The 144179-nt window shown below is 29.1% G+C and overlaps 11 protein-coding genes and 1 pseudogene across 18 annotated transcripts; 6 read left to right on the top strand and 6 right to left on the bottom strand.

Moving 5' to 3' along the window:
• Positions 1-46692: 46692 nt before the first annotated feature.
• On the bottom strand, positions 46693-48516 carry LOC132943744 (transmembrane emp24 domain-containing protein 3). The gene is made up of 3 exons (XM_061012828.1): positions 48169-48516; positions 47856-48101; positions 46693-47778 (listed from the first exon to the last, which is right to left on the bottom strand). The coding sequence occupies exons 1-3, from the start codon at positions 48328-48330 to the stop codon at positions 47536-47538; spliced, it is 651 nt and encodes a 216-aa protein (XP_060868811.1). The 5' UTR covers positions 48331-48516; the 3' UTR covers positions 46693-47535.
• Positions 48517-50583: 2067 nt separating this feature from the next.
• On the top strand, positions 50584-58940 carry LOC132942709 (AP-1 complex subunit beta-1). 4 transcript variants are annotated; one of them, XM_061011329.1, is made up of 15 exons: positions 50584-50766; positions 50985-51027; positions 51155-51280; positions 52266-52436; positions 52500-52745; positions 52805-52998; positions 53499-53673; positions 53757-53944; positions 54007-54711; positions 54800-55132; positions 55203-55289; positions 56950-57079; positions 57147-57318; positions 57537-57691; positions 58523-58940. In XM_061011329.1, exons 3-15 carry the CDS (start codon positions 51173-51175, stop codon positions 58595-58597), a joined length of 2739 nt encoding a protein of 912 aa, XP_060867312.1. In that variant the 5' UTR covers positions 50584-50766; positions 50985-51027; positions 51155-51172; the 3' UTR covers positions 58598-58940. The 4 variants fall into 4 exon arrangements, with proteins under 4 accessions (XP_060867312.1, XP_060867313.1, XP_060867311.1 ...); XM_061011330.1 differs by having other exon boundaries at positions 50584-50816; XM_061011328.1 differs by having other exon boundaries at positions 50584-50896.
• A 39-nt stretch (positions 58941-58979) lies between these two features.
• Positions 58980-60208, bottom strand: LOC132942715 (coiled-coil-helix-coiled-coil-helix domain-containing protein 7). Its single transcript, XM_061011336.1, has 3 exons — positions 59814-60208; positions 59432-59530; positions 58980-59194 (listed from the first exon to the last, which is right to left on the bottom strand). The coding sequence occupies exons 1-3, from the start codon at positions 59853-59855 to the stop codon at positions 59093-59095; spliced, it is 243 nt and encodes an 80-aa protein (XP_060867319.1). The 5' UTR covers positions 59856-60208; the 3' UTR covers positions 58980-59092.
• Positions 60209-60221: 13 nt separating this feature from the next.
• LOC132942710 (gastrula zinc finger protein xFG20-1-like) lies at positions 60222-76239 on the top strand. Its single transcript, XM_061011332.1, has 10 exons — positions 60222-60912; positions 61710-61812; positions 61890-62000; positions 68813-68948; positions 70997-71209; positions 72266-72377; positions 73829-74201; positions 75007-75152; positions 75267-75391; positions 75452-76239. Exons 1-9 carry the CDS (start codon positions 60415-60417, stop codon positions 75387-75389), a joined length of 1815 nt encoding a protein of 604 aa, XP_060867315.1. The 5' UTR covers positions 60222-60414; the 3' UTR covers positions 75390-75391; positions 75452-76239.
• LOC132942711 (sulfide:quinone oxidoreductase, mitochondrial) lies at positions 60955-64577 on the bottom strand. Its single transcript, XM_061011333.1, has one exon. The coding sequence runs from the start codon at positions 63678-63680 to the stop codon at positions 62415-62417; it is 1266 nt and encodes a 421-aa protein (XP_060867316.1). The 5' UTR covers positions 63681-64577; the 3' UTR covers positions 60955-62414.
• Positions 76240-77716: 1477 nt separating the features above from the next.
• LOC132942707 (ankyrin repeat and IBR domain-containing protein 1-like) lies at positions 77717-94137 on the bottom strand. Its single transcript, XM_061011326.1, has 22 exons — positions 93764-94137; positions 89700-89870; positions 89517-89635; positions 89242-89449; positions 88994-89176; positions 88684-88861; positions 88433-88611; positions 87085-87318; positions 86869-87014; positions 86552-86771; positions 86124-86258; positions 81063-81222; positions 80860-80996; positions 80472-80708; positions 80282-80416; positions 80055-80211; positions 79402-79510; positions 79283-79323; positions 79022-79211; positions 78765-78941; positions 78496-78700; positions 77717-78436 (listed from the first exon to the last, which is right to left on the bottom strand). The coding sequence occupies exons 2-22, from the start codon at positions 89763-89765 to the stop codon at positions 77777-77779; spliced, it is 3876 nt and encodes a 1291-aa protein (XP_060867309.1). The 5' UTR covers positions 89766-89870; positions 93764-94137; the 3' UTR covers positions 77717-77776.
• Positions 81899-83076, top strand: LOC132942712 (uncharacterized). Its single transcript, XM_061011334.1, has 3 exons — positions 81899-82013; positions 82074-82201; positions 82537-83076. The coding sequence occupies exons 2-3, from the start codon at positions 82178-82180 to the stop codon at positions 83074-83076; spliced, it is 564 nt and encodes a 187-aa protein (XP_060867317.1). The 5' UTR covers positions 81899-82013; positions 82074-82177.
• Positions 94138-94451: 314 nt separating the features above from the next.
• On the top strand, positions 94452-97553 carry LOC132942713 (trafficking protein particle complex subunit 2-like protein). Its single transcript, XM_061011335.1, has 5 exons — positions 94452-94847; positions 95112-95275; positions 96562-96649; positions 96758-96837; positions 97388-97553. Exons 1-5 carry the CDS (start codon positions 94815-94817, stop codon positions 97431-97433), a joined length of 411 nt encoding a protein of 136 aa, XP_060867318.1. The 5' UTR covers positions 94452-94814; the 3' UTR covers positions 97434-97553.
• Positions 97554-99134: 1581 nt separating this feature from the next.
• Positions 99135-102519, top strand: LOC132942498 (XK-related protein 6). Its single transcript, XM_061010934.1, has 6 exons — positions 99135-99245; positions 99368-99714; positions 99777-99878; positions 100115-100329; positions 101726-101881; positions 102068-102519. The coding sequence occupies exons 2-6, from the start codon at positions 99422-99424 to the stop codon at positions 102511-102513; spliced, it is 1212 nt and encodes a 403-aa protein (XP_060866917.1). The 5' UTR covers positions 99135-99245; positions 99368-99421; the 3' UTR covers positions 102514-102519.
• Positions 102520-102645: 126 nt separating this feature from the next.
• On the bottom strand, positions 102646-105658 carry LOC132942500 (dynein light chain roadblock-type 2-like). Its single transcript, XM_061010940.1, has 4 exons — positions 105348-105658; positions 105071-105275; positions 104825-104992; positions 102646-102778 (listed from the first exon to the last, which is right to left on the bottom strand). The coding sequence occupies exons 2-4, from the start codon at positions 105150-105152 to the stop codon at positions 102720-102722; spliced, it is 309 nt and encodes a 102-aa protein (XP_060866923.1). The 5' UTR covers positions 105153-105275; positions 105348-105658; the 3' UTR covers positions 102646-102719.
• Positions 105659-106091: 433 nt separating this feature from the next.
• Positions 106092-140358, top strand: LOC132942499 (uncharacterized). 5 transcript variants are annotated; one of them, XM_061010937.1, is made up of 11 exons: positions 108029-109563; positions 111982-112109; positions 124428-124578; positions 129215-129435; positions 129573-129659; positions 129772-129843; positions 129911-130048; positions 132816-132941; positions 139088-139350; positions 139451-139607; positions 139962-140358. In XM_061010937.1, the coding sequence occupies exons 5-11, from the start codon at positions 129593-129595 to the stop codon at positions 140105-140107; spliced, it is 969 nt and encodes a 322-aa protein (XP_060866920.1). In that variant the 5' UTR covers positions 108029-109563; positions 111982-112109; positions 124428-124578; positions 129215-129435; positions 129573-129592; the 3' UTR covers positions 140108-140358. The 5 variants fall into 5 exon arrangements, with proteins under 5 accessions (XP_060866918.1, XP_060866920.1, XP_060866921.1 ...); XM_061010938.1 differs by lacking the exon at positions 124428-124578; XM_061010939.1 differs by lacking the exons at positions 108029-109563; positions 111982-112109 and adding an exon at positions 123272-124355.
• On the bottom strand, positions 124455-124574 carry LOC132944033 (5S ribosomal RNA; annotated as a pseudogene).
• Positions 140359-144179: the final 3821 nt, after the last annotated feature.

The raw sequence follows: 144179 nt of genomic DNA, 5'->3' as shown, positions 1-144179 counted from the left end.
GTAGACAGCTTGGACAATTTTAAAGGCTATACTATATAAGATACACAAGACGACAAGAACTATAATATAAGCTATTTACACTCTGTGCAGAGCTGCATAAATATAAATTGATAAAATCGATTTTCAACTTTATTTTTTTGTCCTTGATTATCAAAATCTCAAACATATTGCAATTGATTTATATAGACTCTCCCGAGTAGGACTCCTGCAGACCTATGCGATAACATTGTAATATAACACTTGCTGTAAAGCAGTGGCGTGTTTAAACTCTGGGAATTGGAATTGTTTAAGTCTGTTTATGCGTTTAACCGAATTCGTGTACCTACTTAATAATATAATCAGTAATCAGGAACGTTTTTCGAAGAACGTTCGTCAATTGCGCACATGTTCACGACGTTGTTGTAGCGTACAAGACTCGAAAACAATCGTAAAAAAAAAGAGCTGAAGGGCGGCCGGATTACATAATGTATATATACGGAGGCGGTGAGCCGCGCCGGTGCCTATAACCGTTTTCTGGTATTTTTTTTTCCTTCCCCCAATGTGTTTCGTCGTCGAATTTACGGCGGGAGTGTACACCGCGCAATGTTATGAGTTTTTATGTCGATGCCATTAAAACGTGAACGACTTCTGACTCCTGTCGCTTTGGGGTGCATCGTTAATAAGTGTCGTATATTATAACATACGCGTAATGCGCATAATATATACAGCCCGGTCGGAATAATAATTGTTGTGTTACGAAAACTGTGCAGCGATAGGGTCTTTACGACGTACGGTAATATCCCCACGTTCTTGTAACACGAATTTCCGATCACTCGGTATGTATATTACATACCTGGGTACTTATATTGAACGTATATAAAGCCCGTAAAGGTACTGGTGGTACTGGCGGCGTGGCTTGCGTGCGTGTTGCAACCGGGCGAAAAACGCGTCAGATAATAATAATAATAATATTGTTATTATCGTTAAACCGTTGCTACCGGAAAAAAACAGTTTTATTGTTTGTTTGTTTGTTTTTTTAACAACATCCTCTACGGTCACAGAGAGGCTACAGGTGTTTTTTAGTTTGTTTTTTAGATATAAAAACGAATTTAGTACATTAATATTATAATTAAAATTGATATATAATATATGTATATATTTTGGGTATCGTACTATCGTAAGTCGTAACTGCACTGAGACCATGTAGTCGTACTAGCGTGATGCAACCGGACAATATCTTGCAACGACGATAATATTATGTAACACAATACCATATATTATATTTTGGGTTTATTATTTATTGTTATACACTTATACTTAAGTATTGACTATAAAGTGTCAAACACAGGATTTATTTCAGGATGGTTGTGAACTGCCTACCCATTAACCAACGAATTATTCAAATGCTTTATTCAATTATTAATTTATATTAAATACTATAGACTTTAGTTTAATGTATTTATTAATTATTTATGTACCTATGTACCTTGGCAGGGGAGGGGGGACATTACAATCTATACGTATTACTTATTAGTTATTACTTATTAGATTATACTATTATAGTATTACGGTCGTCGGTCACTCGTAAATCGTAATCCCCATTATATAGACTATAGAGTATAGACATAAGACACACAATAATATTATGATTTTTATATAATGCATTGTACGTTATAATTAGTTACCTATTAATCTTATGTCAAATAGACCTAATCCTCTTTTTAAAAATCTTGCTTCGTTTATATAATGTTTTATTTGAATTGTTATTAAATGCTATCATTGAAAAGAAAATGTAAACGAGCTTTATCTAGTTTATAAAACGTTGATTTTGAAATGAAATGGGAATTTTTAAACATATCAAAATGAAGTGGTTATATATTAGTTAATATAATTTCCGATAAGAACAATTATTTAACTTTTATTTTGTTAGGTTACAGGTTGTTGTTACATTTTTAAAAATGGATAAAGGTAAATAGTAATCATTAGTAGGTAAATATGAAATGTCTAACAAACAAATAGGTATAGGTATAGTAAAAAGTGCACACTTATTTCTTACTCTTATTAGTTATTAATTATTATGAACTATTTACACATTTAAAACAATACTTAGCTAAACTAATTAATTAATTAAACACAAATTAAATCTTCTACTTTACAGGTGGCTGATTAGATCGATTATTTATAATTACTATATAAACTATAAGTACATTGTACATCGTGAAAATGTTTTTTTCTAATAATGAAAAGGAGCGATAGCAAACAACTATGGTACCTATATCTTATATTCTTATCTAAATTTAAACACAATTAAACAAGGGCTGTGAATTGGTTTAAAAACAATTCACAATAATTGTGCTTTGTTTAAGATACAATACAAATATATATTTTGTCCACAATATGTGCATTCTTAAATTAAGGCACATTTTCTCCGATTAAATATTATGTTATTAATTATTATGATACAATCACAGAGATAATACCTAGTAAAATATTTTAGTCGTTGAAAACACATTTCTATAACGTGCAGATTTTTACCATCGCAAATAAATATTATTAATATATATTATTCACAGTTATAATAAATGCATATTTTTTTTTCATAAAATAATAAATTAACACAAAAACTGCTACCATAAAAATGATGATGCTGAAGACAAATATTAAAACGAGTTAAAAATATCATATAGGACGCTTGGAATTAATAGTTAATTTATTATACAAATGTTTTTTTATGTACTATAATTATTATTTTATGTTTGAAAAAATAATAAAACACGATTATGTAGAATTTATGGTGCTATTATGTTACTTATATTACATAATTGTAAGTAGTAATACTTGGTATTATTCTAATTTCTCGTATTTTACGAATACTGAAATAACAATATTTATTTTTCAAAATAAATAAATAATAATTGTTTGCATAATTCGATTGTAAATACGTATGCAACCGAACATGTGTGATGCTCGATTGCTTGAACACTAAAGAAATACTTTTTATATACACAGAGGTCAAACTGCAGTGATCAACAAACACGACGCATACGAAATCAACTCCCTGGGAGGTATATATCATATAATATAATATATGGAAGTTGTTGATGCGGCTGTTTTATCAGTTTTTTTTTTAACATGACACCAAATTAAATAATACTATTAATTATCATTACCTATGTACTTTTCTTACATATTATTTCATTGTCTTGAAGCACCGTACAGAACATCAATAATTACGTTAGGAAGTATAATTATAATATCAAATCATATACAAATAATAAATAAAGATTAACATAATATATAATATTATAGGTAGGTACAGTCAGGTTAGGTTACTAAGATATAGGTAGTCAAGAAGACATATTTATTATGGGCGATAGCATTCATTTTGTATTTTCAATTTCTTTAAATTTAAGATTTAGAATATTTTATCAATGTCGGTATTCAAATTTTATATTTTTATTAATACTCGTTATCGATTTTATGTAGGTATCTCGTATAATCGTGGTTTGCAATGCAAAGTCTTCAATTATTGCGTTAAATCTTGTTAAACAGGTCGTCGTGAAAATAATATATACCTTTATTATTATTTGTTAATAGGAATTACTTAAATTTGTTTAAGTAAATTTATATTATATTGACCCACTAATCACTGTATTATAAATTTAATTTAGATGTTTTTAGATTTCCGTTTATTTGTTTTTGTATAAAACCCATACAGTTATAATAATATAATTATTAAATTTGAATTCTTGTTTTAATATCGAATTATACATTTATAGTTTATACTCATATTTGGAAAATAGCACTTCTATGCTATATATAGGTAATATACTAATATAGTAATATACACTAAATAATTTAAGTTTTCCTCAATTCTCGACAACAAATAAACGAATAAAACAACGAATTAACCGTACACAAAACTACTTATGCCGCCGGTCTAATAATATATATATATATATAAAAAACCTATAAATAGTAATTGAGGTAGATACACTAATGTCGGTAGTCGAAATGTATTATTTATTTTATGTTAGAATACAAAAATGTAAGTATATATAATATAAAAAGTCTTCTAAGTTCTTATAATACATAACTTCAAACACACCGACGACCCACTGGAATATTGTGGCTTACCCTGTTATTTAGACATTATTATTTTCAGACTACATTATATAGGTAAGGTATACATTATATGATCCACCATATTATATTGTGCCCGGTGGCTGGTAACCTCCGGGTAATTTCGAAACGAAAATAAAAAATGGTCAATAACCGAACAGATCTTATATATAAATACACATAACGTAACATAATATAGTAATGATAATAATCAGGTTATCTGGCGTCAAGTCTACATCTGTACAATGCATACGCACCGGTGGAAAGGTCGAGTAAAAATATTGTATAATATAAAGGAACAAAAAAAAATTGGATACACATTCACAAATCACAATACCCTATGTCGTCGTCGTCGCCATGTACGTTTAGGGGAACAGAATAGATATCATTATTATTGGCGGTTATAAACAAAGCGGACCGACCGAAAAATATCAATGTACCTCATCCTCATGTACGCCTACGATATATTTTGTCGGTCTTTCCGTTATAGCTATGTTATAGTGGTATTGAATAAATCGGAAAACGTACGGTTAAACGCCGTCCGAAGGATAGTAAATAAAAATATTATATCATAAATACAAGAATCAAAAAAAAAAATAGCTATTCGAGTTTTCACTGAAGGGCACCGCCAACGATGTCGTAAAATTGTTTACCTATAGATAAAAATTATAATAATAGAAAAATAAAACTAAACGAAAATCCAGTATTAATATATACGATCTAATAAATCTATAGTCGGACGCGTGTCCCTCGACAACCTCGCTCCCCTCGACGCGAACGATATCTAGACGGCGGCGGCGATGATGGAAATAAGCAATAAATTTCATGACAATCGGGTGCCATTGATGTATAACGACGATGACGGCAGCGCCGGCGTGTGGTGTGCGTGTGCGCGCGTCCGTTTTGTCATGGTTGACGCCACCATGTAGCATTGAGACGAAAACAATGGTGCCGGCGGCGCTTAAAAAGGCGGCAGGCAGCTGGCGTGCGGGAGTGCTGACGGGCGGGTGTGCGGACGGACGGTGCGGGTGTGCACCGTCGCGTTGTAGGTTTTCCGTCTGCCCGTCGCCCGTCTGTGCACACATGCACATACACACACACAAATATAATAATAATAGTATATAAAATTATATTATATTATGTACCATGTAGTATACGTATACGTATCGTATTTGTGTCCGAGAGAACGGCGCAAACGGCCGCCGCCGCCCGTCTGTTTACGAAGACTGCGGACTGCAACTGCGACTGCGACTACGACTACGACAGGGTCGCCCCCGGTGGATAATTACCTCCGCCACCGACGCCGTTTCACCTGCTCACGTGGCGCCACAATCATACGAAGCACCTTTTGTTTTTACGCACAGTGTAAATGTGTGTATAATAATATAATATATTATATATACGGCGTGTGCGTGCGTAATCAAAAATATAATTTACGATGTGTACGTGCGGTACACTATTTCGTAGTCTTCGCAATGATGATCATCGTCGTGTAATTATTGTTATCATCATCGTATCATTATATTATTATCATCATCGTATCGTTATTACTATCGTCATCATCATCATAGTCGTATCATTGTCGCGGAGACACCGGCGCGACGTGTGCGCGTGCATGTGTGACGGAGACCGGCGCCGGGCGGCGGCGCTACCGCGACGAAACACGGACGCCGAAATTTCACCGTCTGCCCTACAAAACGCTCGTCGAGCAGGAGGAAACCCGACCGGACGGTGCGTGGCGGTGGCGGAGACGTGCGATATACGTCTACCTGGCGGGGACACCGAGGTCCTCGGGCGTATAGAGCGGGAGAGAGGTGTACGCGCACGAAGGCAATGACCTTTTGCGGGTGTAGGTACGGGAATTCGGCGCGCGACGTCGACGCTGATCGAAAATCGCCGGCTGAACGAACAAACGGACTCGAATGCTTAAAACAGTTTATTCCCTTTTCGGTTTTGCAATGTCGCACGACAATAATATAATAATAATATCATAATATAATCCCGGCGGATAACCGTTCGTGGCAGAACTCGACGAAGTTAGCGGGTATCCCTTTCCGCGCGAACCCCACCGCCGGGGCCGCATGTGTTATAGATACCTACCATTTTAAAACCCGTTGAAAAGACACGGAAAAATGGTTCACAATAAAATTAACTTTAGGATAGTATATAATATACAAACATTGAAAATCGAAGAACGCGAATCCCCTACGGCCAACGACTCAACGCGTGTCGTCTGGGCTCTACAGCCAAAAAAAAAATGCTGTTTACAAATTTTCCCAGCAAAGATATTTCACTCGCAAACTGTGTTAATAAAACGTATCTAATAGCCAGTAATAGGCGGCTAACAGTAATTATTATATAACATCTCACGTGCTTCGCCGTATATACGGAAAATAACAAATTTAGTTCATTATTCGGAATTAAATGAATACTTTTCGACGATAATGATTGTACTTTGTAATAATAAGATACGAATGCGTACCTAAATGACTAAATCCTATATATATATTATATATATATTGTATGTTATGATGAAGGCTGAGGACTTCTAGTTTTTCATATTTGTCTAGAAAAATCGAAGAACGATGTGAGTGATCTATAAACATATTTCATAACACAAGGAGGTTATATTTACAATTTAACTTTGCATATTTTTGGATATATTAGACAAAATAAGATCATAATATTATATAGGTACAAATTTGAAACATGTTGATATTAAATATAATAATATAAAAATATTATCTTCCGAATGTCTACAGTCAACCTATATTATATAATATTAATATTTTTTTTCTTTTATTGATCTTTAGCATCGGAATCTATGGACATTAACACTTTGTAGGGGGGTCACGTTAGTGATTGAGGCCAACCACCGAGTCCACCAGGTCCCAATGTTAATATTATCTGTTAGGTAATTCACTATCTGGGCGATAACATTGCGACACGTGTAGTATTTTAGGAAGTAAATACTTCAGTTGTCTGTCATGATTGATCGTATACTGTTGGTTGATTATCGTGCAATCAGTTTTTCAAGTTTTTATCAATTAATTAAAATTATATTTTTATATTTTTTTTCACTTCAATATTATAATTTAAGTTCCATAATTCATATAATATTAAATTTTTTAGAGCATATTTTAGGTGCACAATATGTGCATACATATTTTGAGGTTTTTTAGTAGGTACTATAGAGGCCCTCAGCCTTAATTATGATGTATAATAATAATTAATATTATTTAACCGTCGCGCGTCGAACAGCAACTACAGTAATAGTATACACGTATATTTTATTCGATATATTATACAACAATTTTTAATTTATATCAATTATTATTCAGTTGTCTAGTTTCGCGATGCTAAACCTGGCCTTGAAGGATTTGACCCAAAACTTTTATTTATGTATATAGGTAATATAAATAGTCAATCAAATACTAATTATATTATAACAATAATAATTAATCAAGACCGACAACATTTTTAAAGCGTTCATTTTTTTTTCAATCATATTATTCGTAGGTACAATGTCCCTCGTTGTGGCTGTGATTATAAGGTCAAATCTGAACAAATTATATTTACAAACGCGTTTAAATTGGACTTGGTCGTTGGCGTATCATAAATCCTCCAGGTAAAATATTTTATTGGTCGTTCGTGCATAGCTTTCGTAACAATTTAACAGTAGTAAGTAGTGACTATTAGTTTTAGTAAGGTGACATACTGACATGAACGCGTATGATACACCAATAGGCAATAACTATGTTATAACATAATACAAGTATATCTCAGGTTTAAAATTATTTATATTTTAAACAATGTAAAATTTTAAATGAATTTTTTGCGAATGACCAATAATTGGCAATTGACGAATCTAGTCAATCTGTAATAATTAGATAATTACATAATAAAGTTTCAATATTTTTGTACATAATTACTTCTAATTTTGTTGTGAATGTAAATAATGAACAATTAATGAATCCAATCAAGCTTAGATATTCACTTTTAATTTTAATTTATTTAATATTTTATAATAGTTTTGCGAAAACGTCTTAAGCCCGTTTTGATGTTATAACAATTCTGCAGTTATTGTATAATTTTTAATTACACATAATCGCTATATAAGAAAACGTGTAATTAGTAATTACATTTATACTCTCGTTACGTAACATGTTTCTGTACGTTTGGAGGTATGAAACATTTATTATAGGCACTACGTATACTTCACATTTTCACATTTTAAACCAGATAAAATAACTCCATGATTTTATATCAACAATTTAATTAAAATCATAGATTTGTACATTTCTAAAAAGCATATCAAAGTAAAAATAACTTTTAACACTTCACTATTTTATGGAAATTTGAGAAACTATTTCGTATCTGCATTCAAGTGAATTTTATTAAAATATTAAACTAAATATTGCCAAGACAACAAAAATAGAAATAATGTTAATAAAAAAACAGCTTTAAACGCTTTTAATGTTAATAAAGCATTTGTTAATACTACCAGTAGGTACCCACGTAATAAAATAGCTAAGTTGTCCTATCATCAAAAAAAATATATTTTTTTTATATTTTATAATACCACTACTTTTGCCTATCGAGGAATACGCCATACAATACACTGTATTGTAACATTGAAGCAAAGGTCAATAAAAGGGTCATTGGGAATGAGGATATTAAATGGAACCATCTAAGTGTTATTTTAATGGTCTTCAAAACATTTCGATGGGATGGATAGTTTCATTGTTGTATTATTATGTTTTAAACGAATACGACAATAATCTGGTGTCTAAATATTCGCCATCAAACGTGTTGAATGAGATCAACACAAACCGCAATAAGGGTTCACATAAATATTAAAATTATTTTACAACTTAAATATTTTATTGTCTGGATATTCGGAACAGATCTCGCTGTTGGCCATTTGGTAAACTGTATAATAAAATGTGTATAAATGAAAAATCAGAACGCCTTTTCTACGTACAATGTTGTTTACTGAATATATTATGCAAAATAAATGCGACGCAAGAAAAATATTGGCATTGGTTTAACGCGTATAACGTTAAAAACACAAGTACCAAGTATAATGGGGTTTTGAGATTATACGACACACGTTATTGTTATACTGGATTAAATGCCGATATTTTTAGAGATGTTTGTTTTTCATTACAGTCTGCAAAATAGACTTTATTGTCACATTAATCCGTGTTTTTTTATGGTTTACAATTTGTTTTAACGATATAATTATCCAAATAGTCCATCCATGTCGGTATTCCTAATAAAATTACAATATAATATAATGCAGTATATGAGTGTACTCGAGAACTATATAATTACGTATAACACGAATAATCAAAATTATAGCAATAAGTAATAACAATATTACACATTTATTGTTGTTCAAAAAGGTCTTATGGAATTTGGATCTAATGATAAAAAACTATTATTGTTTTTGACAATTAATATTTATTACTGAAAATAATTTACACTTACAAATTATTGTACAGTTGAAACATTTATACAGTTATACCTAGGTGTTTCTTTTAAAAGTAGTTCATAATAATTTTTGATCATTATTTAATTGAATTGCTTTCAAAATAAACCAAACACATTTAAATAGTAAATGTTTATTGATAAAAAAATGTATTTAATCTTATCTTAATAAATCACACGATTACGTTTTATTTTGAATAAATTATTCATGTAATTGATATTAATTAATTTACATATCGAGTAAATTACAAGAAAAAAACTATTACAGGTACTATAGCTGTGTGTTATCGCAGTTTAATGAATATTATGTATGGTTGAATTACGGGTTTGACACACCTCAAGATAGATTAATGAATAATGAAGATAGCTGCTAATGATTTAGATACCTTTTATTTAAGTGACCTTTCATTATCGGTCACCTAGACTCCCTAGACATGCATTTAGACACAGAAATAATGGCTTTTGTCGACCAGAAAAAGATATCAATAATTTTGTTTTTATTATTTAAATAATATAAGGAATGGATACAGATATACAGTGACTAAATGTTCGACACACCTCTGGCTTCGTTAACCGTAAGTATTAGTATTGTTTTATAATGTTAAAAGCAATCGTAAATTTGCAATAATAAATCATTGCATTTGGAACTAGATTTACCATGAGTTTATAATGTATTAATGTAGTATATTATTATAGTGTTTATAATACATTTTTTAGTATTTATATTATCATAATTCATAAAACTATAATAACAAATTATGACTACATATTTATGGTTAACGATTCTCGAACATTCGTACTGTATATTATACTACTATAGTATATACTGTATACAATACTGTATACTAATAATGAAACTATTATTTAGTATCAATTACTATAATTACGTCTAGATTTTAAATAGTTAAATTGTGTGCTTCAGGTAATAGGTAGTTAATATCCATTTTTTTTTGTTTTGAACAAATTTTGATAGAAAAATACCATTTCCCCGTACAGCCGTACAGGAACCAATACCTAAATTAAAACCTCGACATCAGTATACTACATTAATGAGAGTTTCTAGTTAAACCAATTCTGTGTAATCAGTAATCACAATATCAGCCCTCCCTACCCAAAGAAAAAGGCCACTGAGCAGTTTTATACTTTTTACTAAACTTAGTTTAATTTTTTACTATCTGCGACATTTGTATAGCCTATACTAAATTATGCATTTTAAATATATCTAACTAGAAACTAAAACTAGCAGAACTAATTTATCTGGATGTTTATGGAAATATTATGAGAAATATTTATGAGAAATCCGAAATATTGTTTAATTTTGGTATTACACTAAGAACTATATTGGAAATTATAATATTTTATTAGTCGCTTTGTCGAAGCAGTAACAATGTCTGAAGATAAATATTAAATACATGACTTAGAAAAAAACTAGAATAAATCATACCTTATATCATCAAAACAATCTTAATTAACATCATAAACACAATGCTGGACAATCCTATTATAAATATTAAATAGGTATAATATTATAATATTACAAATTTCGGTTTATCTATGCATATAATCTGTTGAATTCTATTCGTTATTTACATTCGCTGTTGATTTTTTTAACTTGTGCTTTAATGTCTTTAATAAAATCTTTATAAATAATAATAAAAAACAAATTTTCACTCTTAATCTATGAACGCCACACAATTCTTCAGTTATAATAATAATGATGTTATGTACCTATTGGCAAAATACAATAGTTATTGAAGTCCACAAAAACAATTATAGTGTCTCTCAATGTGTATATTTTATGAAGATGATCATCATCATTATGCTACTTATATAATATTATAATATAGTATACCTATATAGGTAATTTATTAATCACTTATATTATAATACAGACGAACAATGTGCATCGCCGCTGCAGTGAGTACTATAATATTATTATCATGGCGGTTTGTGTCGTTATTCGAGGAGGTCATGGAGGAGGGGGGAACTGTACTAAACGCGCGAAACGTGTGCTGAATTGGGCACCGCTCGCCGCTGGGAAAATGGGCAAAACCGTCGTCTGTGTTGAATAATGAAACGCGCGCGACGCATAATATACTCTAACGACATTATTATACCATCGTCGGTCGGCGTCGGTGGCGGCGGCGTCAGTGGCGACAGCGGATTGTAAGTTGGGGATTAATTCCGCACACGGCCGGACCGAGACCCGCGTTTACAATATTAATTTAATAATAATAATAATATTATAAACACCGCCGCGACGGTTTTACGTCGTTTTCTCTCCGTCCGCCGCCCCGGTGTGACGTGCGCATATTTATTTATATTTGTATTATTATTTTTTTTTTTTTGCCGTCGTTCGTATTTATACACCCATAATATTATACGCACACGTTATTACCATTTTTCCGTATCGTTGAACTTTGTTTTCATACGTGCAGGCCACGTGAAAATAAAAAAAAAAAATGAAATGCATTACACGCCTGTGCGCGTTGGCGCCGCGTTTACGGACGATTAACATTTTTGTTTATCGCACGGCAATAAAATAAAACGCCCGTTCGCCGCGCCAACAGGTAGCGGTGATATATTTTATGCGGCGGCGGCGCGCGACTTTTATACGCTGTTCTGGTCGTACGATAGTATAATAATATACAATCACCCACGCGCCGTAATAATAGTAGAATGCAACAAACTGCAGCTGCAGGAGTCGAACTCGTAATTGTTTATTTACATTTTATACGCGCGTTGTATACTTCAATACTTGTAATTTGTATCATATAATTATTATACAATATTGTACGCATAATGTGTTAACCTACAGTATTATTTTTAATAACGGAAGAAATTCGTGTAGCGAAAAATATTCGCGTTCGATATGAGTGGGTCTGCTGAAGTAAAAACGAATAAACTCGTAGGAAGTAAATAATATCGGTACTTGACATTATACTTTTGTAAAAAATTATATTTTAGATCGAAAATTATACCGTTTATAATGACACAAATATTATAATATTAAATATATTTATTTAAGGTAAAAATATAAGAATGCGTAGGTAAATCGTTTTACATTAATGAACTGTAATAATGTAATATAATATAGGTAAATAGTATTTTACCTCTAGAAAATTTTTGCACGTTACACGAAAATATTATTTTACAAGAGTTGTTTAATATTTCAGGATATATACATTTTATTAAAGAAAATACTACGTTGCATTTCATAAGAATTACATGATTTGAAATGTCCCACATTGTTGATTAACTATACTTACTTAAGTACTCAATATAAATTCTTATATTTAAAATTTTTTTTCTATGAACATGTTATATTACTTTTAATTAGTTATTGCTGCCTTGCTGGTCAGTGGTCTTATTGGTCTACGGACAATGATGCAATTATACTTAAATCGTTTTTTAAAACTTAAAAAGAATGCAGAACAATATTTTAAAATTTTATTAGAGATATGCACGTAAAATTTATTGTACAATGGACATACAAACATTTTAGAAAAAAAGTAATTAACATTGTAAAAGATACCTAATAATATACATAAATTAATTTTTTCTAAAACAATTATATACCTTAATCGAAATTTATAAAACTCATTTAATGTATACCTACCAATAAAGCTAGACTAAGTATACAAATAAAAACGAAGTTTAGATCAAAAGTATACCAACACTTTTATATATAATAAAAACCCTTCACTTTTAAAGTACCTACAACAAAATAATAGGATTTCGTAGGTGTTCAATTAAAAATTAAAAATTATTTTTTTTTTAGTTTATAGCATTAACCAAAAATCTAAATATTATTAGCTATTTAGAACGGCATATTAATAATGACTGTAATATTATTTTAATGAATAATCTGTAAAGTTATATCCAAAAACCAGCTATATACAGGAAGTTAAATTTTGAAATGTAATGTGTCCTTAAATAAAATACCCAATATTTTTTTCTTTTTTTGGTGATAGACGATTTTAGAAAATTTAATACCTTTTTACTATCATACATAATATATTATAGTTCTATAATCTATTAAACTTGAAGTTTTCGATTAGTGGCTGGCGGATAGCAAATACATAATTAAATACATTTTATTTTTCAAAATATATATTATATCGTTGAACACAGTGTGTAAGATGTTCATTTACCTGAAACGAAAGACGAACGGCATTCGTACGACGTGTAAGAAATCTCGGAAAATTGCGGTGCCGGTGTCGGACTATACGTATCGGCTCCAATGTAGTAGGTATTATAAAATTGAAATAATGTACACCTTACAGTGCCCCTTCGTGGTGGACGGATCGGCAGCATCAAGCACACTGTCGGTCGACCACGCGTGAATCCTCCCCGTTTTTGGAATGCGACGAAACGCGCGGACGCGGGTTGGCACCGCCCACTGCGCGCGGACGGCGGAAAGCTCGGGGCGCCCCATCCCGGTCCCGTATACGTCGTCACCACATGGCGTTTATCAAATCGCGCGGCTTCCACAGTCTTCTATATATTAATATTGTATTATATTTAAACACAAGACACGCAGACGAATATAAAGTGATTATTTCAGCGACGGATAACGTTCATTGTTTTGAAGTGTATCAATTTTTTTTTTTTTTTTTGAAATATTTTTTAAGTTTGCGAAATTTTAAGACACGTATTATCATGACGTTAGCTAATATTCTATAATTTTATATTGACTTCTGCCTTTAACAAGAGTTTTTTGATATTATACAGTGCCTACGCCCATCTATAGGTATTACCCATAACTTTATTGACTAGGTATGTATACCAGATACCATCTACTATAGGCATATTATATAAAAGTTATCAACAATTTTGACTTGTTTTTCTAACGAAGCTTGGTTTTTATTTCGTAATTTGGAGCATCTCGATACTTCCTAAAATTACCAACAATTTTAAATACTGAATATTAAACGAATGGTTTTTTTTTTAATTAGTAAATGTTTCTACAATCTATAATCTACTTCAAATTTAAATCAGCGAAGTATATAGTTCACTACAAATTTTCGAGTATAATTCCTAAAAAGTAAAATATAATAAAATATAGTCACACCTGATATCATGTTGTTTAAAATGTGATTGATTATATAAATAAAACAAAAAAATATTGCTTTAATATTTATTTATTTAAACGCTGACATTTTCGTTAAAATATGCAGGATTATATTGAACTTTGGTATTTAAGGTTGCCATTTAAAAATCAAAGGTTGATTAAAGAGGTTTTGCCAACAAACATACACAGGAGGAAATACCGCAGTTAAATTAATAAAAATTGAGGTTAAATCAACAAAATAATGATTGACATAGGTCCAACAGGGAGTTTGTTATTATGAAAATTAATATTTTGTTGATTTAACAACATTTTTCCCTGTTAATTCAATGTTTAATTCAACAAATTATTTTGTTGTTTTGAAATAATACACCATTAGAATTATTGTGCTTACTAATGAATTGATTTTTTAAATTAATCAATTATTTTGTTAAAAAAAATTAATTTTTATTAAATCAATAAGATATTTTTTTATTAAATCATCAATTATTTAACCATTGATTTGAAAATTGTGGTTTGTTAATTTTAAAATCATACCTTCGTTTAGTGGCGTATTTAGGATTTTTTTTAGGAGGAAGATTCATCAATATATATATCACTATATATAAATTAAAATATAGATGGATATTTGAAGACATTAATATTATACATGTATCAAATATATATATATTACACTTTCTAGGGGTTTATATCCCCTGAACACCCCTTATTACTTTACTACTATCATAATTAGTATCATATAGGTAATGTAACAGAAGGTAGGTATTATAGTAATGAAAAAATAAGATATTTTTAAGACTAAAATAATTTTATTTTAAAAATCAAACAATTTAACAAAATTTAATTTCATTAACAATTTGATTAACCAAAGGACAAGGTTTGTCATATTTGTTAACAATGTTATAGAATAATTTTTGAACAAATAGCCATACATTTATAGATTCAATTGGATATTCTATGTTGAAGACATGGAAAATTTTGAAACAAATGTCTAGTGCTTTAATAGGGGAAAAAACTTTGTATTTGATACTATCAAAAAAAACCAATACTTCCAGTGGTTCCCTAATTGTTCCTATAATTATAATACATGGTTGTATGGTATCGCCAACATTATATTTTCGCTTGATCATTTCTTCAACCTCTACTGCAGTTGGCGCTATCATCATAAAACTGTTCTGCGAATCTTGGATTGAATATTTTACTATGGTTTTTTTCCCTTGTGTGTCGGTGGATGACTTTTTGTTTGTTGGTATTAAAATTGCATGTAGGAGATACAATATTATTATAAGTATTCCTTACATCAACAGTAACCTCTTCTGGTTTGTTTTGCAATTGCTTGAGATTTTTCTTAAATTTTATTTTCACCCCCATTGGATACTTTGATAAAAGCTGCTCAACTTCGATAGTACTTATAGATTGTAACGCCTCAACATCAATACATTCAGCTAAATCAAAAATATGGTTCTATTAAAATAAATAATAATCAATATTTATAAACAATAATATAAATTACTGTGTACAATTATAAAAATAAAAATCCTGAGCCAAAATATTATAAAAATGTAAATGGTAACTATACATGTTTCAGCCTGTAGACCATTGTAGGGTTATATAAAATATTTAAAATATAAATATAAAAATCAAACTCAAATATTATAAAATATAAAGAACAATAAGTAATATATTTATTATTTACCATTTAAATTATTACAACTTATAATAATCTGGCTTTTGTGAATTTTTATTTTTATAATTTGCAATTTGTTACACAGTAATTAATATTATTAATTATACAAGTCTTAAACAATACTTTAATTTTAAATATTTATAGCTATGAAAATTAATCGAAAATTAAATTTATAATACTAACCTAAGCAAGTTTCATACAAATATTCCATGTTCCAACCTAACAACATATCTTTTAAAATATTTTGATCCTCAAAACTTAAATGATAAGGCTTAGGTGAAGTATCATGACTTGGCGGTGATAGTTGAGAAAAATTATCTATAATATTCGGACATTCTACTAATCTTTCATCATTGGAAATTGAAGAGCAGGAGGGTAGCTGAAGCTCTGTATAAATTCTTTCATCCTCAAGGTTTTCTCTGAATAGATTTAAGTAATCTTCTTTTTGGTGTTGCATTTTACTTGATCCATAAAATACATTTAGAAATACAAAATATAATTGCACACAAATATATACATATTACATAAATTAAATTATTTTGTTAATATAATATTATGTAATACAATATAATACTTACCGTTGGATTTGTTCACGATTGAAACTAAATGTTGATTACAAAAAACAACGCACAGTTCTCACACGATATAAGTAAAAATAAAAACTATACTGTATACAATTGTTGAACAAAGTACGATAATGTCGAAGTCAGGAAGTCTGGTGCATGCGCTCGGAAAAAAAATATTATTAATTTAATGAAGCTTTTGTTGAATTAATAAATTGATTGTTAACATTTGAAAAAAATGGGATTTCCAGTAATTTATATCTATTTTTAAATTGGTAATAATTCAAATATAGATGTGGTTACTTTAAATTAACAATATAATTTGTTAATTTAATAAATTCGTTTATTTGGTTTAAAAAAAATAAATATTAAATCAAACATATGATTGTTAAAATAATAAATTGTATTTAATTATATGCTCAGAACATTAACAAAAGGTTTTTTGTTAATTCGATAAGGCGTGATTAATTTAATAAAAGCTTAGTTGTTAATTTAATAAAAATATAAATAATTCAATAAAAATTCTGTTTTAACAACAAATATATAATAAACTTAACAAACTTATGTTGGTTAACACTTAACAAAAGTATTCTGTTAATTTCACCTTAGTTTTTTCTTTCTGTGTAATAATTAAACATGCTCTGTCAATTATTATTTTCATATATTTGTCAAAATATTTGCAACATTTTAATATAGTCATAATAATATCTAAGTCTTTCAAATTTCTTGTGACAAAAATGGTGTAGATTACGTAGATTCTTAAGCAATCCTCACCAATTTTATCACACAACATTTGAAAGACCCAAATGATTTTCCTAATAAAGTAGACCTCGATTATAAAAGCATATATATTTTGTATAATAACGCAATATGCATGGGGAGCGGTCAAGTCTCATCAAAAAGACCTCAACGCCCTCTCAAAAAATCATGTCAAATATAGATACAAGAATTATTTTTAATCGAAAAGTTGAATATTTTGAATTGAATACATCCCCATCATTACAGTGACGAAAGGTACTCTATGACGAGGTACACTCGACACATATAATTAGCTATACCATACAGCAGAGCTACTTTCTTGGTTTGGTTTTTATTCAATTATTCAATTATATTGTGTGCCCATCTATTGTATCGTATATTCGTATGATAATCATAATATAACTATATAACATAATTTTTACACGAATCTATTATAGGTGTGTATACTTAAAGTGTTTTAATTTTTTTTTTATGAATCTGCATTGCAAAATGTAGTGTCTATGCACAATATAGGTATATGTAATGAGTAAATTATTTACTTAAAGAATTTAGGTCAAATGACAACCTGTATGACGGTTACTAATTTACTATACCTATCTATAGACATTATGTTGTGCTTCGATCAATACTGTTCAGGAGCACTAAAAAAAAAAAAAAATGAAAATGAATCCATATTTTAAGATCTTTATATAGGTACAATATATTATAATGGTTTAAAAAGGTAAAATGATAAAGCTCTTAAATTAATAACTAACTAACGTTTTACGCTGACCAATAATTTAAAAAAAAACAAATTAAATTTTCAATATAAAAATTTAAACGTCTTAAATATTTTTGCATTTGGCTAATTCATAATATTTTTTCATAATCTCATTATTGAGATTGTGAAGTGTCTACAAAGAGAGATTCATTGGAAAGCTTAAACTGTACAAATTTAAGACTATTTAGCACAACCTCAAGTTTTTGCACTGTATATGCCCAAATAAGTCTTATAGCAATGATTTATATTGAATGGTTTTTGTGTAGATTCTAGATAGAAAGTTTCGAGTTCTGACGTAAAAGTGGGGCGAAGTAAATGTAATCGACTGCAGTTTGATGTTTTTATTATTCATTTAACGGAACAGACTTAAAATTACGATTTAATATAAAATAAAATAAGGTTCATAGATTAAATTAGAATATTATAAGAGAAAATAAATAAAATGTATTTAAGTAAATACAATAATTAAAAACCGTGGAAGTAGCACTGCAGTATATAGTAATATTATTAGTGTCGAGTATTCCACAATCCACACTATTGAGTAGGTCACTGTAATGAATGTGTTAAATTTTAATTCAATGATAAATCATTGTGTACGATGAAAAACGAAACGATTCTGAGCAGAGACGGTTTGAACTTATACATTGTATTTCTATGTTACGGGATATTCGTCAGGGATCGCGGAGGTTAATATTATATTGCTGTGTCATCATATTATTATATCGGTAAATGTAGGTGTACCTAAGTGTGTTTATTGTGTGTTGAATCTTGAATGTATGTACAATTCCATTGAAACACTTTACCGAGTTCATCATTTAAGTGTAACTATCTACTGCTGTAGTAATTAACGTAATTTACGAATTTGTGTTGTGTGTGTGTGGGTGTGTGGGTGTATTAGTTACGGCGGTAGGGGTGGTCGATAAAGGTATCTACCATTAATGTTACATTAATTCATAAATAACAACACACATTTAAACGTAAAATAATAAAGTTGACAAATATTTCGAAGTATACTCTATCTGATATGCGTCATAAACATACCTAATTAACTAAAACGTATTTGAGAAAGTCTGTACTATATGGTTTAAGGGAGTAAAATTACAGCTCCTACAATTCTATATTTCATTTCTATACTTACTAATTACTATAACTGCTATGCATTTGCGGTGGCTATAAATTTAAAAAAATATCAAATGGGATGGAAAAACAAAATAAACCCAAGTTAATTGTCAACTTTTAATGAAATTGAAAACGATATTTTGATAGCCGTCATTATGCAAAGTAATAGGTAGGTATAGTGTAGGTACCTATATTAAAACTAAAAACTATAGACATTTACACTTTACCGCAATTATAACAAATTATGTACTCGAATTATAATAGGCATATTGTACGTCATGTTAAAATTCATGTTTTAATTATAAAAAAAAAAAAATGTTTATTTGGTACATTTACACGAAGCACATTGTTGTGTAATTATATAGTGAATATTAAACTTGTATAGAAAATATATAATATCTAGTAATACATTACAATTTACAGGTAATAAATTAAACCGATTCGTCGCGCGCGCGCCTTTAAAGACTATACGAAACGGTCGTGAAATGCACCATCACGTGCCCCGTGGTCATTTTCCCACTATGATTATATTATTATTTATAATTTTTAATCAATGCATGGATTACAAATTACAATCAATACATGTACCTGCTGTATAGAAACTCGATAATCCGCAGACCCCAGTAACCACGCGTGGTGGTATATTAATTTTTAATATTATTAACTATACCTAGGTACAGCTAACTTGTCCTAATTTCCGAACCCAGTTAACATCATAATATAAAAAAAAATATTTTCTACATATACCTTTTTTTACATGTAAAAAAAGGAACACGATTGCGCTCCAAATAGATGTTGTCCTTTTACTAATTTTCCTTCCCAATTTTATAGAATTATAGGACTGATAATGAAAAAATTAAATTATGTTGGCTTGGTTAAAAATTGTTTCTTATTTAGACATCAGCACGCACAATATATACGCTATTCAAAATTATTAATAAACGACATAAAAACTACAAATTACATATTTTTTAATAATAATATTTGTTCAAATAATGTCTAAATATTTATTATTGAATATAATATATAATATTATAATAGGTATCATTTATTACAAAAATATAAGACTGATGTTTAGAAAAAAAACAATTTTTTTAATGTGATTTTGTCATGAAGGGAAGCAAACAAACATTTCTCCAGCAGTCCAGCCACTGAGGTTTCGTAAATTCGCGCTTAAACAACCTGTAATCTATATCGCTCCAAAAGTATATTTTATCTCATTATTATCTGTGTTATCTATATTACTTGAAAGTACTCGATGTAGGATGACAGTGTCACGTATAAGTTTCCACACCACCTTATTTGCTTGTTAAACGACATAATTTCACATGAACCATGTTCAATGTTGTTTAAAGCATTAGGTATTACACGTGGCGCGTTTTTTTTATTGTGGTGTCCCCCGTAGGCCTAATCCACATTGTAAGCTAGAAAAGGCGAATGCCGGTAAATAAAATATTAATAAATATAATATTAATTACAATAATATTGTAATTTACATATAGATTGGTATAGGGAGAACCGCATTTCTCGTGTATAACATAGGTAATATTTGTTTTATGCATCAATAAAACTTATTTTAATATAAATAAATAAATATGGAATTAATAGGTTTTCATTTAAAAATTTTTCGCAGCACGGCATTCGCACATTTTCGGCTTACTAGCGTTGAATTTTAGTGCTGAAACACACTAAACTCTGGAAAGGCGAGCTAGGCTGCTGGCGCTGAGGGATTTGTATTTGCAGTCATATAGTATTATAAGTCCAAAAGGAGTAAAAATGGGTTAAAATATTTCGGGTACCTATACAGGTTTCGTATTATAGAAACCGGGTAAAGAACGTTGTGGGTTTCGGGTTTCGTAATAAAAACCGGGTAAAAAAGGTCGTGGGTTTCGTGTTTTGACTTCAAAACCGGGTACATATTGTTCGCGGGTTTCACGTCCGAAATCGGGTACAATTTTCGTCGAGTTATGGGTATAAGGGAGAAATTCTTCGCGAGCTATGGGTTTTGCGTTAAAAACTGGGTAAAATTGTTTGGGGGTTTCGCGTCCGAAGCCGGGTACAATATTGTTCTGTGGGTAACGGGTATAAGAGCTGGTCAATATTTTGGCGGGTTATGGGTTTTGCGTGTCCACCCACTACATCTGTGATAGGTACAATTCAAAATAATCACTAATTAAATATAAATTAATGTATTGTATATATTTAATAAAAACATTTTTATACAGTTATATATATCTTCTTATGTATATATAATAATATAATTCTTGAATGTATTCTGTTATTAATCGTGAATGACTTACCTGCAGGGTAGCCTGGGGCCTGGGAGTATGTTTACAGCGTCTACTAGTTTCAAGCTATTCTATTTCTAGTTAAAATTAGCCATGGTTATAAAATACTCAACTGAATAAAAATAATTGTAATGGCATTATTTATTTGGATATAATTGAAAGAGGAGAGGTGGACCACGTCGACCTGAGGTCTGAAATAGCAGTAATTTAAATAAATACAATTTACTGACCGAAAAATCATGTTAAAATAGTTGTAACAATTTTGTTTTCTTAACATGGGACTGTTTCACTTATATTAAAATATAATACATAAATACACATTTTAAATTATTGTTAATAGAAACAATCTGATATACAGTGTCAAGGGTAGAGGTCTAGGAATTCTTTACAATTTGTGCTCTCCTAAAAATATTGTTATAGTTGCGCCTATGACCCCAACTACTTCGAAGTTCAAGTTAACGAAGTCTGACAGTATTTTTAAATACCTAGTTGGAAAAATGTTAAAAGGACAACACTATTATATTATGTATATCATATGGAGCGCAATCGTGTTGCGTTTTTTGCAGGTAAAAAGGTAAAACGGGCACGATCGTGCTGATTTTTAGAACGCAATCACGTTGCGTTTTTTCATTTTTGCATGTAAAAAGATAAGACGGGCGCAGTCGCGTCCAAACAGCTACAACAGAGTGTCGAAGACCGGACCGTAATCAACTAGTGCGGAACGATTCAGACGTCATGTGCAGCGGCAGTGTCGTTCTCGACGGCCGCTCTGCTTGAAACGATCTCAACCACTCGTAACGGCCGCCGACTGTAGACCCGTGGACGGATTGTCGCGTCTTTTCCGCATCACCATCCCGACACCGGGTTTAGGGTACGGCCGTGTGCTGGCGAACGCGCACGCCGTTGGACGAATCACACGAACGGTTCATCGTCCTGAATGTCGACATCGACTCATCGACATGCCTCGATTGACCACGAAACACTAGGAAGCCGACGCCCGACATTTCGGTCGTGACCGTCACGGCACGGACTGTGTTTTTCGAACACAAACTAGAAACCGTTCCAACCCGCGAAAGTGACGGTCAACCGGCCGCCACCATCGCTGTCGTCAATATACATGTCGTCGATCAGCTGCAGCCCGTCCACGACTTGAATGATTCGCGTTTAGCCCCACGCGGTACCTTGCAGAGACCGGTCACGCGTCAGACGTATCCCGTCCCAATCAACGTCCATCGATACCCGGGATACTCGTCGTTCGTCGAGACGACCGCAGACGATCGATGGACGTTCTTCGCGCTCATGATGGACGTCCGTTCCGCGAACTCCACGATCCTGCAAGTGACGCCGTATTTGGAGAACCGTTACACTAAGTCAGCGGGACGTCGTTGTTGACGCGCAATGGTGGCGCCGGTGTTGAAGGTAACTTCCTGCGGTTCAATTTTGATGCGCTCATATTGACCTATCCCGACTGTTCTTGGTGTTATTTATTACTCATAAGTCATGTAGTGGTTTTAATAGTACTATTACTATACGACTATACGTATACTTAAGTATAGTATTACTATATAAGTATGTATTTGCACGGTTGGTCTCAAAACTCTACCGTTATCCGTTGGTTCGTAAAATCCGTTATCCTAAATCGCGCGTGTCCCCAACCCTACCCCACCATTAAATACTTGGAATTTCAAAATTTTCTTTAAGCAAATATTTAGCATATAATTATCATGTATTTGCACGGGGGTATACATTTCCTAGGTTATTCGTACTCCCATCAATGTATCATTTTCCTAGGGTATTTATACCCTCCACGATGTATAATTTGTGGGCGAAGAGTATAAATATCCTAGGAAAATCATTCACTCGGGTGTACATAATTATACATGCTAAATATTGGTCAGGAAAAAATTAGTCAGGTACAAGTTTCCACACACACAATCCGTTGGCCCCTGGGTTTTCAGCACCACAACATGTATTTGCGGTGTAAATTATTAAACAATATAAATTTGCTCAAATGCGGACGCACCTTTAGGTGTCAGGGTGGGGCTGGAGTACGTGTGAAAGAAGAATGAATTTTACGAACCAACGGATAAAAAATAAGGGAATTATTTTTTTTTAAAGTTATTAGGTATATTTTTGTTGTAAATTATTGTATTAACCATCTGTATACTGTACCTTTTATATAAATAATGTACCAGTGAAGTGTTACAGTTATAACTTATAACCTTTTTAAGAGAACTAATCTTATTTTTAAAAATATAATAATAAAAGTAACCTACTTACATTTTTAAACGTGTATAGATTACGTCTTGTTAACGATATTTTATTTTATGATTTCTGATATGCTGATAAAATGTTTGGTTTTTGTTGGGTATACCCATTAAATATTGAAGTGTTTGTCGAAATTCGGCAATTTACCATAGTATGAGTGAATGAGCGAACTATAAAACCGTAATGATGTTATTTTAAACAATTTGTATGCTATATATAGCTTACACCACTTACCAGTTACCACTATAGATACCACACATGTACTAATGTGCTGGCATATGTATTTTGAAACTAAACAGTAAACATTTGTAAACTATATATTCATGGATTCTTAGATCTATAATATTAGGTATTATAGCGTTCATAAATGTATATAACTTACCTAATATAATATATATATATATAATATGTATATCATAAATCAATAATCATAGTATAATATATAGCCATATAGGTTAGTACTAATTAAAGCATTCATTAAGTAGAGATGAGGTTGAGAAGATGTGAACGATATACCTATCAAATATAAAGTAGAAATATTTTTGTATTTCCAATATTATACTCATTTTAGGTAAGCAATACATGTATGGAATTTTCATTCGCGACTTAGTTGTTAAAAACACGAACGTTAGTATATGATAGTAAATATAGGTACCCATTACCTATATATCACAGACTATAGTATTGTTGAGTTACTGCAAATTAGAAGAATATAGTCCTATAGGAGAGAGACAGAAAATATTTCAGAAACATCACCAGAGGGTACAGTATTATATATAAGTACCAAAAATCTTCCTTATATTGAAAGTCCCCTCACAATTATTGAACATTTTTCAAAGGCCCACTTCTTATTTTGTAAAGAAAAACTATAGCCCCCCCCCCCCCCCCTAAAATTCAATTAAATCTCCGCCTGTGAGTTCTATAACATTGAAATATATCCACACGTTGTTAGGTTATCCACATATATATCCACATATATATATACACATATATCCACTACAGTTAGATCAATAAAATCACTCATTAATTTATAATAAAAAAAAATATTACAGGCCATTGGATGGGTTTTTAACTGTGGGGGAGGGTACTGTAGGTTTGGTTAACACGTGTGTTTAATTTTTGGCAGAATTTCAACTTGGGCACCCGTAGGTTTCTGCCATGCCCGGTTGGGGGGTGGCGGCCTCTCACTCTAGACAGTTGCCTGCCCAGAGAGAGGATGAGCCGCCCATGATCGAGATTTAAACCGACGCCGTAGTCCGCTCGGCCACTCCGTTCCCCTACAATATTTTTAATGTGCATTAACGTGAAATATTAATAATTAGAGCTGTTAGAGGATATTTAATAAAAATGGTCCCAAGGTACAACACTTTCCCTATTGATATCTCATTTATAACTAGATACTATTACGACCAAAAATTGTTATTCTCATAAAATCTGCAAAATACGCATGCCTAGAACAAGACCATATATTATATAGTATAGATATGGGGTGTGTATCTATAATATAATGGCATCTATACGCTTGCCGGTCTATTTTCGACCATTGTTATTCTCTAGCTATACTGCCTATACTAACATTTGAACAACCAGGATAACGTTTCAACCTATTCTTATGTATATAGTCAATAGCCAATTTCATTCAACAAACAGTGATTTCCCCCCTTATTTTCAGATTGGTATAATATTTCATTCATTTTTATGTTTTTATTATTGGACGATTTTATAGATTTACTATTTTTGTTTGATATAGATATTTATTTCAGTTCAAAAGTGATTCCTAAAATGTCAAACATTCAAACCATTCAATATAATAAATGTAAACAAAAAAATATAGTGTTTACCTCAATTGATTTTTCATTATTTGAAATTTGAGTACACAAAAAAAAGTCGATTTATTGTAAATTTTATTGTTTGTGTATTGTGTATGAAGATCGCACCTAATAAAAATAAATTATTGACAATAATATTGATTCGCTCTATTTTAGTTTATACATGCAAAGAGGCCTTATACATACTGCAAAGGTGTAATACATATAACATATAGGTACATTCTTGTAATAAAACTATTTTAAAGCAATACAATATACTTGTATGATAAATAGTAATGAATAATGATGAATTAATTAATTAATAAGTTGTAAATTAATTGAAAATGGGCAATAGCGATATTTAAAATTTAAATTTCATATAATTGTTTTGATTGGTAACGAATCATTGACACTAAAATACATACAGTATTAATACACTGACAGTCTATATAACTGTTGGTATATACCTACCTAGTGGTCCTACTGTTAAATATCTTATTTATAAAATTAAATTATGTATATAATGTTTATTTAGGCCGGCTATATGTAGAAAACCTCGCGGAGTGTGGATAAAGATGTTTGTGCCGTATCTGGTTAACATTTATTGTCGGCATTATGATGGTTGAAATTGTAATAATATATGTTTCAAGTTCTGACAATATAAATTGAACGCTACAGAAATTCGTGAGTATAAAATATAAACATATAATATTATGAAGTATAATAAATGTAAATTATACTTAACGATGGATCATTTGCATACAGAACTATGTGGGTAAAATATATTTCAAATTTCAAAGTAACCAACGACATAAAAAATGTGTATTAGGATTAGGGTGCTTATTATTAATTTATTGATATTTATGAATTTCTGATACAACTGAGTTAATTTATAGATATATACTATTACGTATTATATTAAACTGTGCCATTATATATTGCAGACCTAATACTGTACCATTTAAAATTATATGATTTATTAATTATCTTGATATAACAATTATATATTATGATATCTTGTAGGTTATAGGTTAGGTTAAGTAATAATAATGATAAAATTTATATAAAATATATCTAATCGTATATAGGTATATATTATAAAGATGAATAACTCGAACAATTTTCTATAGAATATTTATTTCTATATGCAGGAGAGAATACGAGATTTATAAACAGTAATTACTTCGCACGAAATAGTTAAACAATATTATATGTATCCCTGAAACGTCGAATCGTTATAGAAACCATACAGACACAATACTTAGTACTTACTACCCATATATATATATATGTACACAGTAACAGTAACATTCGTCAACCGCTATGGTATCATAGGCGGAAATCCATTAAAATGTCTGGGAGGCTAATATTATTAACATCAATATGAGCGAGAGGGGGCTTCGATCCTACAAAACTATAAAAGGAGGGGGCTTGATGGACTTTGGGAGGGGGCTAAGCTCCTTCAAGCCCCCCCCCCACGATTTCCACCAATGCATGGTATATAGAGTATTAGGGTAGCTCATAGATGTAAGTACTCGTGAGTGGGTAACAATTTTTAGTAAAACACTAAAATCAATGGTAAAATCCACACGTCATAAATACAAAGCGATATCCCTATACTACATATTATACTGTACATAATCGTCACTTTGGTCGTGTTGTAGGTATTTAGGTACCTTAGCATTAAAATCTGTGATTAGGTTTGGGAATCCACGTAAGACCTAATGGTAAAATAAATTCACTTGATGTTATTCATACATATCTTATATTTGTTCACAGCTTACAACTTATTGGGTATAGTGTTGTATACCTATATTTTGTTTTAATAATCGGCATAACATAATATTAGATCTTCAGCGGTATTATTATTGTAGTCGACAATAGTAAGTTTTGGCAGAGGTGAAATAATTAGCGGGACGAAGACAATATAATAAATAGCGCCTATTGTCACGATCATCAGCACGAAAAATAAATGACATATAACGCTTGACGCCAAAATGTCGTATTTATATTGACTTAATCGTTATAACATGTTTTAAATTTACCTATTAACGAATACTATATAGTACTATATGTTACGGTAAAAGTACGAATACCGGTTAAATCAAAGATTTACTTGTAAATCCTAGGTTTCGCCGATTAAATTCGGTAAAACCAAGGATACACAAAATAGTTTGGCCAACCCCTGAATAATTTTTGTAGTTTGGACATTTACAAACGATACATCTTAGGTTAAACAACCAGTGTTGGTGAAAGTTCAAAATTGTTTACCAATTATTGTGTGATATTTTTCATCTTGCTTTATAGGTACCTTAATAATTACTATACAACGTATATATTAACATAAAAATAATAATTATTATTATTTAAGTATAATTTATATTTATATTATATTTTGTGACAACAAATTTATATTATTATAATTTATAAACTATTAAATATTACTGCAAACATCGAAAGTACCTATTGTATACAGAAAGTGAAATTGTATTGCGATCCACAATTGTGTAATAAAAAAAGTACATACTTTACTATATTTTTGCAATAAAACGTTAAAATATGCAAACAGTCCGTGGTTCCAAAACATTTTAAGGAAGACACTGAAATGTTTTAAAAAATTAATAGGTATAATATATCTACTCTTGTTTGTATTAATGAATTTAAAGGATGTATGCGCGTGGGTCGTTGTTTGTAATCAATGGTTGAACAATGTGGTACATCTTATATACCTATATACAGTATACAATATATTTGGGATATGTTTAAGCAGGATACAGTACCTACTTCTGGATACTCACCGATGTCGGAAAGGAGTTGATGGGTGGGTGGGTGGGTATACTGATCGATCATTAATACTCGAGTATTGGACATTCACTTGCTTTTGTGGACAATTTTTGAGTTTACCTCGTTACTGCACATCACTATACTCATAATACAAACAGGACGCGAAACCATAATGGAAATTTAATTCATGATTTATTCGACGATTGCGCAATTAATACTTCGATTACCTACGTGAATACAGTGACGTACCTATACTAATCATCACTTATTTGTGTCCTGTATCGTATATTAATACGTAGTAGGTAAATACTATATGCAATATTAGGTATACAGTATACACGATATACTCGTACTTATTAGTTATTTTTAAAGGGATAGTAATATTGCTAATATAGTATAAGTATAATGTTTATTAATTTAATTAATTTATCTATTTATTATTCACGAAGAAAACTCCTTTCACAAATTATAATTAACAGCATTATACTGATTACATTACGTAAATGTTGTTAAAATGTTCCATAATATGTATTTTAAACTATTGAATAATATTAGGATATTAGTACCAAGGTCCAGGGTTAGTATCCTATATGGTAGCCGTGATAACTAAATGAAAATGTACTCATTCTTAAAAATTCCGAAACTATATAATTACAGTCGACAACATTTTATTGGATACTCTATCGACAATCCTAGTACAAATAGCGAATAGGTAAATATCCTAATTAATTAATTTGTGTTAGACTTGCCACCTGTCACCTATACAACAACGGCTCTTTGCCTGTATACATAATAATTATATATTATAATATATATATTTTTAATGTGAATTATAAATTATTAAATATTAATTCTGAATAAATACATTTGATTATTTGAAGCCCATCATAACCTATTCCCTACTCTATTATATAATATGCATATATAGTTGCGGAACGTGTGATATTTTTATTTTTTACGTAACTCGAGAACTTTACTCTTACTTAGTTTTTTCTTTATTATTAATCATTATGTTTGAAACTGTCGTCGAATTGATTTTGGATTTTTTGTCGCTGACACGTGGTGGAGTTGAACGGTGAAGCTTCACGAGCCATGATAAATGTAAATTTAGTCTCAGGTCATTTAGTTCACCGGCGACACCATGCCTAGCCGACTAAGACGTTATTGTTATAAATGTTATAATAGTGTATATAATACGCGAATAACAGTCACTCCTCCAAACGAGCGCGTTTGGCGCCTTAACCTATTCGACGAATATACATATTATATTATATATTATATGCTGGCATGCTGCAGGTGGTGAATTTCTAGAAATATTCAAAATATTGGTGCACGACTCACAACCCTGTACCATGTGACATACGCACGATCAACTAGCTTGGTTATGTTATGCGTCTTTATTAATTATATTTGTTGAAAAAAAACTAATTCTTTTTAAAATCATAAAAAAATACCTACGTTCGATATGAGTGCATAATATACACTATAGTACAATGGCTTTATGCCGCCGACTGATTTCGTGTTATTTTTTATCATCGTCGCATCTCCGTGGCTGTTACTACGAGTCCGGGTGTACATAAAATTACACTATTTCCAAACCACCCATTGTTTTCCGTACGCGCACACACACGAATACCTATACAACACAACCTATATAGTTACAGCGTTCATATTATATAAATATTAAACGGGACGTTTAATAATTTATTCGAGAAATTCCGTAAATAAGTTGTCTTCATTATGCCGCGAAGGTCAAGTATCAAGTAATCGGGTCGTATAATATAATAATATTATATAAATATTGATATATCATAATAATATATAATCATAAGACAAGAGAAACGTCGTTATCGTGGGCCGCGGCCACGGCGGCGGTGCAATCACGCTGGCATATACGTTGCAGTAGCAGCTGTATATTATACGGTCACTCAGGTATAACAAACGAACGTGGTCCTGTGGTTTTAAATTACAAAGTTCAATGTCAGCATCACTTATACGAACACATCTATGGAATGTAAATTGAACACCTATTACGCCTATATTTTGACACCTATAGTCTTATACAACGTATAGAATGTGAGATGTCATTTTTCTAAATAGATACTATTTTAAGCAGTGACGTCGTACCAACGGAGGGGGAATAACCCCTCCACCAAAATTCAGGAATAAGTACACCACTGATTTAAGTGAAAATGTTATGAACAAAACAAAAGCCGAGGAAATGTAATCGAGCGTGGTTTCGATTTGAATCCTGCAGCCGACCATTTTTTAGATAATATGAGGCTCTGCTCTGAAACATTTTTCCTGCAACGCAATGATGATTTATGATTGCTTTCAAAGTTTCAACAATACAAAGACACCAAACGGCTATACTGCTCTAGTTTTATTTATAATAAATTATTATTTATTACAACACGCAATTTTAATATGTATATGAGATGTGTCTTAAATATTGTATAAACCACGTGCATCTTCTAAAAATATATTCCGAGTTTCCGACAGTACGTACGAATAAATTCGAAAATTTGGTTGTCACATAATTACACAAACTTTAACAAACCTGTGTACATAATAAATAATAATACGCCATAATGTAGGTTAGGTTACCTACCAGCAGACTGTAGTTGTCTGTATGCAAGACTCATCCTGCGCATATGTAGCGGTTTTTCGACATAAAACAAAATTTTTTCAAACAAAGTATTTGTTAAATTTAGCGTTATAAATCTAGTTTAGCGCACACGTGCATTTTGGTTTTTTTCGGAAACCTATGTATTACAACCAGTTAAGAACGATTGTGTAAAAATTAATTGCCGGAAATCATTAATTTGTATTATATAGCCTTACAAAGTATAGGTATTTTCGGTCTTTTATAGGTACACTTACAACGCTTATATAGTTTACCGCGGCTGCGCTTATAACGAATTTTTTTTGAAACCTAGGTAAATCAACGTTACAAAAACTATGGTGTAAAAATAATTTTGACACCCACCCATGGAGGTTTTACATAACAATAGTCTAGGAATGTTTTCGATTTTTAATTGTCCGAGCGAGCGCAGTTATGAACATACCAAAAATTTCAATTAGCTTTAATTTTAAAATAAGTCTGACCGCCAAATTCAGACTTCCCCATGCTTAATTACATTGGGTACGTTGAAATAAAAAACCGGTTGTTCAGAAAAAAAAGAAAAGTTCCAACGCGTGGTAAAATATTGCGTTGTATACGAAATACAAATACGTAAATACGTTAAAAGCCGAAAATCGTGTACTTTGTAAGGCTAGGTATAAATTAAAAACTAATGATTTCCAGCGATTAATTTTTGCAACATCATTCATAACTCGTTGTAATACATAGTTTTCCGAAAAAAAAATTTTTAATTCACATGGATGCTAAACTAGATTTGTTCCCAATAAATTATTATAATTATACTATAAGTTCATATACATATATTATGTTTGTAAAGCGCCCGTGGGGAGGGGGTTGAACTCCCCACACCCCTTTAGCACGCCCATGATAGGTACATACTATTACCATGTAAATATAAGATATAAATGATGATATAAATGACAAGGATAAAGTGGAGTTTTGCTGTAACTCTACCCTCAATAGCAGGTGTGAGGGCACGAATTTGAATGATATTATTGTTGTTGCAGTTAAAAATAATAAACAAATGTCACACACTCACGGAGTCCTATAGATAGCTCGCTATAAGGGTAAGGATATTAAAATCAGATATTGGTGGTATTGCGGTATTGTTAGAACCGGTATCGGGAATATAAAAAAAAACCTACAATATAATATATACACTATAGTACTATAACGGTGTACGGTATTAATTTCGGTATTGAACGGTACCTACGTCAGTATTTCAGTATTACGGTTTACCGTTCAAGTGGTATTTGAGCAATGACCGGAATATTTGCGGGTTGACCGGTATACTGACATATAGGACGGTAGACGGTATAAACCGAAATACCTGTCAACCCTATAGTTGACGGTACAGAAATCGGACAGGTACCGGTATAGCTATTCTCTCAACAAATACGTGACACCGTGAGATGCAGAAGTATAATACACCCCCATGCACCGGATGATCTTCCTGCCTAGGACGTGACCGCTGGTTAGGCATGGCATGGCGTTCGGTGCGTTATGTGCGTATCCACCACACAACCCAATGCACCATGCACGTCACATCAGTGCGATGTATACAACGGGGTTTCGGCGTGGAAATCATAATCGCCGGTGGCGTCCATATTACGTAATCGAGCAGTGAGTGCGGGGGATGACGATGGCGTTTATATGTCTATAATATATTATAAATTATAACATAAGACGTGTATTTATAATATCATGTATATCACAGCTGCACCAGAATAATCCAATCGAAGTGGCGTCAACCGATTTCTGCAACAGAGCCCTCCTGCGTCCCCTCTCGGGCATATCCACTCTTCCTTCGACCCGTTTTTTCTTTTTCTCCCCCGTCGGACGTCGCGCGACTTGTCGTCGTCGTCGCAGTGGCAGTAGCAATAGTAGTCTGCTGCGACCGGCGTCCATCCCACTACCCCCTTCATCACCTCCCCCCATACCCCATACCCCTAACCCGCCGGAGTGGTTCGCCCTATCGCGTAATAATAAACGCACACAGACGCGATCGCGTCGTCGTCGTGCAGTGTATATATAATATATACTAATACACCACCGCCACCACCACTGCACGTATATATTATGTATATAATATGTACTGCAGGGGGATGTGGCGGCTGTGGCGTTGTTGTTGTTGTTGTTGCTGCTGCTGCTGCCATGTGCGGCAGACTTAAAAGATGTCGGACGCCAAGGCAAAAGGCTCCACACCCACACACAAGCGCGCCGGCACACGCGTGTACACAGCGTATACACGCGCCGCGCGCGCGCCCAGCCGGCCGGAGCCCGCGCGCGCCAGTCGTGCCGCCGTCCGCCACGAAGACGTCCAGGCTAGCCGCACCGGCGGCAACCGGCGGGCGACGCCAACATCATTCTGTCGCCAATATTTCCATTATGTTTGTGTGTGGGTTCATATTATTATGGTGTGTGTGTGTGTGTGTGGTGTTTATATTATATATATATTATACATACGCTGATACGCACACAGACACAAACGAAACACTAGATAGACACGTGATACGACTCATGTATGTGCGGAAACGACGAGAGGGCAGTCCCCTCGAGGTATTATGTTGTGTGTGTGATGTGTGTGCATGTGTGTGTTTGAGTGTGTGTGTGAGTGGTGTCGTGTGTGGGGTGCGGGGTAGTATTAAAAATAGTTAACGGTTCGGTTGGCTCGGGGGCGCCACGGCGGCAAAAACAGTAAATTATTATTATTATTGTTATTATTATCGCTATTACATATTATATTTAATGTACGGGAGCGTCGACGTTTTGGTTTTTTCCAAATGTACACATATCGCGTTTTTTACTTTACGTACATATGTATAGGTAGTGCATTATAGCGCATTTACGTGAATATTTATATTATTATCAGCACATTGTCTGTTTACAGTCTGTTGTTATTGTACAACGTCTCGTCCCGCCGGCGATTCGGTTCCGCGTATACCGTCGCAATATGACCCTCGCGCGAGTACGTCGTTGTTTACACGATGTGGCGGCGGCGTCAAAACGTCGAGTCGGCAAAGCAAATAACTCGGCGACGACGGGAAAGTGTACAACCCGCTCGACGGTCGGTTGTATTTCGGTAAACACGACCACCTCCAACACCTGCGCCGCAATAATGTAAGAGACGAGAGTGGTGAGTGGTAAGTGGTAAGATGCATGATTGTAGGGGGGGAGGGATGAGTGATTGCACTTATTCGTCGGGCCCGCATCACTATAATTGTGTGTTGTGACGCCGTGCACTTGGTTCCTCCGAGCAATCTTTCGCATTTTATCACTTTCGCATAAAACACATCACCGGTTAGGTTAGGTTAACCTAACCACCATTCACCACTACCAAGGCACCAACGATAAGTGAGATATTTTTCGAGTTTGTGGTTTAGACAAAATGACAAGTAGATAACACTACATTTAAGAAGTATATTATAATATTGTACATTTTATTTTACATTATTTACATACAAATACGATCAAAATAGTAAAACTTTGTAGAGACGTGTTTCCGGCAAGACGTGAACAAGAAGAATGTCAAATACTTTTATAATATTTTCCCCTTTTTTATCCTTTAATAATGTAGTTATTCAATTTCTGAATTTTTCAGCAAACTTTAAGACCATATTTTCAGATACTTGGATTTTTTTTTATACCATTTAAGAATAATGTCATGTGGGGGTGATATTATAAACTCGTTGGAAATTCGATTTCTATTCATCCAAAGTCTCTGGTTATTAATCTGTTTTCAGTTTTGGAATATGAAATAAAAATGTATGGTGTCTATCAAAAAAGTAAAAAAAACAATATAATACGATAACAATTAAAAATTATTTTTTTTAAATATTGATATTTTGCAGGAATTCAGATTACATAAAAAAATATTTTCAACAAGGATAATAATTTTCTAAATAATGAGTGTTACCTAAATGTTAAATTAAAATTGTATAATTTACGTCCCTACCAGATCTACTAATTTCTGCGTCAACAATTTACAGCTCTATGGTTTGGTAAACAAGTAAAAGTATATTGTACTAATGTACTGCATTTCTCTGAAAAAAAAGGCTTAAATAGTGAACAAAACAAAACTTTAAAACTTGGAGAAAAATCAATTAACCGTCATATTATTTTGATCGGGACGTTATACACTTATACGGTCTGTAAATCTATTTTCCATGAGCCTACGTTGAATTATTTTTTGGTTTGAATTTTTCCATAAAGTGGACATATCACAAATCAAAAAACTAAACAATAATATATAGAGTTAAAATATGAGATATAATGCTGTAAGTTTGTAATACTATTTTTAAATGTAAATTATAAAGTTACGAAAAAAATAAATTAACAAAACCTACTTGTTGTGCACTTGTGTCATCTAAAAACTCAAATACAATTGTACAACTGGCACATAGAAATATAGAATATAGCTTGTATACTGCCATATTGACATATTGTATAGAAATAACTATAGTAATAATATTTAACTACGGCTTACAACATTTGCTCGTTGTGTACGTCGATAATGTACCTATTCTTAGTCAATATTCAGTTTTCTATTTATATTAGGATATTAGATATTATTTCGATTTTAACAACAATGACATATTTTTTAGTTTGTTTTTAAATTTCAGCACACATCGTTTTTAGTGTTTGACAATTTTTTTAATTACTGTATCGACAAAATTATCGTTGAGTATGAACCACTACAACTATTATTGTCGGTTTTACTTAAAATTGTATTTTGAACTTATTATTTTACCCTTGCTGAATCAATGTCCAATAGCCATAATATATTACAGTTATAATATTGCTGTTGCCTGTTATGATAATAAATAATATTTAATTTTACAAAATAGTAAAATAATCTCTTATAATAAGATTTAATTTATAATTTCAAATCTCTTACAGATTGTTCTGGCTCTGCTCTGAAGTAGGTGCCTGGTATACAGTTCAATTATATTTTGTTTTTTTTTTGTAATAATAACTGAATGATGTTATCTGCTCGTGAAACAAATTTATTTTTATTTTTTTAAAACTTATTTCTTTAAAGTGTTAAGTAAACAATATAGGTGAACATAAATCTAATATTATGATGATATACGTTAGACTCAGACAATTGGGAATAAAATAATTTTAAATGAAATAGTTTACTGACGGTATTTTAACCACTAAATTAGGTCAAAATTAGAAAAACTGTCTATTTATTTTAAAGTTATAGTACTTGAGGTTATAGTACCCAGTACTTGAGGTTTAGGGTATACTTATATTATTTATAAATTTATGTTTATTTGTCATAATGGCGTGGAATTTCGAATATTTCTTAGCTTAATGCAACTTCTAAACTATATTATATTTACAAATGTATGATGTATTTTAAGAAATATTAAAAAACGTGTTATTTACTAACGTACAATTAAAATGTATTCGTTTTGCAACTGTCATATTGTTAAATTGTTGAATTTAAGTTTGTACAATGTATGTACAGTTGTTAGTTTTATACTATGACAGCTACACACTTACACGTATTAAGTATAAAAGTTCAATTTAAGAAGAGTTGAACCGGAAAGCCACTGACCTCGGGTGACAAAAAATAAAATGTATAAGTCTCTGTTGTAATATTTTTAACTTGTAACTTGTACTCTGGAATATTGCAGACAGCTATCGCTTCCTTCCCAAGTTATTATGTATTTTCTAAACAAAGATGTAACTTGACATGTACACCAGTAAAAAGTACAATATATACCTAATAATATTATGTTTGTACGAATATACAAAGTAAATTGCGTGTAACTATTTTATTTAACAATTATACATTTCCCTTGAAACTAAATTCATTGAATTCATCTAATTAATTATCATTCAATTCAGAAGTTATAATAAATATTAAAATTTAAAAAGTAAATACAAACTTATTACAATTGTTCAAACAAATTCAATAGGTAGATAATGTGTTTGAAAAAATATTAAATTTTTAATTACTTCAATAATTTTATTATAATCTTGTTAAAATTTAAAGAGTACATAGATTCATTACAATATTTGACTTTGACGTTACAACTTACAAGAGCAACACTGTATCTATGCCAAACAAATTATAACATTATTGTGATCATTGATTAATGTCATTATAATTAAAAACTTTTGTATTAGGAAATTTAATAATCATTAATCATATATTATGGAATTAGCTAACGTGTTTTAGCCTGATAAGTATTGTCTATATTGAGGTAAGCCCCCCCCCTTCGATATTTGCTCCAATGGCTGCGGCCCACTGCTTACTGTAACTAAGTCTGCAAGTACATGTTTCACCATAATATGCCGTACATTATTGGAGTTTTAACTTTTGGGTATTGTCGTACTGAGTACTAACTACTAACTAGGACTATTTATTAAAATATAATATGTATCATTATTAATGTTATACCACGCCATCATCACGACGGGTATTTTATAATATTTTATAACAGTGTAAGATTCCGGTATGGTTGACAGAGCCAAAAAACTGATTTTTCGCCATCACAAATATTCATAACACTTATATAATAATAAGAATGATTAAAACAGACCCTAAGTATTTTACTACCCTTGGCGAATACATTTTTAGCCATCCATTTTTAATGTTTAACCGCAATTTATATTCCAAAATAGATGAATTTTTATGTTTTTGTTTACATTGTTATTTTCAGAAATATTTAAGAAATCAATCGTGTTGCGTCCGCGTACCACGTCTATACGTAAGTACCTATAACAAGTCACAATAAATGTCACATCTAAATTTTTCAGCTCCTTGTGAGAAACCGACGCTGCTATACCTATTTCGCCATCACGTTGGGCCGGCCGGTGGCCCTGCACCTTATCTCCTATATTATCGTGATGTCTATAGCGGTAACCAAACTTCCGCTTCCTAAGACCCGATGTACAAAATACAAATTTACGATACTGTACGATAACGTATGTACTGTGGCCTGTGTATGTATAGTATATGACGGTACTGCATATATAGGTACACAGTAATCTTTCGATCAACCATTATAGTATTATACTATGCGTCCTATATCAAATATATAATATACGATTTACCTCCCTCGCCCCTTATACTCATATACGTATCACATCTCACCACCTCCCTCTTTCGCGTGTATATATATAATATATATATATTATAATATATTATACGTAGTAACATCATTGCACGCGCTCGTTATTTTTTCTCCTCTCTTATATTATTATTTTTTTCTCACTCCCCACCCCCAAATGTGTATATAATAAATATATGTATGTACACGTCTTCGCCCGTTAGGTTGCCGTCGAACAATCAATTTCCTCCTCTGCGGCACCACCCGCCGCCGCTCACACTCACGCAAACGTGTGTGTGTGTGCGTATATATATGTACGCTAGCTGCAGGCACGCACGGCGCGTACACACAGTATTTAAACGCAGACGGTTGACGCCTGCGGCCGGCCGTCGCGTTGGTCTGTGTTTAGGGGCGAGGGGGTGGCTTGACTGGACGGAGCGGTGGGTGCCCCCTTGGAAGTCGCGACGAAAGCTTCTTTCCGCATATCTCATCCAAAGTCCGACGACGACGACGACGACGACGACGCCATACAATATCTGACGCCGCAGCTAGCCGCCGCCAGCACACTCAGACCACGACGCCGCTATATTATATACATACAAGACGGTAGTCGCCGCCACCGCCGCCGCTTATATACGCGCGCCGCCCGCCCGGCTCTTTTATCATATAACGCCGCCGCCGCCACTGACGTCCCAAGGACTTCTCCCCGTCCAGTATATGTATATATAATATGTATACGGTCTGCTATACGGGGGACTCGCAGACGCCCGCCACTGTGGCGTTTCCCCCTCCGCCGCGATATCGTTTTTCTCCCCCGCGCCGTCCTACCGTAACAATATTAGTATCATATATTATATTACGACTTACGAGAGCATATCGAATACCAATTTTTCGTCTGATCGTGTTTACGGTAGTGTCGTAGTGACTTATAAAATATATATTATGTACTATATGATATGCGTAATATATTATAAGCGTTATTATTATTATTATTATTATGTATGTGCTGCAAAAGTGTGAAGTATTAACGCGCGACGAGAAAAACAATAATTTTTAGTAAACGGTGAAATAGGAAATAATTTTGCACAGCTGCAGGGACAATTACACAAATTTGTAAAAAATAAATAATTTTGATTATATCTCATTTAAATATTCGTGTTGCTGACTATGGTGATGGCAGCCATATTATCAATATACACAATGGTTCATTAATTTCCTCGCCAACTTACGATGTCATTTAAATCTGCTTTCTGAATGATATACCGCGTCATCGCGATTTGCCGTGGACTCAAATTGACACCCTATGAAATCAAATTTAAACAAAATTCAAGCGTTCCGAAATATCACACTCATCAAGATTATAAATTCTCGGTACTTTGTCTATAACTCGACCCTCCACAGACGCCTTGGCATTAAAACAATTAAGGAAGAAGACGCAAACTTTTATAATAACGTTTCTTTACTATATTAGAAAACCACCAAAATTCATTGATAAACAGTTTACACATATCTTCTTACTTCCTAGAAATTCACGTCGAAAACTTAAAAGAAAATGATGATAAGATCTTCAAACTTAATCCTCTAACATTCCGACCAAATATAGGTATTAGGTACGCATCTTGTGAAATATAGGTACTGTGTATATTAACGCGTAATGCGTATCATTATAATATTATTATAGTATCTAATAATTATTGGTATAGTCATTAGTATAGACTCTAAATTCTAATAACTCTACACTATAATAAATGTCCCAGGTGGACCTTTGAGATTTGAAGCAGATGGTACAGTATTGTACCTATATTATATTTTATATTATTATTTTAAGTTTGATGATGATTAGATAATCTTATGATTTATGACAAAAACAAAACTTTAATTTTAATGTCACTTAAATTACAATTATAACTGTTTGGAAAATTGACTATAAACAATTTTTTTAATTCTATAAATAGTCAAAATTTTCTCTATTTTGTTATTAACTATATCATACTAAAATTCTAAAATTCGTTTCTTTGATTAGAATCTATTAAAATTAAATTTGAAAATGATATTGAGTGGAAGATCTTATTTGAGGGAATGTATACATTTTTGGAGTTTAATGTTGAGGGATTTTCTCTATGTTTTTATACGATTGGTCCATGTAAGTTTGTTGTCTAGGTGGACTCCGTGATATCAGGTGAGTATGTTTGAGGGAATCATGTCGTTATTAAGCGTCGTGGGGGGAGGGTGGTAGAGACCTGAATGTAGGGAGAAAGTTGTGTCCATTGATTTGTTCTGATTTATTTTAATTTATTAATTATTCTCCACTCCTTGAACCAGTTTTGGAGTTCATTGTGTGCTTTGAGTTCGTCAGAGGCTCTGGTTAGGTCGACATTTGTTGAAATAATAGCTGTATCATCAGCGAAGGTAGGAAGAGTGGTGTTTTAAAAGTGTGGAATGTCGGATGTAAATATATTGAAAAGTAAAAGTGTTGGAGATAATATATACTACCCTGAGGAACACCGAACACCTGCTTTAATATAGTGGATTAGAGAGAGTTTCTGAGTTTGTCCTTACAATGAACAGCAAAAGATCTATTTGATAGGAATAGAAAATAAATAAGGAAGCCAAAAGAAACGAATTTTGTGGAGGAGGCCCAAACGTGGAGCCAAACGCGGTCAAACGATTGTATGACGTCGAGGAAAACACCTGTGGAGTAGAGCTTATTTTCAAGTGATTGAGATATAATAATAAAATATATTAAATACAAAATCAAACATAATATTATTTGTCGTATAGAGGCCCAACGGCTAAAGAGCTAGTACCTATACTTCGTGACTTTTAAACTTTAACGACTATACTTCGTAAGCAAACCAGTAATCACGAAATGAACAAAGAACGACAGTTTACTTATATTTAAAAATGAAAATATCTTCGGTCATAATAAAAATTGTCAATATGAGTGAAGTACCATAATCACATGGAAAAATATAATAAAAATCCGAAAACTATAAAGTTAGGACAATTAAGAGGACGTCGAACCCACATATTATGTGAGACTATACTTGACTCCGTCTTACTATACGCATAACATAGTAAATTGTACGTTCAGAAGAATATATTTTATTCTGTTATTTTTAATAACAATAATGTAATTTAAAGAATATTATCCAGGGACACACCACACCGTATAACCCTTTTTTTGGTACGTTTGTTCTGGTGCAACTTATTAGAATTTTAAAATTGTAAAATTAATAAAATATTTTTGTAAATAAAACATAACAATTTTTTATTGAATATCTATTAGTATAGATTTCACCATTGGTGAAATTAGGATTAGGGCTTAGCACATAGAAAAAAGATTAGCCCTCCACCCCCCCCCCCCCCCCCTCAAAAAAGAAATGTCTTCCTAGTCACCCTAAATACGATTAGAAAAATAATTGTAATATTTTATTTTTACATGGCATATATACCATATATTAATACAATATTATAATAAGAGTTAGATACATTGATCATAAGATACCTACTTGACATTCGTTGTGTATAAATTATAGATATTAGGTATATTATTATACTATATTATCATAGGCGTGTGCAAAGTTTTAAGTCAGGTGCAGCGAACATATAATATTCACAATTTACTGGCTCATTTTTTCATGCCAACTGACCCACAAGAGCGTTTAGTTATAATTTATAATTTATAAATATTACATTCGATAATAAGTATAACTATTATGAATTATGATATATATTATAACGTATAATAAATAATAATCTTATGTCCATAAATATTTACAAGGTTTAATAGGTACTAGGTAGGTACCTACTACACAGGCCTATACGTACATAAATACCTAATCTAAAGTCATAGTATGTAGTCATATGTGATATGGATATATCTTAAATAAAAATGAAACATTTAGATATAAAGCTTTAAGAGGAAATCGCACCCGCATAATATGTTGTCTCCGTCTTACACGTGTACGACATAGCAAATTTTACGCTCAGCAGATCACGTTTAGCCCCGTTAATTTTAAATTAGAGTGAATTTGACCTCTTATAACATTTAAAGTTAAGAATGTTATCTAGGGCATCTCATCGGCTTTTGGTTATACTTTAGTTTTAAATTGAATTATGAGTATTTTAAAATTGTAAATTGTTTATACGTCTTTTAATACGGAAATATTTTAAGACGGAGACGACATGTGCGGGTGCGACGTCCTCTTAAGTACCTATAAATAATAATCATTATCGGTTTTATCACAATATAATGTAACACGAGCACACGCGGCGATCGTCGAGAGTCCGTGTATTAAATTCTTAGCAGAGCGATGTACTCATCATTGGTTTTACAATGGTCAATGACGTGTTCTTTTTTGTGCGTGTCTGAGTCTGACGTCACCTTTAGAAGCAGTAAAAATGCTTCAGTCAAAAGTAAAATTTCAAAAGAATCAGGAACAATAAACAATTAGTCTTCGACAAAATCGATTTTGTTATATTTTGTAACAATTTAAAAATAAATAAACTTAGATACTTCAAATTGCAATATTTAAATTAGCACTTTCTAGTCACGATATATTCACAAAATATTTTACCTCTTTTTGTGGACTAGAATTTATACATTAGACATTTTTGATTTTATTTTAGTTTTGTCGATTTATATCATTATAATATGTAATACATAGTATGATAAAATTTTTTTTAGTAAAACGCTTGAAAATATAATACAAGATTTCTAGTATTCTTATCCTATCGATAATATTTGGTTATAACTTTTTTTCATAAGGGTTTAAGGGGCCTTACTACGGTCATTATTAAAGAGGCATCATTTAGGCAATTTCTAAGCTTGTCATAGCCGTCCGGGATTTATGTGTTATTTGTAAATGATTATTAGTGTGGGTGAAATTAAATGCGGGTATCCTCTCTCGTACGCGCATGCACATGTCAATAACGCGATAACCATATCAATTTCACTACATGAATTTTACAAAAACATACATTCGTTTTGACAAAATTAAAGTTAGTTAACGTTGTCTGATTTTGATTCTGAAAAAATATTTGAATTCAGCAGAAAAATGTCTGAAGATTATACGAAATATTTTCCGTTTTTAAGGGGATTCGATACCGTGGTTTTCTGTTTTTGTCTAGCACACTCACGACATAGTATTTTAGACATGTTTTTTGCCAAACATTCCAATTGATCTATTGAAGCGATAAGAATTCTGAAAACAGACTTGAATTCGTCGTAAAGTCTACTTGAAATCAACTTTCCCAAATTTTTGAAATTGTCCCCCAAATTCCAGAAAACGTCATATTAAAAAAGAGTATTTAAACATTTTTGTATTTCAATTTTTGGAGAAGCTAAAATCAAAAAATCAAAATTGTGGAAAAGCCCATTTCAAGTAGACTTGACGACGAATTCAAATCTGTTTTCAGAATTTTTATCACTTTATTAGATCAATTGATATGTTTGGCAAAGAATCCGTCTAAAATCCTATGTCGCGCGTGTGTTAGAAAAAAACAGAAAATCACGGTATGGAATCCCCTTAATATTAATTTTAATTTTAATTATGATTCGAAAAAGTTGATAATATCAAATTTTCAATTACAGTTCACAATAATATAAAATTTAGTTTTTATAAAATGCTTTGTAGGATCTATAGACAATTTTCTGGTGAGTTCAATTTTTTTTTCAGAATCAAAATCGAACAACATTAACTAACTTTAATTTTGCCAATACTTTAGGTCTTTTCGGCTGAAATTAACGGCAATAGCAAGGCCCCTTAAAGCACATATTTTTACGAAATTTATCAAGATCACAAAAATTTGCAAATTATTTTGTTATTTAAAATGTATTACATTTTTAATATTCATATCTAAGGTTTTAAAATATAATACAAGATTTCTTATAATTTTTACTACTGGACATGAATAAAAAAGTTTATCGTAAAGCCAAAATGCCACATAATTTTATTATGAGCGATTAAAGTTTAAATTTTAATAACATTCGATGTTCAAACAAATAATATCGTATTTAATAACGATTTATCCTCTAACAATTTTTGCTATTTTCAATTTTATGATTATTCAAAAACTATAATTAGTAAAAAGTCGAAACATTCCACTAGGTATTAATTGAATTATCATTTTCTGTATATAATGAAAATGTTCAAAATATTTAGATTAATTTTAAGCCATTTATAGACGATTGAAATGTTTGAATTGTTTTAGATATTTTTAGGTTGTATAGAAAAACTTGAAAATGTAATAGATGCATGGTCCATTTAAGTTCTTTTTATAGCAATTTGAAAATATAAAGGTGCAATTTTTTTTCTTGTGTTTGAAGTTTTAATGTTGACAAAATACCAAACATTGCAAATTATTTTATAGTTAAACAAATACAAAGTTCCTTATAAGTTTTTCTTACCGAAACCTAAAAGCCCCAAAATTCAAATAATTTTAATATTATATATACCTATTATAGTATGTATACTGCAGATAATACTGTCATGATATTTTGTTCTTGAAAGTTAGAAAAATTAACTCCAAACTCCCTAAATATAAACCTTAGGATTGCCCTTGATTTACTAATTCATCAGTCTAATACAATTTAAAATAATGGTCCTTTAACCATCAACATCAATCAACATCAATACATATTAATATAATTTTTACAGAACAAACTTAAAAATTATTTTACATTTAATTTGTAGATTATTGGTTGTTGCTTATAAAATTATAAATTAAAATATTGTTGGTAATATATGTTAACAAATTTCTAATCAAAATTGTAAGCTTTACACTATATAGGGCAGGTAGCCCTATATATAAGACTAGTCCGTCTTGACTGGCCTAGCGGCAGTAGCAGATCCAGAAGTCAACCAAGGGGGGGGGGGATTTTCAATAATTAAATTGTCTTTTTGTTTAGCCTAATATTATAATAGGAAATAACGTTAAAAATACAGCCCAAATGGATGGGGGGCGAACGCCCCTTTCGCATCCGCCACCGAGCGCAAGCACTGCAGCATCTGCAGTGCGAATAACGGATAATCACAATGTCACAATAATACACTGTTACCTATATGGTAAAAGTATATTATACCTGTTGGCCAGGGCTGGATTGGCCCGTCGAGTTGCCGAGTAAAACTCGGTGGGCCGCGACAATTTTGGGCCGTTCAAGTCATGAGGGGCCGCGCTGACTGAAAATATGTTAAAAGTTAAAAGTTGAAGAAATGGAGACTATAAAATAAAAAAAACTATGCACGGAATAAGAACGTACTCAAGGGCCGCATGTAAACTCCGCCATGAGAACCTTTTTTTTAGTGTAAACTCCGCCAGGAATATAAAACAGGTAAAATTGGGTTCATGTAAACTCCACCAGTGACAAAAATCAAGTAACCTACACTATACAGATTATTATTAAACAAAAAATCATAATTGTATAATAATAATTATCCTTATTAAATAAGTACCTATATGCCAAAAAATATAAAAACTTAAAAATAAAAATAATAATCGTTCAAAGGAATCATACAAATTGTAATGAACAGTATTATGTTAAAAATAATGTTAGACAATTGTAATAACTAATAATCAAAAAATATGTAGGTATATTATATTATTATGACATTATATGTAATATGTTATAACTTATAATATTTTGAACTGTGAACTAAAATTATGAGATACAATAAATTTGTAAATATTCAAACCATTAAGTCTAATACAAATACATTCTTATAACTATTTAGTATTTATAGCTTTCTCTAACACAATGATTTTGAATATTTGAGAATAAAGAGAGAGAATTAAGAGAAATATCATTTAGTTTTACATAAGGAAGGCCTTAATACTGGCGGAGTTTCCATATACCCTTCCAGGTAAGAAAATAAAACTGACGGGGTTTACATTAGACCTTTTTATCTAACCAGTATTCTGGCGGAGTTTACAATCGCCCGCCAGTTTGTAAGCGGGCCGGTAATATACGGAAAACCCGGTGGGCCGAATTTGTCGAATCCGGCCCTGCTGTTGGCGTTACATAAGATTATATGAATAAGCATGCCTACATCAGGCCAAATAATATAGTAAATACATATATGAATTCTAAAATATTACACTTGTATAGGCCAAAACTATATCGGTCCATCTCCTGGTCAATTAAATAATGTAATATATTTACTTAATACTTATATTGGTGGCTAGTTTTTAAGCTCACCCAATAATTATGTAAGTATTTAAGTACCTAATATAAATGAAAGATGTAAATGTAAATAAAAAAAATAATGCAATGCAATATAATATAATATACTTATATTATATTTAAATATAAAATAATCAAAATTTCATACAGAATTCAATTAAACACTTCAAGACTCAAGTCAATGTACAAACTCATTAATTTAATAATCCAAAATAATAAATTAAATTGCACAAAAAAATATAGGTAATACATTTTTAAAACCATTTAAACACTGATGTCGGGTTGCATGAAAAATGTATTCTTTTAATAGTTCAATAAAATTTAATTGGCCACTTAATCATGTTTAAAAGACCTTTAGCTTACTATTTTATATTTTATGAACGATTCGTTAAATGTTTAGTTATTGAATCATAGGCGCAACTAGGGGGGGGGGGGCTTTAGAGGCTAAGCCCCCCAAATATTTCTTACATGTTGTTTTAAGCATATTCAATATATTATTATAAAAGTAGGGATTTAGCCCCCTCAAATCTCAAACACTATTTGCGCCTATGGTGATTGTTCATGCAACTCGGTATTATAATTATAAACAATGTATGGTTCTTTAAAATTAGTTAAAATGTCTTGATATCATGTAGGTATTACAATTTGATTTTGACAATATCATAAAAATTAATGTACAAAGCATGATGATAAATTCTTTGCATTTTAACAACCAACTATGATTAATTATAACCAATAATATGTACATATTAATCTTAATAGTTTTTGTTAAACCCTGGACTAAAAGAATATTAATTTACACAAAAAAAGTATTTTTCAATTATAAGTCTCTTATTAACACATCTTAATATTATGTCGAGAAAAAGGATAATAATTCTTTATTGGTATTTAATAATCATATTTTATTGTAAATATTATTTATTCTCAACCTAATAGTTTTAATACATTGACTTGTAAGGGATTTGTGTAGGGGATTTTTCTGTAAAAAATCTTTTCAATGTATATACTTGCACAATGGCGACTAATAATATTGCAATAGTTTCTGTAGCTGACCATAACGCTACATGGTGATTCAGATCTTCAGCACGTTTACGACTTTGAGCTTCTTTTAATCTATGATGAGTTTGATAATCGATAATTTTATTTAAATATTCATGAATATCTTGTGACGTTGTTTCCATCTAAAACAACATAATGAAATATTTATATTCTATAGTTGGATATGATACTACGATCAATAAAGAGTATTATAATATACCTGAGTCATAACAGTCACTTGCTCTCCTATACCGGGTAGTGGGTCTTCCTCGCCAACTTGTAAGTCCATGTACACGAGCTTGTGCGAGAATGTTGAGAACTCATTACTAAAACAAATGGCATATGGTCCACTAACTGCTGCTACAAAGGTATGGCTGTCGAATTGCGATTTCACTTGTCTGTATAGAATTTCTTTGGTCGGGGACTCGATTATCACGTCGACATCATATTGCCCACCAGTGACGACCTGCAATTGAAACACAACACACAGTTAACTACACAATTAATGTACCGTTAAACTATGTTCACCGTACTTGGTACTCCAGCGTGGTGGACGTATTTTTCTGTATGTTCTCGTAGTAACAGTCCTTTGCCTTGTCCTGGAGTTCAAAAGTCAACTCGATCGATTTCACCAAACAGATGCTGTACGACAAAAATAAAAGTCCGATCAGTGAGTTCATATTCGACGGTATCATTTTGACTGTTGTAGTAAAGTCGTAAAGAGGCGAAACATTTAAGCTGTTCACAGCTCGAATAACTCGATGTCAACTGTCAAGTTTTATATTGTATTATAATTGTATATTAAAATAATAAAATGTTCTATTTATCTGTTCAAACTTTGAAATTAAAACCTTCGGGGAGCAATGCTGATAATTGTTACGCTACTGATAATGTGCAAACGAATCGTTGACGTCATTGATTGCTTACGTGTTCTTTGATTGGCGGTAGCCGGGTAGCGTTGCGGCGAGAACAGAGTGATAAGGATAACACATTAATATTAAATAGGTATTATAGAAACATATTTTCGTGACCGTGGTTACGGACCATAGAAAGTTAATAGATTATAATAATACCACAAAATTTCATATATAAATTCTGTGGTAATACGGTATGAGTTTATTAAATAAATTTTCTATAACTTTGATAGCTAATGTGTATTATGTAGATATAGGCAGTGTTAAAAATATTATTATACATTTAATGACTTTTAAATAATAAATAGATTAATTTAAATTTAATTGCATTGTCTTTATTACCAATAATTTATTACCTAATAAATAATAGTAAATACTAATGATTATAGTATTATACTATTAAGTAGATGCTATAATGCTACACAAATACATAATAAGTACTACCTAGTACCTAATAACTAATAAAGTCGACTCATTATGTTTTATTACATATTATTATTTTGAGTGTTAATGTTCAACTGCCGCCTGCTAATAGGAGATATGTATCAAAATGTATTTAACACCTACTCTTCACTCTCACTTAATTTAATAAAACACATAAATGAGAATAATTTTTTTATCCAAATTAGAGTCATGTCTAAATTAGGGTCTTTTAGAACAGCATACTGCATCTTCTGTCCTTCTTCCCTTAAGAATATAAGATGACAATCAACACATGGTTGGTTGAGTTAAATTTAAAGACATATGATTATGTATATATGATAGATTATTACGTATCGGAGTATCGCTGTATCTAATCTTTGTTATTTTTAAAAAAGTAAATCTAAATACCGTACCTTCCGCATCAACTTGAAAACAATTTAGGGTAAGCAAAAATATCTGAAAAGTTGGAGTGCTTAGTGTCTTAGCCCCCCCCCTCAAGTCAATCACTGACTATTAAATATGTATATGGAGTAAAATCATAACAAAATGACAAAATTATATAAAATGGTGGTCACTTCACACTTGTCAGCAATCACCATCAAGCATGAATGCACGATGTAGAGATGAACGATAATATGTTCTCTGGTTTTATACAATTCTACATCATGCCATCACAGGAGTACATGACACAGGTTAAACGATTACAAAAATAACAAAAATAGTATATTTTATAATATTATTATAATTTGTAGTTAAACATTGATCATTGATGAATAGATATTTTAATTATTTTTTTTATTATTAAGTCATATTGTTGTAATTTACGGTACCTACTGGTTTGTAGGGTATATCCGCGCCCGGGCGTGTGAAAATTGTATAGCCCCGCCGGCCGCCACTATAGTATACCTAATAGATAAAAAATTTAAAATGTATACCTATATAGGTTATATTATTATGAATAATTATATATTAATATAAATTAAAGTTTCCGGAATTTAAATCTGGCACTTGTGTTAACAAATGTTTTAAATTTATATTTAATTTTAATTATATAAATCTGTAGATCAATCGGACCATTGACGAACAAAAACGTACTAAGAGTCTAAACTCTCGGATTTTGTTATACCCTTTGATAATTGTTCGATATATATTTGTTTGATTATTGGTTTTTATATAATCCATATTATGTATTATATTATATAACGGTACATTTGTCAGAGAATCGTTGAATTACTAACGCGATATATTTATTATTGTGGAAGGCGGCGAGGTATCAAATTTGAATTGTGGAGCTGTGAGGTTTTCACACTGTCGGCGGGAATATATCAAACCAGCACATATAATTTAATAAACTCCATAATCCGTTGAGTAAGATACATCAAACTACCTAATTCCTTAAGTCTTAAGCGATAATTTGAAACAATGAACTAAGATTATCTTTGTTTCATATTTGAAACTAGCGGCGTTTCGGAAGCTAGAATAAAATATGACATTTAACTTTTTTGTGCTCATACCAACTTATAATTATTGAAATGTGCAACACTGCATATCTGCGCGAGAGGGATGACACGACAACTACAACAGGACTGTCCACATTTTATTATGTTTTCATTTCGGCTACAAAACACAAAATTACAATACGTGTTATCAATGTTAATTATTTATCAGTGTTAAAAAAATTGTTGAAATTTTTTAACGTTGGAGCATACGCCAATTCTCCAATCAATAATTATCAAATTGACTATTTAGTGACGAGTGTCGAGCGACGAGCATCGAGGACGAGTAGAAAATAGTGTATAGCAAATATTACTTACTTAGTTACTTATTATTTACATACATAATAAGTAATAACAATAACATTACACTACACAATTATTATACTTATCTTTAGTTTCTGCATAACTAATCACTAGATTTAGCTGTTGTTGGTATTTAATATTTTTCACAGTATCTACATAAAATATAAGTAATTTTGGTGCTAAAATTGTATTCTTATTTTGATTCGATAACAGATTGCTGCTGGCACACGCCCCTATAATTCAAGAAGATAAGTTGGTGTGTATATTTGTATTTTGTATATTATTTACAACACCTACTATATAGGTAGTAAGGTGATCGCATCCGATTATTTATCAGTGAATGTTGAATTATAGTTGAAATATCATTGACTATAATTTTTCAGAAAAGTTAAAATATCAAAATGACGGATAGCAAATATTTTACCACCACAAAAAAAGGAGAAATATTTGAATTAAAGTCTGAATTGAATAGCGATAAAAAGGAAAAAAAGAGAGAAGCTGTAAAAAAGGTAAAGTCGTTTACAATATTACTATTAGGTTTACTACTTATTCATTATTTTACCTAATAATTTAATCAAAGGTAGTTTATAATTGAGACTGACTGGCAGGGCCAGATTGAGCTATTTCGGCCTACCGAGATTTCAAATTTGTATCGGCCCTGAACTCATGACTGACCCTATCCCCTAATAAAATAAAATTGTGTGACCACTTTTTAGATTTTGCGCTGAGCAATTATTTCACATACAGTATTTTTTACATATATTTATATTTTTTTTTTTGTGTATGTGGAACCTTTTTGGAACAGTTAAAATACTTCTGCTTTCAAGTTTAGAGCGTAGTTCCTAGAAGAAAATTAAATCAAACTTTTTAGGGTCAAAATTCCCAGTACTTTTCAAAATAAATTTTACCATTAATTTGGAATCCTTGATGCACAAGCAAATGTATAGATTACTTAATTTTTATTTGAGTCTTATAATTATCAAATGTAATGTAACTGATCCCTGGTTAACTATTAAAATAGTTACTTATATATAGGCCTAAGTAAATAACCTATCGATATTCCGTATTATGTTGAATTACAATCATAAAGTTTTTTAAAGTTCAGTTCTGTATAGCGTTTTAGTTAACTGGCTTATTAATAATTAAATTAGATCCTTAAAAAAAGTACAAGTGACTATAGCTTTATTCTAAATAAAAAGATACTCAAATTTAATTTAATAGGTACCTTATGTTTTTAAGTTAAAGAAATTTCTTTGTTATTTAATTTCTTTCTCAAAGAGACTTACTATAGATAGTGTGGCTTTTCTGTTATGGTAAAAATTTTGATTAATAAACATTAAAAGAAATAGTTTTGTATACAATAGTTTAATTTATGCAGATTGCAGAATAAACCATAACTAAATGTAATGTCTTAATGTAATAAAGTAATGAATGATTATTTATGATGTTGCATTTATTCAAAAGTTATAATACTTCTGTTGCTATTTTTGATAGGTTATTGCGTCTATGACGGTTGGTAAGGATGTGTCTGCTCTATTTCCCGATGTTGTAAATTGTATGCAAACTGATAACTTAGAACTGAAGAAACTTGTTTATTTGTATTTGATGAATTATGCTAAAAGCAACCCTGATATGGCTATTATGGCTGTCAATACGTTTGTTAAGGTAATATCTCACTATTTATCGCTATATTATAATTAATTTAATACCGTCTTTATTGCTCAAAAGGATTGTGAAGATCCAAATCCGTTAATACGTGCTTTGGCAGTGCGCACTATGGGTTGCATCAGAGTCGAAAAAATAACCGAATATCTATGTGAACCATTGCGTAAATGCTTAAGAGACGAAGATCCATATGTACGTAAAACAGCTGCAGTTTGTGTTGCTAAACTTTACGACATCAATGCACAACTAGTTGATGATCAAGGATTTTTGGAACAATTAAAAGAACTTTTATCAGACTCTAATCCTATGGTAATTACTTATTTTCTTTATGTCGTATAAAAAAATGATTGTAATTTATTTTCAAAAAGGTGGTCGCTAATGCTGTTGCTGCTTTATCTGAAATGAATGAAGCTAGTATAACTGGTTCTCCACTGATTGAAATGAATTCACAAACTATTAATAAACTTTTAACTGCGCTTAATGAATGTACAGAATGGGGTCAAGTGTTTATTCTTGATTCGTTAGCTAATTACAGCCCAAAAGATGATCGTGAGGCACAAAGGTAAATATTAATTAAAGTACATATTTTATTAGATTGTATATAATATATAAAGCTAACTATATTTGTTTAATTGAATATAATAGCTTTGGTTTTGCACTAACAAGTAGTATAGTTTAGAAAAACTATGTAATTTAAAGTATTGACACATTCATCGCAACTGTTGGCTATTGAAAATATAGTTATTTCATAAATATACCCTATGAAATATTGCCCTGCTATTAAAATAATTTTATTTTTTAAATCCGATCCTTTAAAAACTGTTTTATTTTTATTAAATTTGTTTGTAAATAGTTATTTTAGTTGTTTTTTAAAAAATATTAAACAATAATATGAAATAAAATATTTGCGCTATTTGTAAGTTGTAACCAAAAATTTGAAGACAGTAAAATATGTGTTAATCATTTTTAGTATTTTAAGTCTTGTGGAATCAATTAAATGTTAATGCTTATGTTAAAATTAGATCAGTTTATTTCATAGTTTTTTTGTTTTCTTTATTTTAGTATATGTGAACGAATAACACCTCGATTAGCTCATGCTAATGCTGCAGTTGTTTTATCTGCTATTAAAGTGTTAATGAAACTAATGGAAATGTTGCCAACTGATTCTGACTTTGTTACTACATTGACTAAAAAACTTGCTCCACCGCTTGTTACTTTATTATCTACAGAACCAGAAGTAATATATATATAATTATATGACAATTTATTCTATAATATGTCTTAAATTCAACTAAACAATTATGCATGTATATATTTTAGGTTCAATATGTTGCTCTCAGAAATATTAATTTAATAGTGCAAAAGAGACCAGATATACTTAAGCATGAAATGAAAGTTTTTTTTGTTAAATATAATGATCCCATTTATGTCAAACTTGAGAAACTGGATATTATGATACGTTTAGCATCGCAAGCCAACATAGCACAAGTTCTTTCAGAACTGAAAGAGTAAATTAATTTTTAATAACTAATTTTTTATTTTAACTGACTTCATATTAAAATGTGTTTAGGTATGCCACTGAAGTTGATGTTGATTTTGTGCGCAAAGCAGTTCGCGCAATTGGCAGATGTGCAATTAAAGTAGAGCAGTCTGCTGAACGTTGTGTGTCCACACTTTTGGACCTTATACAGACAAAAGTAAACTATGTAGTTCAAGAAGCAATTGTTGTTATCAAAGATATATTCCGGAAATACCCTAACAAGTACGAAAGCATAATATCTTTATTGTGTGAAAATTTAGACACACTTGATGAACCAGAAGCAAGAGCATCTATGATTTGGATAATTGGAGAATATGCTGAACGTATAGATAATGCTGATGAACTTTTAGAAAGCTTTTTGGAAGGTTTCCATGATGAAAATACTCAAGTCCAATTGCAATTATTAACTGCTATTGTTAAACTATTTTTGAAGAGACCTACTGACACTCAAGAATTAGTACAACAAGTCTTAAGTTTGGCTACCCAAGATTCAGATAATCCTGATTTACGTGATCGTGGTTTTATTTATTGGAGATTGCTGTCCACTGATCCGGGTGCTGCCAAAGATGTTGTACTTGCTGAAAAACCATTGATTTCCGAAGAAACCGATCTTTTAGAACCAACTTTACTCGATGAACTTGTATGTCATATTTCTAGTCTTGCCAGTGTTTATCATAAGCCACCAAATGCATTTGTTGAAGGACGACCAGGATTAAGAAAATCTTTACCAGCCAGGTAAAGAAATTATTATGATAATTTTTAATTCATATACGCACATATTTAATTTACAGTACAGTGTATACTTAACATGCATTGCTTATAGAAATGAAAATACATCTGCTAGTAATGTTCCTCAAGCTGCAGTCATACCTGCACCACAAGAATCATTGATTGGAGATCTTCTTAGTATGGATCTGACTACTCCAGCTGTTGTTCCGACATCTGTTCAACCGCCTTCTGTTGATTTACTTGCTTCTGGGTTAGATTCATTATTAACCACATCTGACTTACCAGCAGCTTCATCATCAAATACAGGTTTGCTTGGTGACATTTTTGGATTTACACCCACGCCAGTATCTTATTCTCCGCCTAAACAACTTTGGCTACCAAGTGAAAACGGAAAAGGATTAGAAATTATGGGAACATTTTCGAGGAAGTATGTCAAAAAATATTAATATAATGTATATTATAGGTCATATATTATTTAATTTTACTGTTTTTTTTAGAAATGGACAAATTAGTATGGATATGACTCTCAAGAACAAAGCTATGCAACCAATGAGTGGATTTGCTATTCAGTTAAACAAAAATTCGTAAGTATTTATTTGATAAAATATTCAATTTGTTTTTTTTATGTTCTCAGTCATTAGATGGTGAAAGTTTGTCTATAGAAATAATTGTCAGCTGATTTGTCTAATTTCCAAATTATAGTTATTAATGCAAATTATTGAACTTTTATTAAATTGTCCAAGGATCATAATCATAATTCATAACATTTATTATCATCACCAAAAATGTCTGGTTTGTTGGCCTTTAGTTACAATAAATGTAAATACAATAAAACTAGGTGAACAATTTTATCATTATTAAAATTATTATATAAGATTTATGGTTAATATTTAATATTTATAGGGTTCTCAAAATGTTTTATTCATTAAATGCATACTAATTTTCTCCTATTTGTATAAAATCTAATATACTTCATCAGGGGTCAGAAACTTTTTTGATGTCTAGGACCAAAAAATAACTACATTTTTCACAATTTGAATATACCTTATTTTATTTTTATTTTAAACAAGGCGAGGTTTGGGTCGCTGTATACCCCAAGGTCATACACCAATTTTCGTGTCTCCAACTAAAGTCTATGATTTTTATACAAATTATAAATTTTACTCGCGGGCCACATAAAAATACTATGATGGCCTAAGCGAGACTCTGAATGCTGACACCTGCTCTACATGATACAAATTTTAATATCAATAATATGCTATTTCAAAAGCTTAGTTGGTCATATGATAACTTCAATAAACTTAATTATAAAACCAAGTACACATTTTTCCCTTTGCTCAGAATTAAAATAAAACCAAAAGTCAAAAAGTTTTAAGTGATAGGTTTAAATAACTTTTAAAATAAAGTAAACTATTCTATTAGTTAAAAGGAAATTGCAAAAATACTTACAAAAAGTTTAAAAATGCTCCATAGTTTTATAAAAAATGACATTTCATCCAAGAAATACCCAAAAAATTCAAAATAAAATTTTTACCATTGAATACTTCGTGACATAAGTTGAATCTCTATAAGGACGAGCCTGAAATGTAAGAATTAAAAAAAAAATTGTAAAATGCATAAGTTCCGGTCCCTACTAATAAGTAATGGCATAATGTTATAGGTACCTTATAGTGTTAAACTCGGTACCACAAGAGAAGGAACCCATTATTTTATAAAATTTTTTTGGCAGTATTATAGATATAACATTGAATATTGATGATGTAGGTACATTGTTAATAATTAATTTAATGTTATACACAAACAAAATGTATAAGTATTAATTTCCGGGATCTTCAATAATATTGATGACTATTATCTTAAGGCTAAAACATTCGGAATCCTAATTAAATTTAATTGTTTTTAATTTTTCTTAAATATCCTAGCCCCTAGGTTTTGTCATACATTTTTTATATTCATAACTTATATTAATAACATAGAAAATAACACGTTACTCCGTACTTTTAGAAAGTAATTTTGTTACAACTGTGAATATAAAATATGATGAAATTACTACAGCGTTATTGCAAAAGTAATTTCTAATTTGCGTTACATTATTATCCAACACTGCATTTTACATTGTATGTAATATAATAGTTCATTTTGCATAACTTTTTTTGTAAAATTAAACAATTTTATTTAATAAATATATTTATTTGTACGTTTATTAAAACCAAAATTAAAATTTTATAAATTTTTTCTTTTTAGTTTTGGTTTGACACCAGCTCGTCCGTTACAAGTATTAAACCCACTATTGCCAACGGCATCTTATGAAACCAGCTTATCTCTTGCGACTACTGGACTTGTGCAACGAATGGAGCCCATAACTAATCTTCAAGTATATATTTATTTGCTATAACATGAATTATGAAATAAAAAATAAAAAATTTACAATCATGTTATAGGTGGCAATAAAAAATAATATTGATGTTTTATATTATGCTTGTATTATTCCAATGAATGTATTCTTTATCGAAGATGGTCAAATGGATAAGCGAGTGTTTTTGAAAACTTGGAAAGACATACCTGCAGAGAATGAAGTGCAATTCACTTTGAAAAATGTTCTTTGCAACACAGGTAGAAATTGAATATAAAGTATAATATAAAACTATAAAGTAATACCTTACGACTTCAAACTATTCAGCTAATATTCTAGTAACATTAAGTTGCACAAATGAAACTGTTCTCATAAATTCAATTATTAACTCTTTTTGTTTTTTACTTAAATTGACCAGTTTATTTTTTTTAAACTATTTTATTCTATATTTTTACTTATAGATATTAATATTTTTCAGAGGCTATTGTCTTGAAGATGTCACAAAATAATGTGTTTACAATAGCTAAAAGACACGTTGAAGGCCAGGACATGTTATACCAGTCATTAAAGTTGACAAATGGTAATTGGGTGTTGAATGAGCTTAAAATTCAGCCGGGAAATCCAAACATAACTGTGAGTAATTTAAGTAGTTAACTAGATTTATGCCGGGTTGCATGACAAATCAATACATTTAATGGCTCAATAACATTGAATGGATATGGGCTCTTAAATGGCTTTAATCATGTTTAAGGGACCATTATCTCACTATTGATTTGTTAAATGTTTGGTGTTTGTTCATGTAACCTAGCATTAAACTCATTGTTAAGAGGATGTGATACCCGCATGTGTTGTCTCCGTCTTACAAGTGCGTAACATAGCAAATTGTATGCTCAGCAAAACACATGTAGCTCTGTTAATTTAAAAATTAGAGTGAATTGACCTCTTATAAAATCTAAAGGTAAGATTATTAGTTAGGCAACCTCATGGGCTTTTTAGTATATTTTAATTTTAAAGCGAGTACGAGTATTTTAAGATGTATAAAAAATTTACAATTTTAAAATACTCATAACTCGCGTTAAAATTTAAATATAATAAAAAACCCACAAGGTTGCCTAGATAATAATCTTACCATTAGATTTTATAAGAGGTCAATTCGCTCTAATTTTTATACTAACGGAGCTACACGTGTTCTATTGAGCGTAAAATTTGCTGTTACGCACTTGTAAGACGGAAACAACACATGCGAGTATCTCGTCCTCTTAATAAACCCATATTATTTTCTTTCTGAAGGTTAAAAATATTGTGTTTGTAGATTGTTTAACATATGATATATCTAATAATTTAAAAAAACAATTATTTTATAACATTTATAAATAAATAAATATTTTAGCAAACTAAAATATTGTTGTATAAAAAGCTTATGTGGTCTGTTTTGTTATATTTTGTAAATCGTTTTATGTTTAGCTATCATTGAAATTACTAGCTATGGAAGTTGCACAAGGAGTTTTCCAAGCATACGATGCTATCCTTCATTCATAGAAACTTAAATTATTAAGTAAGTTAATTCCAAGTATTTGTATGAGTTATACAACTGTAAGTAGGTAGTCATAATATAAGCTTTCATTATCAAATACATACTAAAGTATTTTAATTAAAATGTTAACTACCTATTTATTTATTATTTATTCACAATACATGAATATTAAATTGAAATGTTTGTTTTAAAATTAAACTTTTTTATATTAGCATTACAATATTATTATGTTGATTTTTTTTCCATTATGTATTTTGTTATTTATACATGCAAATATTATTTAATTATAATAATATTAACATTTTTTTTTTCATAAATATTTTTATTGAAGTAAAACAATACTACATTTATTTAAACCTTACTCAAGTATTAAATAAAAATATATAATTATAAGTTATTACCATATATTTATGAACACAAAAAATAGATAGATAATATTATAGTAAACAATAATAATATATTATAATAAACATATTATTAGTTATAACATTGTTCATGTTTTAATGACCATTCATGTATTCCTTCTTAATTTTTATCCGTTCTTCTAATGATGGCATGTATGGCCTTATTTTGTTGTTTTTCCTTTCTTTATAAATATTGTACTGAAAGCAAAATATATTGACAATTAAATATAAATCAACATTTTTGTCTAGGTTACATATTAATGTTCCTATACATTATTATTTTTTTTAAATTTATTCTTCAAATATATAATGATGGGCCCCACTGAACATGTTTGTATGGGGGCCCTTAAAATTAATAATAATATACAACTTAAAATATTTTCAAAAGAAAAGAAAATATAATAAGGATTTTATTTTTAGTGCATAAAAACATACCCAAAATGTTTTGCAGTCTTTGTAATTTTCTATTTGCGGTTCACATTGGGATTTATCTCCAAAACTATCTTGCAAGCATTTGAATGATAATCTTTGTTCCTGTACAGCAAAATACAGTTAAATGTAAAATGTTCTAGTTTTTGACATTGAAAACAGAATGAATCAAATTTAGTAATTGTAATTTATATTATCATTAAAAGTGGGTAAACAAGATAATATTCCAGTAGTGTAATATATTGTATTTTAATCATAAACTTAATTATATCATCGACTGTTTAGCAGATTTCCATGATAATAATACCTATACATATTAATAAGTTATAACCACAGACTATAATATGAAAATATAGTCTGTGTTATAACTGAAATGATATGACGTTACCTGCAAGCAAGGATTTGAATCTCCATTTTTAGCTTCTGACATTTTAATTACAATTCAACGAGATGATCTTATTAAAGGTCAATGTGTAAGATGTAGAGCTGAGCTGTAGAGGTATAATTATTATTAAAACATGCTTTATTCTAGGGAGTCGTGAGTTGATAAATATAATATTTAAATTTTAACTATTAAGTATTATATTATTACAATATTATGTTTACTATTTTTATTTTAGTATAAATTGTATCAGCCGACGGCCATCGACAATCGACTTATGACTTGAGATATAATAATATATTTCTTATCAAACTAAGATAACCAAATTGTGGTGATTACGAAGTAAGTGATAACAAAAACAATAGAGATAAGACCGGATTTGTGAATGTAAAAATGTAAATAAATTGTAATTTATAACTCATGTCCAAATGTCTTATTGAAAATATTTTAATTGTTTATTTCATTTTAGAAATGTAAAATGTTTGCTTTTAGTATTCAGTTTATATCGAGTTTATTACTTAATTATAAATGTTGAATACAGCTGTCAGCTTATTGTGACTAATTAACCATTAACATTATTCTTTTTTTATTGACACCAAATTTCAATATGTTGACATCAAGTGGACTACAGCCATCCAATCATACATTGAGGCTTGTGGATAGAGATCGGTTAGTGGCCCAACGTGTAAGAGTTATACCTGACGAGAAGCTAATATTTAAGACAACAGAAACAGCCAAGCCTCAACAAAATTTGTTGAACAATTTTTCTGATTTGTCAACTGATTTTGATATCATTCAAAATTCAAACAGTGTTGATCTACTTGACTTGGGTAATAGTCAAATGTCAACATTCTTTCGTGAATTTTCAGAAAATCAAAAAACACTGTGCAAAGAAGAAAAAAAAACTGCCTCTTCTAACTATAAGACTATAAATGGGTTAGGATTTTACTATTGTGATTCATGTCCATTTATTTGTTTAAATGTCAAAATTATTTTGGATCATAATGAAAAAAATCATATCTTCCATAACAATTCACTTAAATCTCCACAGAGAATAAAATGTATTGGATGTGATAATATATTTTCTTCAGTAAATGTTCTTCGAGTAAGTATTCACTTTATTGAATTGCATTATTATTTTACTTCGTTATCATCAAAAATCACTATTTTAGTGTTTCAATTATATACGTTAATCTTATTAAAACAATATAAAAATTATTTTATGTAAATTATTTAAGTAAATGTTTGATAATATATACTTACAAAATTTCTGAAATACCTACATTTACTAAAATATTTTATTTTTATAAAAGGAATAATATTCTGGATTAAGACTTGGTTAGGTATTGTTCATACAAAATAAATTAACTTTTTTTTTAATCTCTCGTAAAACAACGTAGGTATAAATTAAAAACTTCTGTGATTTTTTCGGAACTTTTCTACTTTACGAGACACCCTTATTAGGGCCTTTTTTTGTCGGGGACGCCAGTGATGCCCGCTGTGCTCGGACAATATCGAAAATATTAACTAATTATATTAATCAAAAATATCCCTCGACTTGCTATTTGCAACACCACCTCAAGTTGGTCACAGGATAACAGCCGTATATCCACTCTTATTATTTTCCCTACGCTTTATATTCTACCTTTGAATCTATGCCCGAGCATCAAATTCTGACTTCACCATCGTTTTCAGTATACCTACTTAAGTACTCAACTGCATCCGTTTCAAAAAGAAAAATTGCAAAAAAAAGGTGTCCCGTAAAGTAGAAATGTACTATTTTTCTTACTACAAATTATTTTATTTTTGCTGATATATGAAATTTACTTTAATTTCACATTTGGAATATAATTAATAGGTTAATATTATAAACACGTTTAGCTTATTTATTTTAAATTTCAGTGCCATTTGATTGAAGACCATGTTGTCGTTTCTGATGAAATTGATGGATTAGTTCAACTTGTAATTGAAGCTAATAATGAAGACATTTTATACAACAACAATAGTAAATATATATTACATATTATTTTAAAATAGTAGTTTTGAAGTAAGTAACAATTAAAAATGTTAAATATTTCATAGATGATGAAATATCCCAAACTGAAAATAATAATTTAGCAGATTTTAATGATACAATACTAGATACTTCTGAGTTTGGTCATAAATCACATTTCATTGACACTCAAATCACAGGTAATATTTTTATTTTATTACTTAAACATTAAATTAGTAAAACTGCTCACTGTATACTTATTTACAAGTTTTAATTATTTTTTAGATTAGATACCCAATTGTTATTTTAATATCCAGAATCAAATTATTTGGAATATTATATTTAGTATTATAGACTATTAAGACATTAATTCATGCAATTAATGTACAAACTACAAATAATTAAAAATCTAAAGTATTAATACATAATATGATAAATAATAGCTATTAGGTATTAATTAAATTAATTATAGTGTTTAAAATGGTTGGTATTATTTAATAATAATAATTTTGTTGTCACTACAATATATAGCATTTAATGCTTAATGTCTATAATAATGATTATACCCATAAAAAGTATTGTTATTTTACTACATCATTATTATTTTTCTAATTCTAATCGAGACCAAAATGCATGATTTTCCTTATAATTTTAGGGCCGTTCCAATAACCTTTAAGCATTATATTCCAGTAAATAAATGGTAGTGCGTGTTTCTTCATTAAAAACATGATGCGCAATTCATTCCCTTGGTTTATTGGAAATGTTTCTAATGGTTTAAGGTCATAATCAAATTCTGCTAGAATGCATTTGCTATATCCAGTAACTAATGGACAAGATGTGTATCCATCATATTTTTCTCTGATGTCCTTACCATTCATCACATTTATCATGTTTTTAAGAACAACAATACTTTGTGCTGCTACTGCAGCTCCTGTTTTTGATGTCGGACAACTCGTACAATCTCCAATTCCAAATATGTTTCCATAAACATTGTGCCTTAATGTATAAGGATCAACATCTAAATACCCAGCACTGTTGCTGAGACTGGATTTCATTAGAACATCTGGTGGACCCATTGGTGGAGTTACATGAAGCATAGAGTATTCTAGTGATTCAGTTTTATTTTCTACATCAAGAAATTCAAAAGTGGCTTTGTTCTGGGTAGAATCTATTTGTATTAAATTTTGTCTCTTGCCCACAGAAATATTGCGTGCATTACATATTTGCTGTAACTTCTGTGCATATTTTTTAACTCCAAATATTGCAGGTGTAGACGTTTTGTATATAATATTCGCCTTGTTTCTTTTACCTTTTCTTCTTAAATAGTCTTCGGCAATATACATAATTTTTTGAGGAGCTCCAGCACATTTAATCGGTGTATTAGGAAATGTAAATATTGCATTTCCACCATTGAAATTCTGCAAAACTTGATAAGTTTTTTCCACATATTGAGATGAATAGTTAGTACAAACTCCACTATCTTTTTTATCAAGGGCTTCTCTTAAGCCAATGATTTGATCATAATTATATTGCAATCCAACAGACACCACCATATAATCATAATTAATTGTGTCTCCGTTTGATATCGTTACAATATTTCCTTGTGGATTAAAACTTTTGACTTTGTCCTGGATCCAATTTACATTTTTTGGAATCACTGATTTTGTTGAAGAACGGGACTGGGAAATAGTTTTTATACCACCACCAATCAATGTGAACATAGGTTGATAGTAGTGTTTATCATTTGGCTCCAGTATGATCACATCACGTTCATATTTTGAGAGCTTAGCTGCCATCGTACATCCTCCAGAACCTCCACCAACAATTAACAATTTACAACTATGCTGAATGTTTCTAGTAATTACACAATTTGAAAACATTGTGAAAAAATTTTAAAGTTGTTCTTTAGTTGTTATTAATCTCTGGGTTAATAGCTGTTTATGTTTATATTTTGATGTATTTTTCAAACTATCACTAATTACTAATTACGTTGATATGTCCGAGATTATTTCTGTTATCTATAAACTCAACAAGTGATGACTAATAATTGTATTATAAAACTTGCTATCCAAGGTTAAAATATTTCAGTAAATAATATTATAATGTTATGTTCAACAAACTCGTCATACTCGTTATTTCGTATCGTGTAGGTTGTGTAGGTCTACAGAAGTACAGTATACACCTTTGGCGGTGAAATTCTAATCATATCGAGACATCGAGTATTTAATATTAATATGTATTATGTAATAATCAATAATATGGACTATGCTAATCGTGGAGTGTCGATTGCGGATTATAATAAATATATGATTAACTACTTAAGTACTTAACTCGTTCACTGTGCTTCCTGTCGGTGTACTATACATTATTACACCGACGCTGTAAGTTGATAACCGCGTTCTCAGAGATGCGTGGATCTGATTTAAAAATAGAATATTGTTCACCTTTCTCAACGTTTGGTTCAACACTGTGTATTCGGTCAATCGCCGACGTCCGACCGTCCGTCCGTTGTTTCAAAATCAGCAGTAATAGTATGACGTCCTGTTTATCACTTCCCAGATGATTACGTATTTACGTGTCTATAAATTATTGATTGTTGTAACAGTGTACCAAGTCTTAACCAGAAACTAACTGCTTGAAAATAATACGATTTATCAAACGAAAGTAAAAAAAAATCGTTATGCTCAACTCGTACTTGCGATGTCGTGGATCGTACATACAACATACTACTAGAACTCAGAACTGTAGAGTATAAAGTGATCAGTTGTGGTCGTCGTCCGTCGACCGAACGCCACAATTGTCCGTACTCCGTACAACCATACCCCCCACAACAGGTGTCTACACGGAATTCATGATTCTGTTGGTACGGACTGTTGATACCCTCCCACCCACACACCATTGTCACACAACTTCACTGTTGACTTAGGTGAAGGATGGAGTTCTGTTACTTAATACTTATGCATCACGTTCGTGGTTCGTCGTTTAAGAAGTGCCGCATATTTTAGGTACAAGATACTCTCATAGCCCGTAGCCCATAGGCAGTACGCCAGTACTGTAATAGTAGGTACTTATAGGTTCTTCGTTACAAACATATTTTAAATTAATTTTAAAAGTGAATTTGTAAGGGGCTGTATTAATTTAAAATAATGTTTAAAAAAAATTTGTACGAATTCACACCATTCAATAAATATTCAAAATAGCCCTATCGAACTTTTAGCTATTGATTATAGAGAAAACATTATATGGGTACCCGTACCTGATTTTTCGTTTTTTTTAATAGCTCAACACGATAGACGATTAAGTTGTTTACCATTCGGCATTCACCAACAATTAAAAACTAGTATTGCAGGTTTTAATTTCTTCTCAATTAATAGGATAACAAATTGGCTGTTCTACTATATCCAATTAATAATAAATAATAATGAAACAAAAATAATAAATAGTTGGTATCGAATACTTTCGGTTTACACGCATTGTAGGGAACAAGGGAACGTTTATTATACAAATAATACAGAGTGAATACTGATAATTTTATTGTAAACCAGGCAATCTATAAGAAAATATAAGTATATTTTATTAATTTTTTATAACTCTAAGAACAAAATATACTATAATTATGTAAAATGTATGTTTATTTTATGTCTAAATAACGTTTCAAAGAAATAGTTCCTAAATATATATTTCCCGTGATATTGCAAGTACTCGATAAAATAGAATCATGCTGTATTTACATTATACTTATTCATACTCGAACTACGTGTGTAATAATATTTTGATTGTTTTATCCTTCGTGGCTTTGCGGTTCAGTATCGTATCTAGGTTTTTTACGGAGGGGGATATAAAGATTTTATTATTTTAATAGACATATTCAGTAAACACATATATTCATATTATTATATACAACATGTTGTATTGCGTACAAAATTTGGTCTCTCCTCGTAGACACGTCACTGTTATGATTTATATGCGCTTTCCACATATATGTATACGAAAACAAATTCAAATTTAATTGCAATTATTCTGCAAATCGTTAAGGTACCTATAAATAGTTTGAAATTAATCTAAATATTTTGAAAATAGCATCATGTTTAAAAAATGTTTATATTTAAATAATTGATGAACATTTAGATTTACAGTTATTTGTTTTTAAATTACAAAAAACGAACAAAATCAATTATATCGATAAATGTTTACATAAATATTCGGGGTTTTCCGATTATTTTGAGAAATACTAGACATTTTCACTTTTAAGCCCCTTAAAGTTCTAACTTGATTAACTTTTTTACAAGAAAATATATCGAAATTGATAATTGAAGCACCCATTTATAGGTCACCAATAAAAAAAATGTGATATTGTATACGAATCCGTTTCCTAATTGTTATAATAGTTTGATATTAGCTTGAGATATGCGTGTATAGAATGATTCACCAAGCATGCGCACCTTATTTTTCCTTTAATGACTAACTAATTTAATTCTGATTTTTATAATTTTTAAATACAGGGTTTAACTTACCTAAGTAATGTCCTGTGGTGATACGAACTTCTGTTTTTCTAATGAGAACCCCCCTTATTTTTTATACTTTAAATTATTATTATTTTTTTTTTAATTAAGATATACCATATTCAAAATTTGAACGAGTAGTTTCTCAGTTAGTAAAATGTCTATTCTAAGGATAATAGTCCTTAAAAATGGTTTTACAAAATTATAAAATAGACGTAATATTATATTTGGTATTTACTATACATACTTGGACCATTTTTACAAATTATAAATGTTGATAGATTAATATAAATTATTAAAATGTTCTTATCACCATAGCGTTCAAATATCTTCACTTAAATCATGTACCTACTACGGATGGAGCCATATCAAAAGCATAGTCTGGATTTTTATTTTGGGGGAGGGTTAATAATGTGTTCACCTTTACACAGAGTTGGTTTAACTAGGATAGTTAAGGGGATTCGATACCGTGATTTTCTGTCCTTGTCTAACACACGCGCGACATAGGTTTTACACGTGTTCTTTGCCAAACATACCAATTGTCAATTGATCTAATGAAACGATAAGAATTCTAAAAACAGATTTGAATTTGTTGTCAAGTCTACTTCAAATCCACATTTTTGATTTTAGATTCTGAGTGGAACGATGAATGTATTGATTTTACAATGATGTGTGTTATTTTTTTATTTTTGTGTCCGTCATCACCTTTTAGGACAGTAAAAGTGCTTGGATTTTCTTCAACAGTAACTTTTCTGATAGGAAAGTGAATCTAGTTGGGACTTCGAGGGGGGGAAGGGGTCAAAAGTAAAAATTTCCCAATAGTTTTCACAAGCGACGTGAAAAACAAAAGAAAAATTAAGGAAAAACGGGAATTTTTACGCAAAATCTGTTTTCGAGAAAATCGATTTTGGTTTTTGGTGTAACTCTAAAACAAATGACCGTAGGGACATGAAATTTTGACTGAATGTTTATATTAGCATTTTCTATACACCATAAAATTTACAAAATATTTTGACTCTTTTTGAGCTGTTTACGGCCATTGTCAGTTTTCAATTTTTTTAGTTTTTTTTTCTATAAATATCAATAAAATTTTATCTGTTGAGTAAAAAAGCTTGAAAATTTAATAGAAGGCTCCCAGATTATTGTTTCAAAGGCAGATGAAAAAAATTAAAAATCCTTAGTCACAGTTTTTAATTATAAGCATTTAAAGTTCAAATTTTGACAAAATACGGAAAAATCACGAAAATTAGCAAATTATTTTGAGTTGAAAATTCATAAAAATGTTTCTTTTTAAATCTAAGATTTGAAAATTTAATATAAGATTTCTCATAAGTTTGTCTACCTTTATAAAAAAAAAAAAAATGTCTACAAAAAACTTAAATTAAATTTATTAATTAATTTATTATTTAAGTCAAATTCATAATTTATTAATTATTTTGTAGTTAAAAATGTATAAAATGTTTAACTTTTATGGCTAAGGATTGAAAATTTAAAACAAGGCTCCACGTAAAAAGGTTATATATAAATTACTTTATTCACAATAATATCATCAAATATACTTGGTAATATCATAGGCTGACGACCGTTTTCGCTCAGAATCGTTTTTCTTATGCAATGATATTATATCATTGAATTCAAATTTAACACCATCCATTACAGGGACCCACTTGTAACCTACTGTACAGTAGAGCAACATCCACTTACCCACCTTTTTTGATTTGAATTTCTCCAAAAATTGAAATATAACAATTTTTTTATTAATCTTTTTTTAATATAACTATTTTAGGAATTTGGGGGATAATATCAAAAATGTGGCAAAGTCGATTTCAAGGACTCATTACGACAAATTCAAATTTGTTTTCAGAATTCTTATCGCTTCATTAGATCAATTGGTATGTTTGGCAAAGAACACTGAAATCCTATGCGCGTGTGTTGGACAATGAAAAAAAAATCACTGTATCGAATCCCCTTTAGCATACTGATGTCGAGGTTTTATTTTAAGTTTTGGTTCCTGAACGGTTATACAAATTTTGTATTTGCATTTTGCATATATCTTTCATAGACCGCATAGAAATAATTTATTAATTATGTTAAAATGTCGGTGGGGGGAGGGGGCGTAACCCCCAAAACTCTCTAGCTACGCCATAATATATACTCACATATAAGCGACTAATCACTAAAATATAATCTAGTTTCTGAATCATTATCCTTGTACACAAAGTTAAAAACTCATATACTTTATTTTTCCGTCTTGAAAATTTATTTGATACCCATATTAAATAATTTAAGTACCCAAGTACCTATCTAATGTATAGTATTACTTAACACCTATCTAATTCTACTGTTCTAGTATACAATTACAATTTATAATATATAGATAGGTATAGGTACTCAATAATTATAGATAGTATCATGTAATATGATGATAATAATTCTAATTTTTACTCAAAATAATCAACGATTTACATTTTATAATGTTTAACTACGTAATGTATTGTATAATTTTCCAGGAGAAATTAATTCTGCTGAAAATTATCATTCAAATGATACTTGTGATGATTTTTGGGAGTATCAAGAGCAAGCATCTAACGGACTTCAAGAAACAAACACCATTGAAGATACAAATATTATAGAAAAACATTTGAGGTTAGTAAATCATTTACTTTGACGATGGGGTTAATGTTAATACTGAAAATGTGTCGAATGAAGTTAGATTGAAGGAAATTTGATTAAATACTTAAAAGTTACATTTCACTGTTGCTAGTATAATCGTGTTATGATATATATGTATAATATATTATAATATTATATTTGTATGTATATGAGTTAACTGAGTTATTAAAGCTATTCGTTTACAATTTTATAATTGCGCATAGCTGAATAATATTATATAATATAAATGTATTAAATATATAAATTTGTAAATTATTAAATCACTAGACATAAAGCAATATTATCTTTATGTAAGTGTTATATTACAAATAATTCAACAAGTTTTATGAGTTGTATACGTAATTAAACTCTAACACTTCCAAGAAATAATTTTAAAATTACCAAGTACCGCGTATATGCTTATAAAGGTACCCAGGTACTTATATTACTGATTATTCAAAACCAATATTTAATATTGTTCTATTGCTCTGTATAGAAACATTTTAGTTTTTCCTCTGTTAAAGCATATTATTTACATTTCCAGAACAATCTGATATTCTATATGCGAATCAATTGTGTGGATCAGTTGTATGAATTTATTAATATTATGCTAAGCTTGATTATTATTTATTTGAAACAAATATTTCGCAATAAATAATTGTTATAAAAATAATCAAATAAAAATATAGGTATAATATATTGGTATATTAATAACTCATAAGTAATATTAGTTGATTTGTTAGGGAGGATTAATTTTAATGTTCCCGGCAGGGCCTGATTTAGGCATTTTGTGGCCTTAGGCAAAATAAAAAACGTGGCCCCTTGGCAACAGTAGCGTTAATAGCCCCCCCTCCTAAAACGAGTTGTGTATAACAAAATAATAATTTATATCAATTTAGTATTAACTTATACACTTTCACAAACATAATTATGTTATTCATTTTTATCTCTACAGGCTACAGATTTCTTGTACCTATTATTTATTAATTAATATATATATATTTATTATTGATATTGAAAACAAAATTAAACATTTTTTTTTTATATATTATTTATTAACTGTAATAAACAAAACATTTTTATATTTATAATAGAAATAATTAATAAGCTATTTTATAAAATTTCTTTTCTTGCTTTTTTTAAAGGAAATTCATTTATTATGTATTATATATTTATTATGTCATCGAAGTTTAAAGAAGATGTAAGATCGCTTTCTATTGATAGTAAACCTAAGTTATCAATTCTTTCTTATTAAAAATAGACTTTTATTTATTTTCATTTACATTTTACACTGATAAGGATTAATTATTTATTTTTTTTGAAATATTATATGTTTCTTATATTTATTTTATACAATGAAAGTAGTACTCTAAAAAAAATAAAAAATGTTCATAAAAATCTGAGGCCCTTTAATAACGGAGGCCATAGGCAGTTGCCTATCCTGCCTTATGGTAAATATGGCCCTGGTTCCCGGTTCTAATTTACGCAACTTTTCTCCTTTCCTGGTCCCGTTTTGTGCGACAAATTATTTATATAATGAACCCATTTTGCGTATGATGATATTAGCTAATGGATCCAATTACATCTAAACAACTTCTTGTGTCTAATTATTTTGTATTATATTATTATCTGTTAAATATTATGTATGTAATAGTGTATTATTATCATTAATTATTAATGTTATATACATGTCAAGGGCCTATCCCGTTTACTATTTTAATAAATAAATAAATATATTAAGTACAGCGTTCGAGTTTTATCATAATATACCGATTAAATTTATATATTATGTTCCTAAATATTTTTTTAAATATTACCGTATTTAATTGGAGAATGGTATCCATAGTTGGAATTTGGAACGTTTTTTTTAAAAGAAATTTAAGAAATAAACCTAGTATTGTACTTACCTATAATGTATTTTGAATTGTTTAAAAAAATTATTATCAAAAATATACGTATTTGTAACGGTTAATATTGTATATAGGTATTTATAATACCTACGCAAAAAAAAATATATTATATTATATATTCAAATATTTTAGGTGTACGATTGGAAAGTGCAAAGCTAGATTTGGCACAGAAGACAATTTGATGTATCATATAAAGTGCCATTTAGACGATAAATTTAAATGCATAGAATTCGAATGCCAGTTCACCGATTCGAAGTGGGTATCTATGATGACACATTTGTGGAAAACTCATAGTATAGACGTAGAAATGTTCGGTTGCAACCAATGCGACTTCAAAACGAATAGGTATGATACTGACTAAATTTGTATGCATAATGCATAAACAAATATTTTTAAGTAAAAATCTATAAACCTTATGAAAAAATAAATAATTTATCATACAATAATATTATAATATAATGCCAATTTAAAACCTTCATATTATTACCTAAAATCATAGAGAATTAACTTTTGAGGTGGTGGGGGGGGGGGGGGGGGGGGTGTTAACCTGGGACAGACAATACCATAATATTTAAGTAGTTAGGTAGGTAGTAAGTTAAGTATTTAGGCATACGTATCTCAGAACAAAAAATATAATTATTATTTTTATAACATTTTCAATAGTCATGGTCACTCCAGGAGTATCATCAATGGATGGTTCCTCTGGTCACACTATCCAACGATACCTATAATCAAGCTCCCATATACGTATTTAAAAATGTATCGATTGTACTTTAATTAATAAAAAAATAAAAAAAAATTATTATTATATCGATGAAAAAAAGAAGTTTTTAGACCAAAACCTAGAAAAAACTGTAAGTTTGACGGATTTAAATTGCTTCACAAGTTTACTATGTTATTATAGAGGCGATTTTGAATATCTATTTTTTCTGCTGTAATAATATCTATATGAATAAAAATATGTTATCTTTTAATTATATATCATTACACTAATAATATTCGGAATATCAAAAATCGGCACTATTCAAACCTTGTAAAATTGTAAATCAATCATAACCAGTTTTCTAAATTAAAATCCATCAAACCAAATTCCTTCAGTTTTGTCTGGCTTTTTGTCTAAATTTTTCATTTTCATCAACTGCAACCCTTTATGTGCTTTTTTTTAAAAAAATAACCAAAATCAATAGTAATCCACCTATACCTACATTTTACGTCGTACCGTATTTATTATTTAATTATTATTTATTACATTACAATTTTTTCGGTAATTATTTAATCTCAACTATTTTCTATAGGTATGTGCTTTATATTATACGTGTGGTGTATTTTTTATATTATTAATTATGTGCTGTTGTCACCCCAGACATAATTATTAAATTATTGAAATCCATGCATTTCCAGTCTGTACAAATTGAACACATTTCATAAAAACATTCACAAACAAGAGAAACCGTTTCTGTGTTCGATGTGTAAGAAAGGATTTAAATCGATCAAACAGCTCAGGAACCACAAGGTACGTAGTAAAATGTATGACAGTATATATTATAATATACTATTCCCAGTTCCCACTCTCGCCAGTGTCCATAATATATTATTAACTTAAGTGGCGTAGTTATAATTATTTGTTTTCCTGCAAAAAATCGGAAAATTATCAATCAGTATATTCTATAAAGATGAAAGTTGTAATTTTTTAATCTCTGCGATTTGCTCGTATTATGCAGCAGTATTATAATTTATAAATCATTGTATAATATAATAAGTATATTATATACTAGCTGTCCCCGCGCGAGCACTTTGTCGCCCGTAATAAATGCCACCTCTTATATATGATTCAAATTTTGTTCAATTCGTTATTCACTAGTCACTACTCGTTGTAAGGATGTTCAAAACTTATTAAAAAATAAACAATTATAAATAAATAATTACTCAATTATAGTTACCTAAGTAAATTCAATATGTCAATATCTAGTCGTGTACCTACCCTTAGACCTATAAACTAGGTTAATAGGTCTATGCGTCGAATGTTTGTTTTTTTTTATGAATTTTTCATACGCTTTTGTAATTACTCACCAGTGCCAATCACCAACAAAGTCAACGGGAGCATCGGACAATATTGGAATCACCTATAAAAGACTTTGGATTGGTATTTAAATATACATATTATAATTTTCTAAAAATGTCGTTATAACTCAAATGTGACTGTATGAAAAAAATTAAGTGATCCAAGTCCTCGTAATCAAAAAACTTTTGCCAAAAATGAAAGGACACACAACAGCCGAACAAAACAGGGAATTACAATATTGACTGATGACAATAATATTATAAAATTCTATCTAATCATTCGGAGAAATATTTTATATATTTGAAAAATGTATATTAAATCAAAGAAAATTGGGTATGATTTTGAGCCTATGATATTAATTATTCATTAAAATAAACACCAACTATTCATTAGACGAATTATTTTCAATTTAATTAATTATATTTTTATTTTACCGGAATTATTGAAATGATAGAATAAAATTATTGATATGTTGTTCTTGAATTAAAAAAACGATAACTTATTAATTAGAAGATAAGTTGATTTAAAATAATGGAGTTGTAGTCCAGGCGCGTACACAAAAAAAAATCAGGGGAGAGGGGGAGTTCAGTCTGTATGTAATATATGTATATATGTAATAATAAATTACACAACTGTTAATTTTCGGTAGGGGGGGGGGGGGTTGAACCCTTAAACTCCCCCCTGTATACGCGCCTAAGTTGTACCATAAATGTAATCCTGGTACTTTCCCTGTTTTTAAGATATTTACGTTAAACTAAAGGAATATTATTATTTATAAGTTATAACTAATAATTTTCTCATACATTTAAAGAGCAATTTCCTTTAAATCAGTACACAATAATTGTCATAATTTAATGACATTTAAATTATAGTTTATACCATATATTGTCGTGTTCCTGCAGGCGATCCACGTGAAAAACGGGAGGTCGTCGCCAAAGGCCGAGCTGGTGTGCCAGCACTGTTGCCGCAACTTCAGTTCCAAGCCCTTGCTGCACCAGCACATTGCCAGCGTGCACATCGGGGTGCGTCCGTACACTTGCAACATCTGCGGGTACGCGACCGCCGTGGCCAGCTCGCTGAAGCTCCACCAGCGGTTGCACACCGGCGAGAAGCCGTTCGCGTGCGACGAGTGCGGCTTCCGGACCGCCGACCACAACACCCTGCGCAAGCACAAGATGCGGCACACCGGCCGGAAGAATTACACGTGCCCGTTGTGCGACTACTCGTGTATACAGGCCTGTTCCTACAAGAATCACCTAAAGTCCAAACACCCGGGTACGGTGTACCTAAATACGATATATTTCACACGATTTGGGTGTATGTGTCATTTATACTCGCAGTAGCGGATCCAGAATTCATCCAAGGGAGGGGGGCGAATTTTTAAAAATTAAATTGGCTTTTTTTTAAAGCCAAATATTATAATTATAAAAATAACGTAAAAATACTAGCTAAGGAGGGAGGCGAACGCCCCTTCGCTCCACTTGTATCCGCCACTGACCCCTCATCCGTATTTTACCTATACATGCCAAAATAATATTTTTATTTTTGTGAACCTACTACAAATGTATAAGACTCGACTAAAAAACAAAAACAAATGATGAGTAGGTATAGTAGATTGAAAAATTAGAGAACAACTTAAAAATCATCAATTAGGTATATTTTGAACTGTTGGGCTTCTTGGCTGCTACACTTTCGTTTTTCCAAAAATAATTATAATAAAGGTACTTTTTTTACTCTTATAAATGAAATTTAGATTTTTTTCACCCATTCCTGGAAATCGGGGGGAGGACTTTAGGGACCTGGCCCCCCCCAAAAAAGTCCGCCAAGACCCTACAATTTTAGTTTTGTAGGATTGAAAGCTCCCCACTCACATTGATGTTAATAATGTTTGCCCCCCCTTGAAATTGTAATGGATTTCCGCCTGGGTCAGCCAGTCACCCAATGGGAATAAATTTATAACATACAATTTTAAATTTAGGCTTAGAGTGATTATTTTGCTTCATAGTAGTTGGCCTAGTTGGGTTAGATTATATTAGTTATAATAATAGTTAATAAGATATTTTATGTTATACCGGCACAGGAATGGACGACGGTTTCGTATATAGCTGTAACATGTGCAATTTCAAGACCATTTGTAAAGATATATACATGCTACACATTGTCAAACACAAGGAGGAAACTGTGCACATTAACGACACATGTGATCCAATCATCGACTTGGACGAGGTAAGTCACAATAGTCAATAATATACACAATACATTTAATAAACAATGTGACGTAATGTTTATTAGGTAGGTAAGTTTGATATATTAATCAATGACCGTTGTTTCTTTTTTTAGATGCTGAATGAAAAAGAAAAAATACAGGCCGAAATTGTTGAACAACCGTATTATCTATTCAACACTATCAGAGTTAAGCCGATAAATACTATAAACAACGAGACTGTAGAGAACACTATCTAAAGGTTAGGTCATGTTCATTTTAATTGCTTGCTAATCTTTAATAATTATCTTTGTGTTGACAGCTGGTTTCAATAACGATGATATTATGTCGGTGGACAATTTGTGCCGAGGATTTGTCTCAACATTTTACTATAAGAGTGGTTCAAAACTATTGTCGTTTGAGTAACCAATCAATTGTTAGAAAGATTGACTGACTTTCTAATAATAGTTTTATTATTTTAGATTTTATCATTATTTTATTAAAAATATATATATTTTAATTTTAAAATCCAATTGGTTTTTATTATTTTTTAAATAATACCTTTATACACACTTACACAAAAACAATTTTGAAAAAAAAAATGACAATATAAATAAAATGCAGGTAATCAACAATTATTATATAATATAACTCCGTAGTCGAGCTACGTTTGTATGGCCAAATCAAAAGATATAATTCATATAAAATATATTTACAAATAATTAAGTACATTTTTTGTCGTTGTTTATACAATAAAACATAGGTTTCCATTATTATTAAGGGAGGCGCCATGTCCGCACTAAATATTGTAAATTTGTTTATTTTATTATTATCATTATTCGAATGGGAGCTGTTTAAATTGTATTCAAAATCGGAAGAACCATGTACCCAAAAATGTTGAAAACCTCTGCTATAGAATATATTCTCGAAGTCTTTGCAGTTATCATAAAATTACATTTAACTGTTCTTTAATAAGATGTTGTTAATTAATTAATTATTATTATAAACATACAAAAAATTGACCCAATGATAACTTAACTGATAGAATCATTGATTAAAGTAGGATTATTGTACTGTTAAAAAAAATCAATTGATAATTTTGACAATAACCAAACGAAGAAATATATTCTATACACTGGCTTATTATACAGCAACTCTTGGCACAATCATGTTGTTTAAATAATAAACAATGATTAGATTCTTTTTTTTATCTTAACTACAAATACAAATAATATATTATTTTGAAACCAAATAAGGCTACAAGGAAAATCCTATTTAGTTTGGTGATTAAAAGTGTACCTACATAGTATACCACATCTTATAAATAATAATTATAACTAAAAGACTTAGACATCTTAACCGAACAATTTCATACAACATAAATGTATTTAAAAATATACTTGAATACATTAAACATGTAGAGTTAAATAAAATATGATTAAATATTTTAACACTCAAAATGTCAACAATAAACTAAACACAGTGTTACTAAAAAGTTATGAAAAGTGTAAGATCGAATATTAAAAACAATTGTATAATAATATAATCGTAATGATTATATCATAGGCATAAAATTATTTATTTTTTAAATTCTAGTGTTTATTAGACAGTTGTTCGTACCAATTAGATTGAACATATTATATTATATAAGTCAATTTTACAATACCCATAATCAGGGATCAAAAATAATATGATCAAGATTTGCTAATAATTTTACTTTTTAATTGATACAACTAGATTGCTCGTTCAAAAATGACAATTTTGCGATGGATTAGTAAAATTTAAGTATATTTATTAAATACATTTGTATGGCAAAATTAAAATAATTGTTCAAAAAATGGAAGTATATATTTATTATAAATATTTTCAGACTTTATTACAATGGCATTAAGATTAGGGGCAAGGGTTGCAAAAAATTTATATAACACATATAAAACTAAAAAATAAATAAATAATAAAATTGAACATTTAAAATTCAAATTTGATTACATAAAATTTGTTCTTTTAAAGGAGTTATGGAATATTTAAAAAAAATCTATGTTTAAAAAATTTGTAAGTACTCTTCTTATGTATATAAAATTGTATAATAATCATAGAGTAATTTATTACTCTATGATAATAATATAACAACTATTTTAGATATGATAACAACCAATTAAACAAAAGTATTAAATGCATTGAATTATGTTAGATTTGATCAATATTTATACTAAATTTAATTTTAAAAAAAGATGATTTAAACATAATATAAAATCTAAAAATAAAATACAAAATATTTTGCAACCCATTTAGGAACCGTTAATAACTATTAAGTATGAAAAAAAGAGTAGATTTTTTGGCATATTTTCTTCTTAAAAACTACTTTTTTTATATTGCATAGACTAGAAAATTTAAGTCTTCAGAAAATTTTTAGTGTTGTATCTTGTATAATAAGAAAGTTGTATGGAGATTAAGTCGAAAAACCTTTGCTTAGTAAAAATGCAAAATAGAATAAATCAACTTCATTTAAATAAATATATATAAGGAATACTTATGAATAATTGGCAGATTTATTAAATACCAAAGAAAAGAAATAGCCTTTAGAGACTTGTATATAAACATAATATTAATTATTATAATGTACCTACATAAATTATAAATATGGCATTTAATGTTGTTCGTGTTTCCGTCTCTTAAGGAATAGAGCTTCATGAAAATCATCTGAGCTTAACTTGTTTCTATCGATATGTAATGTTGAAAACAACTCACCGTCAGTCATTGATTTTGGAAATGTAAACACACATCTACTTTTGTCGGCCATATTAGCTGAAGCACACATCCTATCTTCACTAAACAAAGTTTGATAGGAATGCGCTTTATTTGTATGGACAACGTTGCATTCTTTACATGAAGTTAAATTGTCAGCCGATGTACCTTTGTAAAGTGGCTTTAACATAAACTTTGGTACTGTTAAGCTTGCTGACCTCAGTTGACGACCTGATACTGGTGACTTTGTTTCTGGCGTACGATTTATAGATACACCGGATATGAAGAGTGTTGGTGACTTTGGGATACCTGTATCTGATTCTATATCTGCAGATATATCATTATCGGCACTGTCTTCAGAATGGCTGCTAAATTTTTCAATTCTAATGTTTAGTTCAGGCTTGATAGGTAGTTCATCAGGAGTTTTTGATTCATTTTCTAATGTTTCATCTGATGTATCCAGGGCAGCAGTTTTTCCTATTTTACTTAAACGTTTGGGCAATGTAACACTAGATGGTTTAGATGAGTTTTGCCAATACAGTTGAGCCAAGATATTGCACAGCTACAGAAAATAAATAATATTAGTAAAATTTTCAGCAAAAATAATCATGTAATACATACTTTTTTGTCTGAACTTATAGGAGCGGCAATATTGCTGTCATCCAATGATGTGACTGCACGACATTCACCATTGTTGTTAATTTCCATGAGAATGGAAGCAGTTCTTCTAGGCAATACTTGAAAGCCATGATTCAGTTTTCCACGTTTTCTGTCTATTTTATCTTGTCTGTCATCACTGTTCATATGATAAACATTAACACAGTATCTAAGCAAAGAAATCAAGTTATAAACAACTTGTTTGGGAAACTTCCTGCACACAACAAACAAACCTTCGATTATTTTTGTACAAATCTCTACGTGAGAGGAGATCACCAAAAGACAATGATCGTCTAAGATTTTTATTTTCCATACGACTGTATATGTCTTCACTAAAATCTAAATAATAACTGTTTTTGTGTAAATCACCTACTTTAAACACACCATCATCGAGTTTTATACCACTACATCTGAAAAAAATATTTTTTAATTATATAACGTATCATTTTGTACACATTAATCGAGTTTAATTAACAAACAAATGTATTACTTGGGTAAGATAAGAGGAATATCTGTTTTTAAAACAGTATTCTCAGGAATATTTTTTGTAAGTAAAATGGTTTCATTGTCGTTTGTAGACTTTGATACATTTCTGGATTTAGTCATTGCAATTTCATCTAAAGACATCTGTAAAGCCATTTGCAATTGCTGGTCATCGTCATTTGAATCTTCAACAACTTCTAAAAATATAAATATCAAATGATGAATTGTTTTGTTTTCAATAAAATTATAGGTTAAAATTAGTAATCACCTGAATAATTTTTGCTACAACTTGCTTCTTCGATCTCTGACCTAAAAATAAATATTAGTGTTAACAATACTTATAAATTATAATTGATTAAATTAATTAAAAAATATATTATAATGTACTTTTTCTTTAGTTGAGCATCTTTTATCATTTGAAGTCTAGACATTTCAAGTGCAACAATAAGATCCATTGCAAAAGTACCAACAATACTAGTGCGCTTTTCCTTTTTTCCTATAAAAAAAATTAAATAATGTAATAATGTAATAATTAAGAGGACTCCACACGTACATTTGTTGTCTCTGACCTAAAAGTGCGTAACATAGCAAATTTACGCTCAGCAGATAACGTTTAGCTCCGTTAGTTTAAAAACTAGAGTGAATTGACCTATTATGAAACTTAATGGTAAGAACATTATCTGTGTTTGTATGTTGATTTTTTAAGATTCTACAGTTTTTAAGTGAGTTATGAACTTTAGTACTTTACGCTATATTATACACGCATAACTTGCTAAAAAATTGAACTATCGTAAAAGGCAACATACAAACAAAGATAATGTTCTTACCATCAAGTTTCATAATAGGTAAATTCACTCTAGTTTTTGAACTAACAGAGTTAAGCGTTATCTGCTGAGCTTAAATTTGCTATGTTACGCACTTTTAGGACAGAGACAACAAATGTACGTGTGGAGTCCTCTTAAGTAAAAAATAGTTTAATTCAAAATTATTGTTATTATTATTACGTTTAACTAAGTAGTAAGAAAATTTATTTAACTTACGCTCTTCTAACAAAGTTTTGTGAGTATTTTTGCACCTTAAGCTACAGTATTCATGAAATTTTGATGTTCTAGGATTCCTCACTCTTGCTTTTTTACAGTGCTCCATTTTACACTGACCAAATACACTCACAGCTAGAGCTCGATCCAATTCAGTTTCCTTGTTTTAATAATTAAAAATAATCAAATGTAATGTAAAACCAAACTTATAGTAATTTAAATTTTTTAACCTCTTCTTCATCTGAACAACTTTCAGGCCAATCTAATATAGCAGTAAGGTTACGATGTCTTCCTTTTGAATCTACAATCCACGGATTATCTGGATCGATTTGAATTGAATCTCCAATTGCTTTCTTCAATAAATCCTAAAAATTGTTTTGTTTATTTATTAAATCTAAGTTTAGGAATTTGTACACTCACTTTAGCAGTAGCATTTATATGCTTTTGTGACATGGTGGTTGATTTTGGTTTGGTAACATTTGGTGGAATAGAAGGCATGCTTTTTAAAGATATAGATCCATCTGATATGGCATTAATAAATTCATGGCGTTTTCGTCTTAGTATACTAGTAGTATTAATAATGGCACTTCTTGGATTACATAAATATTGTCTTAAAACCATTCCTGATAACTTTTCAGTAACTTCCTCAACTTCATTCTAAAAAGTAAATTGGATTCATAACATTTAAGGAAGTTGAAAATCCGATAATTTTAAATGATATAAATTATCTATTTTATCAAATTATTAAATTTATATCAAGTAAGTTAATTTAAAATTAATTAATAATAAACATTTTTTTTAATTTTACCTGCATGAACTCTAAAATATTTCTATTATATGCACTATATAGCATATAAAACCCATACACATACGATGCACACAGAACACGTTTGGCTTTCTGCACTTCAACAACAGCATCTTCCACAAATTTTGTACGTTCGTCATCTATAATAAATCAGAATTTAAAGTGATTATTTTATAGAATAGGCTGTATAGATTTTAAGAATCTACCTTCAGATATATTTAAGGCAGCTGAAAGAGCTATTCTCCAATTTTTGACAATTTCTACAAACAGTTCTTCCATAGTACGAGTCACTTCATGTTTTTTAAATTTAGTATAATAATGAAGAAATTTACTTAATTCCAAACTTTGCTTATTCTTTTGTTGAGCCTATGGAAAAATAATTATAAAAGTGATAATATTAGTAGGTATTATTCAAGGTTTTTAGATTATAGAGGTTGCCTCATACGGAAATTTCGAAAAAGTAGGAGTGGGAGAACTAGTCCGATGACGTCATTGTAGTATAAATTGTTAACATCGTATACTACAGTCTACAGTATACAATCTACAACTACAGCTATCATTGGTTTTGAGTTTACCGTATTAATTATTTAAATATTTATTTTATTTTTACTATATTTTCATTTATTTTCATTGTTTGTACATTTCATAAGTTTATACGTATTATGGAATCAAAGATATTAAAGCAGAAAGGAGGCTCATGTTGTGCTATTGCTACTTGCATAAATAACTACAGTAAATCAAAAAATGATGGAAAATCCAACATATCATTTCACAGGTAGGTACTTAAAATTATTATTAATGCATTATATTATATTTCAATATTTATATTAGTATAATACATGTAAAGTGTAAAGTGTATACCTACTATAGACAAGGTCCAAAAAGACCGACACTGTATATTAATGAATAATAAAACAGTCAAGTAACTGAAAATAATATATATTATTTATAATTTAGGTATTTAGGTATTTATTATATCTATTATTATATGCATTTAAAATATATTATGTTTAGATTTCCAAAAGATCTAAACTATCGGAAAGAATGGGTTCAGAAATGCAAAAGAGGTGACCATTTTAATCCAGATACATCATTTATTTGCTCTGATCACTTTAATGTTGATGCATTTGTTCGAGACTTAAAAGCAGAACTTTTAGGTAATATTTCTAAAAATAAAACTTTGATATAATATATTTTATTCTTTGATGTATTTTTAGGATATAAATCTAAGAGTCGAAGACTTAAAGAGGATGCAATTCCTACGTTGAATTTACCAACTGACTTAGTTGAATCTGCATCAATCATTAGTCGTAGAAGTAGGATGGAAAGAAAATCAATAAAAGAGGTTAATATTAAAATTTATATTCATGTATTAATTTTGTCCCTGTGTATTACCACAGTCAAATACTTAAACAGAAAGTTTTATATTATTTTAGTATCATAATTTATAACATAATTAATAATTTGTAGTGATAATTTATTATATATATATGATGTAATATCATGATTCATGACCTCATAACCTGTACAATTTAATGTTTATCTGATAATTGCAAAGAAACAGAATAAAATATCAAACTCACTAATAAATCACAAAATATAGGAATAAATATTATATTATATTATCTCACTTATCACATTACTTTGTAACTCACAGATATTTATTAATAATTGTTGTAGGATCACAACAAGATAATCAATTCAGCTCTTAGTACATCCAGTACATCCAAAGTACTGTCTATACCAGATGATGATCTTACACAAGTTAACATTGAACTAGATTATGAGCAATTTTATATCAATCTACTTAAAGAATATGACATATTAAAAACTGATTACAGTGTACTGGAAAAAGAAATTGCGTCAATTAAAAAATCTGATATTGACAATAAAAAAATTAATGAATCACTTCGTTTGAGTATAAAGGTTCTAACTAAAAAGTTGAAAGAAACTAACTTGCTTTTAAAACAAACACAGAAAACTACAACCAAACAAATCAAATTGCTCTCTTTAAATAAAAGTCAAACCATTGAAAATCAAGTCAAGAAATATTTGTCATCTATATTTTCTGCCAACCAGTTGAATTTAATAATGCGAAAAAAGAAAAGGGTCCATTGGACAAGAGCTGAAATTTCAAAAGCCTTCACGCTTAGGTATTTCAGTAAAAGAGCATATGTCTATGTCAAAAATGAACTGCATTATCCTCTACCTGGTAAATAATTTTTTATTTTATACTCATTGAGCCATTATACTTAGTTAAAAAATGTTTGTATTAATTTTAAATTGATTTTAGGACTTTCTTCTCTTCAGAGGTGGGCCAAAAGCATAGAAATGAGGAATGGTGTTCTTCATGATGTACTAAATCTAATGAAACTCAATGGTGAAGTATTGAATAATTCTGAAAAGCTTACAGTATTAATGTTTGACGAAGTAAAAGTGTCTAGTGTCATGGAGTATGATGTCCTTCATGATGAAGTTGTTGGGCCTCATAACCAAATGCAGGTGATTATGGCTCGAGGACTAGCATCACAATGGAAACAGCCAATTTATGTAGACTTCGACAAAAAAATGACTAAAGACATTCTCTTTGATATAATTGAAAGACTGGATCAAATTGGATATAAGGTTGTTTGTTGTACTAGTGACTGCGGTGGGGGAAATGTTGGTTTGTGGAAATCTTTAAATATTAGTTATGAAAATCCTATATTCTCAATCCCGAACGGAAGAGATATAGTATACATTCCAGATGCACCTCACATTCTAAAGCTTATCAGAAACTGGTTATTAGACACGGGTTTTCAAATTAATGGCCAAATTATCAACAAAAAACCATTAGAAGCATTGGTAAGAAATATGTCTACAGAGCTTAGTGTTTGTCATAAACTAACTTCCGAACATTTAACCTGTGATGGACCCCTGAGACAAAAAGTAAGATTAGCAACACAATTACTGTCTCATACCACCGCAACTGCACTTAAGCATTATAAACCTATAACTGATATAAAATTACTAAACGACACAGCCAACTTTATTGAATTAGTTAACAATTGGTTTGATTTAGCAAATGTTTCACACACAAATGATAAGAACTCTCCTTATACAGCACCATATGGATTATTAATTGATGAACAAGATGCACTTCTCGATAATGTATATGATATATTTTTAACAATGAGATGCAATGGGAAAAAATCGCTTCAAATTTTTCAAAAGGCTCTTCTTATGAATATTAATGGAACAAAACATCTTTTAAAAATTTTACAACAAAATGGCTTGGAATATCTTTTAACAAGTAAAGTAAATCAAGATGCTTTAGAAAATTTATTTTCACAAATTCGATCCAGAGGAGGACTGAATGACCATCCATCCCCTCTTAATGCGTTGTATAGACTACGAATGATTATTCTGGGTAAAAATCCTGGTGTGGTTTCCAATCAAGCGAATACCACCGATAAAAACAAAGAAGAATTTATGGTAGCCAGTACATTAAAAAAAATTAATTTTTCTATTAGTAATGAACGTGAAAATACAGACAACTCTGAAACTGATACAGACACAAATGATTATTTAAGCGATACTGATGAATCATCAATATCATCTGAGGTACAATGTGTAAACAAGCTTGAAATGACCAATGATGCAGTTGAATATTTAGCCGGTTGGATTGCTAAGAAATATCAACTGAAATTCCCTGAACTTGGCTCTATCACATCAAAATCAAGTTATGATAAAAGTTCACATGAACATAATTATTCAATGCCATCATGGATAAGTCATCTATCTTATGGTGGGCTTATTGTTCCAAGTAATAATTTCAAAACAAATATATTTAGGATTGAACGTTTATTTAAAAAGATAACAAAACAACAAATTCCGAAAGGCCTGGGTGTTGTCAAAAATTTAACTAAAAAAATAATATCTAGAATGGATATAGAAAAAAAAAAAAATATAATATTGTCATCCAATCGTATATCAAACAACGAATACTTATTCGTATGAAATACTACAATAAACAACACACACCAAAGTCTAAATTCCGCTTACAAAAACTACAAAAATTAAGAAGGCTGATGACATAATCTATTTCATTGTAATCATGTTAAGCTGTTGTTATTATAAAATTATATCTATGTGTTAATATTGGTATTGAATTGTGTATTTAATATTAAATTAAATGTTTCAAGTAGTATATTAATTACTGTTTTATTTTAATTACCATTATAATCAAAAATATTTTTCCCCCATTTTTTTTAAAAAGTTTATTATAGGTATTGACTAATAATATTGAATTTAATAATACAATATTATTTATATTATTTAATATGAAATTATTTTTTTTTGAATAAAATATAAAATATACAAACATTTTTTTTTATTTTCATAAATATAATAGATTATAAGTGTATATGTTTGATCAACTGAACTACTTGGAACAATAAAAATTTAAAAAAAATATAATTAATAAAAATGACTATAAATTCTGACATAAAAATAATACATTTTGTGAAAAACATTTGATTACCTACTGATTCTTTTGTTGTTTCTAAACACATATTTTTTAGCCTTTGTTCATATTTATTTTTTATTTATTAAAGCTGTAACAGTTTAGATATTTAACAATTTAATAATTATTTTTGAATTTAATTCAAGTACCTAGGTCAGTTAATCAAAAATATTAATTTTTCACCTTTTCTATTACAATTCCAATGCGACACGGCTATCCGCCGGTAATCGTATACTACAATGACGTCACTAGATCAGCTGCGGCGTGCGGGGTTTTGGTTTTGTTTACATGATTATGAGGCAACCTCTATAATCTAAAAACCTTGGGTATTATTATCATTTGCCATGTCAAGCCAATATGATAAGCATAATAAATTATATTTACCTGAACAAAATAAACAACAATAAATTTGGGAGGCATTAGTCAAATATTTACACTGAAGGGCTAAGCCCCTCTCTAGATACACCTGTGGGCAGGTATCAACTTTATAGTATCTACATGTCGACTGAGAAACTCCACTCCCTTTATACATTTTAATCTGTCACTAACTACCTTTATGATTCTCCTAAACACTGTTTGATGTGTCTTACCAATATAGCCCGTAATGTCAATATACAAAACTTATTATTACTTTAAATGTTAAGTTTAAGAGATTTGCTTGTATTTTATTATTGTTTTAGATATTAAAACAAATGTTTTATTTAAATAAAAAATTAAAATCACAATAAATTTTTTGAAATAATAATTTTATATGAGTACTTACTTCTTTTACAAGAAGACCACGTTTTTCATCAGCTTTGCAAACAGCATTCATACGATTGCAACGGAAAAAACCACCAGTAGCTGAACCATGTTTTTTCCAGCTTTCTTGACATATCCAACAAAATTCAAACTTACACTATAGTAAAAAAAAAAATCATTAAAATACATTTTTTAATAGTAATATTTAATTATAACATGTTGAGACAAATCAATTAAAAAATTTATTATTTTTATTGAAAATATGTATACTTTGTGAACGTTTAGAGTTTTAGACGGCAAACTGGTCATGTTCTTAACATGCGTGGAATATAAAAATAACTTTTTATTAATAATTTATTAAAATCTAAAATATCGTACCTACCTTAAATAAAGATTGAATATTTGTTTAATATTCAGTAAAATGTATAAGTGAGAAATAAAGAAATTTACCTTTGAACATTTCATATGATTACAGCCTTCATTCTTCTGTATAGGCGAGTTGCAATTTGGACAGGGTTTTGAATTTGTGACCAACCACAAACTATTAGCGGCTTCTTCATACTCTGCGGTTGTCTCTCGAATCTTATCTGGTTTAACTTCAGATATTTTAGTCATCCACTGAGACCATTGTTGACAACTGCATGGAGTATGAGCATCTCCCATACATTCCCTATTGAATAATAAATACATAACACAGTACAAACTAATGCTTTAAAAAAAAAAAAAGTTTAATTAATTTATTACTAATAATAGCTTTCAAAACATACCAACAAAAATAATGGCCTCTGCCACAGTCAACTGAACGTGCAATTTTAGAATTAGGCTTTGGTTTTCTACTGATTGGTAGGCGAACAGCAAGTCCACAGTTTGGAACAGGACACCATTTAATGGAACGGTTACTTTCAACAAAAGACTAAAACACATTTAGAGTTAAATGGTATAAATTAAAATAATGATTATATATTTCTATAAGCCCTATTTACTTCAATGTTAAGATCAAAATATCTCCGAGCCATTTCAGGACTAACAACATTTTCAATAAGTTCAGTTGGAACTAAAATATGGCAGTGTAAAGCGGGGCAACAGATGTTGCTAGAGTCTTTTCTTTTAATTTTATATGTTAAGTATTGTTTCCAACATGAATTACAAAACTTATGTTCACAACACAATTTAATTGAACAATCAGATAATGGCAGTTCATTCAAGCAAATATCACACTGAAAAAATACAAAATTATTTTTAAATAATTAAAATATTAACTAACTAATATAGCATTTAAAGGGAATAGGATTCTCAGTAAATTTTGAAATGCATTACTTAATGTAATTTACATAGTACACTGAGCTTTGTAAGTTGAGAGTGGGTACTACATTCAAATAGTTAAGTGTTAAAAGGTCACATATTTGAATCATAAAATATTAACTGAACTAAGCCAAACAAAAATAATCTATAGGTTATTATATAGGTTATTTTTAAAAGGAGAGCAAGTTCATTAAAAAATTAACTTGAATAAGTTAATTAAGATCAATATAATGAACATTAATTATTAACTTATAAATATTCCGTCCCACGAGAGTCCATACGTAAACCGCGCATCGATATAGTAATACACGATGTCTGTTTTCTCCCACCATGATGCCATTCTCACTATTCGGCAACGTGCTGATGCGCAGTGACGGACACGTTTTAATGTATGGACTCTCGTGGGCTAGAGTATAGTTATATGTTAATAGAAAATAAGAAATAACCAATAAATGAAACTCTACAAATTTAATGTTTTATTAAAAAAATTCATCCTACTATTTCTTTATTTTTATTACACACTTAGGCGGCTAATTTGTGAGCAGCACAGGAGCTATACAATAGATGTATAGTTTGATACAGCATGGGTGACAAATGAGTATTGCCAGACTATCGCCCGACCAAACGTGGTCACCGACAAAGTTCCTTTTTAAAATGAATAAAGTACAGTATAGGATGTCAAATGTAAAATTAATCAAAATTCAAAATGTTAATTTTTTTTATTTATAGGAATTGTAATTTTAGGGTGAGAATTTCTATAGCAACGGCTTATAGTATAGTCGTTACCATCTATAACAATACCGGTCGTTATGACATATGGGGTAAAATGACGTAAATTTCAGGGCCCCGGAAAAATTCTATTTATTTATATTATGTACAAAATCAAATTTACTGACAGTATTTATCTGATTATTAAAAATACACATTATGCATTTATAATAAAATATAATGATAATAAATAATAATTTAGCCTGTAACTAATTTTACTAGTCACTAAATTTAAATACATTTTAAATTCATATAACTTACAATAGTTTGATCATTAACATTAAGTTGAGCTTCTTCATTTAAATTTGTCTGTTGTAATAACCCATTCAAATAAAATTTTTTGGTCGACTGCACAGACATGGGTACCTGAACACCAGCAATTTGACAACACTTGTCTGGGTCACGAACCCATCGTTCAAGTAAAATCTCTCTAGACCATTCTAAAACATTAAAAAAATATTTAAATAAGACAAATATGATATGTTTTTAGTTCGAGATAATGATAATTTTACCATTGTTCCTAAGCAAAGCTTCAGCAGTAAATAATGGCAAATTCAACATATCAGCAGTTTCTACCAATAACTGATCTTTTGCTTCTTGTAAGTCTTGTGTGCGCAACCCAGCATATGTTTCCTCCTCTCCAAAATCATAATCATCCACAACAGTGAAAATATCTTTCAGGTCTTCACCCTTATTAAAAAAATATATAAAGACTTTAATATAAGATTACTTATATTTTATATTTTATATTATCGGGTTTTTGGATGCTACCTTAAATATTTTAATAATTTTTAGGTATAAGCATATTACAAGAACACTTACAAAAACCATTCGAGACTCTAATTTACGAGCTAGGGTCTCATTTCCATTTTTCACAGCTAAATCACAAGCAGTCTCTTTTTGGTTATTAGTCTTGAATATCGGGGCACCTCCATGTGAAAGCATCAAATCAACACAGTACTGTAAACCTGAAGCCGCTGCAAGATGAAGTGCAGTGTTTCCATCCTATTAAAGTTATAATTGATTTTTATATATTTTGAGATTATTATATTTATTTTTGGTTAAATTACATTATTTTGAACACTCAGTCGTATTTTCTCTCTCCTTCCATCTGATAATTCTACTCCTTGCCAGTTTAATAATATTGTTACACAGGCAGCACGGCGTTCTTGTGCAGAGTAAGGGCTTTGTGGAGAAAGAGAACAAACTGCATGAAGTGCTGTTTCATTAGAGTTATTTTTTTTATTTGGATTTCCATTATGTTCATTTAAAAAAGCCCTATAATTCATTAATAAATATTTATTATTAGACAAAGAATAATTAAATGAATACAGCAATAATTTACCTAAGTAAGTGTTTCATTCCATGTTTTGCTGCATAATATAAAAGAGTATTATGATTATGACTATCTCCATAGCTCCAATTGGGGTCTAGAGCTTTAAGTTCTGGAGAGTTAGAATACAACTACAAAATCAAAACAATTAAAAATATTATAGGTATTTTGTTTTATAAAATGTTTAATATTTACCCGCATAGCAGCGTATTCATCCCCTCGCTGTAGATGTTTTTTGAATTTGGTAGACGTACCACCCATTTTGATTTTTTTATAGAATATACCATATCTATCTGCTTTCAAATATCCATGCTGTTTTTTTTTTAAATACTAAATTTGTTATGATTCTCATTTTTAATGGCAATACTAAAATTATAAAACCATTATTAATTATTATATTTTTATTACTTAAGTACTTTATTTATAAACAATAGGCCAATAACTAATAATATTATTGAATAAGTTTACTTTATATATTCAGTTAAAATATAAATAATAAAAATTATGTATACCTACTATATTACTGTTTTTTATTATAACACAATTGTGAATCATGTAAGAGAATAAAAATGTAGATAACCTCTTTTGATAATTTATATGTGTATATGTAATAATAATAATTTATAGCATTTAGAATAATAGTATGCTATATTCAGTAGTGTAACTATATTATCTAATTTAATTAGCCTATTCATTTAAACTCAACGCAATTATTATACAAATACAGTGTAATATAATAAAAATAAATGACTTGTTTTATTTTAGAAAAAAATATTATAACAAATTAGTTTAAAATTAATAAATATTATGAAATAATAACATGGTACTCAAGCAAATCTTACTAAGAGTCAACAATATTATTTAATAAAAAAAAATACTCGTTAATACTATTGTTTATACTACACATTAATACACACTGCTGTCTTCATATTATCTTTTGTTAACCATATTATAGTAATTAAAAACTGTTAACAGAGTGTGCAATTTATAAATTGTTTCTAAAGGTAGAATACATCTTATAATTTGCTTACTAATCTGATAACATATTATGTATTTAGAGTTGTGTTAATTTAAAATGCATATTTAGACCAAAAATAATATGTCAGATTTTTGTATAACTAAAATAAAATAATTTTCTCTGAGTATTTTATTAATATTTATTTATTCAATCTGAAAACTTTGAATTGATTTATTTAAGTAGGTATACAAAAGTAAATTATTTTGTTTTGTTAAAAAATTAATTATTTTAACATAATTACTTCACATTGACAAATCAGCTCTAGTGTTTGTAACTTATTTTTTATAAATAGTTATACTATATTATGTATGACTGTATGAGTAATAAGTACTAAAAAATTGGCTTTCCGATATATTAAAGTATAAAAAAAACAAAATGTTATAGATGCTGTATAAATATAATGTATGGACAATATTATTGTATAATATACTAAATTCCACATAATCTTCAAATTAGGTAATATACAAAATAAAGAAAAAAACATAATTAAACTAAGATCATGTTTTTTTAATGTATAATCTCATTATAATTTTATTTAATTCTTATGAAGAACTTTAAACAAAAACATTTTAACTATCAAAAATAACAAATTCTCATGAAGTTTCACCTTTTCACCATACATTCAACCATATTAACTATCAACTCAGATTGTAAGAATTCTTTTATAAATAAAAAAATATATATACACAACGCTCACGAATACATTTTCAAAATATAGACAATAAATATATATATTATCAAAAAAATTCCGTAAATTAGTGTTTATATTATGTTTACATAAACTGTAACTTTAGTAAATAAAAGGATTAATCTATTCAAATACCTATTGTTATCTTTCAATGTTAAAAATTATAAGTTTCTCATGTAACATGTTTCAACATAACAAACAAGGTATAAAATAACTCTATATATATCAGAAAAAATATAAATATTGAGCATACAAGTAAAATTGTTTAAAAAAATAGATTATATTAATGAAGCGTATAAAAGGAAAGTACAATAAAAAACAATGCTTGACATTGCAATTTCTATTAGTTCCTAAATATCCATTATGATTTGGAAGGTGTACAGTATACTATATAACATCTGTGGTTTCATGGTTTAATAAATATTGAATCTAAGGCATACTGAGCAATTTCCTTTTTTAGATTTTTAGTAATCGAGTACTTAGCATTTAGATAGGATCTATTATGATGGACATTAAAGAGGTAAATATTACAAACTATAATTTATTTAGTTTTATTAAATCATAATGAATTTAACAAACATATCTGATACAACATAAATAATTATAATAAGTTTTTTGTAAAGAAAATTCCTTTTTCTTACTAATGTCAATTAGCATCAATAAAATTAATTTTAAGCTTACAAATTACTACTAAAAGAGTATAAAATGATAAATTATATTTTTATATTTTGTTACAGGTTTTGTTCTTTATTATTTTAATTGTATCAATCACAAAAAGTTTTGGGGAAAATGATTATAAAACAACCCAAAGCGTTGAAGACACAGAAGATGAGCCGATTTATAGTAATCATAAATACTTTGATGAAGATTCAATGGGTTCTATACAAAAATGTAATATATCTATAATTACAATAATATTATAATTATTTATACATTAAGATGTTGACTGCATTCCGACGCTAATCGGCTAATTGACTTAGCCAAGAAATTTGATCACCAAGAAATTTAGTTATGTAGTCAAAGCCATTTGTTGTCAAATATACTTTTAAAATAAATTGTTTATTATTTTGTACGTGCAGCTGAAAGTTATTTGATCATTGGTTAATGTGGTTCAATAGATTTTTTAAAATATATACAGTCGGACTTGGTTAACTTGAAGTTGAAGGGACCGGTCAAAAAGTTCCAAGTTATCCAAGCATAATACAATAATGGGAAATTCTAGGGACCAGGAAAAAGTTTGAGGTATCTACGATTTTGAGTTAACCAAGTTTGACTGTATTATACGCTGTTTGTAAGTATAATTATATAACAGCAATTTCTATTTATTAGAAGTTATTATTAGTTATAACTTATAACTTATAAGTGAGAACCATAAAAAAGATGTACATATTCAACATTTATAAATATTAATCGATTCTAGATTCAGAGAAAAAGTATTCATTATTTTTTCTTTATTTGGTCAGTTAAATTGTTTTATGAATTAAGGTTAGAAATATTATATATTATTATTAAATATTAAGTACCATTTTTGAAATGTTCATAAAACTTTAAATTAAAATAATCCGTGGGAATATGATGAGTTAAATTGTAAACCTTCACATACATTAGAAAAAAAATAGGTGGTCTTGTAGTAAAGTATATGCATAAAGTAAAGTAGTAAAGTATATGTCTAAATATTGTCTGAAAACAATTGAATCATCATTTAAATTTACAACATTTTTTTGTTTATTTTGAAAGTCAAATAAGAATAAAATCTAAATCAATATGTCATACTCTCAAAAATATTATTCTTTATAATTTTTGTAATAGTTGATTTTACCCCAAGATCACGAAAAAATACAGTTTTTTAACACTGGTATTAGTAGAGCAAAATAGTTTATATCACCACTTAATAGTATAAAGTATGTACCTACCAACTTATACATGTATAAAATGTGCAACTAAATTTATTAAAATACAATTCAATATAATTAAATTATAAATATTAAAAATTCAATTTTTTTTACCTATTTTAGTGATATCTTTTACTCACACAACCCCAATAATGTTATATTTCTATATACCTATGCTAATTAAGCATTTTTCGTATAGATTGTACCTACATATTCTTATAAGAAAAAAAATAATAATATTAATGATTACCTAGTGAATGTGTTTTATTGTTTTATTAGACGAACCAGGGAGAGTTCAAATTAAAGTCTACAGGGGACCTGACATAATCGAAAACGATGAATCATATGCAGCGCACGGATTTTGGGTCAAACAACCATCGGAAGATTATTAGAGGAGACTATTTACTTTGTATATTAATTTTAATGTGAATATAGTATTTATTTAAACATTGCTCTTTTATATTTGCATTAATAAATGTACACAGTCGGTGGAAATGTTCAAAGTAAAGAGCTTTTGATCCAATTACTGAATTACCACACCTAACTAAAATCTTTATTACACAAACATAGCAATTAGGTAGTAATTATTTCAGTTAATGTGCCATAGGCTAGGTATAATACGTTTATATTTAAATACATTTATCTAGCATAATATACTCACAATAAACTCGAAACTGGGAGTTTATATAATGACAGTGTTATTATATTGGACCGAGTAACTAATATATTGAAAACTTGACTATGCATTTTCGCACGATAGAAGCGAAAGTATGATACGTGTGTCGTCGAGTTTTTGTCTTCATTCTGCTTGTTTCCGTTCCCGCGGAACAACGAGACGATTAGTTTTGCAACATATTGCTACTCCGCGTACCAACTACCAACCACGGCCTACTGTCTAGTGACTATTATAGTCTGTCTACTGAATTTAGACATCACACGTTCAGTTTCCACTTTCCAGAATCGGTATTCTGAGCAACAATTAATGAACAAAATATTATAATATTACCAGAACCCGTAATAAAACATAATAAATAATAATACACTTTATCAAAACAAAAACAAGAGATTGCGCCCGCGCGAAAATCCCCCTGGAACAATAAACACTTCATTGTCGATCATTTTACATTGATATTTTTTGTACCTATTATTATTTACTTATACCCATATTCATATATTATAATACAATATATAAACGTAATAATATAATACATTTTGTTATGTCTAAATCGTGTCATAGAAATAAATAAAAAAATATTATTATATTATTCCTATGGATAAATCTTTTAGTCCGTGATATCTGTTCTGTTCTGTGATAAATGATAATACTAATAAGATAAGGGTGCTGGACCACAAATAATAAACATTAAACAATAAACTTAATGAGCAGTTGAGCACTGACCGGGTTATACGTATTAAGGGAATGACCGAATGACCAAAATAATAGAATCATTAATATTTAATCTATTCGGTGCACAGATTTTGGAGAACTCATGATATAATTTATTTATTATTAATTATTTTTTAATTTATCATGGGAGAAGTAATAATCATTAGTCGCTAAAAAGTAAATAATATACTTCCCAACTTTAATTTTGTTTTTCGACTTTTTTGATTCACAATCTTAGCCCGTGAAACATAGCATAAAAATAATCCGCTTGCATTAGCTTATTCACTTACAGATATAACAACTGTATTTTTATTTCTGATCCATTATGGCGTTGTGTGTAGCGGTAGTTAGCAAAGAGGTAAGAAAATGATAAATGATGCATCACAGATCTTATGTTTTTTTTAATTACACAGTTGATTTCTTTGTTTAAGGTAGGTACCTATGTTCCATTAGAAAATTTAATGTTTTATTGATCACATAATATCTATCTTATTCTAGAACAAAATACCTTGGATAGGTTAAAAATTTAGAATATAAAACCGGTATCAATAATTAATTTCAAAATATAATCATAACATAGTTAATGAGACACTGATATAAAATATATTATGTTTCATTTCAGAACGCGCCAAAGTATGTAACTTCATTAAACCCAGAAGACGAACTACAAATTCAATATGAAATACATTCATCAATTGACTTTGTGGAAGAAAAATTGAAAACTGGTAAAAAGGACATGCGAGATCTGTATTTAGGACTATTGTACTCTACAGAAGATCATAAAGTGTATCCTTTACTTTTTCAAATTTTTTGTCAAAAGAAACATAGTTTATGCTCATTTAAAATTTTTTTTCCAAATTTAAAGCACTGAATAGGTTTTAAATTTTTTTTAAAAAGTTATATTTTCATTCACACGAAAACTTAAAAAACCATTTTTTTTTTATATGTTGGATCAATTAAATTTTAATTTTATTGTAATTATACCATTTAAGATATACTTACATAACTTCATTTTTTTTAAAGGTAAACATTGCCATCGATTTATAAATAGGAGTAGGTATATTATTAGTAATCCACCTCCTTTCAGGAGAATTTATTTTTTTTTAAATTTTTCTTAATATTCTATAAATAATATTAAAAAAGAATAAAATATATATTGATACATCTTCCAGTGTAAAAAATCAACAACTTTTTCAAATACTTTCAGGTTTAGCCTTTTGAACAGACTTAAAAAATAAAAGGTAGGTAAGTGGATGTCGCTCTGCTGTACAGTAGGTGACAAGTGAGTCACTGTAATAGATGATGTTAAATTTGAATTCAATGATATAATATTATTGTATAAGAAAAACGATTCTGAGCGAAAACGGTCAGTCAGCATACGATATTACCAAGTATATTTTTTTTTTTTTTTTTTTTTATTAAGAAAGATAATTTACAATCTGTACACAGTAATTACAATAAGCAAATGAGATATAAAACAGAATAAAATGACATGAATATCGTGTTGAGGAAGAAACCCAATGGTAACACCTCTTCCAAGTATATTTGATGATATTATTGTGAATCAAGTAATTTATATATAACCTATTAACGTGGAACCTTGTTTTAAATTTTCAATCATTAGTTATAAAAGTTGAACATTTTATAAATTTTCAACTACAAAATAATAATTAAATTTTGTCAAAATTCAAACTTTAAATGCTTATAAAAAAAAATTGCGCCTATGTATTTTTAATATTTTTAGAACGCTACACATCATTATAAAATCAATACATTCATCGCTTCGCTCAGAATCTAAAATAGAAAAATTAACACAGGTTCTAAGTTATATTTTTATCAAAGGCATAATATAGGTATAAAAATTATTGTTACTATATTAATGTGTAATTAAAATATATTCAGAATTATTTTTTTTAGTAGGTATATCAGAAAATGTCACGGTTAATTTAAGTTGGGTATCCAAAAATCCAAATTTTTTTTAAAGAATAAAGTTTATTTTTCAAAATATATAAATACTTAATCAATTTTTTGCATATTCTCATTGTCAATTTTCTTTAATAATTAATCATTAGATATGGATATGTAACAAATACTAAAGTAAAATTTTTTGTTGTGATTGATTCTAGCAACTTGTTACTAAGAGATAATGAAATACGTTTTGTAAGTTAAGGATATTTTTCTAGATTATTTAATATTTTATTCTATTAAATAAATGACTACAAAATGTTAATGCATTATTTATTAATTCTATAAATATGTGATTTTCAGATGTTCCGAAAATTGCATACAGCGTATACTGATTTAATGTGTAATCCGTTTTATATTCCTGGAGATTATATTACATCTGAGTAAGTATTTAAAAAAATATAATATTACACTGGATGATTCGAGCTATTTAAAAATATTTTTTTTCAATCATATTGAAAAGTGAACCTACATTTTGCGGAGTATCTCACCTCTGTACCATTTTACTCTAATCATCTAAACTTCAAAAAATTATAAATTATAACCAATTAAAATCAAACCCATTTAAAATTTGATTTTTCTACATAAAACTTCTCAGAAAAATATCCTGCTTGGGAAAATGAAATGATAATGTATGTCATTCTAAAAATTGAGAAACTAAAAAAAATTACAACTATAAAAGTAATTAAATTTAAAAAAAATGTACTTATGTAAACTTATTTTTGTGATTAATTTTAATTAGTTCAATAAAAAAATTATTATATCGTTTTTAGATACTAAATTGTAAATAATAATTGAAAAATTCTTTTTGTAATATCGTATATTGTAATGATTCAGTTTGGATTTATAACTTGTTTTCATGAAAAATGTATATTGGAAATTCATACTAAATATATGTACGGCAAACTAAATAATTTTAAATCTTTTTTACAGGAATTTCAACAAAGTTGCCAGAGGTATTTTAACTGGAAATTCATAAGTAGATAATTAATATAATAATTATATAATAAAATTTTTTTAAGTTGGAGAAAATGATTACAATTTATATTATATGCAACTTTATTTTATTATTTTTTGTGTTTTATAAAGATTAAAGATATATTTTATAGTTTTTAATATAATTGTATTTAATTGTTTTATGGTTATTTGCATACATTTCAAAATAAAATGATCCTGTTAACTTATTAGTTCCTATAATTTATTTATTTATAATATGTAATATTCTAATAAATTAAGACTTAAAAAATTATAGTTCCAAGAAAAAAAAATTAAGTGCATATTAAAATTACCAAACGTTCAAATTTTCTATTTCTTTTTAGAACTGAATGTATTCATTAAACAATTTGTTTTTTTCTGTGTGTATGTATACATGATTTATAGACTTGTGGTAGAAAAAGTATGTCATTGATTTTCAACTTCAATATATTTCCTGTAGGAAAATGAAGTTGGTACTTTTGGGAGGTCAAAATGAAAAATTCCTAATAATATTTAAAATAATTGGGGAAACAAAAAAAAATCTTATACTGTAGGGAGTAACTCAAAAACTTAACATTACTTTACATTTTCACCAATTTTTGTAAAAGAAAATAATATTTTGACTTTTTAAACTATTTATAGCTGACTAAAGAAATTTTTATTTTTATATATTTCTATAAAAAATGTTCACATAGGAAAAAAGTGTGAAAATTTATTAAAAAATATTGTAAATATATAGTCAATATTTTTTTTTAAGTGTTTTAATTAACATTTCACAAAATGTATAGATATTTTAAATTGTTATTATGGTTTTTTCTATAAATATTGTTAAAAAATTTTTGCTGGGTCAAATAGCTAGAAAATAGATTTCTTATAAGCTATTTTAATTATAAATAATAAAACATTTAACATAGATAGATTTTTTTTATAATCATTTAAAGCTTATATTTTAACAAAATTCATCAGAATGCAAAAATGTGCAAATTATTTTGTAGTCAAAAAAATATATTACCCACAGACATTTTAATTTTTAATTTTCTGGTCAAAATTCAAAAAAGCTTTAACATTTAGTACTAGATCACATATGAGTAGTTATTAAACAAATCAAAAAATAAATAAAATTTCGAAATACATAGGTTAGGTTAGGTGTGCATGATTTTTTATTTAACCGTTTTAACTTTAAGTCTTGATAAAATTCGATGCACAATCGTTCTGTAGGTAAAAATGTATAAATTTACACTGTTAATTTATTCAATTATTATAATTCAGGCTTGAAAATGTAATACAAAATTAAGGCAAATGTCATTTTTGTGCACAAACATAGGCTTTACCGGAATAATGATCCTGCTGTGTAGAATCAACAAAATTTGGTAATTTTTCACTATTCACCTATGCCACCATTTTGGTATATATACTATATTCAAAATGTGTACTTTAATTTGGACGGTAAGACCGCTGCGTAGTGGGTACTTTAACCAATTTTCCGCCCTCTACATTCTGGGATTTTCACTTTGCAACCAGCTACATTCTGAGATTTCTAGTGATTTCTACATTGCCCCCATATAATGCTTCTGGGGTTTTTTTTCCAAAATTTAGTATCTAAATAAATTCGTAGTTTTGCATATATAAATAAAACATTGCCCCTTAAAAAAATATGAGTAGTCTTATCATTGAGAATACTTTTTTTTCCTTACGCTATCATGGTTTTGGCACTACTTCTATAGTTCTATATACTTAGTTTGTTATCATTAAAACGATTTTAATTTTTCAATTTTTATAATTATAGTATAATATAAAAATATAAAATACTTAATAGGTAAGTGCTAAGCAGTAGCTAATAAGCACTAAGTTGAAGCTAATAAGCACTAAGCACTATATAACACCAAACTATTTACTTAACTAATGTATACTTGAATATTTAAATTTTTTCACTTATAGTGATGTGCCAGGAACTTAATGACTGTAGTCTTCCGGATCAAATGAAACAATACGATGGACCAAAATCAAGATGACATTAGGACTACAAAACATCTGGTTCACAAAACTGATAGTAATAGATCTAAATCGGGTTTGGATGAGCCGGATGAGCTTCCTAGAGATCTGAGTATTTCATACTGGGATTTAATTACGTTGATCTTAGCTATTGTTAGCCATGTCATTGATGTTTGCATTGATTACAATGTCGCCTATCAGTATTACAGATATGAAAAACTACATTACTTTGTGTTGACAGTTATTTTTATACTAGTTCCTTCCATAATAAACACTTATATGAGTTTAAAAATGTGAGAACAGCGTTTAAGCTAAAAAATAAATGATTTTATTGATTTTTTGGTTTTATTTTAAGCTACTCTATTCAAGAAGATGTGCAGAGAATAACCCAAAAATTACTTACAAATCGACTATTATTGCCATTCCTATTGCTACTTCAAATGGCCCCTGTATTTAGGTATGTAATTTTGAGACTTTATAATATGACAACTGATTTATTATTTTATAAAAATTGTTGAACATTTATATTTGAACAGAAATTATTTGTAAGTATTTAGTATCAACATCTCTAAGTATATTGTTTTAGTTATTATAGTTACAATAACGATTATCTGTGTGATGGATGATAATACCGTTCATTTTAAAGTATTTTATATGCCTTGTAAATGTTGTAATATAGTTGTTTGTATGTAGGTATTATGATGTATTGAAATATGCATTAAAGTCTCGTAGTGCTGCTCGTAAAGGAAATTATGAAGATCAGAAGAGCTACTATGCTTTAATGGCTAAAGAAGACTCCTATGTGTCATTATTGCGAATCTTTGAATGTTTTTTAGAAGCTGTCCCTCAGCAAATATTACAAATATTTATAGTTTTGGCTGAGAAAAAACAGGGTTCTACTTTTCAAAGTAATGTTATTATTTGTAATTTTAATTTTAAGTAGATACCTACTATTGTCAATGCCGGATAGGCAAGGTATCGGCACACCGAGTTTGAGATTTTAACATTTGACCACAGCTACTGTAAGATTTAATAATTTGATTCAAATATATTATGTATTCATTTTTGTACTAATTTCTCATAATCATATAAAAATAAAATTATGGCAAACACTCATTTTTAGCCCATATTTCGAGCGACCCACCAAGATTTTCTCGGTAGCATATCCGGGCCCGATTTTTGTTGATAACATTTTTAGATATAAGTCCACACCAAATTTGTAAGATGTTGAAGTTTTAAAATATATATATTTTTTAATCAGGCTTTACTGAAAATATTATTATAAATTATGTATTAATATTTTTAAATTTATAATAAACTATATTTTTATTTAAAGGTTATTGAAACCCAGCATTAGGATTTATTCATATTCAAATAAAAATGATTACCATTTAGTTTAAGGTTTTTGTAATACTGTAGTTAGTTATAACTCTTAAGCCTTAAATAGTTCTTGTGTAGATATATTATACAAACAGTGCAGTTTTGATAGGGTGGTACTTCCGTGTGTTGGGTTCAGGAAACTGGGAAAGGGTCTCTTGTGTTTGCAGGTTGTGCATTGTCAGTCATTACCATTGTTTGATCCAGAGAACAATGTCTTCAGCTATGCCAGATATTCCCTCTCTTCCTCCTCTCTCTGAGGAGGGGGTCCTCGCACTCACCTGATTAAGCATTTGTGAATTCTTTAGTTCTTCCTGTAGAGCTACCTAAAGGAATATGTTTTTAAAAATCGGCCTCACATCTCTACAAATTTGGGAGAAAATTTCTGCTATATCAGTCAAGATGTGCCAAATTGGTTCCCAAAACTTCAGAAATCACTTTCATCACTGTTGAAGGCCATCAATCTTTCTGATGTAATTTTCCGAACTTATGCATAAAACGGTATGATGTAGCAAATATAATAAAATTAACTTCATTTCTGTAAGTTGTGTCGTTTTTTAATAGTCTTTCAAAACTGTTTGTTTTGCTGCATCCTGTATTACATTGAATAATATAATTGTATGTTTTTTTAAAATTAAAATAGTTTTATGTAAATTAAATCATTTAAAAATAAATACCCCTTAAAAGTAAATTATTTAGCTGTAATTTAAATGAATGCTAAAATATTTAATTATTGTGTAGTGCCTATATATTTGTTGTCTTTGTTTGAAATATCACAGTACACATTTGAATGATTTTAAGTATTGAATATTTTAATGCATATATCATAATGATTGTAAATATTAGTTTAAGTTTATAATAAGTAACTTATGATAGGTAGTAAATTGACCATTATTATAATTTAAAACTATATATTATTGATTTCAGTTATTCATCAATCTGCATCTATTGCAAGTTCAACTATAGGTATTGCTTGGGCTATGGCTTCATATCATAAAAATGTAAGAATTGCTTATGAAAATCGAAAAAATATTGGCAATACAGGAACAGTGTTACAGTTTTTATGGCACATAATGATTACAGGTATGTTTAACATGTATTTAAGATTTAAAAAGTATATAATAGAATAATTTTAAACTGGTTTTAAACATATATTCCAAATGATTTAAAACATCATAATATTATTTAAATCCATTATGAAAACATTTTATCTAAATGTATAATAATACTTTTCTGTGTTACAATCTGTAACACATTTTTATTTTTCAGTGTCCCGAATTTTGTCTATTAGTTTAGCTGCTATAGTGTGGCCACAGTTAACTAGTATTTTTTGTATGGTTCATTGGCTCTTTATGACATTGTGGATTTTCAAATATCAGAACGTAACATTTTGTATGCCATCCAACCAATCTGAAGAAAGTAGAATCATGAGATTTTTTTTTTCAACAATACTCGGTCTCGTGTACATTTTTACTTATTTATCACCCAGTGAAGGCCAGGGGAATTCAAGAAATCGTTACTTAGGGTATTATGGAGTATTTCTAGTAGAAAATGTAGCTGCAGTAACTATTTGGGCTATCACTGGTACGGATCAAAACTATTGGTACTACTATCCGCTGATGATAGGTTCGATAGCACCATTTTTTGTTGGAATTTTGTTTATGACAATATATTACAAATTTTTCCATCCTCATACAATTATATCTTTTACATAAATGATATTGTTGAACCATATAACTCTAATAATATGAACACGTTTATTCCAGACATTTTAGGTAAAATTATCATTGAAATCAAATGATCTATTAATTTTTATATATTTTTATACATTAAATTAATGAAAACTATTTTATTATATTATTAAATTGTTTAATTATATACATATTATAAACATTAATATAGCAAATTTTTGTAGCCAATTTTACATTGGTGATCTAGAGCCAGTCGGTTTTTGAATTACCACCATGGTATAATGTTTATCTGTAACAAAAAAATGGTTATGTACAAAATTATATTATATTATTTATAATCCCATGCTCATGTAATATCTAAGATGAATTATAGAAAATATTATATCAAAGATTATATATACTTAAACTAAATTGACACAAAGACTAAAAATATTTTTATATACATTTTCTATGACTTAATTATTTTAATAAATTAATTGTTATACATAAGAATTATTATTTTTTTAAAAAGCATTTTTCTAAAATGAATAAATCATATAATTGACAATAATTGTTATACTTATGGTGTGGAATGTGTAACTGCATTTATTTGGTAAAAGTAGATTATAAGACAATAAGGTTAAACTGATAAAAGTTATCTGGATAGTAGATAAACAGTATTTAGCATGTATACCCACAGGTGTGGATCTAGAATTCTGAATGGGGGGAGAAGGGACATTTTTCCTGAAAAATACAACTATAATTTAAGTACATAGGGGGAGGGAGGTAAAGACCATAGGCAGAGATTAAAAAAGACCTAGGGGGCCCTCCTAAAATTATTATTCGATATTTCAAAGATTTCCTATATTATTAAAATAATAGGAATAATTATAATATACAATAATATTATATATATGATATAATTGTATAGGATTATTTAACCCCTCCAAAAAAAATTATACCTTGATCAAATCACCACCTCTGCTAAAAACTAGAGATGGGCAATGGGCATTACCAAATAGTTTGTACTCAAATGTTACTTGGTAGTCTATATAAACTATCGAATATTTATTCGGTAGTTTTATTCTAGGACTGAATAGTAAAACCAATCCAAGAACTATTCAATAGTTTTATTCATAGGCTGAATAGTAAAAACTATCGAAAAAATAACTTAGAATAATCAAATAAAAGTCACAATTATTAGTTATTTTTAATAATAAATGAATAATAAATGGGTGTCATATCCCTCCTTCCATTTTAGATGCTGAACACGATGAATAATATTGATTATACAATGGTATGTGTGTTTTTTTTTATTTATTTATTAATTATTTTTTTTTATGTATCACTTTTTGGGGCAGTAAAAATGCTTCGATTTTCTTCAACAGCATCTTTTCTGGTAAGAAAGTAAATCTATTTAGTTTTATTTTATTTTTTGGGGGGGGGGGGGGGGGGTAAAAAGTAAAAAATTCCAATAGTTTTCAAACGTGTCAGGAAAAACAAACAAACAAATTAATACATTTTTACGCAAACAGTTTTTGAAAAATAGATTTTGTTTTTTATTGTAACTAAAAAAAAATAGCCTTTTATGCATGCAATTTTAACAGAACGTTTATATTAGCGTTATCTTTGCATCATATAATTTTCAAAATATTGCAATTCTTTTTGAGCTGTTTATAGGCATAAGAAATTTTTGAGTTTTATTAGACTTTTTTTTAATATTGTCGATAAAAACTTTTGCTCGGTTCAAAAACCTAAAAAATGTAATACAAATGGTCCTCATAACTCATATGTTCTCGTCAGTGAAAATAAAGCTAAAAGTTGAGAGTACGTCTACAATAATTTTTCACGAGCGTCTGAAGTTCAAATTTGGACGAAATTACATCTAAAAGCGATAGTTTTTATTTGAATACTTCAATAGGTTTTTGCTTGAATGAAAAATGAAAATGACATTATGTCAATAGTTTTTATTCGAATAAAAATATCGATAGTTTTATATTCGGTCAATATTGCTATTTAATATTCGATACTTCGATAGTATTGGAAAACAATCGAATATATCGCTAATATTTTCAATCGGTAGAGCTTTTCGGCTTTCACTACTAAGAACCTTAAGGTCCCTTGGATCCTCGCCTGTATACCTGCAGGCCGCAAGGACAGCCTGGGAAAAAAATGCAGACCGATAAATTTACAAAATTAATAAGTGGGTACTGAGTGTCTAAGTACTGAGTATTTAACAGCTTAACAATAATATAAGTATTTTAGCCGAGTTTTCCAGGCCGGTGATATTCCAACAGACCAGATCCCTGAGAATTTCCCGGTGGTATAGGTCATCTGACCCGTGCCAACAATTTACCTGGTATAACCAAGATTTCGTTATTTTTGGTACGCAACCGCAGGTACGTCAGTTTATCGGTCGGGTCGTCTTTTTTGATCGCTACCTGTGATGTCGAGGTTAGCTGCTGGACTAATCCAGCGTACCGGACGGACATTGCATCGTCCATGTTGGATTTAATCGGAATGCCTGAAAAACGAAGTATTAAGTGTAGTTACTTATATTGTCTTCTGGTTACGCAACGGACGCAGTCCGAAAATAGCATACCAGCGTTGTTTACTATTACGAATCCGATGACACCGTCACTGGTCTGAATTCTCTTCAGAGTTTCTTCTATCTGAGTAGCCATTTCGTTTTATAATAATATTATATACCGGCAGGTATATCTAATTTATATAATATGTAAATTATATAGCCCGCGGCTTATTTTGGTAAAAATCAGAACGTGTTGGGTAGGTATTGAATTCGCCGACTATGTTCGGGATTTATAGTATAGAATTTAGTTTGATTTGCGAAAGAAAATATTTTTAAGCACGAACTTTACCTGGACGGCTGAACGATTAAACGATGTACAGAAGTAAACTCGGGTACCTAATTATATAGTGCGTAATATTTTATACTGTTTACACCACAGCAGCTGCGTACATAAAGCGGCGATCGAATATCTCAATATTATATTATTGAATTCGACCAGCGTATTCGTATTAATTTCTATAATTCTATGACCTGGAGTCTTTACTACCAGCCAGCCACGGATCGACGTGACACGATGATTCTAATACCTAGAGAATAGAGAGCCTTAATATTCATAAAAAAAAAAAAAACATAATAATAATGACACGGAGTACCCAGCGGAGTTCAGTACACACTAACCTAACCTATATAGATAATAGATATTATGTAAACATGTGGCTCACCTTGACAAAATGGATAGGTCATAGGTATCATCACAGTTGTAATAGTTTTTTTCAATATGCGCATCTCCTTCACCTCCTCCACCACTGGTTGGTTGATTTTTTTCAATGTTAGATAATATATATTTTATATACATGTATATAATGGTTGTCAGCCAATAAGGAGTGGACAACTACGATACCTATCGGTGAAGTAAAGAGCGGAGGTTGCGTATTCAAAAACTGTGATGATACCTATTTACCAATCGGTTTTGTCATGAGTGGCACCATGTGGCACAGTACCAATCTATCGTCTACTGGTCAGTTGTGGGCACTGCCGCACTGGCTAGGTGTGACAGTATTTCAAATATTTCTACCGGTATATTTTACGTTACCTCGGTAATTACCGTAAATACTATACCTTGGTAAATTCTGAAAACACCGTACCACGAAGATGTATACCGAACACGATTAAAGATTAAAGGTATAATAATAATATATAATAATATATTATAGCTCTTTTTGAACTATTTATAGTATTGAGAAATTTTTCAAATTTTGTATATTATTTTTCAGTTAGAAATTCATAAGAGTTTTTCTTTAGATATTTCAATAGACGATTTCTCAAAGATTGTTCAACTTTTACAAAAAAAAAGTTTACCGGGAAGCGACGCTATTTCCTAGAAATAGTTACACAACTTCTAAATAGGTAGGTACTAAACTTTATCGAGCACTAAGATTGTGGTGCTATTTGTAACATTTTGACCGTCAAATAATCAATTTTGGTACGCTAGATTATTAACTATGGTCCTCTAAAGCTTAGTATAATAGGCATTAATACTTTTAACTGAAATACCTAATTTACAAGAGCTAAATAATTTTTTCTTATAACTACCTTTTTATATACTTAAATAGTTAAATCGGTAATCTAAAATACTCAAAGGAAAAAAAAAACAAACAAAATTGTTGGCAAACATAATTCATTATTTATAGTAATTTTTCGTGACATAAAATTGAGACCAATATTATTTTATAATTATTAATAATAATTTACCTACTATATCTAATATTATTAAATATTATTAATACCGTAGCCGGTTAAGTTGAGTTATTATTATTTGTTTATTATCATATTTGTATATAATAATACATTTTAGACGTTTCAATTACCCACGAATAATATTTTTAAAATAGGTATATAAATTACAAGTTACAACGAATTATGAACGATATTTCAAAAATTAATTGCCGAAAATCATTAGTTTTTAACTGAAAACGACAGAGAAGTCTGAATTTGGCGGTCAGTCTTATTTTTAAGTTATATTATAGCTAATTGAACTTTTTGGTATTTTCATATAATATATCCGGTGTAGTCACTCGCACACTGCGCTTGCTCGAACAATTAAAATCAAAAACATCCCTCGACTTGTTATGTAAATCCACCATGGGTGGGTGTCAGAATTATTTTTGCATCATCAATTTTAAAACGTTGATTTACCTAGATTAAAAAAAAAATTAATTTGTAATACTTAAGCTCGGTAAACTTTAAGCGCTGTACGGGTGTGTAAAACACCGAAAATCGTAAACTTCGTAATGCTATCCCATAAAAACCAATGATTTGTAGGTAGTCGAGTTTTGGACAAGTACCTACATAGGTAACTTATAATAATTCATATTGTAAATTAATTAGGTACCAAAAAAATATAACTTCTAAAACACTGTGTCTATTGACACTGCCGGGAGAATGTATTAGAATGTCTATAAACTTACGGACCAGTTCAGGCGCGGACTGGTAAAATAGGGCACGGGATGCTACACAATTTAAAGGGCAAATAACATAAATTGTTGGGGCGAATTTAATACATGTAGATTACAATATTAATATATTTTATTTTGTTTTGAAAAAATATTGAATATACGTTAAACACGTAAATAAGTACCAAGTTACAAAAAACTTTCAATCAAAGTTGTACAATATTATAGATTACTAGTAATCGTAAGTTGGTAACAATCTGTTGTTCATTAGGTGTCTAGAGTCTTTAAATATATAATAAATAATATTAGGCAAATATATTTTAGGGCAAAGGATGCTGTAGCATCCCAGCCAGTCCGCTCCTGGACCAGTTTATATAGTTAAATTTGGCATGCGAACTATAATTGAAATAGAAAACCAGAATAGGTGCATTGCAGATGACAAAGATTTCTGTAAAAGAACATACGATTTATCAATATACCGTATAGGTACTGATAATACTGATAGTACTAGATAATACTATAATATATAAGTTCTATGGATTTATCATAATAAACAATATATTTTATAATATCTATATTATTACCTACTATTTTACATTTACTTTTTAGACTTAAATTAGGCGTAAAATAGGAATTATTCTTGTTTTTTTAAATAATTTTTTCGAAAAATATATGTAACATGTATAGCTCATACAATTATGAGTTTATAGTTAATAGAAACGCGGATGTTTATACTTCATAGATATTTTTTTATTGAAATCGTGTAAATAATTTGATTAAACAATCAGGTACCTACTCATCACTAGTATCAATTTTATTATATTACGTGTAAAATCACCGACACAAGGTGCAAACTGAATTAAAAAAATTAAAAACATAAAACAATGTTGTAGTAGAAGCTGGAATGTAACTATTAAATTGAATCATTGAATTATTATTCAGAGATAACTTTGGGATAAATGCCAAACGTATAAATGTAAATTAAATTAAAAATAATTAAAAAACATTTTGTGAAAGGAACAAGAATACTGCTAATATTTAAGTCTTAATTATTATTAACAAATAAATACAAATAATAGATATTTTAATAGCTTTTTACTATTAACATTCAGTGTAAATATAGTTTCTGATCGACTTACCTATATGTAATAAAATAATTATTCATATCAAATAATCCTAACAATTTAATGCAAGGATTCTCATAAATTGATCTTACAGCAGCCTTAAAACACCAAAAATACATTTGTACATCATTTACAAAATTTTAGTTCCCTATTATGGTGTAGGTACTAATACAAACAATAAATTGCTATTCGAAAAAACAATTTCGTATACCTATTATTATTTACTAAATACCTACAACTAAACTAAACTAAAAATAAACATTTGATTACATATACTGAGTGCCTATAAAATAATATTATATATGAAAATTGAATCTTTATTACGAATACTTATCGTTTACACATACCACCAAGAAAAAATAATTAAAAATATTAAAAAATAAAGAACACATCATTGTAAAATTAATACAGTCATCGATCCGCTCAGAATCTAGAATTATGGACTCGGAGTTTTAGAAATCTAGTTGGTATTATAGTATTTGATGAATTTACTGTACCTCTAAAATCCAGTAATCACATTTTTATTTAATAATTCATAAAATACAATATGCTCTTAAAAAAATATTATTGTGCTTCTGATATTTATTCACCACCTTAATCAGTAATTAAATTGATAAACGAAAATAATAATTTAAATAATACCCATATCATATTATTATAATCAAAATTATAAACTATTTTGGTTTATTGTTATATCAAATTTCAATGAACAAATTGTTCCTTAACACGGAACTCTTTGATACAAAAAGTTGCATTATATTATATCCGTGGATTCATCATATTGATGTACCTAGTATAATATCTATCATTTATTTATTTATCTATGGCAAATCTCAGAGTCATTGCAGAAAACACATTTGACTAAAAATTCTAAAATTTCAATAAGCAAAGAAGATATTCTAAGTTCTGGCTGTAATCTGGAGCGTTTCCTCATGGGCGTCGCAGTTCACACACGTCACGGATTCCGATGAAAGAGTCGATAATTAAAGTAAGTTTGTTTTTATATTCTTTTGGGGCTTAAATTTACTTTTAAGACTTAAAATAAATATTTAATGTCACGAAAAATGTGCTATCCAAGTGTTGTATGCGCATATTTTAGTTCCGAACCAGAAATGTATAAAATACGCGAGATATAAACGTCATCGTTGTTTTTCCAGTCCCTGTTCGTAGAATAATTATAATTAATAGGAGCTTACCTATATAAGGTACTTAATATATATATGTTCTGGTTTAATTTATAGAAACATATGTTATAGCTTATAACTGATAATAGTCATAAGATACAATTTTAATTAATAACTGGTAATTTTTTTTTCCAAATAAACGTTATTATAAGTTATATAGGTAACTATTAATTTAGTGTCACATACTTAACTTCTATTGTTCACCTAATATCTATATTCTATATCATAGGGATTAGGGCCGTATAACCATGCACACATAAAAATAATATTCACGGAATGGTCAACTGCTTAACCTGACGTGTGCGCACTTATGAATAACATACCTACTCATATACTCGTATAGGTATATAAATATACCTATATAAATAGTGTAATACTACATACACGAATGTGTTACCTATTATGTCCCTAAAAGTTCAATAGTTATTATTATATTTATTTATTTTTTACATATAGGTAGGTACATTACAAGACTAATTAAAATCACATTTATTTTTATTTTTTCGAACACAATGTTTTAAAAATTATTAATTAATATATAATTTATTGGTATAGTATTAAATTAATTAGTGAAATAAAACAAACACACCTACTATGATTATTAGTAATAATAATATATCTATGTATAAATTATTAAAATACAAAACGAACAAACGAAAAACGATTTTGAGCAAAGACATCGTTAACTAATAAATAATATTGAGATTAAAGTAATTTATTTTAATATTAGACATTAGCACCTACAATAGTAGGTTAAAGTCATTTTTGCCCAAATAATAACATTTGAAAGTGTCATCGTGTCTATAAATTATAATAATATACTCTAAAAGTTTCATAAATCCGCGAATACTTACTATTTTTAAATTACAACAAAATAACTAAAATCGTTATTTTTGGTTTTAATATGTAATTTCGTCCAAATTTTAACTTATAATATCTGTAAAAAGTAACTGTGTTTATAATAGATTATTTAGATTTTTCGGTTACAATATGAACCAGGAGCGGACTGGGCCGGCGGGATACTGGGAACTTTCCCGGTTGGCCGCTACTCAAAAATGATTTGTTATTGCTATATATTTATAATTATTATTAATATAGAAGATCGGTATAAATCGGTAGAAAATCGGTATAAATATGAATTATAAATATTTTTTATTTTCATACCATGACGCGTGTGTGAAAAATTGTTTATATTAAGTGTTTAAGATGTTAATTTCGGTTCGGCTGATTGTGCACCTCTCTCACTCTTCAGCATCAATGCATCAGAAATTATTATTTATAATTAGGCCACGGATTTAAATATAAACTGCATTTTCTGAATTTTCTAAACATTGCTTTCCAAGCAAAGAATTCGTTTCATATATTATCAACGAATTGAAAAAATGAAATAAGAACATTTATATGGGTTGGAGTCAATATTATAAAAACTTATTAAAAAAAAATTAAATACAATTAAATAAAGGTAATTTTTTTAAATTATATCTCTATTTTTTTACGTACCCATTATGCTCGATACTATAACTTCGGTCTTCAGTTATAGAAAACAACACTTGCCAATATGGAATTACTGTCGAAGTTTTTTATTTTAAAATATTAAATAGCATCTGATTGACTGATGTCCTATAATGAAACTCAAAATATAACGAATACACTACCTATACACCTATCTAAATTATATTTTATATTCGTTTAAATTGGACTTTTAATTTTTCTGGACATTTTATTAAGCTACGAATTTATTTAGTTATTTTGTTATTTAGGTAATACATATTAATTAATAGGTATTTCTTAAATTTTTTTTTATTATTTTATTCGAAACATTATTTTTAAATATTGGGATCAATAAAACTATTTTTATTCAATTACTATTTTAGATCAATTAGAATTTGTTAATAAACCAAGTAATAAATGAATGGTTACCAAGTAAAAAAAAACCGTTATCTATATTATAAATTTGAATTCAATTTACCGCATTTGCGTCTAGTAGAAACAAATAAATGTTTTTTTGAAGATAATGTAAAAATATCCATCATCCATCGGTTAGGACCATATATATATTTTCTATGATTAGGAAGGTGAGGTTATAATTATAAATAATCTATGGCAAATGACAATCGTCTGAGACGAACAGCGATTCCAATACGTACTCACATATTTCGTTCCATTCTGGTTATGAGCTAGGTGCCTATTTTTATAAATGTCATTAATCTCAATACTTCCAGACTGAACTTTTGGATCGGAGATATGAAGACGCGCGCTGCATTTTCCTTGGCGGAGATGCACAGCTCTGACACTAGACAATATTATACATTCGAAGGGAACGCGTTTCGCCGGAAGAATAAATAATTACGTAAGTTTTGTCCTTCTACTCTGTTGACGCGGTAGACTTAATGTAAATATTTATTGTCAGACAAACTTATATACTCGCTAGGCGTAGAGTAGTTTTTAAAATCCAGTTGTTATAGGTGTACAAAAATAAGGATATTATGAAAAATACCTTAAATTATAATACTTTGCCTACAACTGTTAATTTATTGTTATAGTAGAATAATTTTTAAAATTAGAAATCAATGATTAGGCAATGCTTTTATAAGTAGGAATAAGGTAGGTTTTTATACCTACCTAATAAAATAAGAAAATAGGAACATAATGATTAATGTTATTTAAATATGATTTGTAAGTACATAGCAGATTATACCTACCACTTGGTGACGATTATTTTTGTCTTATACGTTCTTCGTAATTCCGTTCCGTCACGATAGTTTTAGTTTTCGTTAAATGTGAAACATACATTTTCTACGCATACGGGATACGGGTATTAAACATTTGGGTTTTAAGAGAACACCTCAAACGTACGTTTTATTTTGGGGGTTTTACGGGATATACCTTTAGGAAATTTTCTTCAAATTTTCACATTTCTAGGTTTATATAATATCTGTAGACTGTAACGCATAGGTCATTAGAATATTGTAGAACATTTTACTGCATAAGATGCGTGTTATTTTACAAATGTTATTCGTCAGTGAACATTTTCAAACTGAGAATAATATTATATCATAAGCAGATTGAAATGTGTTAACGTTTCAGTGCTTCGAAGACTAAGTTTCGTAGTAGATTTTGATTCCGTCACGGGGTATGTATTTTCTTATTTCTCAGTAGGTTTTTTTTTTATTATTCTTAGTTGATCAAAGGATGTATTGCCCGAAATTTTTCAATATTTGTATTGTAATTATACTGGTATAACACTATTCCGGCTATCAATAAAGTCGTGTTAAAAATTAGAAAATTGGGAGGTATGATATTTTTTTAAGTAATTCTTTCGAGTAGGGAATTCGTTCAATGATATTTAAATATTTTCACCGATAATCAAGTACGATGACTTGTAGGTAACTAGAGACTGGGTGAATAGGAATTAGGTAGTGTGTAATATGGCGAAGATAAGGAAATGGGTCAACAGGATTTCAGAATGTTTGGTGTATGAAAGGGAAAGATGAAAAAGAAATGTAAGGTTAGGGTAGGTACGTGGAGTGAGGGTAGCAGATATGAGAATAATAAGTTAGGTGTTAAGGTACAAAAGAGGATAGAATAAGAAATTAATTAATTAAGGGTAGTGTAGGTTAGTGTACATATTTGGTTTAGGTGGTTCGGTCACTGTATGATAAGAGATAGTGAGAGTGGCTATAGAAGTTAGTTAATTTAGGTGGGAAATGAGGGGCGAGAAGACTGAAGAAGAGATGGATAGACAGAATACCGATCATATGGAGGTGTGGAATGAGAGTGGCTGAACCTGTATATAGCTATGAGAGACGGGGGAAGGAAAAGTGTAAAGGTAGAATAGTTATGTTAACAATGCCGAATACGTAGGAAAAAATCTTGAATTGCAAAGGCCACTAGCTTCAACTAACCATAGGTTTACCTAACTAACCTTATGACTCATTAGGACACTATTTGAATAAAAAGATCCTGAGTTGCAGGTAGCCGAACTTAAGTGTTTGATTATCAAGTTGATCCTCTGATTGTTGACACCATGGATAGTCCACGCCTATGTTAAATACATTTGAGGCCGCGTTCCCGGAGGGGAAGGCAATTGAGGCTCCTTTATATTGATAGTCGATACTCGATATGAGTATACTTTATTTGGCCTCAATTGTTCCCCTCGAAGGACGAAGACCGCTGATAAGACCATTATGTCCTATCCATATCTTTATTATCTATGATGGAGCCATACCCAGCTCACTCGTGTAAACTTGTTGCTGGTTGGGATGTCAGCGCACTATTTGTTTTCCATCTTTGACCCACGCGTAGCATACCAAATGTACGATTAAGAAAACACTAAAATGATTGTGCGTGGGTCGGAGAGAGAAATAAATGGTGCGCTAAAAATCTGACATCCTCTTAAGTGTTAAATATTTGCCTGCATGTATGCACTAAAAACAGGCAAATATATGCACTGAAATATTCAAAAATATTAAAATATTCAAAAAAATACTGAATGAAAACGTTTTTATTAAAATTTTTTTAAATTAATAAATAATAATTCAAATTGGTTTACAAAAAAAATTCTTTATTTACACACTTGGTATGTAGGTAACGGATGAACCGAAAATATAAAAACATTTTAAGAAAATAAGCATAAATACGAAGAAATCATGAAAACATGCAATTATATTAACTAACCAGAAAAAAACGCATATTGGTAACGGTGTTGTAATAATAGGGATCCCCCCAAAAAAATACGTACTAATAGTTCAAACAAATCATAAAAGCCAACTGTAATAAATATTAATTTATGAAAAACTATATTAAAAAGCATTATTATTATAAATGAAACAAAACTATCAACTATGGACCGTGACATAATATAGGTATTTCTATATTTTTAGCTCCATAATTTCTGTTAAAATATTAGGAAAATGTATTAAGTACCGTAAAAGTGCTAAATTTGAGTTATTACTTAAAATATTATATTCATAACAAATTATAATAGAAGGTTAGGTACTGTTATTCCACATACCGATATTATAGTTTAATTTAACTACAACATTCTAGTAGAGTCTGATAAAATTTGGTTCCACGACTTTGATCATACAAACTTTAAATACTAAACTATGGGTCTGAAATTTAGTTTATATAGATCTAAATAATCCAAAATATATAATGTTGCTTCAAAATATAAAAATAAAGTGTCTTGTATTGTAGTAGGTAGGTAACTATCAAAAAAAAAACTAAAAAAAATCATACTTGAAATCTATGTATAATATACATATATTGTAATAAACGTTCAAATGTTTACTTACCTAGTACATTTTAAAAAATTAACTTAAATTCATTATAATACATTATAACAGGTGTTCAAATAAACATTTCATACCACAAATGTTGTTAATTCACACAGTCTCTCTTCAATTTTAAATTTTTCTTCAAATTATCTACAAAACATAAATGTTTAGTAAATTGGAAGACTTGATTAAGTATTTAATCATTTATCTAAAAGAGATGTGCCGGGTCGCCACATTACTATATCGAGGGGCCATGGTGCAAGTGTCGTCCATAAATATCATAACATATATTATATTAGTTACAATTTACAAACTCTTGAATTAAGAGTTATGTTTGAGAATTTAATTAATTTCCTAAAAGGAAATGCCTCAAGGTTGCCTTAGTAGATCGAGGGACCGTTGTTAAAGTGCCGTCCACCAATAAAGTACCGGGAAAAAAACGAATAATTCAAATATAGAAGGTACTTATATCATATAATTTTATCAAAGTATGATTGTGTTAGTCACAGTCTTGTAAATGATATTGTCTTATGTTTTCCCAATCTAATTATACAAAATACTGAAAATTAATAAAATAACAAATATTAGTACAATAGAGAGACTGTGCATTGATTTACAAATTTGTCTTAAATTTACTTTTTGCATAGAGAATATTATGAAGGTGGGCTGGGCTCTTAATATCAGAGTATGGGGGATAGGTCTGGGATTTTATATTATCATTAATAGAGACTCGTTAATCGCTTTTATGTGCTTCAAATTGTTTACACGAGTGAGCTGGGTATGGCTCCATCATAGATAATATAGATATAACATAATGGATAAAACATAATAGTCTTACCAGCGGTCTTCGAGGGGAACTAAGGTGTCAACAATCAAAGGATCAACTTAATCAATCACTTATAAGTTCGGCAACCTTCAACTCAGGATCTTTTATTCAAAGTGTCCTAATGTAATTAGTCATAAGAAGGCTAGTTTGGTACACCTAATGTTAGTTGAAGGTATGGTAATGATAGACGACTACAATCACTGGTCGTGAGCTTTGCGATGATCTTTTCCTACTAACTATAAAGGTATTCGATATTGTAAACATAACAATGAAAGAAAATATTTAAATATTATTAATTTGGTTATGTTAGGTTAGGTTAGGATAGGACAGTAAATTAGACGTTAACTAATTATTATAGTTTTTAACACGGTCTTAAAGACTGTCAGCTAGAGTTGTACCAGTATAGTTATTAAAAACTTAAATACAGCCAACATTAAATAATGATTTTTTTAACACAACAAATTATAAAATGTATTTTAAAATATAACAAAATATAATTTTTTTAGGATTTTATAAGGTTTTCAATACTTATGAGCTTTTGTAAATAGAAAATGTATAAAATCAATAGTTTTAATTTAATATATAGTATTGTGTTTTATTATCCTACTGTCAAAGAATTCTCAGGGTTTTCTTTCCACATTTTCTTACATTGTACTAAATCTAATTTTTTTCCGCACATATTTACAAAGACTAAAACAGATATCTGACTATGTTTTTATTTGCATTTGGACTTTATAGTTTGTTATTTAATATTGACTGTAGACCCAGCCAAACACAATATTATTTTAAATTAAACATTATTTTATGTCCTTCATAAATTACAATCACATAATAGAGTCCGTGCAGGACCTTTTTCTGATTTAATTTTTTTGCATCCTTTATAAATAAAGTACATTCGTTTTTATACATTTTCTAATACATATATTACGGTGATACACCTCTGATCATAATAACTGTTCGTATTATTATAATGTAAACAATACCTAGTTTCTGGATTGTAGTTAATATGTATTGCAGTATTTAGCTTCAAGTGTATTCTTTTGTTTAGTGTTATTTCACACAGATTTCCCAAACAATTTTTTTTTCAATTCATTGAACTCTAGTAGATTTTTTTGTATAAATATTTTAGATAGATTAACCGGTAGATTAACCAGCTATACCTGGGAGTACGCTGAGTACCCGTGTACTCCTAAAGCGTGTTCCTACAGTCAAACTTTTTCCAAATTTTTTTTTTGTTTTCTAAAATCTATTTGCTTGCGGGCGCCAACATCTCCCTTCAATTTTTTTTTTTTATGTTTTTAACTCTAGCCAAATTTTTTAAACATTGAAAATCTGGTGCCCCATGAATAATCATTCTTTAATGAACTAAATATTTTAAATAATTTTTTCAGTTTAAGTTTCAGGACATTTTAGTTTGAACTTCGTTATGTGTGTTTCTACTGTAAATTTTTTTCCAAATTTCATTTTTGTTTTCTAAAATCAATTTGCCTGCGGGCGCTAACACCTCCCTTCAATTTTTTTTTTAGTACTTTAACTCTAGGTAAATATTTTGTATTGACTTGAAAATTGATAACTTGGTGCCCCATGAATAATCATACTTTAATAAACTTAATATTTTGAATAGTTTTTTCTAAATTTTTTTTTTGTTTTCTATAATCGATTTGTCTGCGGGCGCCTACACCTCCTTTCAATTTTTTTTTTAGTACTGTAACTCTAGTTGAATATTTTGTATTGACTTGAAAATTGATAACTTGGTGCCCCATGAATAATCATTCTTTAATGAACTAAATATTTTGAATAGTTTTTTCTAAATTTTTTTCGAAATTTTTTTTTTGTTTTTTAAAATTGATTTGCCTGCGGGCGCCAACACCTCCCTTCAATTTTTTTTTTAGTACTGTAACTCTAGTTGTATATTTTGTATTGACTTGAAAATTGATAACTTGGTGCCCCATGAATAATAATTCTTTAATGAACTAAATATTTTGAATAGTTTTTTCTAAATTTTTTTCCAAATTTAATTTTGTTTTCTAAAATCGATTTGCCTGCGGTCGCCAACACCTCCCTTCAATTTTTTTTTTTTTAGTATTGTAACTCTAGTTGAATATTTTGTATTGACTTGAAAATTGATAAGTTGGTGCCCCATGAATAATCATACTTTAATGAACTTAATATTTTGAATAGTTTTTTCTAAATTTTTTTTTTTTTTTCTATAATCGATTTGTCTGCGGGCGCCTACACCTCCTTTCAATTTTTTTTTTAGTACTGTGACTCTAGTTGAATATTTTGTATTGACTTGAAAATTGATAACTTGGTGCCCCATGAATAATCATTCTTTAATGAACTAAATATTTTGAATAGTTTTTTCTAAATTTTTTTCCAAATTTTTTTTTTGTTTTCTAAAATCGATTTGCCTGCGGGCGCCAACATCTCCCTTCAATTTTTTTTTTATGATTTTAACTTTAGCCAAATTTTTTAAACATTAAAATTTGGTACCCTTTGAAAAATTCTTTAATGAACTAAATATTTTGAATAGTTTTTTCTAAATTTTTTTCCAAATTCAATTTTGTTTTCTAAAATCGATTTGCTTGCGGGCGCCAACACCTTCTTCAATTTTTTTTTTAGTACTGTAACTCTAGCCAAATATTTTAAACATTGAAAATTTGGTACCCTTCGAATAATTCTTTAATGAACTATATATTTTGAATAGTTTTTTCTGTTTAAGATTCTGGGCATGTTAGTTTGTACTTTGTAATGAGTATTCATACAGTAAAATCTATTTGCCTGCGGGCGACAAAACCTCCATTCAATTTTTTTTTTTTTTAGTATTGTAACTCTAGTTGAATATTTTGTATTGATTTGAAAATTGCTAACTTGGTGCCCCATGAATAATCATTCTTTAATGAACTAAATATTTTGAATAGTTTTTCTAAATTTTTTTCCAAATTTTTTTTTTTGTTTTTTAAAATTGATTTGCCTGCGGGCGCCAACACCTCCCTTCAATTTTTTTTTTAGTACTGTAACTCTAGTTGTATATTTTGTATTGACTTGAAAATTGATAACTTGGTGCCCCATGAATAATAATTCTTTAATGAACTAAATATTTTGAATAGTTTTTTCTAAATTTTTTTCCAAATTTTTTTTTTGTTTTCTAAAATCGATTTGCCTGCGGGCGCCAACACCTTCCTTCAATTTTTTTTTTAGTACTGTAACTCTAGTTGAATATTTTGTATTGACTTGAAAATTGATAACTTGGTGCCCCATGAATAATCATTCTTTAATGAACTAAATATTTTGAATAGTTTTTTCTAAATTTTTTTTTTGTTTTCTATTATTGATTTGCCTGCGGGCGCCAAAACCTCACTTCAATTTTTTTTTTTTTTAGTATTGTAACTCTAGTTGAATATTTTGTATTGATTTGAAAATTGATAACTTGGTGCCCCATGAATAATCATTCTTTAATGAACTAAATATTTTGAATAGTTTTTTCTAAATTTTTTTCCAAATTTTTTTTTTGTTTTTTAAAATTGATTTGCCTAAGGGCGCCAACACCTCCCTTCAATTTTTTTTTTAGTACTGTAACTCTAATTGAATATTTTGTATTTACTTGAAAATTGATAACTTGGTGCCCCATGAATAATCATTCTTTAATGAACTAAATATTTTGAATAGTTTTTTCTAAATTTTTTTTTTGTTTTCTATTATTGATTTGCCTGCGGGCGCCAAAACCTCACTTCAATTTTTTTTTTTTTAGTATTGTAACTCTAGTTGAATATTTTGTATTGATTTGAAAATTGATAACTTGGTGCCCCATGAATAATCATTCTTTAATAAACTAAATATTTTGAATAGTTTTTTCTAAATTTTTTTTTTTGTTTTCTATTATTGATTTATCTGCGGGCGCCAAAACCTCCCTTCAATTTTTTTTTTTTAGTATTGTAACTCTAGTTGAATATTTTGTATTGATTTGAAAATTGATAAGTTGGTGCCCCATGAATAATCATACTTTAATGAACTTAATATTTTGAATAGTTTTTTCTAAATTTTTTTTTTTTTTTCTATAATCGATTTGTCTGCGGGCGCCTACACCTCCTTTCAATTTTTTTTTTAGTACTGTGACTCTAGTTGAATATTTTGTATTGACTTGAAAATTGATAACTTGGTGCCCCATGAATAATCATTCTTTAATGAACTAAATATTTTGAATAGTTTTTTCTAAATTTTTTTCCAAATTTTTTTTTTTGTTTTCTAAAATCGATTTGCCTGCGGGCGCCAACACCTCCCTTCAATTTTTTTTTTATGATTTTAACTTCAGCCAAATTTTTTAAACATTAAAATTTGGTACCCTTTGAAAAATTCTTTAATGAACTAAATATTTTGAATAGTTTTTTCTAAATTTTTTTCCAAATTCAATTTTGTTTTCTAAAATCGATTTGCTTGCGGGCGCCAACACCTTCTTCAATTTTTTTTTTAGTACTGTAACTCTAGCCAAATATTTTAAACATTGAAAATTTGGTACCCTTCGAATAATTCTTTAATGAACTATATATTTTGAATAGTTTTTTCTGTTTAAGATTCTGGGCATGTTAGTTTGTACTTTGTAATGAGTATTCATACAGTAAAATCTATTTGCCTGCGGGCGACAAAACCTCCATTCAATTTTTTTTTTTTTTAGTATTGTAACTCTAGTTGAATATTTTGTATTGATTTGAAAATTGCTAACTTGGTGCCCCATGAATAATCATTCTTTAATGAACTAAATATTTTGAATAGTTTTTCTAAATTTTTTTCCAAATTTTTTTTTTTGTTTTTTAAAATTGATTTGCCTGCGGGCGCCAACACCTCCCTTCAATTTTTTTTTTAGTACTGTAACTCTAGTTGTATATTTTGTATTGACTTGAAAATTGATAACTTGGTGCCCCATGAATAATAATTCTTTAATGAACTAAATATTTTGAATAGTTTTTTCTAAATTTTTTTTTTGTTTTCTATTATTGATTTGCCTGCGGGCGCCAAAACCTCCCTTCAATTTTTTTTTTTTAGTATTGTAACTCTAGTTGAATATTTTGTATTGATTTGAAAATTGATAACTTGGTGCCCCATGAATAATCATTCTTTAATGAACTAAATATTTTGAATAGTTTTTTCTAAATTTTTTTCCAAATTTTTTTTTTGTTTTCTTAAATCGATTTGCCTGCGGGCGCCAACACCTCCCTTTAATTTTTTTTTTTTAGTACGCTAACTCTGGTTGTATATTTTGTATTGACTTGAAAATTGATAACTTGGTGCCCCATGAATAATAATTCTTTAATGAACTAAATATTTTGAATAGTTTTTTCTAAATTTTTTTCCAAATTTTTTTTTTGTTTTTTAAAATTGATTTGCCTGCGGGCGCCAACACCTCCCTTCAATTTTTTTTTTAGTACTGTAACTCTAGTTGTATATTTTGTATTGACTTGAAAATTGATAACTTGGTGCCCCATGAATAATCATTCTTTAATGAACTAAATATTTTGAATATTTTTTTCTAAATTTTTTTTTTGTTTTCTATTATTGATTTGCCTGCGGGCGCCAAAACCTCACTTCAATTTTTTTTTTTTTAGTATTGTAACTCTAGTTGAATATTTTGTATTGATTTGAAAATTGATAACTTGGTGCCCCATGAATAATCATTCTTTAATGAACTAAATATTTTGAATAGTTTTTTCTAAATTTTTTTCCAAATTTAATTTTGGTTTCTAAAATCGATTTGCCTGCGGGCGCCAACACCTCCCTTCATTTTTTTTTTATGATTTTAACTCTAGCCAAATTTTTTAAACATTGACAATCTGTTACCCTTTGAATAATTCTTTAATCAACTAAATATTTTGAATAGTTTTTTCTAAATTTTTTTCCAAATTTTTTTTTTGTTTTCTAAAATCGATTTGCCTGCGGGCGCCAACACCTTCCTTCAATTTTTTTTTTAGTACTGTAACTCTAGTTGAATATTTTGTATTGACTTGAAAATTGATAACTTGGTGCCCCATGAATAATCATTCTTCAATGAACTAAATATTTTGAATAGTTTTTTCTAAATTTTTTTCTAAATTTTTTTTTTGTTTTTTAAAATGCATTTGCCTGCGGGCGCCAACACCCTCTTTCAATTTTTATTTTTGTTATGTAACTCTAGTTGAATTTTTTGTATATACTTTTTAATGTGTATTCCTATAATAATATTTTTTTTAAATTTTTTTTTGTTTTCTAAAATGCATTTGCCTGCGGGTGCCAACACCCTCTTTCAATTTTTTTTTTTTGTTATGTGACTAGTTGAAATTTTTGTATAGACTTTAATGTGTATTCCTACAATAATATTTTTTTCTAAATTTTTTTTTTGTTTTCTAAAATGCATTTGCCTGCGGGCGCCAAAACCCTCTTTCAATTTTTTTTTTGTTATGTATCTCTAGTTGAATTTTTTGTATAGACTTTTTGAACATTGATAACCTGGTGCACTTTGAATAATCCATCATTAATGAACTAAATATTTTGAATAGATTTTTTCTGTTTAAAATTCTGGTCATTTTAGTTTGATGTTTTAAATTTAAATTTTTTTTTGTTTTTTAAAATTCATTTGCCTGTGGGCGCCAACACCCTCCTTCAATTTTTTTTTGTAAGAAAAACGATTCTGAGCGGAGACGGTATGTCAGTCTAGGTTTAAGACATATTATATAGGTACTTATCTATAGTATTAAAAAAAATAATTGACCTATAATAAATTCCAAATTAATCATATCACAATATCCATTAGGTACTTTATAACGCGTTATACATCAACAAAAAACCGTGATACTATCATAGATATAATATATTAGTATACTTTAGAAGTTTCAAGTACCCACGAATAATATTATACAATCTCAACAAAATAACCGAAAAAATATTCTAAGTTTTTTCTTAACTCAAAATAATTTGCTAATTTTCGTGATTTTTCATTATTTTGTCAATTTTTGAACTTTAAATGCTTAACCACCAACAATATTCACTTTCTAATCGAACAAGATACTGAAGTTGAAAATCGAAGCATTATTTCGACTACTTATTGTGTACATAGACAAAAAAAAATTTAAAAAAAACACATCATTTTAAAATCAATACATTCATCGTTCCACTCAGAATCTAAAAACTAAATTATCAGTTTGTTTTATCTTATTTTTCTATTTTACAAAAATAATAGCTTTAATAAATTCAAAACATGACTTGGTGTCTGTAATAGTCAGTGTCAATGTTTGTTTTATTGTAATGACCAATTAATTAAATAATACCATTGAATATGAATTATGAACTTAATTTTAAAAAATATGAACAATAATTGTAATAAACTTAAAACACTCACAAAAAACATATGAGGAACCCTCAACTTTTTTTTTCTTCCAGTAATAAGATCTAATGTTACACTTTGTATTAAATGTTTAATGTTTTTGACAAAGCAAAAGTTTTTTATCAACAATTATTGAAAAAACAACAAAAAAATTCGAAAAATTTCAAATTTCTAAAGTTCTCAAAAAGAGTTAAAATATTTTGAAAATTATTCCATGCATAGAAATTGCTAATATAAACATATTTTGGTGAACAGTTCAAGATATACGGTTATTGGTTTTTTAATTTAAAAAAAATAAGAGAATAGATTTTGTCGAAAACTTGGTTACTTATTAATTAAAACTATTAAAACAAGTACGGAGAATATGTTACTTTTTGACACTACAAACTACCAACTAGAAAAAATATTAAAGTTGAAAATCTTGGTATTTTTACTGCTCCGAAATATGACGACAGACCCAAAAATAAAGTCCAATCAGTCTAAAATTAATTTTTATGCCTCATAAAAATTATCAGTGTTTAAACTTATTTAAATATTGGTGTTAAATTAAAATAATAATATTCAAAAGTAAGCGTTTAATTTAACTTGTGGTTGAATTATTTTTGTCTATATATTTAAAATAGATACTATTTTAGATTCTGAGCAAAGCAATGAATGTATTGATTTTACAATGTGTGTTTTTTTTTTTTTTTAATTTTTTAAATTTTTTTTTGTGCCTGTCATCGATTCGAGTTATCGAGATTTCACTGCATATGCAAAGAGCAAAGGCAAACGACGACTAAATTGAGTATTGACACATAAAATCGAATGGCATTTATTTTGACTTACAAAACGTTTATAGCGATAACAAAAAAATAATATAATGACTTGTAAAGGTGCGTAGGTATACAATTAATACATAATACATTAATCAATAATAACAGGCATATTATATTCTATATGATTACGTTTCAGTACAGAATAAGACAAGTAGGTATAATTAGTGAAAGTAGGTATATTAATTGGTTAGAATGCTTTGGCGAACTAAACAAAATTTAATTAAGAAAGTTATGAATTGTTAATGATTGCAAACGCGATGGACATTATTTATATTGACAAAACAAGGGTGTAGGGACTAAGGGAATTTGGAGTGAATGGCACGTAAGTTTAAATCATTTGTATGAACTGAAATCGACAAATTTTACTTAAATTTTTTTCTTTTAATAAATAAAGAAGTAAAGTTTATAAAAAAAGCAAAAAAGCCAACGGCACGTAGTGTTCCCCAAGCGGTCACCCATCCAAGTACTAACTACGCCCGACGTTGGTTAACCTCAGTGATCGGACGAGAACTGGTGTATTCAACGTGGTGTGGTCGTTGACAAATGTGAGTTGAAAAATTATAATATTTAAATAAACTATCTAACAAAATGTTATTCATGTTTTTATATTATATTACAATAATATAAGTTAATTATAAGTAAATAATGGATTATTAGGTTTAAAATATGATTCTAATATGTTCTAAAAAATCCAAAAATATTCTCTTAATAATCCTTAAACTATAGTAATATATAATATATTGCTTTACTGCTCTAGTTATATGCTTTTTTTCTTCAAATAGTATAAATATATATTATAATATCAATAACTGAATTACCAGTCATAACAGTGCCGCAACAACCGCAGGGGCAGCCGGGGCAATGTCCCTGTAGAGGGCTGCTAATCGTTGGCTCAAGGGGCCCCGACGGCGCACAGCATCTACTTTAAATTTTTAAATAATTGCATGTGATGTAGAAATTATGGTAAACATTGATGGTTTACCAATATCAGCTTCATCCAATAGTCAGTTATGGCCAATATTATGTTCTGTTTTTCAATATAACCATGTTTTTATGGTTGGTTTATATCATGGAAAGAACAAAAAACCTGAAAGCTCCAATGACTTTTTATCAGATTTTATTCATGAAATTTGTGATATGACTATAAACGGAATATTTTATGATGGGAAAACATATGGTTTCAAGATTAAAGGCTTCTCGCCTCTCGGTAGATTGACCAGCAAAACGCTTTATGCTGTGTATAAAGGGTCATGGAGGTTATTCCAGTTGCACAAAATGTATGACTGAAGGGGAATATGTTGAACATCGTATTTGTTTCCCTAATAATAATGCTAGCTTTAGAACTGATGAGCAATTTAAAAATCAAGAGGATGAGGAATATCATACAGGTGAAACTTCCTTACTTGAAATACCAAATTTAGGACTGGTGACTTGTGTACCATTTGACTACCAACATTTAATTTGCTTAAGAGTCACCAAAAAGCTATTGACCTTATGGCTAACTGGTAGTCTTCGGGTGAGGCTGTCTTTCAAAAAACATGAGGCTATTTCTACAGATATAAAAAAATATATTTTACCTTATGTACCACTAGAGTTTCAGAGGAAGCCACGTTCATTAAATATGTTTAGGCAATGGAAATCAACTGAACTAAGGATGTTTTTGTTATATATTGGTGCTGTTATACTGAAAAATCATTTAAAAAATGATATATTTAACAATTTTTTATGTTTACATGTTGCCATTCGATTGCTGTGTTCAAGCAAATATTGTAACATACCTGAGTATTTGGAATATTGCAATAGTTTATTGGGCCATTTTGTAGAAACGTTCAAAGATATCTATGGGATTCACCATGTTTCCCATAATATACATGCTCTTGTCCATTTGACAAAATATGTAAAAAAATATGGTTCGTTAGATAACTTTTCTACATTTCAGTTTGAGAATTATATGCAACAAATTAAAAAAATGATTAGAAAAGATGACAGGCCTTTGCAGCAAATTGTTCGAAGAGTAAATGAAAAGAATTCTTGTTTTGTAAATATGAATTGTGATTGTGATACAACTATAGATTATACATACGGAAAACAACATTATGAGGGACCTTTACTCTTGACTTCAAAGAATCCACAGTATTCAAGTATAAAGTGCAAAGCTTTCACTCTAATTTGTAATGATCCTAAAAATGACTGCTGTACTTTATACAATGGTGACATTATAATTATAAATAATATTGCTCATCATAAAGAAAATAATAATAAAGTCTTAATTGGAAGAACATTTTTAAGGTTAAATAATATGTTTGAAATACCATGCAAATCTTCTTTATTGGATATTTACATAGTAGAAAATCTTTCTGAAGAACTGTTTTGGCCAATAGAAGAAATTCAACATAAAAATTGTCTTTTTGCAATACGCAGAAAATTTGGTTCTTTCGCATCAATTCCTCTAATGCATTCAGACATATAATATAAAAAAATTTCAACGATGTATATCAACTGTAAATATGTACCTATATACAACATAGGTACACACTTTTAAAAATATTATATTTTCAAATTAACAAATTTGTCATTATTTTTTAGGATATTAATGATAATTGTATTATTGCGTTGTTTTCAGAAATTTTATAATCATAGAATTTGAGGATGGACTTCAAATTGTTTCCAAAAACTGGAAAAAAATGATATCTTTTATCCTGATGGTATAACTAATAAAAACAAATACTACAAATTAGTTTAAAAAATGGTTTCTCCAGGCTACCAACCAGAAAAATGTAAATGGTCACTACACTCTATCATAAAAATCTATGGACGCTGCGAGACTAATCAGATTAACAAATAACCCAGCTTCAACTAGCAACATAACCCTTGATCTACAAAATAATAAAAACTACACCAAGATTCCACAAATAATAAAAAAAGAAAAAATAATTTGTCCTCCATGGACAAGCATATATAAAATAAACACAGAATTGAATACTCTACGTAAAGAAAACACGCCTCCACTTATATACAAAAACCTTCTGAAAAATACTCTAGAGAACCAAAATGAATTTCAAGAACTATATACAGATGCCTCCAAAAATGACGAAGGGGTAGGAATAGCCATAATAAAAAACAATTCACAGACATCATTCAAACTACCATCGACATGTTCCATATATACAGCCGAAGCACTTGCTATATTGCTAGCCATAAAATATATAAACAAAAAGGAAAACCAAAAACATATCATTCTAAGCGACTCGTTAAGTACACTAATTAGTGTAAAAAATAAATTCAATCCGAGCGACATAGCAATTCAAATTCAGAATAGACTAGAGGAAGCAAACCAAAAGAACAACAATATAAAATTAATCTGGATACCTGGACACATTGGAATAATCGGCAACGAAAGGGCAGATAAACAAGCTAAATTAGCAATCAATTCACCGAATTCACAATATATTAACATTTCATCATACTCTGACATAAGAAAACAAATTCAAAGAGACACCACTATAATATGGCAAAATATATGGAACTTCCAAAACACCAAATTAAACCAAGTTAAACAAACGGTCCAAAGATGGAGAAGAAATCCCAATATTAGTACCACAAATGAAAAAAAACTAAATAGGGCCAGAATTGGCCACACAAGACTAACTCATGAGTACATAATGAGCAAAGGAAATCCACCAATATGCCAATCATGTGGCACAACAATTACAATAAAACACATATTTGAAGAATGTAGAATTTACATACAACAAAGAGAGGAGCTCAATATAAGCCACCAAATTGGAGCAAGTCTAGGCCCAAATCCTGAAAATGAGATCAACACCATCGAATTCTTTAAGACAACCAAATTACTCAAGCTACTCTAGTCAACCCCTTTTCAATGTACAAATTACTAAACGAACTAATCTAAAACTGTTTCTATTGTATCTTTTTGTATTTAATTCTTAGATCTGTTACCCACTATAAATATTATGTATCTATTATTTATAGTAACATGCTAATGACCAAGTTGTCGAAGCAGAAATTTTATAGATTTCAAGACCAATAAAAAAAAAAAAAAAAAAAAAATCTATGGCTCTGATGGTTAGTATTGTTTTTTAACACTTTTCTTAAGTTTGGTTTCACGTCTGTCTGTGATCAAATCTTGCGCGCTCGATTTGAGGCACTTTTTGAAGATGAAAAATTCTGAAAATTGGTATAGACCTTGGTCTTGGATGACAATACAATAATCCGTTGTCATTTTGGGACATGGACCAAAAAAAAAAAAAAGGATTGTCCCCACGACGTCGCCGTAATATCTCTCGCAGATATTGAACTTTCTCTCTTCCCCCAAAAAAACCGCAACCTCTTACGAAGCAAGTATAGGCGTGTCCTATCCATTATTATAATATCTATGGTAACAACGGTAATTATTACCAAATAACATTATACCGGTATTCTGATATAGGTACCGAAAACACCGGATAACATATTTCTTAAACGTTTAATAAAAATATTTACTTTCAACTAAAAAGTAGAAAATAAAAAATAAAAAAAAAAATTTTAAAAACACACTTTTCCATAAAAACATTTAAAAAAAAATTTTAAAAATTGCACTAAAAAGACAAAAATAATTCTCTGTACTTAAAAATAATGAAAAATTTATTGATGAAAAATTTAAAAGTGTGTGGTGCATCATACAAAACATTAAAAGCCGAGCTAAGTCTCACATACACTTCTTTGTTCAATCCTGTTTATAAGATAGTGACTGGCAGTATATGTCAAGTATAAGAGCAAAATAATGAAAAATTTACTGATGAAAAATTTAAAAGCCAAGGAAAGTCTCACATACACTTCTTTGTTCAATCATGTTTATAAGATAGTGACTGGGAATATATGTCAAGTGTATGAGCACCACACACTTTTAAATTTTTCATCAATAAATTTTTCATTATTTTTAAGTACAGAGAATTATTTTTGTCTTTTTAGTGCAATTTTTAAAATTTTTTTTTTAAATGTTTTTATGGAAAAGTGTGTTTTTAAAATTTTTTTTTTTATTTTTTATTTTACATTAATATGTTTTGTCTGCGGGTCAAAAAAAAAAATGCAACAGTTTTTCTGACCGTAACTAAGCAGTGTGAAATAATATTTTCATATATTGTATTTTAAATATTTTAAAAAAAATGAATGGTTTTGCAGACGTATTTGAAAAGGCTGTAAAAAAATTACAAATTGCAGAAAACTACAGTGATGTAAATACCAATACTGATGTAATTAATGCCAAAAGTCAACATCGCATGAGGGCAAAAAAAAAGTATGATTCTGACTCAAGCTCTGAATCTCCGACAAAACTTAATTATCCAGTAAAAGTGACATCTTCAAAGCGTTTGAAGTATCCAAATCCTCCTGAACCTATATTGGTATGAATAATTTTATATTGTATTTATCAATTAGTAATGATATTATTAATAGCTACTCATAAATATATTGTTATATTTACATTAGTTAAACATTTGAAATTATATAACTATGAAACTCTTAAATTCTTATGTTTCAGCATCATCAAGTACATTTAAAATGAAAACTCAAATAACACCAACATTGGACAATCCTGCTACATCAACTCAACGTATGATGACAAAATGTAAATAATTGAAACTTTAATATGTTTATTAAATATAATAATATATATGTCAAATATATTTTAACTAAAGTTAATATTGCACAATATATTATGTAAACACATTTTACTTCAGCACCAGATATGTTTGGCGACCTAGATTTATTGAACCTCAGTAGTATTTCTAATTCAAGTGAACTCAACAAAAGTAATTTTTTTATTACAATTTTTTGTAGTATAATCATTGCATAATATAACAGTAATTTATGTATCAGTTCCAGATTTAACCAAAACCGATGAGAATTTAGATGATAGCTTACTTTCCAAATTAAGCATGGAATTAAGTAAAATTGATTCACTATTTCCAACACAATCCATACAGAAGATTTCTAATCAGCGTACCACTATAAAAAGTAATTTATTATAACTATTGCGACTTAAGTGTTTTTGATATAATATCTATATAGCATTATAATATAATACTACATAGTATTAGGGTTTGTGAATGTATGCATTGACATACAGTTTTAGTAGTTGAAGCGCTCGGCCGAACAACGGGACAAGCGCCACTGAGCGCATTTTACAATAGACGCGTTTAAAATATTACGGACCATTTCTGTCCGTGTTGGTTGAACATTGCACGTAGCTCGTTGTTCCATCCATCTTCTCTTAATCAACTTACCTTAATGTAATAATATCCATTGAGTCTACTAATACGTTATTCCACCGATAAACGCAATAATGCCGAGACTGGCGCTTGTCCCGTTGTTCGGCCGAGCGCTTCAGTTCTTGTAGTCCTTGTTCCTATGAATCTTATATATAAACCGTGTGTTCACCAATTTAGGGAACACTGAATTTCTCGGCCGGATTATGTTTGAATAAATAAAATTTTTTTTACAAGCTAGTGGTATATAAATACACATTTTCAGATAAATTTCAAATTTTTAACCCCTTCGGTACGCGCATGCGCAATGCAACTTATTTTTTTTTTTAATAGCAACTGGTATTTTTGATACCAACTTCGGATATACTGAATTTTTTTAAGTCATTTTGACCAATTAACCATGGCTCTACAACTAAAATTGACTGAATGAGAGCCATTCAAATCTTAATAAATAATACATTTTTACAATTCATTAACATAATATGGATATAAAATTATTTAATTAAAATTGATTACAACAGTTATTTTATAAAATATGAAGTTATCGAGGTTTTAAATAATAAGATAATCTTAATTTACATATAGTTATTCAGATAATTTAATACTAGATAATCAGAAGTTATAACAATAATATGCATTTATTGCACATTAATATTCAGTATTATTAGATGTTTAATACCATTAAGCGATAAATTAAATCTACCCATTAATTTGTAATTGTTTATAGGTAGAAAAACCGTTGTGAATATTAAATTTATACTTGAAAGTTTAGATAAAATGAATCATTTTTATGCTGGTTGTCATACTAGTACGATTAGTTGGGTTAAAATGAACAACAAAGAAAAAGTGCAAATGCTATTAATTTATGGTAAATGCGATAGAAATTCTCGGCAGTCAGCAAGAATGTATGCTGAACAATACCCAGGTCGGTACCATCCACCGCATACATTTTTTATTAAGATAGAACAATTATTGATTAATCATGGAGCATTTTCTGTAAAAGTAGTCCGTAACCAACAAATTAGAGAAAACAATATTAATGAAGATGTGGAACTTCAAGTTTTAGCTTACATTAGATTGAATCCAAGATCTTCGGTTAGACATGTTGGTAGAGAAGTTGGAATCTCATTTGGCCTTGTACATAAAATTTTAAAAAAACACAAAATGCATCCTTACAAACCTGACTTAGTTCAACATTTACGACCTGCAGATCCAGAAAGAAGGTTAAATTTCATTGCTTGGTTACTAGTTCAAATCGATACACAACCATTATTTTTAAATCAGATATTATGGACTGATAAATCTAAATTCACGAACAATGGAGTTATTAACAAACAAAATAATCGTATGTGGTCAGATGTCAATCCCCATTGGGCAGTGGATAATCGTTACCAAACTGTATGGGGTATACTAATGTTTGGTGTGGACTTATTGGTGGAAAATTGTTAGGTCCGTATTTTTATGAAGAAAACTTAACTGCGAGACGATATTTATCATTTTTAACAAATGTTTTACCATTAATGTTAGAAAATTTACCATTATCTACTCGTCAAACCCTCTATTTTCAGCAGGACGGAGCTCCTGCTCATAATGCGCATATTGTTCGAGATTACTTGAATCGGGTATATGTGGGAAAATGGCTTGGCACTTATGGACCCATTGAATGGCCAGCAAGATCTCCAGATATTACACCACTTGATTTTTTTTTGTGGGGACATTTAAAAACAGTAGTCTACGCAGATCCACCAGTTAATCTAGCAGATTTAAAAAATAAAATCTTGGTTGCGTGTAATAACCTTACTGAAAGTCAAATAATGTCAGCAACTAATAGAGGATGTCTACAACGTTTTCAATTATGTGTCGACAATCAAGGAGCAAACTTTGAACAATTTATTTAATTATTTGTGTTGATATAAAATAACTGTTGTAATCTATTTTAATTAAATAATTTTATGTCTATATTATGTTAATCTTATTTATAACACGTATAAAAAAAAAAAATACGTAGATATTCAAAAAGTAACCAATAATAAATAATTATAAATGGTTTTATGCATTTTATAATGAATTGTAAAAATGTATTATTTATTAAGATTTGAATGGCTCTCATTCAGTCATTTTGGTTGTAGAGCCATGGTTAATTGGTCAAAATGACTTAAAAAAATTCAGTATATCCGAATTTGGTATCAAAAATACCAGTTGCTATTAAAAAAAAAATAAGTTGCATTGCGCATGCGCGTACCGAAGGGGTTAAAAATTTGAAATTTATCTGAAAATGTGTATTTATATACCACTAGCTTGTAAAAAAAATTTTATTTATTCAAACATAATCCGGCCGAGAAATTCAGTGTTCCCTAAATTGGTGAACACACGGTATATATAAACAGAATTATGATATCTCTATTATTTAATAGATATTGCAATGGGTAAATTATCATAGGAAATCTGTATTTAATTATTTAAATATAGGTACTGCTATTATTATGTATTTTTAAAAAAATTTTTTTTTTTTGTAGGTTCTGATATAATGGATAGTGAAGGAAATGATAATTTTGAATTTGATGATGTAATAAAGAATAATAAACCATTTTCATCAAAAAACAAAAGTAAAAAAATGATCGAAACTAGCAGTCAGTGTAAACGTATGTTTAATATAAATTATAACAGTTATTATTGTTACAATTAATTACAATTAATTTATTATTCTATTACCGGGCGCGTCTGAGACTAACATATTTCCTTTAAAATAAACATTACGCCTACGCAATATCACACATCCGCACAGACACAGACGTAGACGCAGACACGGACACGGGCACATACACGGACGCAGACACGGACACAGGCACATACACGGACGCAGACACGGATGCACCTGTGTTCGCGCGCCTGGACGCCAACATGGTACGGCAATATCGGCGCTCAACAATATAGGTACACGCCGGTACCGGCGTGGTCTACACGCATTATGTGTGGCGCGCGCCATCCGTATACTGATATTTCGAACGACCGGTGCAACGTATACCGGAGACGGACGATTCGCCGCAGTGTAATAATTCGAGAGGAATGCCGAACGAAGAGACCGGTGATTTTTTTCTTGTTGATATTTTAGTGCCGGACGCGGAGAGAACAAGATTAGCAATATTGTTGTACGAGTTTGGTCGGTATAAAATTTCTTGTAGGTACCTATAATAATCGTTGGCGAGTGAGTATTTCGGTAATTTTTGGACGAGGCTTTTTTACAATAGCCGATGCACGGTGTCATATCATTAAATAGCAATAAATTAATCATATTCATATTATGATTTTTAAAGTTGATGAATACAGAAGGGACACTGCAACGTGAGTTGAACCTAACGCAAACAAAATACTAACAATACCTATATAGAGAATATTATATTTCGTTACAATTGTAGCTGTAGCAATAGCTCGTATAACCGCGGTGTGTAATAAGGGTTACTCTAGTCGGTTACCTATGGTAGATACGGTACCTAGCTATACCAATCTAGTTCAACTAGTTGTATAATTTTTTATAAAAACGCCCACGAATACGATAACCAAAAACAAATTGTTATTAATTTTAATAGGCCATGTATCAAAACTCGTATCAATAAAATATTATTATAGTTGTATAAGAACGCAAACGCACACATTTTGTAAACGCCATTATATTGTTAATAAATAAATAAACGTTCACAGAGAGTTCAATATGTTATAATTATTATACTATAGATACTATAGTAGATCAATTACAAAATAAAATACAACAATTAAAGTACGCGAAATGTTTATGAAAATTATGTAATAATTAGGAAAAAAGGACCTATTGCAGAAAAAAAGAAATATAGTGAAAAAACTAAGCTGTCACGGGACACTTGGCAGATGTGAAACATTAGACATTTTCTTTTGCTAACAATGTTGAAAATTGAACATTATTGTTAATAATTTGTACATTTTTTATTACGATTGTAGCCCGTATAAAATAATAAGTGAACGATGGACAGCTGCTTAAAAATGTGATTAATCTCTAGGCTGAATAGTGAATAGACAAATTAAAAATATGTCACATTTTCACTTATATAAGTTTTTCTTTACTTATGCTTTGAAAAAACTTCTTTAAATTTTCTTTTGATTGCAACAAAATTGGATTTTCCTTCATTTGTATTATTGTTATTAAACCAGTAACAAGTAATATTAGTATCTGAAAACAAAAATATATTTTTTTAATCTTATATATATTGTACTCAAATAAATTAAAAAATAATTACACAATTACTAGAAAGAATACTTACCGATACAACAAGATTTAAATTTATATTGAATATTCCAAATGCTGTGAGTTCGCTTGATTCAAAAACTGATATTTGGTTCATAAAAAATTTAACCTAATAACATAGAAATATAATATTATAATAACTTCAATGGTCCTATGGCTTGTGTTGGTTAATAAATAAATATCATATCATCTTTATTAAAGCTTACACGGATTAACGCTTACACTGAGGAAGTACAATATCATTTAAATTATATATAATTACACTTTTTATTTTATTTACTTGCGTTTTTAGGTTTGCCGATAAATTTGAAATCTTTATCAATCTTAAATATGATATCATCTTCCTTTTCTAAAAATATATGATTAAAACTATTAAAATGTTATCAATTCATATTAAAAACGATAATTACGTAATAAAATATACGAATTTTGGTAAATGTTGTGTGAAATATGTTGTATTTGGCGTAGTTTGGTATAATAATATTGCTATTAATTATCCAAATAGTAATAAAAACATTGCCAATTGTCTTTAATGACAATCAAGACGAGACCATTGACGTAATTAGAAGTTTGTCTTATAGGGGTTAGACATTTTTTTACACACAAAATACTAAATAAATAAAATAAATATAAATATATAATAAATACAAAATTTTCAAGTACAGTGGTAGCTGGGAATATCATATTTATCAAAAATCATAAAATGCACTTTTAAATATTGTTAAACTTAAATATTATCAATTAATTATAATACATTTAACACCTATTCCGAAAACTTAAAACTTCAAACTTAAAACCAAGATGTAAAGTATTAACATAAAAATTACAATTTATTGAACTTGATTTAATTTAGAAGTGTCCGCTAAAACCATAGATCACTCTCACAGAAGCATAGGGCTCCACATGGCTACTCTAACTTTATCACTCCTCTAAAACATATTCACAAAATTTAAATTTATTTTATTTTAAAAATAAGAAAAGGGCCATAAAATATAATACATTTATTTCTGTAGATCTGTATATCTATATTGAATTATGAAGTTATACATTTTAATTTAATCAATTTACTTAAATATGGTTACATACCTAGGTACTATAACCAATAATATAACATTTGTATTGATATTACCTTTTCGTGTACACGTGATGCAGCAATGATAATGGACAGAGTCCATATGACATTTTGTAGGTTTAGTAAGTATGGTATACATTTTATTAAATAACTGTCAAAATGTAATTCTTTTAGCACACTACTAGGAGAAATAATAATAGAATAATAAAAAGAGAGTATCATGTTAATAAAACTGAATACAAAGAATCCTAATAGCATTTTTCCGAAACCTAAACTGAATATTCTTAATAAGTCCGACAGTTCAGCGTGTAACAATCGTACGTTATCCAGTGTTATTCCTGTTATGGAATGTGTCAATTCTTCAGGAGCGGCTAGAAATCCGGGAAGAAGATATTCCCAGGAATCATTCAACGTTTGGAATCTATACTCCAACTGTTGTAAGAAAAAATATGATAAAAAAATGACTGTAACGTCCACGATGAAATCTATTCGAATAAAGTACAAAACGATAGTAGTGATGTCCATAGTCTTCGGTGGCCATAAGTACGCCATCAGGAATGTATTTGCAATATAATAAATTAACGTGAAAATAAAGATTATGTTCCAGTAGTTTTTCTTCGGCAAAAGCTGGCGAATCATCAAACACCATGGGAGTGATGTTAGTTTTTGATCGTACTCGATGACGCCATTCATCAACCTAGGCACAAGAACGTAGTGTAAAAAAGTAGGTCAGCGCATTTCGGTGGTGGATGTTTGTCCATCGTCCCTTCGGGCCTCGGACAGGATAGTGTAATTTTACTGTATTCGATTTGAATGCAATGATTGCATTCGATAAAAAACGATTCTGAGCGGACTTTCTTTAATTATTATTGAGAATAATATTATTTATCTTACTGTATAACCCATGTTTCTGATATTCTTGATGCAATAATGACGGTCCATAATTTAAATAAAAATATTTTTTGAGTAAAATAAGTACTCGTGTGTATTGAGTACGTGATTATTATTAACATGAACATCCGTACAATTTCAAGACATTTATATATTGAGTCTGTACTTTGGATTAATAACCCATCTGAATTTAATAAGTAAGTTATGTTAATTATGCCAACAAACTTGCACAAGTATACAATAGTCCTTACAGTTGTTTTATAAACAAACGTCATTTAAAGGGAATTTTATTTTTGATACTAAATATTGAAACGAAATATTTTATACCTAGAAACAAATATTTGTTATTGTAATGCAATTGATTTTGTAATTCAAACGATTGAAATAATTGAAAAATAAATTATTACAACCATTTCACGGGGAATTATTATTTATTTAGGTAGGTAAATAAATATTATTATAATTGTCACAGTCAACAACACACATGGGCGGATATGCCATTTTTGGCCTAGGTACCGGGAAATATTTGTTAAGGCCTCATAATACCAATAATGAAATATATATAAACAAAGGCCTCATTATTTCAAATATATTATTTTTATGCAAATAATTCTTTCTTCCCTCTTTTTTGAAATGCAATTTCAAAAAAAGTGGGTCAGTGGATGTCGTTCTGCTGTACAGTAGGTTACAAGTGGATCAATGTATAATGGATTGTATTTAACTTGAATTCAATGATATAATATCATATTAGAAAAACGATTCTGTTCAGTCTGTCAGTCTGAATATTTTTTTATATTGTTATTATAAATTATAGCCTGTAAGTTGAATTAATATTAAAATATTATTTTTAGATTCTGAGCGAAGCGATGAATGTATTGATTCTACAATGATGTGTGTTTTTTTTTTTATTTTTTTTTTTATTTTTGTGTCTGTCATCACCTTTTAGGACAGTAAAAGTGCTTGGATTTTCTTCAATAGTAACTTTTCTGATAGGAAAGTGAATCTAGTTGGTACTTTGGGGGGTCAAAAGTAAAAATTTCCCAGTAGTTTTCAAAAGCGACGTGAAAAACAAAAGAAAAATTAAGGAAAAACGGGAATTTTTACGCAAAATCTGTTTTCGAGAAAATCGATTTTGGTTTTTGGTGTAACTCTAAAACAAATGACCGTAGGGACATGAAATTTTGACTGAATGTTTATATTAGCATTTTCTATACACCATGAAATTTTGAAAATATTTTGACTCTTTTTGAGCTGTTTACGGCCATTGTCAGTTTTCAATTTTTTTAGTTTTTTTTTCTATAAATATCAATAAAATTTTATCTGTTGAGTAAAAAAGCTTGAAAATTTAATAGAAGGCTCCTAGGTTATTGTTTCAAAGGCAGATGAAAAAAATTAAAAATCCTTAGTCACAGTTTTTAATTATAAGCATTTAAAGTTCAAATTTTGACAAAATACGGAAAAATCACGAAAAATAGCAAATTATTTTGATGAGAATTCATAAAAATTTTTCTTTTTAAATCTAAGATTTGAAAATGTAATATAAGATTACTCATAATTTTGTCTACCTTTATCAAAAAAAAAATGTCTAGAAGAAACTTAAATTAAATTTTTATGAGCGTCTGAAATTTATACTTTTACAACATTTGATATTTACTCGATTTCTCTTGTAACAATTTTCTTATTTTATTGTAATTGAAAAACGAATGACTGTAGATACTTGAAAATTTCACTGAATGTTTATATTAGCATTTTCTATACACCATAAAATGTTGAAAATATTTTGACTCTTTTTGAGCTGTTTACGGACATTGTCAGTTTTCAATTTTTTTAGTTTTTTTTTCTATAAATATCAATAAATTTTTATTTGTTGGGTAAAAAAGCGTGAAAATTTAATATAAGGCTCCTGATATATCGTTCTAATAGCAGTTGAAAAATATTAAAAAAACATAGGCACAATTTTTTTTTATAAGCATTTAAAGTTCAAATTTTGACAACATTTATCAAATTTATAATTTATTAATTATTTTGTGGTTAAAAATGTATAAAATGTTTAACTTTTATGGCTAAAGATTGAAAATTTAAAACAAGGCTCCGAGTAAATAGGGTATATATAAATTACTTTATTCACAATAATATCATCAAATATACTTGGTAAAATCATAGGCTGACTGACCGTTTTCGCTCAGAATCGTTTTTCTTATACAATGATATTATATCATTGAATTCAAATTTAACACCATCCATTACAGTGACCCACTTGTAACCTACTGTACAGCAGAGCGACATCCACTTATCTACCTTTTTTTTATTCGTTTCTATGGTGATAAACAAAACGTTAGAAATTAAAATCCCATTTTTATCGGTTTTTCATAATTTATTAATAACACCTTAGCATGTCCAACCATGTATTATAGATTTATAAGAAAAATGGTGTTCCAAGGGGGGAAATTTGTAAGATTCTATTTTTACTGAGATGCTCATTTTCAAATAATTATTTTATTATAATGTATTATTTTAATGAGTATACTTTTTTTAAATCATGTTTTCAGATGATTTATCTGTTCTTGAAGATCTAGCCGAAGTGAAGGTAAAGGTTCAAAAACTGTTGTTGAATCAAAATACAATACTAAACAAGTTGGACAAATTACTAGCAAATAATGATCGTTCAGTTGATAACTGCCTGCAAAATATTACATCAACACAAATTAATGAATTTGAAATACACTTCAATGACAATTTTCCACTAAAAGAATTAACACAATTTCATCATATTAATGACATTTTAAACAATAAAGCATACTACAGTCTTATGGTAAATAATATTTTGTATGCAAACAGTGTTCATGCACAATATAATATAACATATAACATGTGTTCATAAAAAAATTAGCTAAGATTTAATCAATTTTCAGAAAAAGAAACTATTAATGTATGGTGGATCAAGCATTAATGATGTTACACGCCACATTCTTATAAAACTTTTAACCAATGAAATATCAAAACTTATTACTGGTCATAAAGGAAAAAAAACATGTTTTGCCAGTACAAACTATTTTAAAGTATTACTAGGTATGCTTATTAATCTATCTAAGATAAATTATACTAACCCTATTACATTCTATACATTAAGTAAAAAATATGCTCTGTTTAATCAAATAGCAGCAACTGAAACTGATTTTTCAGATTCCCTCAATCTCATTACTCGAGTATTATAATACATTGCTATAGACATTAGTAGCACCTATACTGTCAACCAGTCCTACATATTTAACTTTTACTGCTTATAAGTTATAGCGATGTTGTATGCTAAACTTATTTTATAGAATATTGTACTTATAAGATATAAAAATTACATTTGCATATGTACATATATATATGTGTGAATTATTTTTATTAATCTTTTTTTATTTTGTTTACATACAGAAGTTTTCCGAGTCTTTTATGAATCAGCCACTGAGAATGATGTCAAACCTGCTATTCAAAGCTGGTTTAAACATGCACCTGACCGTTTAACTACTACACAGCATAAAAACAATGGACCCACCAATTCAAATGATCAAAATACATAATTTAACTAGGTATAATAAGAATTTATTATACCTATTTTAAACAGCCATTGATTTTTTTTTTTATATATATATTATTTATTCTTATAAGAAATAAACTGTTCAAATTAGATGTAAGTATTTGAAGTGTATTATGTTTACATAATATTATATTAAGTGTATTAAAGTGAAGATTTTATAAAAAAAATAAAAATATTATGAGTTCAATTAGGTACCTACTAATTAAATTGACAATATTGTACATGATGAATGGTTATTTAATAAATAATATGAAACTTAATTATATAATCTTGTTATCATTTTTAAGCCCGGACAATTTTAAAAACTATATATGGCACAGATATATAATCGTTATAATAATTATAATTGATTATTTAGTGATTAAAAAATTTGAAATAATCAAACATTAAAAAAATTATAATTCTGGTATTTCAGACTAGACTACATAGCTCATTAATATTTTAGTTGTAGTTGACTATTAATAGCAATACATTACTTATATGTTATATATACTTCTAATAATAAGTATCATGTAGTACATATATATATATATATAATATAACATATATAAATTATAATTGAATGCTGACTGGAATATATTGTGTGCCTAGTTAAATAATTGATTTTTTGTTTATAGGTACCTATACCTAGGTACTAATTACAATTATAATTATATAACTAAAGTTATATTATACATAATTAAATTAAATATAGTTAAATTATTACAATAAAAGTTTTAGACCTATTCTGGAAGCCTACTGGCCCAATAATGGTGTAGTTTCTATTCAAGTCATTTCAGGAACTCCCTAGGAAGCAGACATTCGTAATTACAATTAATAGCCTGTGGACGTTCCATTTAAAGCTTATGACTCAGAATGGCTCAGCCTAGGAAGTTCCCTTAGTTCCTGAAGGAATATCCTAAATACGTCCATAGAACTTCCTTATGTTGTTAGGGACCTGCTTATATACATTTTTTTTTTTTTTGAGAACTGTATTGGACGCGTTAAAAAGATATATTTTGGGGATAAAGATGGGCCCCCAAAATCAATTGGCCCCGGGATCGTGCCCCCCTTAATCCGGGCTTGCACCCACCCACTTCTAAATATTAAAAACTAACCGAGAGGCAACAGATTATCATTGACCACAGTCGTTGGTTCACTATACATATAGTATATTATTAAAAATTTAAATTACAAAATTCATCGGCTGGCAGCTGAAGTCGTAAGTATAACATTATAGTTTATTAGGCACAGCAATTATTCCGAACAAATCTGGCAGATAGGTTTTTGTTCGGATTAAGCGAAATTGAGCGAAATAAAGTGAAAACCGGATTAATAGCTATATGTACCTACGATTTTAGCGATAATATTGTAATTGGTCCCAATAATTTTGACCTCACATACCTATTATTGAAGAAAACTATAGTTTTGACATTGAATAAAATTATAAAAAGGCTGAGAGACGAATAAGCAGCCTGTTGCAGAAAGACACAAAATAAATCTTCTTTTTTCTTTTTTTCTATTTCTTGTTTACTTTATTTATCTTTAGTATTAGTAAGTTACTGTAGAATTTGATTAATAATCATTATAGGTATGTTTTATTATTTAGTCTCTCACCAAGTTTTAGTTTTAAGTACTTTTGCCGTTCGATAAGAGGTGAAGGGCAATGCTAGTTTTATTTTCTCTTTTTGTATATTTTTCACCTGTACCATATTTTAACTGGCAATAAATTATTATTATTTTTAAAAGGATATTAAAAAGGGTGGATAAGTGGATGTCGCTCTGCTGTACAGTAGGTTACAAGTGGGTCACTGTAATGGATGGTGTTAAATTTGAATTTAATGATATAATATCATTGTATAAGAAAAACGATTCTGAGCGAAAACGGTCAGTCAGCCTATGATTTTACCAAGTATATTTGATGATATTATTGTGAATAAAGTAATTTATATATAACCTATTTACGTGGAGCCTTGTTTTAAATTTTCAATCCTTAGCCATAAAGTCAAAAATGTATAAATTTTTAACCACAAAATAATTAATAAATTATAAATTTGATAAATGTTGTCAAAATTTGAACTTTAAATGCTTATAAAAAAAAATTGTGCCTATGTATTTTTAATATTTTTTAACTACTATTAGAATGATATATCAGGAGCCTTATATTAAATTTTCACGCTTTTTTACCCTGCAAATACAATTTTATTGATATTTATAGAAAAAAAAATTTTTAAAAAATGAAAACTGACAACGTCCGTAAACAGCTCAAAAAGAGTCAAAATATTTTTAAAATTTTATCGTGTATAGAAAATGCTAATATAAACATTCAGTGAAATTTTCAAGTATCTACAGTCATTTGTTTTTTAATTACAATTAAATAAGAAAATTGTTACATGAGAAATCGATTGAATATCAAATGTTGTAAAAATATAAATTTCAGACGCTCATAAAAATTTAATTTAAGTTTCTTGTAGACATTTTTTTTTTGATAAAGGTAGACAAACTTATGAGTAATCTTATATTACATTTTCAATTCTTAAATTTAAAAAGAAAAATTTATATGAATTCTCAACTCAAAATAGTTTGCTAATTTTCGTGATTTTTCTGTATTTTGTCAAAATTTGAACTTTAAATGCTTATAAATAAAAACTGTGACTAAGGATTTTTAATTTTTTTCATCTGCCTTTGAAACAATAACCTAGGGGCTTTCTATAAATTTTCAAGCTTTTTTACTCAACAGATAAAATTTTATTGATATTTATAGAAAAAAAAACTAAAAAAATTGAAAACTGACAATGTCCGTATAAACAGCTCAAAAAGAGTCAAAATATTTTCAAAATTGTATGGTGTATAGAAAATGCTAATATAAACGTTCAGTCAAAATTTCATGTCCCTACGGTCATTTGTTTTAGAGTTACACCAAAAACCAAAATCGATTTTCTCGAAAACAGATTTTGCGTAAAAATTCCCGTTTTTCCTTAATTTTTCTTTTGTTTTTCACGTCGCTTGTGAAAACTACTGAGAAATTTTTACTTTTGACCTCCTTTTTGACCAACTAGATTTACTTTCCTATCAGAAAAGTTACTATTGAAGAAAATCCAAGCACTTTTACTGTCCTAAAAGGTGATGACAGACACAAAAATAAAAAAAATAAAAAAAAACACACATCATTGTAAATTCAATACATTCATCGCTTCGCTCAGAATCTAAAAAAGGTTCTACGTAGAATGATATTTAATATCATTGCAATTGATTTTAAGTCATTTGAACTATTTAACTAAACGTGTAAAACGAACACGATTTGCAAATACCCCCCCCCCTATAAACGTCACTGAACAAACAATAAAATCATATTAGAAATTTTTATCAAAAACTAAAGTATCATACCATTTGGAATACTCAATGAATGATTATACTTAATAATATGACACAATCATATTAATAATATTATTATTATTGACACTTCGCGTAGACGCTATATTCATGTTATTTTGTATTTTAAATTTATTACATTTTCCGCTATTGATAAAGGTCAAACCACCTATTGTGCGGTTATGCCTATAATATTATATTACTGTACAACCGTTAAAACTCACATACCGTCAAAAAGTGATTTTTTAGTACAAGTTTTGTTCAGATTAGGACATTACAACTCAAGTTAATAATTATGTATAAAATATGGTACCGGTACATGCACGTATACATGATGGGGGTTTAAGGGTTCAAACTTAGGTTAGGTTATTGAGCTCAACCGAAACGTTTTCAAATAATATTATTTTTTGACATGCAGCTATTATATCATATAAATATTATATTATAATCTTACCTATGTAAAATAAAATTTTTAATTTGTGTAAATATTATTTTGTATTAACTACCTATTCGACTATATTATTGACGTTTGCACGTCCTACACAATACAAATTATTATTTAGAATCCTTGTATAGTTTATAAAACTGGTCATGTCGTATCTGCCGCTTTAATGTGTTAGTCTATGATTTATTCAGCAGTTTTCGTGGCCTTTAGTGTTCTATGGGTTAAATATTTCTTGGTACATATTATAATATCCGTGTAG

The sequence above is a fragment of the Metopolophium dirhodum genome, chromosome 4 (genome assembly GCF_019925205.1).
Source record: "Metopolophium dirhodum isolate CAU chromosome 4, ASM1992520v1, whole genome shotgun sequence".
NCBI lineage: Eukaryota > Metazoa > Arthropoda > Insecta > Hemiptera > Aphididae > Metopolophium > Metopolophium dirhodum.
The sequence above is the reverse complement of the archived record's forward strand: the minus strand, read 5'-3'. Positions and strand labels throughout refer to the sequence as shown.

What these genes read in the sequence shown, in the direction of transcription:
- LOC132942500 (XM_061010940.1), bottom strand. Translation starts at nt 105,152, where the DNA reads ATGGCTACTCAGATAGAAGAAACTCTGAAGAGAATTCAGACCAGTGAC. An exon ending in CGTAATAGTAAACAACGCTG is followed by an intron (nt 104,993 to 105,070) that starts GTATGCTATTTT and finishes TTCGTTTTTCAG; the next exon opens with GCATTCCGATTAAATCCAAC. An exon ending in CGAAATCTTGGTTATACCAG is followed by an intron (nt 102,779 to 104,824) that starts GTAAATTGTTGG and finishes TTTTTGTTACAG; the next exon opens with ATAAACATTATACCATGGTG.
- LOC132942712 (XM_061011334.1), top strand. Translation starts at nt 82,178, where the DNA reads ATGGAAAGAAAATCAATAAAAGAG. An exon ending in AAAGAAAATCAATAAAAGAG is followed by an intron (nt 82,202 to 82,536) that starts GTTAATATTAAA and finishes TAATTGTTGTAG; the next exon opens with GATCACAACAAGATAATCAA.
- LOC132942713 (XM_061011335.1), top strand. Translation starts at nt 94,815, where the DNA reads ATGGCGTTGTGTGTAGCGGTAGTTAGCAAAGAG. An exon ending in TCTACAGAAGATCATAAAGT is followed by an intron (nt 95,276 to 96,561) that starts GTATCCTTTACT and finishes ATTAATCATTAG; the next exon opens with ATATGGATATGTAACAAATA. An exon ending in GGAGATTATATTACATCTGA is followed by an intron (nt 96,838 to 97,387) that starts GTAAGTATTTAA and finishes TCTTTTTTACAG; the next exon opens with GAATTTCAACAAAGTTGCCA.
- LOC132942707 (XM_061011326.1), bottom strand. Translation starts at nt 89,765, where the DNA reads ATGGGTGGTACGTCTACCAAATTCAAAAAACATCTACAGCGAGGGGAT. An exon ending in ATTCCTCTTATCTTACCCAA is followed by an intron (nt 78,942 to 79,021) that starts GTAATACATTTG and finishes TATTTTTTTCAG; the next exon opens with ATGTAGTGGTATAAAACTCG. An exon ending in CTATAAGTTCAGACAAAAAA is followed by an intron (nt 78,437 to 78,495) that starts GTATGTATTACA and finishes TATTTTCTGTAG; the next exon opens with CTGTGCAATATCTTGGCTCA.
- LOC132942711 (XM_061011333.1), bottom strand. Translation starts at nt 63,680, where the DNA reads ATGTTTTCAAATTGTGTAATTACTAGAAACATTCAGCATAGTTGTAAA.
- LOC132942709 (XM_061011329.1), top strand. Translation starts at nt 51,173, where the DNA reads ATGACGGATAGCAAATATTTTACCACCACAAAAAAAGGAGAAATATTT. An exon ending in AGAGAGAAGCTGTAAAAAAG is followed by an intron (nt 51,281 to 52,265) that starts GTAAAGTCGTTT and finishes TATTTTTGATAG; the next exon opens with GTTATTGCGTCTATGACGGT. An exon ending in AAATGTTCTTTGCAACACAG is followed by an intron (nt 57,319 to 57,536) that starts GTAGAAATTGAA and finishes AATATTTTTCAG; the next exon opens with AGGCTATTGTCTTGAAGATG.
- LOC132943744 (XM_061012828.1), bottom strand. Translation starts at nt 48,330, where the DNA reads ATGATACCGTCGAATATGAACTCACTGATCGGACTTTTATTTTTGTCG. An exon ending in CCACCACGCTGGAGTACCAA is followed by an intron (nt 48,102 to 48,168) that starts GTACGGTGAACA and finishes TTTCAATTGCAG; the next exon opens with GTCGTCACTGGTGGGCAATA. An exon ending in AAGTGACTGTTATGACTCAG is followed by an intron (nt 47,779 to 47,855) that starts GTATATTATAAT and finishes ATGTTGTTTTAG; the next exon opens with ATGGAAACAACGTCACAAGA.
- LOC132942715 (XM_061011336.1), bottom strand. Translation starts at nt 59,855, where the DNA reads ATGTCAGAAGCTAAAAATGGAGATTCAAATCCTTGCTTGCAG. An exon ending in ATTCAAATCCTTGCTTGCAG is followed by an intron (nt 59,531 to 59,813) that starts GTAACGTCATAT and finishes TTTGCTGTACAG; the next exon opens with GAACAAAGATTATCATTCAA. An exon ending in AAGACTGCAAAACATTTTGG is followed by an intron (nt 59,195 to 59,431) that starts GTATGTTTTTAT and finishes TTTTGCTTTCAG; the next exon opens with TACAATATTTATAAAGAAAG.
- LOC132942499 (XM_061010935.1), top strand. Translation starts at nt 126,844, where the DNA reads ATGGACGCTGCGAGACTAATCAGATTAACAAATAACCCAGCTTCAACT.
- LOC132942498 (XM_061010934.1), top strand. Translation starts at nt 99,422, where the DNA reads ATGGACCAAAATCAAGATGACATTAGGACTACAAAACATCTGGTTCAC. An exon ending in ACTTATATGAGTTTAAAAAT is followed by an intron (nt 99,715 to 99,776) that starts GTGAGAACAGCG and finishes TTTTATTTTAAG; the next exon opens with CTACTCTATTCAAGAAGATG. An exon ending in CAAATGGCCCCTGTATTTAG is followed by an intron (nt 99,879 to 100,114) that starts GTATGTAATTTT and finishes GTTTGTATGTAG; the next exon opens with GTATTATGATGTATTGAAAT.
- LOC132942710 (XM_061011332.1), top strand. Translation starts at nt 60,415, where the DNA reads ATGTTGACATCAAGTGGACTACAGCCATCCAATCATACATTGAGGCTT. An exon ending in CTTCAGTAAATGTTCTTCGA is followed by an intron (nt 60,913 to 61,709) that starts GTAAGTATTCAC and finishes TTTAAATTTCAG; the next exon opens with TGCCATTTGATTGAAGACCA. An exon ending in CCTAAAGTCCAAACACCCGG is followed by an intron (nt 74,202 to 75,006) that starts GTACGGTGTACC and finishes ATACCGGCACAG; the next exon opens with GAATGGACGACGGTTTCGTA.